The sequence below is a fragment of the Anarhichas minor genome, unplaced genomic scaffold (genome assembly GCF_050575085.1).
Source record: "Anarhichas minor isolate MPS153535 unplaced genomic scaffold, ASM5057508v1 ptg000006l, whole genome shotgun sequence".
Classification (NCBI taxonomy): Eukaryota; Metazoa; Chordata; class Actinopteri; order Perciformes; family Anarhichadidae; genus Anarhichas; species Anarhichas minor.
In genome coordinates, this window is record NW_027466452.1 from 1,077,635 (window position 1) to 1,221,813 (window position 144,179).

Sequence of the window (144,179 nt, forward strand, 5' to 3'; positions counted from 1 at the left end):
GAAGACGGGACGCAGCTGTACCAGTCGGCGGAAGAGGCGACTGCAGATATGAAAGACAGAGGATTGCCTGTCAGCGTGATCACACCGAGGGAGAGCCTGGCTGAGCAACTGTCCCGCTCCGCCTGGGAAGTAGTGAGAGGACCGACACAGCAGGGGACAAGAGAAGAGCGAGACAAGAGTATTCAGGAGAGACTGAGGGCCTTCAGAAGACAGCCCTCACCTCCCCCAGAAGAGCCATAAATTCTGACTAACCTCAAAAATGTTGGTAAGCTGAACAGAATCTAAAACTGACGGTGCTACTCAATCTGAGGGATGCATATTGAACATGTTCTATTATTTTATGTTATCTTTATTGACATACACTCCTTTTTCCCATTTGAATGAGAATATAAACTTGGGAGGAATACAAAGGGATTCTTTTTTTTTTTCTCGTGCAATGGGCTGCAGTGGGGGCCCTCGACCCATAGTTCAGAGAGGCTTACCCTCACAGCTAGATGTTCTTTCTAGCTCAACCCAGGGTCATCTATTAGAGACCCCAACCTTGGAATCACATTTTTTGTTCCTGTTTTTTCATGTATGTTTCTTTGTTCTGGCTTGTTCAGGGAGTAGATCAATTAAGGTCCATTTTGATAAGTTCATTTATACAATGACAGACATACACATATGGGTAGTGACAAAGTAAAACTTATTTCTTTTAATGTCAATGGGCTTTTGAATCCAATTAAGCGCAGTAAAATATTATCGAGAATGAAGAAAGAACAAGCACATGTGGCATATTTACAGGAAACCCATCTAAATGACACAGAGCACGAAAAACTAAAGAGAATGGGCTTCACTAATGTATTCTTCTCATCATATAAGTCAGGACATAGGAGAGGAGCTGCTATCCTTATGTCAAGCAAACTCAATTTTGAAAAAGTATTTAAAATGGGAGACAAGGAGGGCAGATATATTCTGGTAAGGGGGAATATAGATGGGAATCCTGTTACTCTGTTTAATATATATGCACCCCCAGGAAGCCATCTAGGTTTTTTCCAGAAAATCACCAATATCATGACTGTCACGGGAGTTCACGGATAGGACCCAAACGCAAGACCACAGGAGACAGAGTACGGTAAAACAGACTTTATTTAGAAGGTGTGTGAAGGTGTGGAGCCCGTGGTCCGACACCAGAGAGTAGGCAGATCGACGGCGTGAGTCCCGTGGCTCGACACCGGAGAGCTGGCAGCTTGACGGCGTGTGTAGTCCGCTAACACAACGGAGGGCAGAGCGGCGGTGAGTAGTCCGTTAACACAGAGGGCACGGGGGATTCCCGGACCGACGGACACCGGAGGCAGGCGCTCGAGGGAGTAGATGCAACGGGGTAGAAGCGGGTGAAAGACGGTACGACCTGACAACCCCAGACTGCAGGACCAGAGTTTATATATTGCCAGGGGAATCGTTAGAGGGACCTGAGTCTGGTGTGTCAGGCTGCAGGAGGTGATCAGCTGGAGTGGCTGCAGCTGTGTGGCCATGGGAGGTGTAGGGTCTGACAGGGATCCTGACAATGACAACAGAAACAGAAGGTCTCTTGATATGTGGGGGGGACTTAAATATACACCTACAGCCAAAGTTAGGCCCTGTCCACATTACTCCGTTTCTCCTTGGATGCAGATTTGTCAAATAGAAACGATCTCCGTCCACACGGGAGTTTCAGCATCATTCTCGAGTTGATCTGCGTCCACACGGCAGCCTTCGAAGGCGGACAGCACGTGACCATTAACGTACACTGGGCATGCGCGTGACGGTGTAAACAGGAAGTGGATTGCTTGCTTAGTTTAAAAAAAAAGAAATACGACAGAGTAATAAAGTAGTCTTTAATAATGAAAGGTTGTATTTGATACTTAAGATCTTCCTCTAAAATCTCCCTCTATAAACTCAAACAGACACAGTTCGTGGAAAGTTTTAGAAGTTTTATTTTTCAGACGTAGTTACAGTGCTGCGGGTCTATCTCTCTCTCTCTCTCTCCAAATTTACTTTAACATCAACACTTACACATAAACATTTACTAGATTATGGTTCCGTCAATGTGGTCAACACACGTCTCTCACTCGTTTCCTCCGTGTTGTTGTCTGTTCTCACTAGTAGCTCTGAACATCATGTCCGACTAGCTAGCTTCTAAGCTAATTTTAACATTACCGCCAATGGAGAAATGCTAACCGCGATTAGCATTTCATACAACACAAATGTTATACTAAACACGCGAATAGAATATATCTACGTACATCTTTTCATGCTTCATAAAGACATACTTACAGACTAAGGTCTCTCAAGGCTACCAAACGGAAGAAGTAAAACGTTAGTGCAGCGTGTCTTCTTATTAGAATCTAAAAACAACGAGCTGCTCCATAGGGCTGATGCTGGTCACGCCGCTCGCTAATCACTCCAATAACAGCTGCTTCCTCCACAGAAATGCAGACTTTTACTGCACAACAGCTGCTAACTGCTGCTAGCTGTTGTGCTAGCAGCAACATCATGTAGCTGTTGTGCTAGCAGCAACGCTTGCAATTAGTTATCCATGTTGAAATGAATCGCTGGTAGCCCAGTTTGTTTTCTTCCGGGTACGGGTCACGTGATAGTGAGTGTGACGAATCAGGGACGGAGACGTCATGGTTGCCAAGAACCAATCCAGTAGCGAACACGGGTATGGGCGTAATTTTTTCTAAGCACATCCGTATCCGACCGTCCACACGCAAACGCAACCCCGGAGTTCTCAAATACCTCCAACCTCGGCGGAGTTTTCAGATTCCTCCGTTTAGGGTGCTCCAAAACTCCGGCGTAGTGTGGGCGCTCAGTGTAAACGTAGCAAATACGGAGTAAAAACGGAGTAATGTGGACATGGCCTTAGACTCCTCCAGTAGGAAGACCCATGAAAGGAAGTCCATATATAAGAAAGTCAACACACTTTTTGAGGAGGTTGGTTTAATTGACATATGGAGAGACCTTTTCCCTAACAGACGGGATTACACTTATTATTCTGCCCCCCACTCCCTGTACACAAGAATAGACTATTTCATAACATTTGGAAAAGATAAGGATAAAATAAACAATTGTGGGATTGGGACAATAGATCTAAGTGACCATGCACCTATACACCTCTCTGTTGATCTTAACTTGAGAACAAAGAATACTACATGGAAACTGAATTCAAGTTTACTCAATGATCGGGATGTTAAGAAACAAATTAGAAAAGAGATTAGTCTTTACCTGGAATTCAATGACAATGGAGAAGTTTCACCTCCCATTCTGTGGGATACTCTAAAGGCTGTCCTAAGAGGGAAAATTATAGCAATATCCTCATATAAAAAGAAAACAAGGAATAAAATGATTGAGGAGTTGTACAACAAACTGAAGGAATTAGAAAAAAAACACAAATTGAGTTTAGCGCAAGATACATTAGTGGAAATTAGAAGAATTAGGAATGAGATTAACAATTTCACCACACAAGAAATCAAGAGAAACTTAATGTTTTTGAAACAGAGACACTATGAAAGTGGATCCAAATCAATGAAAATACTAGCATGGAAATTGAAAAAGAAGATGGCAGAGAACACAATTCACAGAATTAGGGATCCAAGAACAAAAGTGATAAAAAATCGACGAAGTGAAATTCAGGAAGCTTTTGAAGTGTTTTACAAAAATCTATACTCTAAAGTTCCAGGGGGAGATGTAACCCAAATTGATAGCTATCTAAATTCTCTGAAGTTGCCGACTTTAAATGAAGACCAAAATAAAAGAATGACGGCAGATATATCGGAAGAAGAACTAAGATCTGCAATTAGTAGGTTAAAATTAAGCAAGTCTCCAGGATCGGATGGTTATACGGCAGAGTGGTATAAGGAATTTAAAAATGAGCTGATCCCGGTGATACTTCCCACACTGAATTGGGCTTTAAAACAGGCGCAAACGCCACCCAGCTGGAAAGAAGCAATAATCTCAGCTATTCCGAAAGAAGGCAAGGATAAAATGGAATGTGGATCATTTAGACCAATATCGATTATAGATTATTCACTTCCATCATGGCAAGACGATTAGAGGAGTTTTTACCCATGCTGTTACATAATGATCAGACAGGCTTTATACAACAGCGCCAAACACAAGATAGTATACGAAGGACACTACACATTATGGATCATATACAAAAAAATAAGATCGAAGCAATGGGGATAAGTGTAGATGCTGAAAAGGCGTTTGACTCGGTTAACTGGACTTTTCTTTATAGAGTGCTGCACAGATTTGGTCTACAACACACAATTATTAAAACTATTCAGGCATTATATGACAATCCCACCGCCAGGATTAAAATCAATGGATATTTATCAAACAATTTCAATCTAGAAAGAGGTACAAGACAGGGCTGTGCGTGGTCACCACTACTCTTCGCATTATATTTGGAGCCGGTAGCTCAATACATCAGACAAAATGAAGATATTAGAGGAATTACTATTAAAGGGACGGAACACAAAGTGTCCTGTTACGCAGATGACATTTTGGTCTACCTGGGGCAACCAACATACTCTTTACCTAAACTGATGCAGTCATTTGAACAGTATGGCAAACTATCAGGGTACAAGATTAACGTGGGCAAAACCCAGTTATTCTCATATAACTATAGCCCACCAAGAGAAATTGACAATAAATACCCCTTTGCATGGCAAACAACATCCTTCAAATATCTGGGCATCAATATTACAAAAGATCTTACACAACTTGCAGACTATAACTATGATCCACTAATAAGAAAAATTAAGGAAGACATAGCAAGATGGAACATAACTCCTTTCCTAAGTTTCACGGCAAGGATTGAATCCATTAAAATGAATATACTGCCCAGACTACTCTATCTATTTCAAACTCTACCAATAGAGATTAACCAAAACCAATTTAATGAATGGGACAAGATGTTATCTAGATATATTTGGACAGGTAAAAGACCCAGGGTCCGTCTCAAAACCTTACAACTACCTAAAGAACAGGGAGGATGGGGCCTACCTTCTCTTAGAGATTACTATCTAGCAGCACAGATGAGAGCGGTAATATGCTGGTGCAACCCATCGTATAAGGCTCAATGGAAAAACATTGAAGAGAAAATAACTTCCACCCCCATACAGGCAATCCTACTGATAACAATCTACAAAGTCACATAAATACAACTGATAACCCATGGCTGAAGTGGACTCTTGAAGTATGGAAAACCATTATAAGAGAACACAAACTAGAGGGAGATATGGTAACACTTAAATGGTGTGCATATGATTCTGACTTCACACCAAATAAATTGGATACTAGATTTAGGGATTGGACAGCTACAGGAATAAGAGCCATATGCAACATAATGAAAGGAGGCACACTGCTACGTTTTGAAACTGTTAAAGAGAAACACTCACTAGAAAAACAGGACTTCTATCGATACTTGCAGATGCAACATTATGTGAATACGAAGACGAAAAACATGACAGAGAGTACACACCTGATAGAACTGTTTAGAAAAGCTTATAACTCAGATATAGGCAGTAAAATCATCTCAAGTATATATAAATGTCTGTTGAACTTTAAAACACATTCAACCTCCTATATTAAAACAAAATGGGAGAAGGAGGGAGGAATAACTATATCTGAGGAAGAATGGACAGTAATATGGAAAACTCAATGGAAGTGTACCAGCTCGCAGACATGGAGAGAGTTTGGTTGGAAAAATGTGATACGGTATTTTATTACACCCTCTCAGAAATGCCACTATGATAGTAACCCTCCTGTTTGCTGGAGAGGATGTGGAAACCAAAATGCAAACCATCACCATATGTTCTGGGATTGCCCTGTTATCACAGACTATTGGAGAGGGACACACACGGCCCTACACAACATGTTTGAAGGTGAAATACCTCTAGAAATTAAGACCATGTATCTTGGATATTTACCTAAAACACTGTCAAAAAGAGACAAATACTTAATAAATGTACTTCTGGTGGCCAGCAAAAAGATTATTACCAGGAAATGGTTGTCACAAGAGAGTCCCACTCTGAACACATGGATGGACATTACAATGGACATTTACAAAATGGAGAAGATAACAGCATCTGTCAACAACAAACTGGAACAATTTTTGTCGTATTGGGAAAAATGGGTTACATACGTGACACCCCATAGACCTGATTTTTATTTTCATAAATCAACGAATGTACCATAGATAATAGATCACTCCCTAGGTATAGTTATTTTTTTTTTTATTTTTTTTTTTTTCTTTGTGGTTTCTGTTTTGTTTTTTGTTTTTGTTTTTTATCTGTGTTATTTCCTTGTTCTATATGTGTTATAACAAAAATGAGCATCATCTGAAAATCTTCACATGCAATGTACATTGTCTGAAAGACATTTGTAAATGCCTAATTGATGCCTAATATCAATAAAAAACAATAAAAAAACAAAAACTGAACCAACTGTCCAAACATCACAGCTGTAAACAAGCTACACACGGAGGAAAAGGAACGCTGCAAGTTTCCATCAGTGACAATTGTGCTTTTCTTTTAATACGTGTTGTGATGCTTCACAATCATTAATCGATGGACACATTCCAGTGCTCTGACTGAAAACATGTTGACATCAAGTAGGATGTAGGCTTTCTCAATAAATATCTTTATTTACAGATGCTAAATAAATAACCTTATATATTATTATTGTTATTGCACAAAATGAGACTAACAGCCAACAATCTAGCGTTAAGTATTACAATTAGACAGAAAATTTGGATTTTATACTTTATTTATCCTTAAGGGGGTAATTTGTCTCTGCAGTTGACCCATCCCTATATATGGGGAGCAGTGGGCTGTCTTTGACAGGCAACACATGACACGTCAAAGGCCAAGGCTCGAACAGCCAACCCTCTTAACCCAGTGAGCCACGATCGCCCACCTTTTCCAATTAAGAAAATCTAAGAGCCAATCAGCTCTTTGATCCGAAGACAGCCAGAAGTTTCCCATCATGCCCTGGGGTCACGCAGTCAGTGGAGAGCAACTGCAGCACCTGGCTCTAAAATCTGCGGCCGCCCTGCTCTCGTGAGGTTATCGTTGCCCACGTGATCATGACGTCAGCGCAAGTCCCATCATGCCCTGGGGTCATGCAGTCTGTGGAGAGCAATTCTGCATCGCCTGGCTCTAAAATCTGCGGCCGCCTCGCTCACGTGAGATCATCGTTACGCACATTTTCATGACGTCAGAGCAACTCGGACGCAAATCTACCCAGCATGCATTGTGCGCCGATCGCCGGTGATCGATTCTGCGCACGCCTGGCTTATGTCGAACGAGCCTAATATCGCGATTTAGGAGGAAAAAAACGTAATGTTATGAAACATGCAACCCCCCGTGTTCCGGTTCAGTTCACGCGGTCACTCATTAACGTTAAACCGGAACACCGGCGCATCTGGTTGCAGGTTGTTTGTTTTAACTCAAAGTAGAATGAGATGATTTCGTGGTCAGAATAACTTTCATGACCACGAAACATGAGAAACATGACTGTTGGTAGTTGTAATTAGTTTAGTAAAAAAACATGTGATCAGGTTCTTCTTACTGCCTCCCCCAAACTACTGTCCTGTTGAGACAGACAAGACACACAGAAACAAAGTTGTATACAAATTGTATAAATATATACATACATATATATCCAAGTCAATAGGTTATATGGGTTGCTATCATTCTCAACAGTACAATGCATATTATCCATATTTACAATTTGCATTCCTTCAGTCTGCATGAAAGTGTGTATCGTTGCCATGGCAACAAGTACCAACTGATGTTAGCCTACATTAGCTTGCTAATAAAAACGAGTAGCCATACTATTACAATTCGGCCTTTTTTTACTAAACTAATTACAACTACCAACAGTCATACCTTCAAGGACCTTAATGTATTGTCACATAATGTCAAATAACGACAAATAAAGACTAAACTACCGCGGTATCCGCACCAAAACAGTGACAGCTTGCAACAGGAAGTGCCTCTACTAGCTGCAGCTGCCACGATTTGAGCTTGCCCTTTCTCGACTTCTGACCTGTCGCCTCCGCAAATTGCGCAACTATAACGCTAGCAGCCTCGTGGGGAGGGGAGGGAGGAGCTGTGCTCATGTGATTGGTTGAAAATAAGAACGTTGAAAAAAACGCATTTGCGAATCCAGCGACGTCAGGAGAGTCTCATAAAACCCACAAATAAATGTGGGGCGATCCACAAACAAATGCAGTTTGATCCACAAATGAATACATACAAATCCACAAACAAATAGAAAAAATCCACACAGAAATACATACAAATGCAGAAATATATTTGTGATTTTTTTTTTACATTTATATAAATCGTAATTTATTTATGTGTGCATTGGAATGTATTTGTGAATCGTTCTGCGTGCATTTGTGATTATTGAGACTGATCTGACCCCATAAATGGGTGACGTCAACATGACTACGTCCACTTGTTATAAACAGTCTCTGGTTGTACACCGTCTATCACTCACTGTGAGCTGGGTATCTCTGGGTGTATTCAACCATTGTGGTCGAGGTGTTGAAATGTCTTGATTCTAAGATGCAGCGCGATTCTGCATCGATGCAGTGATGGAACGTCATCAGGAGTTTTGCTGTGTTTCGTGTCGTTCATGTTGTGCTAGTTTCTCTCCTCTCATCTCTGTATTTCACAGAGGGCGAAGCTTACACACACTCCATGTGTGCGGAGCTCGGGATTCCCCTCACTTACAGTTGTGTGAAAAAGTGTTTGCCCCCTTCCTGATTTCTTATTTTTTTGCATGTTTGTCACACTTAAATGTTTCAGATCATCAAACAAATTTAAATATTAGACAAAGATAACACAAGTAAACACAAAATGCAGTTTTTAAATGAAGGTTTTTATTATTAAGGGGGAAAACAAATCCAAACCCTGTGTGAAAAAGTGATTACCCCCTTAAGGATAAATAAAGTATAAAATCCAAATTTTCTGTCTAATTGTAATACTTAACGCTAGATTGTTGGCTGTATACAGTGTGTGTGTGTGTGTGTGTGAGTGAGAGAGTGCGTCTGCTGGTGACTCAGGAATGTCCCATTTATCTTGATAGTCTGAAAAGGATGCAGACTTTAGGTGAGCCCGGGTCACTCTCCGCCTTCTGTGCCCTCGTTCCCCACAGTGTCATCAACTCGACTGAGCGAGAGTTAAGACCTGCCTTCTTCGGATTGACAACCAATCAAAAATGATGATCTGTGACTGCGGAAATGGGTTGTGTAAAAAAAAAAAAATTAAAGGATAAGTAAAGAAGAGTATGGATCAATTCAATAATTTAATACTAGCTTCAGACTCAGACACTTTGGTCATACCACTGAGCTGTAATGCCCAGCCCTATTCATGCTGAATGTAATCATCAATGCAAACACTTATGGAAAAGAGGTGACACGAAGGACAAAAACCGTGGCAAGTCACTGACTTATCATGACTGCAGACCGTGCACAATCCACCACAGAGAATGACCACCACATACTAGCTGCTATGCTCAATAGTATTCATAATTAAAGTTGCAAGCAGCATTAATCGGGCCCTTGCATCTTCACGCACGTCGAGGGTACTGGGAGGACTGTGGTTGATGCAGCCATGCATTTCTGTGACCACCATACACTGCGTGCACGAGTTAAACGGTATTTCCTGTGTCGACCAATGGCATAGCCAGGTCATTTTGCCAGGTCTTAAGCCTGTTTTGAGTGTACCTCCGAATACAATCATAACTGTATACCTGTAAAAATCAACAAAAAACTGAATGTGTGTGAATGCGCTTCAGTGTTAGTAACATAACAGACTGTCAAAGTAAATGCAGGTCGTTTGTTTGTGCAGGTAGCTCTGACAATCACTGCTGAGTGACTCAAACCTGGAAGAGTTGAGAAGAAATAGGAGTATGTTTGGTTCCATGTGGAGAAAAAAATATTTTTTGTAAAGAATTAAATTTAAGCCAAAAGGTGAGCCAATGTAGAATAATCTATCATATAAATTAGGCTGGGTGCAGTTTGATTTTATTAAACAAACTTCACGTTGCATGAAATTACTTTATATTACGGCCTGGCTCCAAAAAGAACAAAAACAATTCAATTTACTATTAATGAAAACTCCACATACAAGCACGATTTGGAAACCTTTTTCATCAAATTTCTGCTCTCCAAACATCTTAGTTTGCACTTATTTAGATCAGAGAAGTCTTTCTCATGGTGTGCCCACGAACCCTTTAAATAAGTTCAGTGTTTGGGCTGCTGTATTTATAGAATCCTGCTGACGTCCGTGGTTGCCAGTAGGTGGCGCTATGACTATGAGTTAATATTGGCATGCAGAAGTCCTAAAGTGTAAAAATAAAAATCAGGAAAAAAATGAATAAAAACCCCTCACAATTTCAATAGGGCCTTCGCTGGCCCGACGTTGTCGGTTGCTCGGGCCCTAATAATTCCTTGGATTTCGATAGGGCCTTCGCCCGACTTCGTTGGGGCTCGGGCCCTAAAAATAAACATTTGAAGAACAATAGGTCTGATAGGCAGGTGGCACTTAGCCCCTGCCATCAGTGTGTGAATGGGTGAATGATGACAAGTAGTGTGAAAGCACTTTGAGTGCTCGGAAAGACTAGAAAAGCGCTATACAAGTACAGTCCATTTACCATTTACAAATAGTATTTGTTTTCTAGATCTGGCCCAAAAATCAAAGTTTCGAGACTTTCGAGTCAATAGCATAAAGGTATGGAATACCGACGCCTCCTCTTCTGCGGCCCCTCTGACTTGTGGGTTTCCCCAAGGCTCAATCCTTGGCCCCTTGTTGTTCTGTCTATACATTCTGCCACTGGGCAGAGAACAGTGATCATTTATAAAACTTGTTTTATCATTAACTTATCTGTACGGATCTGTACATCTTAATCAATTATTTATTTACATATTTCTCATATTCAGTTACACAATGCTGTGTGTAGGATCAAAGCAAATCAACCGGAAAGATCATAAACACAGAGAAATAAAATTATACATTGAGTAAAATTAATACAATACTATTGATTACTCCAAATACACCAATAATACACTAAGAATTAAGTTAAACATCAGTAACATCTAGTTTACTAAAATACAATTTACAAACAAGGTTAAGCTCAATAATTAGCCTCTTATATTTACATGTGATATATTTATTTATGTGTGATGTACAGACCACATGCATCACAGTAAAAATAGCTCACACATGCAAAATTCATGTGTCGCCTTAGATTTCCAGCTCTGTTTGAGCCCTCTACTCTGGCTCAAATACACCGATTTTGTCAGTGTCAGCAGTGCTGCTGTCAACCGCAATTGTTGACAGCATTGTAGCGGAAGCCTCGTAGGCTTGTTGGAGGGTTAGTTGTGCCTTCCACTGATGTCAGAATCCATTACTGGAAATCAGACGTTAGGCTGAGAGGTACAGTAGGCATCGAACAAATACCAAAAGGCAAATGGAAGTAAGGTCTATAAAGGAATTCTATCTTTTTCTTCCCACTTTTGCAGAAGAGAAAATGTGCTCATTTTGATCAGATACGGAAAAAACAGCTTGCTCATGTGGTTTATTACCATCATGCATTGCCGTCTTATTTGCCAATGAGGGAAACACTTTTTGTAGTATGATTGAAATACTTGGAAAAACTTTGTGCACACCATAAGGTACTTATAGTGGCAGTTTTCTTGCAATGTTTCATTCCTTACATTCCACAAACCTGATGCTGCAATGTCTTATCACCATACAAACAACTACTGTAACCATCAAGTTTTATGGTTTGACATCCGAACAAACTGTCACATCTTATCATCTCGACAGCTTAACATAATCCATTCACAGAACCTGGCAATGCACACAGAATAACATTAATGTAGCAGGAAAACATTAATCAGCACCACATTAGGGTGGAGAGCTCCACCCTAGAGGGTTTAGACATTTTTCATTTTGATATTAGCTACTACAGTAATACAGATACAGTCCGAACATATATCTAATATATCATATTCTTTAGAATCAATGTCTCGAGAGTCTCACACAGCTTTAGGAGCTACTGATACTCCGACTCGACCCTTCGCTAAGCCCCGCCCCCTGTTGCTACGCCGTCAAGCTGTTGGAGCTACATTGGAGCACACACTGTCACTAACTGCACTCCCTGAAGAAATATTATCACATTTTTGGAAAAACAAAAAAAGAAAATAAACAAACATACTATTATGTTAATTAGGTTGTCGTATTGATTATCACTAATGCAATTCAAGTTGGATTTAGCGCTGTGATGCCATCGGCCCAGTTTGCTGATGTAGGCTACTTTTTAATTTGCCAGAACATGTGAAAATGAGAAATGCTGGTTCAGCCGGTTTGCACAAAATCATATTGGTTTCAGATCATACACTGGACCAGAATATGGAAATAGACCCAACTCAACTATGAATTAGAACTAGAATTATTCAAACAAATGCGAGGTACAGCATTGTAGTATTTATCATACGATCATATCCAGGTACACAAAATGCTGCATGAGACATGATGATATTAGCAACAACCTGATGCAGATTCAGCATTTACTTTGATATATGAAGTCAATTTCACTAAATCTCTCCACAGCACTCGTGCATCTCGGCACTTTATACTGTGACCCCCTGAGGCCGCTGCTCTTACCTCGTCTCTTACCAATGTTGGTTTGTTCTTACCAGACAGAGGTCTGGCTGTGCAAGATAAGGAAACAGGATACAGCTCACATGATCTACTGAAAACCAATATTTCACATGTACCTTCTGTAGTAACTCTATATCTATGTGTGTGTGTGTTGTGTCCTTTCCCAGATTACTGGAATAATGTGAGACCAGTTATACAGAGATGTCAATCCCTTCCAGTTAGCGACAACTCTACAATGATGAGGATATAAAGGAGGTGAGTGTGCATGGACATAAACCCTATCGGTAACACTTTATAATAACTACACACTATGAAGCATTAGTTAAGTATGAGTAAACACTTAATTCATCATTTATAAAATATTGTTCCTACATTAACACTCATTAGTATGCAGTTCATAACAGTTATAAATGTTTTATTCTTGATTAATAAGCTCGTCTATTGTGTGATTCATGATTGTTTTCATACTTTATAAATGATGGATTCCCCATTTGTAAATGAAGTATTATATATATTACAAACCAATTATTAAGGAGTTGTAGATGATTAATAACATTCTTTATAAAGTGTTAGTAAATGATTAAGAACGTATTTAGATGTACATTATTCATGCATTTATATATATAATGATTTAGATATGCACTAATGTTAGGGACTGTGTTAATATATGCTTTATAAACGCGTATTAATACTGCAAATCATGATTAATTAGGTAGTTACCAGTCATTAGTAAAGTGTTTTGTGTGACCTCATCTAAAGTGAGGACTATCTATGCCTTACAAAGCATTTATTAATGACATTAAAAGGCCATCAGTGTCTCACAACCCACAAGTCTCATTTATCTTCTCAACAAAAAAAGCAAATAGACAAAAGACAAAGTGATTAAGAACATATCAATATTTATTGCAAGATGCAAACAATGTACTCATGAATACAAACCTCTCAGCCATTCATTCATGTAAAAACAAACATAGAGATTCTCCTTATGTAAAAGGGTAACCCCAACTCAAAGGTTAGCTTACTCAAGTCGATCTGATGCTTTTGTTTGCAGTTAGCTTCAACAATGGAGAACAGTAAAACACCCAACTATGCTCTCCTAGGTCTAACACCTGAGTACAGTAACCCTCTAAGTACTGGCAGGCAATTGTTCAAACCCAGAGATTATCAGCCATGAACTAATAGTAACAAATGCTCTTTATGTTACAGTAACTGTCATGTCATAACATCACTCTCTGAGAGTCAGGGTTGATCTTTGAATATATGTCAATGTTTCTTTCTGCATATTCCATTTGAAAATGTGGGGGTTGTTTTATATTTGAAAAAAACATTTTTACATCTGATTTTTTATTTTATTTTGGTCTTACTAAAATTAGGAGCCAATACGGAAATATCCACCTGCCAAGAAACTTTATTTTTTTAGTTTTGATAGCGAATATTCTGTCAGTGATAGAGAGAAACAAAATGACCAATTCTTATATCAGTACTCTGTGATAACAATATCACAGACTATGGCTGGCATATGCTGGGCATCCTTGACAGTACGTTCCATAACTATAATGTAACAATGCACCGTCCAACTAAGCCATTTTTGCTAGTTGGTTGGGAGGGTACTGGGAATGATCAGGAGCCTGCTAGCCTTGCCTTACTCGGGCCACTGATGGGTGGCGGTCCCTTGGCATTGTTGATTAGGCCCAGAGACCTCAGGGTTCCTATGGGTCCTGGGGGGACTGCAGATTGCAGCCAGTCATCAAGCGATCAACCAATCATCTTCTCCATAGAGCGAATGATGCGCTGCAGATTGCCCTTGTCCTTGGCAGTGGCAGCGGCTTACCAGAAGGTGGAGGAGGTGAAGATGGTGATGGGGATGTAAAAGTGCACTGTCATTGTCTTTGGGAGGTTGAACTTCTTCAGCTGCCACAGGAAGTACATCCTTCGTTCTTTTCTCTGTGCTTTTTTGGTGAGAGAGCTGATGGTCAACTCCCACTTCAGGTCCTGGGTCCAGGAAGCTGAAGGACTCCACAGCACTGACTGGAGAGTCACACGTGGTGAAGGGGGCGAGTTGGGCTGCGTACTTCCAGAAATCCACAACCATCTCCACTGTCTTTAGAGCGTTGAGCTCTATGTAGTTTTGTCCACACCAGATCACCAAATAGTCAATCTCCCACCTGTAAGCTCAGGGTGATGTGTTGACTGGAGGTGCAGCTGTTGGTGTACAGCTGTACATTAGCCGTACGGCAGTAGAAGACAACATGCAAGGTCTGTTAGCAAGGTTCCACCACAATCCTCCAGAACAGCTCCAGTGCACCTTGTCCATTATTCTGCATTCTTCTCTACAGTCTCTACACTTAGTTTTCTCCAGTCTGTACATTGGCCAATGCTGGCTGTCAGTTAGTCCTCTGAGACCAGAACATAGACATGTCCACCAACCTGAGGTATAATCAGCCTCTTAATTCATCCGAGACAGATAAATTGCTCTAGTGTGAATTGTCTTGTTGATGCAGAAATGCTGTAAAAAAATATCCCTGCAGTCTGAAGTAATCAGTCAACCATAGTTTGTGAGGAATATGACAGGAGAAGATAGGTGTTAAAGATATGATTCACGCTTCTTTCGCAGTCAGCTGGTCGTTTTGGTCCCCACCTCCTTCACACATCCCACCACTGAGCTGTTCCGTTCTATCTGTCTGTATGTTGTAGGCTTCACGGGCATGATGTACAAACCCATGATTTCATTTCTGAGAGAGAGAGAAAGAGCAGCTCTGTGCAGAAGCAAGAGAGAGAGAGAGAGAGAGGCAGGTTTCGCCCACGCTCTTCTCTTCTCAACCCTGCTCTAAAGGCTCAGTTGAATCATAACAGTCAGTGGGCGAAAAGAAAGAGAAAAAATGTCCACGCAGATTCTGACGTATGTGCATCTCCAGTCGATCAGGGGTCATACAAATGGGAGAAAATGGAAGAGAGGGAGTTGTTGATAGCCTCCAGCAGTGCTTAGTCTGTCCCTCTCTCCATGGGACATTAATGGCTGTTTGTCTCTTCATGAAATCCATCACGACTTTCCTCAACAGTTCAGTCAATACTTGCTTCAAGGAATCAAATGTTCATGACAGGTTATAGCAAATCACTCTACAGGTAGTAGAGGCTCTTCTCTGGGAGGGAGCTCAATGTCATTGTTTCTCAGTTAGACCTTTATTGTGGCCACTTTGTGTGAATGAATGTTGGTTTTCTTCCAGTTTTGCGCTGGCCCACTCGCTCTCCGGACGAGTGGCTCTATTCACCCATGGGACACCAATCAGACATTACGCAGACTTTGTAATCGGGAGCTGGCCAACTTAAGTTGTGTTGCATTTAATTCCAGTACCAAGGTCCACCGGAAACAAGTCTTCTCCAGTTCAGAGTTGGAATGAGGAACTTTAAAAGCAAAGCTCTCCTGTGATCTGCCGTCATAGTTGTTCACTTTGAACTCCACTATGGATGTTAGATATCTAGGTCTTATGAATGGAAACAGGTGTGCTGATGCTGAGATAAGTTATCGTAATAATTATGAGTCTCCCACTTGTAAATAGCGTTCATGTCAACTTCTAAATCCTGTGGGGATCATGCATTCAGTTGTGTGTGGCTGTCTGTCTGTCCACAGCTAATCTCACACACTAATGGTCCCATCAGCCTGATCACTTTTGTGTACATTTATGACTGTATGCTCAAGAACGTCTTGTGGTTGTGTTGATTCACACTTTTTATACCGTCATTGACAACCGACTCCTTTCTCCTAATAACTGGCGGGTATTAACTGCAACTGATCAGTTATTAACTGCTTCAGTAGCAAAAGGCATCTCTGGAAATCGGCTCGGCCAAAAACAAGCCATACCTAGTCTGTCGCGGCTCAAACACTAACATCCATAGAAAGATTTTATCTCGTTTTGAAATGGAGCATCTGCAGATTAATTCCATACCTGATATGTTATTATCAACTAAAGTCAGGCACAATAAAAGATGAATGAATCCCTGCTTTTGCTATCTTCATCGCCATCTTAACTGTATGGGAGCCGGGAGGGACAATTGAGTGAGATTCATCTCTACGGTGTTTGGGAGAGGACAGGGAGACACACCTGGTGGAGATCTGCACTCTACTGAGTGCACTGTTCTACTTGGTGTCATCTGACCTTTTCATATAAAATGCAACGGTGAGTGCAGAATCTTAAGTGATGACTTGAGTGGCACTCATGTCCAACGGGTTGAAGATCCAATATAATAGATCATGGGGGAAAAAAAGGTTCACTCACTGCTTCATCTAGAAATTGTCAGTTCTTAAGTGAAGATTTGCAACCATCATATTGGTAATTCATTTTGGGAAACCAAGGAAAACCAGATGAGGTTGGAGGTTCATTAACTGCAGCTAATAGAAACCAGATCTTGAGTAGATGACTAGATTGACCAGTACGACACTGGGACCTGAGAATCAGATTGAGAGCCACTGATTCACTGCACTGTTCACTGCATAATGCAAGTTAACTCCTCTCCTGTCCTTCATGTGAGCTGGATCCAACAAGTGAAAAGCACCGAGCTACAATAGCTTCCCTCTCTACATTTCGCCTCACCTTCGGCTGCCTTCTTCGTGTACAGCACCAGCATTCATAACGTTTCGCACGCTCCATGCTGAGTCCTTGATAGATGCAGTGATATAAATATCTGAGAGTAGCTGAAGAGGTTTCACTCACGCACCAACTGTCCTCAACCACAGCAGGTTACAGCCCCTTCAGAGGCAGACATTCTGTCCTCCACGTGTTACGCCCCTGAAATGGGGATAAATAATCGCGGGTGATGTGACGCTGTTTCCTCAGCAACAACTTTACTGCAGTGAATTTGTACAAGAATCCAACAATTGACGTAAGATCCACAGGAGAGTAGAGAGTGCATACCTTATTTGCGTTAAAACAGTATTATACTATTTGATTTGCGGCCGTATGTCTTGGACACTCGGGTGAAGAGAGGAGCAGAGCTGTCAACTGATCACCACCTGGTGGTGAGTTGGATCAGATGGCAGGGGAACCGGTTGGAAAGACCCGGCAAGCCCAAACGTGTAGTGAGGGTGAACTGGGAACGTCTGGCGGAAGACCCTGTCCGGGAGGTCTTTAACTCCCACCTCCGGAAGAACTTCTCACACATCCCGAGGGAGGTTGGGGACATGGAATCTGAATGGACCATGTTCAAAGCCTCTATTGTGGACGCGGCCGCTAGGAGCTGTGGCCGGAAGGTCATCGGTGCCTGTCGTGGCGGCAACCCGAGAACCCGGTGGTGGACACCGGAGGTGAGGGAAGCCGTCAAGCTGAAGAAGGAGACCTTCAAGGCCTGGTTGGCCCAGGGGTCTCCCGAAGCAGCTGACAGGTACCGGCAGGCCAGAAGGGCTGCAGCTGCGGTGGTCGCGAATGCTAAAACTCGGGCATGGGAGGAGTTCGGGGAGGCCATGGAGAAGGACTTTCGGTTGGCCTCAAGGAGGTTCTGGCAAACCATCCGACGGCTCAGGAAGGGAAAGCAGGGCTTACCCCAGGCTGTTCTCAGCAGGGGGGGGGGGACTGCTGACCCGGACAGGGGACATCGTCGGGCGGTGGAAAGAGCACTTTGAAGAACTCCTAAACCCGACCAACATGTCCTCTGCAGAGGAGGCAGCACCTGAAGATCTAGGGGGAGGCTCACCCATATCCCTGGCAGAGGCCGCTGAGGTAGTCAAAAAGCTCCTCGGTGGCAAGGCGCCAGGGGTGGATGAGATCCACCCTGAGATGCTGAAAGCGCTGGACATAGTTGGGCTGTCCTGGCTGACACGCCTCTTCAATGTCGCATGGGGGTCGGGATCAGTGCCCATGGACTGGCAGACCGGGGTGGTGGTTCCCATTTTCAAAAAGGGGGACCGGAGAGTGTGCTCGAATTACCGGGGTATCACACTTCTCAGCCTCCCGGGGAAGGCTTATGCCAGGGTGCTGGAAAGGAGGCTCCGACCGTTTGTCGAACCTCAGATTCAAGAGGAGCAGTGCGGATTCCGTCCCGGCCGTGGAACAGTGGACCAGCTCTTTACCCTCGCAAGACTACTGGAGGGGTTCTGGGAGTTTGCCCAACCAGCCTACATGTGCTTTGTGGACTTGGAGAAGGCTTTCGACCGGGTCCCTCGGGGGTTCTTGTGGGGGGTGCTGCGGGAGTATGGGGTGCCGGACCCATTACAACGGGCGATCCAGTCTCTGTACGACTGCAGTAGGAGCTGTGTCCGCATTCTCGGCAATAAGTCAGACACGTTCCCGGTGGGTGTTGGCCTCCGCCAGGGCTGCCCTTTGTCTCCGGTCCTGTTCGTGACTTTCATGGACAGGATATCTAGGCGCAGCCGGGGGGTGGAGAACGTCAGGTTCGGGGGTCTCGGGATCGCCTCTCTGCTGTTTGCAGATGATGTGGTCCTGTTAGCCTCCTCGGATCGTGACCTCCAGCATTCACTGGGAGCGGTTTGCAGCCGAGTGTGAAGCGGCGGGGATGAGAGTTAGCACCTCCAAATCTGAGGCCATGGTGCTCTGCCGGAAACCGGTGGATTGCTCCCTCCAGGTGGGGACGGAGTGCCTACCTCAAGCAAAGGAGTTCAAGTATCTCGGGGTCTTGTTCACGAGTGAGGGTAAGATGGAGCGGGAGATCGACAGACGGATCGGTGCGGCTGCAGCAGTAAAGCAGGCGCTGCACCGGACCGTCTTGGTGAAGAGGGAGCTGAGCCGGAAGGCAAAGCTCTCAATTTACCACTCGGTCTACGTTCCTACCCTCACCTATGGTCATGAACTCTGGGTCGTGACCGAAAGGACAAGGTCGCGGCTACAAGTGGCCGAAATGAGCTTCCTCCGTAGGGTGGCCGGGCTCAGAGATAGCCTTAGAGATAGGGTAAGGAGCTCGGTCATCAGGAGGGAGCTTGGAGTCGAGCCGCTACTCCTTCGCGTCGAAAGGAGTCAGCTGAGGTGGTTCGGGCATCTAATTAGGATGCCTCCTGGACGCCTCCCACTGGAGGTTTTCCAGGCACGTCCAACTGGGAAGAGACCCCGGGGAAGACCCAGAACACGCTGGAGGGATTACATCTCCCAGCTGGCCTGGGAACGCCTCGGGATCCCCCAGAATGAGCTGGAACATGTTGCCGGTGAGAGGGAAGTCTGGGTCAGCCTGCTTGGCCTGTTGCCACCGCGACCCGACCCCGGATAAGCGGAGGAAAATGGATGGATGGATGGATGGGCACAAAATAGCTTAATCTCAGAACTTTCACATGAAACTCTTCAGAACTTACTTAAGTGCACAAAACGTATTATACAGAAAAATAAGTAAAATTCACATTAGGGCAGCTACACTTGACACAGTTACACCAAAATGTAACAACAACATTCTCTTGAAACGTATGACATGTTAGAAAATTCATACCTGAAAAATCTGGATAAATAATCACAAGAGTGACGTGGTACTTTTTCCTCAGCAAGAACTTTACTGCAATGAGGAAAAGATGGCGATTATGGACCACTATGTAGATCACAGTTTAACACTATTCTATCTTAAATTACACAATAAAGAACAAAGCTAGCAATATAATTAAAACACCGTTTTATTGTTTACCACTAATCAACGTGTAATGAACTCTTTCATAACTTTATGGTTTTAGTAAATCCTCATGTTATTTATGAATGATCTTTTTAACCACATCACAGATTTTAACATTACAGACCATGAGTTTACCATTAACTTCAACTTGTAAAAGTGCATATTTACCAACTTGTCACACATGCACCATAAAAGGCAAAGGCACAAGGCGTCCTTAGGTCCAGTGAATCACTCGTCAGTCACACCAAGTCTGTCTGAGTTGAAGGTTAGGTGGGTTTGGAACGTTCCAAGGTTTTCCAGGGAGCTTTTCATGCAGTAGAAAAAACACAATCTTAGGCAGGCTGAGTCAAACAGGAACCCTGCAGGAGGTCCGACCAGTAGCTGACTATTCTAGAGAAGTGAAGGTGCCGTCAGCACTGAACTGTGAACCGTCATTTGGGAAATATTGATTTATTGTTTATATCCTTGTTTGTAATGGCACAGTGAGAAAGAGGGATGCTGATTGGCTGCAGTGTTTGATAGGATCACTGCTAGCTGGTTTGTTGGCGTGTTCCTGTCTGTAGTGTCGAGGTTCATCAGTACCTCCACTTCTAGTGAACGAGTAGTGAGCCACGCTCCTGTGTCACAGAAGGGATTTACCACTTCTAACTGCAAATGGTGGCAGCGTTGCGTTTCACAAATGATTCGCTGTTGTCGCTCACTCCTTAACTACTTTCATCGTCAGCTCTGGAAAGAAACGACGTTCTATGAGTTGCTCAACTTAATTTCCGATGGTTTATTCCTTTGACCGTCTAATAATGAGGGAAATGGGTTTACATAGCATTTTGTGGTGCTTCTGGTGGTTTGTTTCACTCGTACTGCAGGCCCTGTTTTTCTGATACATGATAGTCACAGTCGGTGCATATACTGCAGCACTAACTCACAGTACTCTCTGTGCCTTTCTATTATACCGAATCTGGCTATTCGATGATCCACACGGGTCTGCAGTGCCATGCTACCGACTGACAAACTCCTACACAGATATGGGAAAAGTGGACGGCTGGCACTAGTGGGTGTGACTCTTTCGTGACCCCAAATTGATTTTCGATTAAAAATGGATTCTCGACATGGTCGTGTTAATTTCAGGATCTGCTCCAGTTCACTTTGCGCAGTAAATTCAGTGTGGCAAGTTACAGCAGTGATGGTGCGACTCCTGTTTGAACTCCTGGTTCTACAGAACACGTGAACATCACAACAGCTACATTTTATTCCCCACAACGCGAGCTAACTCTACGTCTGTTTTCCAAAATGCTTCGTTGGTGTGTCGACTAATGTGGTCACTCTGAAATGTTTTTGGGAACAAAATATGGCCACATTGTTGGTACAAGCTAAAGTACAGGGCAGTAGGTAACTTCATCACTCATTCAGGAAGTCAGTGACAGTCTTTCTTCTTCATCGGGCTGCCAAAAATCTGCATCAGTATAACGTCTTATATTCATTCAAACTCATCCAGATTGGGTGAGGAAAGCCCTCCTGCCTAAAGCTGTCAGACTGGTTTCTATGGTAATGCCTGGATTTTTATTAGCATCCAAAGGACAATACATGCTGTGTGTGTGTGTGTGCGTGCACCCGTGCGTGTCTAACTGGAACAACGGTACTAAGCACTGTGGGAAGTAGGAGGTTTAATGATTGCTGCTCACTCATGTCTGTTTCACATACTGCCTTGGTTGCCATGGTTACACATCCTTCTCAACTAGAGACAAGGGACGGGGAGAGGAAATCTCTCACACACACACACACACACACACATTAGACTGCATATGTGACATGTTTGAACATGTCTCCTTCCCAGCGGATGGTCACACGGTGGCCATGTTTGATTTATGCTGCAGCTGGAGCGGGAAACCCTGAAAACGCCAGGAGTCGATTCAAATTGGTGATTTTATATTCAGTAGCTGGGTGAGCACCACATTTCGCCATATTGAAGGATCATTTAAGGTGCGCTGGTGTTGTAATTATCAGTCAGGACATTTTATGACGTTATTATTGGTCAGCTTATAACTAGGGTTGGGTATCGTTTGGGTTTTTTCCGATACCGGTGCTAAAACGATACTTTTAAAACGATACCGGTGCTAAAACGGTGCCTGAACAGATACTTTTTTCTTCAAATTGAACAATATATTAACTGTTTAAAGTATACTATAAATATAAATAAATACAAAACACTTGGCTTCAAACTACAGCTTCAAACTTTTTAACTTCAAACTATGAACAATATATTAACTGTTAACAGTTTACAGTGTACTTAAATAAATATAAATAAATACAAAACACACACTCTGTACACACACACTACAGCTTCAAACTTCAGCAATTCTTTTGCAGAAATATGAGCATATTTGCCTTCTCTGGCAAAATACGACCTCTCCTGACTTATTTTATTTTACCAGTTGGTGGCGCTAATGCGGCAATTCGTCGTTTGCCAACCGCCACTACACCTCAGAGAAGAAGAAGAAGAAGCTTTCGCGTGCCCAACTTATAATAGCTTTAGCTTTATTACATTTCATTCAGGATACGTGCAAATTTCCTTACAATTTTAGAAATGTATATTATTGGGTGTTAAAAATCTCAACAGCAACTCAGTACCTGGTGACCTTAGATTGAGTTTAACACAACTTTACATTTAACCAGGTATTTTGAAAAATGATATATACACGTATAGATTGATGAATATTAAAATGTATGAGTAATTATCAGTAAAAAGAGGAAAGAGAGTTTTACCAGTTGTCGGTCACATTTGCACTCCAACTGAAACTGTAAACAGAATATTCACCACCACCAATCCTGGTGGTGTGGACCGGTGGAAATCAAAGATTGTGTGAAGACCAGAGTGAAGACACACAATGTGGCCGTTCTGCTGCAGTGAAGCTAGAGTTCTCTACGGTTGCATTTTGGCTGCAATGTTGGCAAAGCGTGATTCTCTATTAGCCAGAGGGCTAACCGTCAACTGGTTAGTGACAAGCACAGGGACACAAGACAATGAGATAAGCATAGCCACAGAGTATCAAACCAGAAGAGAGAGAGAGATAAATAATCTATATATCATATGAGGGTCCCTCTCTGCTCCTTTCAATGGTTTTGCCACAGGTCCTATTTTGTATTGATTTCCCTCCGCCTGCACGTTGATGTTTGAACAATGACTAAGTGTAGTCAATAACTACAGGCCATTATAGCTGACATTAAGCCAAATCTTGCTGAATTATAGTCTGAGTCACACGGACATGTGTTCTACTCTGGGCTCTGTGTGCGTTTGGTAATGTCAGTATTCGTATTTTAAAGCTTCTGGTCAGAATTTCGACACTTTCAACACATTCCTACTCCAAACTGGTGAGTTTTGGACTTCTCTAGGACGATGAGTCGATTTCCACTAATGTCTTTTCAAAATAAACATTCTAACGTAGCTTTAGTTAGTTTTTAGGTTTACTTGCGCAACAAAACTACTTGGCCAGGCTGAGCAAAAGATTGTGGTTTGGGTTAAAGTAAGTATGTTTGTTAGGGAAGAGGCTTTAGTTAAGTATGTAAATGACGTAACAAAACTAAGTGAACATTGACTTGGTTTCACAAAGGACACAAACATCCGTCTCCTGGGTGAAAGTCCTATGTTTGCCCCACTTGGTCTATCTTGCTTATTATACAACATCAGTTCCTCTGACCATCTAAACATGAGGGAGATGGGTTTAAATCGGAGTTAGTTGAGAGCCTTGTACCTCATACAGACACTAATTGGTTCCTCAGTGCATCTGAATCAGACTCCGAGGGGCCTCTGACCAAGCGACTGTATTTGATGAGTTGGGAGTGAGAAAGGGTTGTTTTTGTAGGTCATTGAACCTCTTATGCTATTGTTTCTAGATGCATTAAGTGTATGATAATATATTGACGTATTGAACTACAGCGGAAGTGCTGCTGTCGTTGAATTCAGAGATGTAATCAGTTAGCTGCCATGTCTTCTTGTCTTGTGTGTTTTTTCTGAGCAGAACACCGTTCAGGAGCCAACTGAGCTTTCTCAGATTTCACACTTCTGACCAGCACATTACCACACCATCAGTAGTAGACTTTCAAATGAGCGCTAATTTACTTATGCATGAACACTCGAGGACCACAGTGGCAGCGGTTGTCACTTTGAGTAACTAGGAGTGGGTGATATGGATAACATTTACTGTATGTGTCATTTTATATACTGTTTGTGTCCAAGACAAATAGAGTCTATATTATCTTATCTTATCTATATTGTGATGTAATCCATATATTTGTGAGGTGCGTTTTCCGTAAAATTATTTGAGAAACCTTTTATATACATTGGCCAGACTGGAATGTCTGATTTGTCGAATGCAGCAAATGAAATACCCAATATATCCCCTTTTGATATGTATAGGTATTTTATCGACTGTTTGATGAACCATAACATGAGAATTTAAAGGGATGGCAACTGACTGGGAAATCTTCCAATGGTACGCTGCCATTCAAAGGTTTGGAATCGGCTGTACATATTGATTTTTTTCTTCTTTCATGATGTATTTTTTTACCAGCAATAAAATAATTCAGAGACTAAATGTTTTATTTACTTTTGAAATAGTTTTGGCCCCAAATAAGAAGAATCAAAGGATTACAACTTCCATTTGAATGTCCCCACAGTGTTACATGACGGGGAGAATACTGTTGGAACATGGAAGCTGAATTAGTTTTCCAGTCCAGAAAAGCTTCAGTGACCCTCGATCATTATTGAACTCTAAATATTGAGTGAGTATCCAACAGTGCTAACCCTCCACTAACCTTCTATTTCTATTGTGAAGTTTGAAGAAGAGCTTTGCTAAAGCAACACGTTGACTGTTGATTCCAGTTTGTTCTAGGCTGCTTTTATTGTGAAACTCTTGACACTGGAATAGGAAGCTGTTCACACACATTGATGCTAGGCTTCCAGTTTATTTTACCAATGACTGCTGATTTGTTCTATTGCTCAGATGGATCTTTGTCTCTTTCAGTCGTCACTCTGGTGGAATTATTGTAGTTTTGTTCCTCCTTGTACAAAACAAAACCTAGTTATAAAGAGGACTTTCTATAACCTAAAAGCACTAAAAGAGCATTCAAACATACAGAATCTGATTGTACCCAATCAAACTTTTGTAGCACGTGATTCCAAACTTTTGGGACTTAGGCCAAATCCCAATGTCCCCCCTAAACCCTCAAGGACTTACTGAGGTCACCTGGTAAGTGGGTGAGTGTGAGAGACTGTGAGGGCTTGAGATGGTGCAAATAGGAATGGGACAGCACTTTGCTGCAACATATCACGTTACCATGAAAATGACAAAAAATATGATGTATAATTGTGTGTAATTATTGTATACTTTGTACTCCCTGATGTGAACGTCTTCAGTCTCTTTCCTCACAAGATGAGAGGTAACTTCAGATAATCTATTTACTCGTTTTTGTCAAAACAGCTTCAATGACTAAATCAAATATTTGATAAATAAATAAATAAATATCTTCTGATTTCATGTTTATTTTTTGTTCCATCTTTAACCCTTAATGCTTCTGAGTAAATGTAATACTCCAGGCTGAACACACGTGAGCCGTCCTCTTTGTTTACCTTTTTTTTTTACGTCTCCATGCGTCCACTGGTTACCCCGTGTTTAACGTCACATTGCAATGATTTGTGGGTAATTCCCTTAGACTAAGTCAGCATACAATGCTGACTTACGGAAAGGGCTCAAAATGTCTGCCAGAGAGCCTCAAACACTCGATGATTTGACAGTGGGACAGCCCTAAACCCTCACGGACTTCGCGGGAGAGTGCCTCAAAGTCCATGACTCCGTAAGGGGGGACATTGGATTTGGCCATACAGTAGCTTAGGCTATACAATAATTGAGCTCAGACAGACTGCAAGAAACTGCTCTAGGTCAATAGAATCATGGGATTTTATCCACCGCCTGCACAAATCTATTCAAAAAGTGTTCATAGCTGCCGGCATGAATAGTTTTTATGGGAAATAATAGCAGTTGAGCATTCATTGGTTTGTAGTCGCTTAATCGTTATGCCCTTGTTGCGTTTAGGTCTTAAGGTGGTCAGAATGGGTTCCAGACCGTGGGTCTCAACTCAAGGGTTCGCTCAGCACCATTACTGACCCGGAGGTCATGCAAACAGTTTTCCGGAAAAAGTTTTCAGCATTAAAATATGGATTCATCATCATCCTCATTGTCACCTTTCAATGTTCTTCATCTTTCCGTCATCAGCCGCAGAAGTAATCTGGCTACATTCAATGCGTATCATGTCTGCTTTCGGTGCTGGTATCCACCCTCAGAGTGTGACTCAAAGGCTTTTTGTTCCCCAGCTTCCATTTAGCCTAAAATAACTTGATCTCAGCCCTATTTTCATTTCTCCTTCCGCCTACACACAGCATCAACCCAGTCTGCCTGGCACATATGGCTCTTTGAGAAATGCAGCAGGAGGTGGTGGTAAGAGACGGGTTGGGGTGGGCTTCAGCCGTCAATCTCTCATCTGTTTTTCCATCCCATCCATAAAATCTCTCTTGCACCTCTCCTTCTAGAAATTTACATTCAACTGTCAGTTGTATAAATAGCTAATCTCCGGTTCTGCTCCTCTTGGAGATCACTGTGTAACCGATAAGTAAATCTTACATTCTGTAAGGAAACAAAAAAATAGTCATCACGACAGCAGTTTACGGTCTATTCCAGTTCTGATAAGTGTCTTTGGTTGTCTTCTTCCTGTAGCTCTGCTAGATTATCCCTCATGACACCATCTCTAACCCCTCATGAACTACAGTGGTTACGTTCACAACTGATGGAGATAAAACAGTCTGAATGGACTGTGTTGTAGTTGTGATTCGGGCATCATAATTGGTTGGACCAAGTCAGTTCCAGTCTGGGCCAGTTGACAGTAGGTAGTATAATAAGGACCTGTCCCACAGCTGGCGCAAAGCAGTGCACCGCGCAGCTGTTTTTGCTAGTTTCAGACCGCCACAGTTGTCATTTTTACGTCCAGTGCCAGCGTTGTGTAAGTAGCAAATGAACTTTGTCTGAAAATGATTTGTGGTCAGGTTGCGTTGTTGGCGCATTGCTATCTTAAGGCAGCAGAAAACGCCATGCACTTTGACCATGTGCTATACATCTTTTAAATAGGGCCCATAGAGGATCATTTCACTGATGATCCAGTTGCTGCCCAAAAGAGTTATTCAACATGACAGAACAACAACAACAAACGTTTGCAGTAGGAGGAGGAGCATGTTCCCTCTGTTCCTGGTGGGAAGTCAGTGAGGGATCGTGTACTTTGTACGACTTTGAGTTCTTGAGAAACGCTATAACAATTTAATTTATGATAATAATAATGCTAATAATAATGATTATAATATGATAATGATAAAAATGGTAAGAAAATAACAATAATGCCAGTATGCCAATAATGCTAATAATAATAATAATAATTTATTATCATTGTTGTTGTTGCTGGTAGTTAAAATCTCTGGGACAGTGTGATCCTCTGTTTGCTCTCTAAAGCTCGATAAAACACCGACCAAACCCTTTAAAGCTCTTTGACTCTATGTTTGTTTAATCTGAACCCCCCCCCCCCCCCCCCCCACACACACACACACACACAGAATTTTAAAGATGACAATTCATCATTTCTCCTCCATTTTCATGCTAGGCTAGGCTAATCTTGTCCTGCCCCAGCTCTGTACTTACAGACGAGAGAATGTTACCTTGAGATCTTTTCACCTCACTCTCATAGCTCACCTATTGTATAATTCCCTCTTAAGTACTGGGAATACCTTCATTCAGATTGTAAATGACTCGCCTCCATCTACTCATACTTTATATTTGCTCTGGTCCTTTTCATAAGTCCTCTTTGATGTAATCAGATGTATATTGGTGCTAGTAGAAAAAAAGGCTGTGTTTAAGACCCCGTTATTTTAGTCCTTGTACAGTAATGTCTGACTTCACTAACGCATCATTTGAAGTGAATCACTTCCTCCCTCGATTCAGTTGCGTTTTATTTTTAGACACAGTGTAGTGAGTACAATGTCTTTTCATTGAGTAAATCAGGACTCCCAACCCATAATTATCCAAAGAACACACATCCAGTGTTTAATCCAGGGTTCTCTCACATCTAAGGCAACATTAATGGAAAGAAGAGAAGCGTTCATTGACACTACTCATTATATACGTTCAGTGAATGAGACGTATCTTAAGCCTGTGGCCGCTATATTTCATGTCCTTTTATTCTCTATGAAAAAAGTAGTAGTAGTGAGTAGTGGTTCTCTGGGTAATCATGATATAGATGCTACTGTACTTCCATGTTTTTACTGTCTACGGTCGATTTGGTTTTAGTCGTTAGCGGTAAGGATTCATAAATAAATTGATAATTTTCCCACACATGTGCAACAAAGGCTGTCAGGGACTCTATCGCATCTCTTTTGACTGACATTAAGCCATGACCTTGACAGCAACAAACATGGATGTACATCACTCTCTCATTCAGTAAAAAGTCAGAGGATACGAACAGCGGTCTCCTGGGTGAAAGTCTACGTCTTTCTCTCTCTTTATACTACGTAAGTTGCTCTGACCTCTTATAATGACGATGGTGCGTCTCATACAGACGCTAAATGTACGTCTGAAGTGCAAAGTTTAAAAACGTCATGTTGCAGATATTTCAGGAAGTCACTTTCCCCAGCTAAGAAATACCACGCCACTAGATTGGTTACAAATTGAAATACAGTTGTCTGACCTTGTACTGTATTGTACCGATTTGACGTAACCAGTGATGACATAACAGTAGTGGTGCGACAGATCGGATCACAGATCGGATCAGCACAAAAGGAAAAAACATTGAGCAAATATAACTCTTATCGATCCCTGATCATGTTTTTTTGCCGCCGATACTAACAGCTGATCATTGATAATCTATATGTACAGATCCAGATCCCTTTGTTGTTTCATTATAGCAGGTGGTCTACAAGGCTCCGGACAATGTAATTGTTTTTTTTGCAACTGTCCTGAAAATAATTTCAAGCGTTCTGAAGTCAGTAAACCATCAACAATTGTAAATGTTATCCTTTTACTTTGTTTGTATTGTGTTTTTTTCTTCATAAAAATACACAATTCAACTGATAAGGAAATCAAATATTGTATATTTATGGATTAAAACAAATGTCATAAGTTGTTTTAATAATTTTTTTTATAATCACATCATGATAACGTTACAATTTACCTTTGCCCAATACTTATCTTCACTGAGCAGAGTGTGAACGCATCATAATGTAACTTAACAGAACCTTTGTTTGTTGACCATTAGCGGTGCTGCTAACGTTATTAGCTGTCCTGTCAATTACATGTTTACAATGTAACATTATCGGAGATCAGCGACTAGAAAAGCGTGTGTGTGTGTGTGAGAGTGTGGCTTACCTAAGCTCACTGGGAGTTACTGTAGCGTGTTAGCCCTTCTACCAGTGGAGCTGTCAGGTTGTGTTAAGCAGTGGTGTCATGGGGCAAGTAGGACAGACAAAACTCTCACAGACATGCACACGCACCCACCTTTCCCACAAGACTGCCGCAAATGCAAGAGTGCGAGTGCACTCACATCCATGCAGCACACGCATCAACACTGTGGCCCTGCATGGCTGTTCATCTGTGATGAAACTGCCTCGCGAGCAGTCAGAACCCTGTAGCCTGAGATGTGAACTCACAGTTATTTAAGATCCGAGTGAGAGGACTTCTTACTAAACTCATACCTGCACTAAAAGTGCAAGCTGATTGGATGGGTTGGTCTCGTCCACTGAGTAGAAAAGAAAAAGGACATTCATGTGTATTAGTCATCGTCCCTTAGCTGCCTGTGTTTATGTTTAGATTTAGTGGTTCCAGTTCTTGAATCAACCCCCTACTTCTTCTTTTGGTGTTGCCCAACGGCTTGTTATTGGTTACCAGCTGGACCACTCGGAGCCCTTGTGTGTGGGATTTCAGCTGATTATATATGAGATATGGTCACATTACACTTTCGCCGAGGAACATTGCCTCCATCTTTCATTCAGCTCAAACAGCAGGCCGATCCAAGCAGTCAGCTCCAGCAGACCTGTGGATCAGAATTCTCCTGTATTCAGCTTTGACCATGTGAAGGTGCACGACCAACCAACAGAAACACTGATGCCAGACGGCGTGTTTGAAAAATGCAGATGTCTTTGTTCGTCTGTGTTTCATCACCCTGTTTAGTGCAACATGACACTACTCGACTGCCCCGTTCATGGATTGGTTTAAGTCTGTGATCATCATTTTGAGACTGTCCTATTCAAAAAACGACCCCATAGGTCGTTCATACAAGCAGCCAGTATATTAGGTGCCAGTATGAAGTGTGACTAAATCCTCGTAGAAAATTAGATTCGGGTGGATGGATGGGTCAAGCAAACACAGGACCAGTAAACTGCTGTTTGTGTCCTGTGCCAAACCAAAAGTCAACATTGAGTTATTTTGTACTATCTTAAGTAGTATACTGGATTTACTTCACTTACGTGGCATAGTTTAACTGTCGTATGTAACTTAAGTTATGTTACAAACGTACTTATTTGAACCCAAACCATGACATTTTCCTAAACCCAACCAAGTAGTTTTCTTGCCAAAACCCATTCTAGTAGTTTTATTGCCCAAACCTAACCAAACTGCGAACATTTCACAACGTTAACCACATGTTTAAACTTAAGCTTAGGTATGAGGGCGCTTTGATGTCCTGCCACCGGTAGGGGGCGCTAAATGCTAATTTAGGAAATGTTCCTGTCGGTTGTATTAAACAGCAGGGACAAATGAAGTTAGGCCTTCATTAGGCAAACCAATGAAGGCCATTGTGGGCGACACTAAAGGTGATGATATAATCAAGGCCGACAAGGTCCATGCAGCAAATAAAAAAAGCGCACCCGCTGCACGTAAGTTTTGATTCTATGACCACTCTAACTGCCGTTGAATGCTACACTAGCATCGTCCCTCTGCTTTTTATTATCTAATTGGTCTGCAATCTATTTGTTTGACATTGTTTTTTCACGATGAGCACCAACTTGAGAGTCGCCTGAAAAGGAGTGACAGGGACAACACTAATACTTTTCTGAACAGTTCTCGGAACAGCCACACCAAAGGAGTTGGTGTGCTCTGAAAAATAAAGATGCTGGGTGCAGCGCTCTTTCTCTAATTGGCTGTATACTCTCTCTCCTCATTGGGAACACTTGAGAAAAGACGAGCCTCCAGCACACACTAACTGTAACCACTGTGTATTTTCTATTCTGCTGACATCATGCCGCACAGAAGTTTGATTTCAACTCATAATAGGGTTAGCACTGGCACAGCATAGGTTCAAATCCCCGAGCTTTTCTTGGTGGAGTTTGCATGTTCTTCATGTGTCTTTGTGGTTTCGCTCTGGTTGCTCTGGTTTCCTCCAACGGCGCAAAAACGCAAGGTTTAGGTGAAATGGCAGTAGGTGTGAATGTGAATGTTATTTTGCCAATGTGTGACAGACTGGCAACCTGTTTAGGGTTTACCTTCCTCTCACCCAATGTATTCTGGGATCCCACTCACGCGATCCTTCACACAATAAGCAGCACCATAGCTAGATTGAGAGATGAATGAATCCAAAATCAAAATGAAGTGATAAGTCTAGGTTTTAAAAAAATACTTAAAATATTAAAACAATGACATTTTTAATAAATAACTGATAAATGGGTATAGGGAAATATTAGGAAAAGCTAGAACAGTCTGGTAAGTTCATACAATAACATTACTTTACTGTAATGCAACATTTAAAACTAGCAAAAGACAACAATCTAACACCTTATCTTGTCTCGTATCACAAAATGTTTGTCCCTGCTTAAATGGTTTACTTTTTGGGAGGCTGTGGCTCAGGGGGGAGGGCGGATCGTCCTTTCACCACAAGGTTGGCTGGATCCTACTGTCCGCATGTTGAAGTGTCCATGAGCTAGACACCGAAATCCAAGTTGCTCTCAAGGTGCTTTGCAGCAGCGCACTGCACCTAAAATGCTAAGCATGGACTATCGGAACAAAAAGGATCATCAAAATCTGAAGGGAGGCATGGGGACAAACCTTGGTTCCATTAATAAAGGACTGTGGGGCGCATGGGGATGCTATAATTAAAGGTCAAAAGTTGAAAGGTCTTAACATCTACAACACTAATATGATTTAATTAAACCCACAGGGCTTGTCACTGTCATGGACTGTTTTTGTCTGACTTGTTGCCTTGGATTAACCTTTTCTTGTTGTTCCTCTCTCTTCCTGTCTTCCAGAGTCTGCAGCTCTCCTCTCAGGGACAGTCTTCTGCAGCCCTTCTCTGGTCACAGGCCTACCTGGCATCTCTCATCCATACCATTCCTCTTTCCATCCACCCATCCTTTCCCCCTGTCATGAAAGGCCTGTCCAGTAGTCGGAGTCACCATCACGTGGTCTCCTATGAACCATCGTATGATCTACTGGGTCACCATGTTGACCGCAAGCCATATTTAATCAGTCAGAATGACATGCCTGTGCCCATTCCCATGCCGCATCAAGCGGAGCTGTCCTACTACAACGCTCAGCGTAACCCGTACCCCTCTGACAGCAACAGCATCGTCCCATACGGAACCTTCCCAAGGAGGTGCCACTCCACCTCCTCATCCCACCATCCTGAGGTAAAGGATGAGTGTATGGCCATGGTACCATATGTAGGGGGAGGAGGAGGAGGAGGAGGTGGAGGAGGCTATGGGGGCAAAATGCCCACCCGGGTACCAGCAAACTTTGCGGACCCATTTGAGCGCCAGCCATCGTTCTCCAGAGATGGCTACCACACACTGCAGTACAAACGCGGAGTGCTGGCCCACAGTGGGGGAATGGGAGCCCAACACAACAACAATGACAGCCCAGGGAGAATTCGCCACCTGGTCCACTCAGTCCAAAAACTCTTCACCAAGTCACATTCATTGGAGGGGCCACACCACACACAGTCCTCCAAGGGGGCCAATAACGGGAGTGTTAATGGTGGTGGTGGTGGAGGAGGAGGTGGTGGTGGTGGTTCAAGGGCCAGCCCGGAGGGTGAGACTCCACCGGTGGGAATGCGCCAGCGGAAGCGCAGCAAGAGCCGCGAGCGCTGTCGATCTGCGGAGCCCAAGCATCGAAGCCACCACCACCACCACCTCCAGCTCCACGGCTCAGCGTCTGCTCCAGGCTCCGGGTATTGGAGCTCAGATGACAATCTGGAACGGGAGCTGTGTCTCTACCACCCTCACCACCACCAACCTCCGCCCTCACCCTCACCCTCCATTTCCCCATCACCCATCGCCATGACAATGGGCCGGTACCCCGGCAACAGCCACGACAAGTTCCCCCAGACTCCCCTCCCCAGTCTCTCCTCCTCGCAGTCCCAGCAATACTTCATGATGGACCCTTACGGCACACTCAATGAGCACACACACAACCACACCCACACACACCATGGCCACACGCACCACCACTCTGCACTCAAAGCCTCCCGGAGCAACAACGATGTGAAGTATGCAGCGTCGTCGGCATGTGTGCCAGTTAGTGGTAGCAGCAATAACAGCGGTGGCGGTATCGTTGGAGGAAGTGGCCCCTTGATGTCTCTGGGCCTTGTGGACGGGCCCCTTGTGAAGAAAGGGGCATGGTCATCAAGCCTAACGGTGAGCAGGGCCAGAGAGGTCTACACCAACAACAGCAGCCACAACCAGCTTCGAGCCAGCGCAGGATCCGGTAACCTAAACCTAGATAGAGCTCTAGTCAAATCTAAGGGCAGTCAGCAGCAGGAGCTCTCTTGCCATTTCTTACAGGTAACTAATTCCTCCCTGACTCCCATCCAAAACCAGTCGATTCACTCTCCTCCCCCCTCTTTTTGCTTCCCTTTTATCCACAACTTACTTTCCTCACCAATGTTTCCTTTAAGTCAGTGGTGTCCAGTCTTGTGACTCTCCAGGTTTTCAGTCCTACCAAACACTTGTAAAGCCCCTTTATGCAGCTTTACATGACAACCCTTACAAGAGACCATGGATGTGCATCCCAGTTCTGTGGGCTGCTCCGGGTCAAAGTCCAGGGTCTTCTCTAACAAAACTGCAGCTTTAGTGTATGGTTGGAATGACAACTGCAGATTTACATGGCAGGAAACCATGACTGGATGTCACTGGCTAAGGCTGGGGACACACTAGAACCGGTAATAAGAGGGTTTTAGGCATGATTCCATCTTACATTCATCAATTTACAGAAAGATTTCAGCCATTCTGATAAAATACAAGAAAAAAAAGAATATATACAGTATATTATACATACAACAATATATTTGCAGGGTTCTTTCAATTCCAGCATTGGATCCTTGGATCTTAGAAATATTTCATTAAATGTACCAAAATCATTTAATTAAAATTAAAATGATCTTTAGCAGATAGTAGTTATATCAATTAGGGCTGCAACTAACAATTATTTGTGTTATTTAACTATTATGCTGCCTAGTTTTTCCATGAATCGATGAATTGATCCTTTGATTTACAAAATATCAGACGACATTGATAAATTGCACTTCACAATTTCCTGAGGCATCACCTCAGGAAATCACCTTGATGACATCACCTTGATGACATCACCTTGTGCCTGAGGCACAAGGTGATGTCATCAAATTGTTTGTTTTGTACGACCCAACTGTCCAAACTCCAAAGATATTTAATTTTACAATCAACAAATACTGGCTGTTCAGGAGCTGGAAACTGAGGATATTTGGCATTTTTGTTGAAAAACAAACAAAACTGAAATGATTAAAGCTAGGGTTGGAAATCTTGAGAAACTATCAAGATTACGCAAAACTTGTCCTGAAAATCCAGCCCAGAGTTGCCAACTATTTTCCAATGAAAGTAGCTAGCAGGCCTAGCTCCAGAAGATGCTAAATCCAGCAAGAAAGTTACAGAGTCTGCAACACTGACAGCCCGTTCCTTCAGGACTACCTAATTGGGGCCAAATGAAATGATTGGATGGGCTTTTTACTGTCCTGTGACAGCCACAGATACCGGATGTTTTTGGTCCTTTTTGTCAGAGGATTTGATTTATTGATTGCTCTCGTGATGAAGAGAACTTCAACAAATATAACAAAATATTTTTGAAGATTACCAACCCTAGCTTTAATTATTCATCCAAATAGTTTTATATGATCTTTTTTTGTTAAACGACTAATGAATGAATCATCTAATAATTTCATCTCTAACTAGGATATTGTTGGATGATGTGTTAAAAGAGTAACCTCAAGGTTAGCTTTCTAAGAACAGCAGATTCTGAACTGAATGAAGAGTCTCTTTTCACCTTGCTTTTAATTATTACTATAACTTGGAACAATTAGCTTGGTACACAATAATAATCCCATGTCGTGGAAAACTGGACTGATGTGTCTCCACCGTTACTTTGTATTTTAAATGAAGGAATAATGTGTCAATGCGTTTGGACCGACCACTCAGACAACTAGTGTTATAAAGCACAGATACCAACACATTGTACAACACAATCGAGACAGATTTGACACAGTAAATGTTTGATGTGACAAATCAAATAATGTCATCGCATTAGCCGTGTTCCCATTCACATATTATGATGTGCAAGTGTCGCATTAGGCAACGGCAAAATTCAACAAAACTTCCTCAGTTGCGCAAAAATGTTTCTACGCTCGCTTTTTTTGCCTTTGTCGAAAAAGTTACATGGATTATGGAATGCTAAATTCTTCTGTTGCAAATGCTCCTCACATTTCAATCAAATCCTTTGCGTTCTATCGGACAGCTAAAAGATCGGCGGGCTTAAAGTTCAGCGTGATACGAAGCTACAGAGGACTGTGGCTCCGCACACACACCTCCCTCACCTGTCTTTAGATCAGGAGGACGAGGGATGAAAGGAGTACATTGCTGAATCTCAACCGTTTCCGTCACCGGCTCCCCACTCATTTGGTTGCATCACATTTTTGTAAACGCCAGAAACAGAAACTAAAGACGCTCTAACTTCCACTTCCTCCGGGACGTTAAGAGTCGCTCAGCGATTGAATGGAAACATTTTGATGCAAAAAGTCATGCTCAGTGATTTGGAACATTGCCTGGAATTGTCTAGTCGAGTCAAATATATCAAAGAGACAGAGACCTTGATAAAAAAAAGTGTAACAAAAAAACTGAATGACTAATCTCTTGAACCACATAAAGGCCTCACAGATAACTAAACTGAAAACAACCTGCAGTGGCGTTGAACCGTGCAATAATCTGAGTTTCCAAGTATCTAACGTAACTATGGCTTATTTATACACGACACTAAGAGATGATCTGCTCAACATGTGTTAGCGTGTGCTGATATACAAATGTTGTAGTGCGTCCACAGCCTGAGAGGGAACATTGCTCCCCACCACCAGTCTACTACTCTGATCTCTATAGGAAACCCCACCCCCCGACCCCTCCCGCCTTTCCTTCACTCACCCAACTCCCCCCCCAGCCACCCTCCAACCCACCTCCACCCCTTTTTACTTCCTCTTGGTTTGGGGAGCCTCCCTCTTCCTTCTCCTCTTCCACCTCTTTCCTCCTTTTGAATTGAAGAGAGCAGTAAGTGCAGAGCCAGTACCAGCCTTACTCTCTGAATGCTAGGTTTATGACATGAACCCATGAAGAACGGCATCCTCCTGTTTATAGACTTCATTTTTTATTTAGTAGTGCTTCCCTTCCTGCCTCTCTACCAGTTATCTCGCCTCTTTTTCTTTGTCTTGCTGTGCTGTGCTGTCCTTTGAAGTGCTGTGTTGGGATAAGTGTTGGGGAGGCGTTTTACTGCATATGGAAGGTAGACGGGTTTGGATATGTTTGGCATTTCAGCGGTAGTTCAACTAAATTTGAATAGGGTTTATTAGCATTCCCTTTAATAGAGGAGCCCAAATTGTGTTCTTCAGATTGAGGAAACTTGTAACAGTGATTACAAGGCTTCCAACAGAACACACCAAGATATGCAACAAGAAGACGAAGAATGCAGCTCGTCAACATGGATGTAAACAATGCAATATTTAAAACACTTGAACAAAAATATGCAAACGCTTGATGAATCTATTTGGAAATGCTCTCTAAAGTCAGTTAGACCTCAATGATACACGCAAAACATCAGTAGATCCTTCAGCTGATCTCGTCACGTCTGTTTCAGTAATCCAACTCCCATTAAAGTCATTACACAGTACGATCAGGTTTAATCTCAACAGTATTGACTGCCACCACTCATGAAAAATACAGTGGGTAAAAGTAAGTAGCTGTTATTTCAATGTGTCCGATACTTATTTAATCAACATTTTAAAGATGTTCATCTCACTGTCAGATTATGCACAATTGTTAGGCTGCTCAGCAAACAAAATGTTATTATAATATTATGTGTCAACTGAATCTGTGACTTTGAGTTATTTCTGACTGAACTACCAAATGTTTCTATAATGACCATTGACAGTACAGACTGAATCTATTTCAGTGGCCACTCTGAATACACTCTATATCTGGGAAATACTGAGAAATCAAATGGGGAATGTAGTTTGACTCGTTCCAGTGTGTAGTAAGTTAAACAGCCTCCCCAACACCTGCTGCTGTTGTTTCTTTGTTGTAGTTGTTTCTTACTGTGCTGTGTGTGATTATCTTTTGTTGAATGTGTGTGTGTGTGTGTGTGTGTGTGTGTGTGTGTGTGTGTGTGTGTGTGTGTGTGTGTGTGTGTGTGTGATTACTAATTATTGTACAGCACATATGCATTACATACATTCGCATTACCAACACAAGAGTCAACATTGAAATGACTATGCCACATACGTACAGTAAAACACGGCCTGGAGCTTATCTTCATCTCAGCTGCAGAGAGAACCAGTCGTTGAAGGTGCTAAATACCAGACAGAGCATGTACTATTGCCTCCACACGGCTCTCAACATGGCGACGGCGGAGACAACAGCTCACAGCTACCAGCGCTAACAATGCAAACAGCGCTGATAGAGCTAACAGTGTTTACCTGCAGGGTGGGTGCTACACTGCCGTCGGTTGGGATGGAGTTATCAGCTGTGGCCACAATGAGCTCAATGCAGAGCGGCAGCCAAAGCTTCATTTCTGCTCAGATTGTTGGTTAGTTATCTTTTAGCGAAACCACTGGTTACCTCTGGTATGCTACTGCGTGAGAGGCACATACTGCCGCTCATCTGACCCCAGCTGATGGGACGGATCATCAGAAGTGTCTATTTCAGGATCCAGTAGACCTGAGTGGGCAAGAGACAGAGAGACTGGCTCACACTCGCTCTGTCTCTTTGCCTGCTGTCAGTCTCAACAAGCAGCAGTGTGACTCATTTATTAACTGTGATACAGACATTTATTATTCAATAATACTGCAATCATGCCAGGAGCGGGGACACAACGGGAAAGTACACTTTTTGTTCCATTTTTGAATGTCTGTGAAGCAAAGAGCTTATTTTTTTGGTCAGAGCCTCAGCTAACAAAATGAAGAGCTAGAGAGAGAACCTTTTTATTCGTTTTTTTACAAATATTTCAAAAAATGTCACGTCGATGTGAGATCCATTTGCTGAATTCGTCTTCATTTGGAGTGGGCGATATAATCCTCAATCACTGTATATGTCTAGAGGCACTGATAAGCTCTGATGAGGTGGACACAGATAGGACAACAGGCTCTGTGGACATGTTCTCACATATGCAGTCATTAACTGTTGAGTGTGGAAAAGGCCCATTGAGTTTAGTCCAAATACAACACAGATGACGGTTGTTTCTGCAGATTAGACTGCTGGTGAGTTTGATTTCAGTAAACAGTGCTTTCAGACTGAGAGGCTTTCAGGATTTCTTTTTAAAAGCTGGAGCACAAAGACGAGCCTGAGAGTACAAATTCAGAAAGCTAAGCATTAAAGCCACGACATTTCCCTTTCAAACAATATCATGGCCTTTGATTGTGGCGAACGGAACACGGGGAGCTGTATCAATCGTGTCAAAGCAAGAACATTAGAGCTGTCCCCGTTCCCCCCTCGGCTCTGTTTGTTTTACTGCAAAATGATTATCTTCAGCATCTCGCCAGCGCAGCTGTTACGGTGCTGTACCTCTTATTTCTGATGCTGCTGCCTGAAGCCATCAAAACAGCCCAGCGTTGCCAAGGAAACGATCTGCAGCCTGTAATGTAAAACACACGGTGGATGTACTGGATGTACTGTACACACGCCGTCACTAAGATGTCTCACTGACTTATTTCTTAAAACACGGGCAGGCAGATGTCTTACACCTCAAAACGTTTGAACAGACAGCATCAGAATGGCAGAGTGAACCATAGCAAGCAGCTCCACTCCTCAGCCATCACAGTAGAACCATCAGTGAGCTGCAGTGGAAGTGAGGCCCGTGCGTGGGTGAGAGGCGCTGCTGATGCCACTGCAGCTGGTCCTTTCCCCGCATTCGCTTTTTATAGCCAAACTGCTCATTTGTGTCTCTTTGACGTCAGAGAGAGAGATACTGTCTGTCTGTCTGTCATTTTCTGTCCATCTCTCACACTGGCCTCTACAGTCTCCAGCTCGCACAAACACGCTAATTAAAACTACTGATCTGCGGTGGGGGTTATATGTATGGACTGTGCTACATATACAGACATAATGTAGCTTGATCACAGCTTAACATGTGTTATTATTATCAGTAAAGTGTCAGTTCAGCAGCCTTGTTGAGGCTCAGATTGTTTTTATGTCTTGCAACATGACGGAAAGAACCCTACAGAGAAATAACACCTTCTTCTTTACCTTCTGCTTGATGCCGTCTGTTTGTTTTTGTGTCTAACCAAGTCTCGCTCATGGAGGGGTCTCCTTCTGAAATGTCAGCAGAGGTGACTTGTTGTTGAAAGACGTGAGTCATAGTTAGACAGAAGAGTGCCAGTGTTGTTAGAGTTTGTTGTGTTGGAGTACAGAAAGTATAGATTAGTGTTATCCAAAAGATTTTTCATGCCATGGCATCTCGCCAGATTTCTGAACTAGACTTCTCAGGGCGAGACTTGGTTGGACACCAGTAACAAGGTCGAAGGAAAGGTTAAGAAAGAGCTTTTCTTTTTCTGTAGGGTTCGTTGCATAATGTCAGAAACTAATATATACTGTATATATATATAATAACAATCTGAGCCTGTAAGTAGGAAAACAAGGACTTTTGGTGGCCGTACATTGACGGTGCGGAATGGTCCTGAGCTGCAGCGTCCTCACTCGATACCACAGACTGTATATAAGAAGTGGACGTAATCATCGTGACGTCACCCATTGGTTTGTGGACTGCCGAGTTTGGCCATATTGCCCTCGCCAACTTGCAGAGGAGTGGTGTAGAGACGCTGTATACGTCTCTGGTAGCGGCAGCGACCTGTCAATCACAGTAGCCCCGCCCTAAAGCATACTCTGCTTTATGGTCTGTTTGACTCTAAATGGACCATAATGTACTAAATGAACATCATGCTGTATTGAAGAAGACTTGAAACTAGAGATTGAGACCATAAACTCATGTTTACAATGTTTACTGAGGTAATAAATCAAGAGAGAAGTAGAGTCATTTTCTGCCTTGGCTTCACTCGGCATAACTGCATGCTCGATACTGAACAAACTCCAAAACTCATTGTCCACATTAGTCACTTAGACACAAAAACATGGGAAAATAGTGTCACGGTTGAAACACCAAAGTTACCCTTTAACTTAGTCTTAAACATCTGGAGGAGCATTTGTTAAAGACCCTTGTCTCGCCTTACATTTGGACTTGTCACACACGGGTGTAGGTTAATAACATTAATAATGGCTGCCGATCCCAAAGGTGTGCCAGTTCCAGGATCCTGGTGTTGAGCCTGCTGGCCCTCTGTCATGGCTTATTATAGAGTCTCATTACAGCTATTAGTTCCACCTGTGCTGAGAGAAAGCTACGGTAACGCAGGACTGCAGCCTGTAGCTGTATGAGCCACCGCTCTGCTGTTTGGACGTCGTTATCTTCCATGTTATGTTGGAAAGAAAAAACAAAACCAACACTCTGTATAAATCATTTTGAATCTTTTCTGGTTCAACTGTTAGGAGAAACGCATGTAATAGACCATAATAAACAATTTCAAAATCAGCACATTATTATTTTTGTTTTTAATTAATAATTTCATCTCCTGCATAATATCCCCATAATATTCTTATAGGGTCTTAACCGTACAGTATAGTGACTATAATATCAGTGACTTAACATATTTCATATACTTGTATTTTATTGCTATTATCTATTTTTCACATTTGATATTGGAGGCACTGTGACATTTATAACGTAGTGTATATGTTCCTTACTTTTTATTTGGACATTTCATTGGTGTCCATGTCAAACTTATAGAGAACAGTTATTATACGAAAGTAGTTATTAGCCAATTACATCAGTGAGCTGCCCTCACAGCGCAGGCCTCCGATGTGTTTCTATATCGGGTCCTTTCTCTTGCTGTGTTCTCTGCGTATCGTTGTGTTTCCTCCTTCAGACAGAATATGAGACCCAGACTACACACAGTGTAGAGCTACTGCACTGGTCTCTCATTGTTGTCTTGCTATTTTATTTTGAGGTTTTAATGTAGCATTTCTACATAACTATAACTATCAACATTATTACCTGAGATTGTTGGACAGTATTATAACTACCAAGCAAACAGAAAGTCGTTTTGTTGGTGTTTTAAAAGAATGTGACTGGATGGATCATACAGAAGCCCCGAGAGGCGAGAGAGTAAGATAAATACAAAATCAATGGTGGTCTGATCGAAATAGTTTTCTCTTCTGTGTTTATGAATCAAGAACAGGTGAACAAATGTTTTACCTTATTTTTACACACTTGAACCAGGTGGGGAAAAAATGTATTGCTCGGTGAAGAACGTCTTGCCAGGATCATTTTTCTACATAACGTATTTAAATCTCAGCTGTGAATAAAGGTTTCCCCCAAAAGCTTAATTGCCATCACACCGATACCGGAACATTGTGTCAATTAAAACTCACCCGGAAGGAAACATGAATGATTTCAGCCTCATGGAGAATATAGGGTGGTGCGCTTCAGCATCTTGTGGCCAAAATGAGTATTACAACAACACTGGTCCTGACCCCAAAGAAAGAAGCCACTTGCCAAAACTTTTCCCCACCTGTTTCACAGACAAGAAACGTACAATGAAGGAATGTTCTTAAAGTGACAGTTCACCCCAAAATGTAAAATACATAATGTTTCCTCTTACCTGTAGTGCTATTTATCAAGAGATGGTTTGGTGCGAGTTGCCAAATGTTGGAGACATCGGCCGTAGAGATGTTTGCCTCTCCAATATGTTGGAGCTAATTCAGTTCCTACATCAAACTGCTCACAACAGGATCTGTGGATTATCTTGAGTAATCGGGTCGTGATATCTGGAAAGAGACGTTGCTCTTGACTTTTTCGTGCTTCAAGCACCACAAGCCGAGTACCATCTAGCTCCATGAAAAATAGCACTGCAGGTTGGAGGAAACAGCTATTTTAGATGTTTGCCTCTGTCCCTTCAATCTTTATCCAAAAAAGAGAAAACTATTTAGATCACACTTAAAAAATGGATCATCAAATCTTTTCTCGCTTGCCTGTAGGGGCTTCAGGGCCACGAGGGAAGAAAATTGAGTGAACCAAGTCTTTAAGTCACTTCTGAAAAACATGAACATCCTGTATAATCTCTTTACCTCTTTTTGTGATTCTACGAACCTGCGTAAGTGTTGCTTCTATATCTTTATGTTCATTCGTAAGTCTGTTCACTTCATGTGTCTATAACTGCACAGTCGGTATCTGACAAGTCTTTCTCAATTAACAGACAGACCCCGGGGTCAGATCAGTGCAGACACATACTGTACACACACACACTCATCCTAACACATGAATGCTCACACACACACACACACACACACACACACACACACATTAGGCACCCTCCTGTGCTCATGTATGGACACAGTCCTGGAAAGCAGATGTATGAATTAGCCAGAGAGAAATTTTAGACTGACTCAAAGCACATACACGCACTGCTCCATGCTAATTAGCCAACAGACTGCACCACAGCAGTGTGAGAGCTGTGAATGGATGTGTGTGTGTGCGCTGAGTGATGGATTAATAGAAATGCAAGCCATCAGTTTAGTCCAGTATTTGTTTTTGGATGCTCGATCTCGCCGAGTGTCCCGTCTGTTGTTGTGCGGCATGTTAAGCTCTGTTTTCTTAGCGTCCATGTACCATCAGGACAGTTTAGCTTGCCACTTTGGTAGCTGGGACTCAGACAGCAGCGGAGTGGATCCCCCTGACGGTGTTCCTCTGTCCCCTCCGTCCGGTCGCCAGGTGCCACAGGACGAGTGGAGCGGCTTCTCCCCGCTGGGGAAGGAGGACGACATCCCCTGTCGGAGGATGAGGAGCGGAAGCTACGTCAAAGCCATGGCCGAGGACGACAGTGGGGACTCTGACGGCAGTCCCAAACCCTCCCCCAAGATGCAGGCCCGCCGGGCCAGCTACCTGAAAGCCACGCAGCCATCGCTGACTGAGATGACCACTTTACAGTAAGATTTTCTTTCTGTCCTTTTTGTCACATTTACAGGTGCATCTCAATGAATTAGAATATCATCGAAAAGTTCATTTATTTCAGTAATTCAATTCAAAAAGTGAAACTCGTATATTATATAGATTCATTACACACAAGGTGATATATTTCAAGCGTTTATTTCTTTGAATTTTGATGATTATGGCTTACAGCTAATAAAAAACCCAAATTCAGTATCTCAGAAAATTAGAATATTACATAAGACCGATTTAAAAAAGGATTTTTAATACAGAAATGTTGGCCAACTGAAAAGTCTGTCCATGTACAGTATATACAGTATGCACGCAATACTTGGTCGGGGCTCCTTTTGCACGAATTACTGCTGAGGTGTTATGGAAGCCCCGGTTGCTTTGATAGGGGCCTTCAGCTCGTCTGCATTGTTGGGTCTGATCTTCCTCTTGACAAAACCCCATGGACTCTCTCTGGGGTTTAGGTCCATGGACGCTCTCTGGGGTTTAGGTCCATGGACGCTCTCTGGAGTTTAGGTCCATGGACGCTCTCTGGAGTTTAGGTCCATGGACGCTCTCTGGAGTTTAGGTCCATGGACGCTCTCTGGAGTTTAGGTCCATAGACTCTGTTTTTTTAGCTTTTTTTACCATGCATGTGTTTAATACATATTAAACACTATTAAACACTCTTATTATTTTGTTGTTTTGCTCAAATACGTTTTTAGTAGGCTCACTTTTGAAAGGACAAAGCTGTTATTTGTTTTTCTCCTTGGATTTGTATTTCCTTTTCGAGCCAATTCACGGCCATTTTGGTTCTGATGTATTACGAGCAGTCTTTCTTAAAAGGGACGGAGTACATTGAGCTCCCGAAGTTGACGTCGTATCCTCCAACCGCTGCCAAACTGGCAGGCAAAGAACATGTTCTCTTTGCAGCAAGCATGTATACTGTATGAATTTACTGACTGCCGAGGTTCACATCAGATATGCATCAAACGTCTCAGAAGTGTGTGGAGGTGTCTGTATCTGCAGAGACCCTGTACTATTCCTGTAAATTCCTTAATAGTTCCATAAATACTGATTTTTATGTTGTTATTGCAGTCAGGCACCCCCTTCGGCTGGCCCAGGGTCCTAGTGTTATTCAGGTTAGAACAGGGGTTATATCCGTAACCATCAGTGCACTACAGAACCCTTGTCACTATACAGAGAATGCGTTCGTGAGGTAAAACACATTCACAGTTATGTTAATTTTCCATGGACATTCATAATTCATGCATATGGTGAGGATTGGTCTGTATTGCTGCCATCAGCCAAAACTAGATAAAACAAGGTGAACTCTTCTCTGTGTCTGCGTCCACCCTCTGACCAGAGTTACTGTTGTGGATGAGCTGGTCCCAGCATCATATATCACAAACTGAGTAATCCTCAATTCTTACTGTATTTTCTCTTTTCTTCTTCATTTTTGATTCTTGCCAGAACACAGCCATGCTAACCAGTGTAATGCCTCATTTTGCCACCTGAAAACTTGTATTTTCAAGTTGTAAAAAAACATTGGCAGAATTTCAATTTAAACCAGGGTTTTTTGGGGGCTGAAACTGATATTTATTTGTTGTCCATTACAGTGTGTTGGCAGTCTAAAAGGGCTGAACCCAATCCTATTCTCCAATTCACATCTTTATTCTTTTAGTGAAGCAACGTAACATCTTGTGGCCCTGATACAGCTGCTGAAGGTAGGCTCAGAGAGTCTGCCCCTGAGAGAGGAGAGATCTCCACTCTGATCTACAGCAGGGAGACAGAAATATCACCATCGCCTAATTAAGCTTTCACAGCTCTCTAAATAGTGAGAGTAATTACAGTGAGTAGTCAAGGGACGACCGCTCTGCCGTCTCTCTCTCTTTCCCTCTCTGTAACGGGTTGTATATGGACCCAAATGCAACACACCAGATTCCAGGGATCTTTGGCTTTATTGCAAACTTCCAGATACAGCAGGCAGGGTTAATCAGAGTCAGGATCAGAAGGCTGGTGGGTTTACCGGGAGTCAGGCAAGGCGGGTAGAACAGGGGCAGGCAGGGTCGGTAACAGGGGATCAGTCTGTGAGAGCGTGCTGGAGAGTCTGGCATGGAAAACCGAAGAACAATCTGGCAAATGTGTCTGGGAGGCAGGAGTCTATATAGGGGCTTGATTACTGATCAGAGGCAGGTGAGTGAACAGGTGAAGGGAGTTTAGACTGATGAGGAGGGAGTGACTGACAAGTAGAGTGAGGAGGGTGTGGAGCTGAACTGTGACACTCTCTCGTTCTCTCTTTCTCTCTCTCTCTCTGTTCATGTATGGACTGGCCTCCGCTGTCTTAAAATCATCATGTAGAGGCTTTTGAGGGCTCGTTTAATTTAAATTTAAAACGTGGACTGATCCCAACCTCGGGTGCAGATGAAATGTACACTAGCTGTGTGGAAGACAGCCTACCCCCCCCCCCCCTCCTTTTCTAGACACTAATGGGCTGTAACACGTTGTAAAACACACTTCATTAATCTCTTTTTGTTTTCATCTGTGAAACAGGTGGGAAAACATGTAAAGGACAAAAGATGAAAAGAAAGAATTTTTTTTTTTTTTTTTAATATGTAAAAACAGGTCAATTCAAAATCATTTTGTCAGTCATTTTCTTTATTATTAGTTTGGTCTGAATCAGTGTTTATTGTTGTCATACTCATTCCAGCCACAATAGGCTGAGTTGCACCTCTACCCAATAGAGAGTCTCAATAAGACTAAAAGCTAAAAGGATCAAATTACAACAATGAACACTTGGACAAACTATACTGAAAAGAAAAAGTTTCTCCTGACACAACTGTTTTCATCTGTTTCATCAATAGCTTTTTTCTCACTCTCCTCTCAGGGCTTCCATACTCTCCACTCCCTCTAATAACATATCATCATATTGTTGATGCTTCCAGAGACCATGGTAATAGAAACTACATGCATAATGTTATGGCCAAAAATGCTGAGTGCTCATTATAGAAGTGTGTGTGGGAGAAGTGCTAAATATGCGCTGAAGAAAATTGGTATTCATCCTAAATTGCATACACACACAATCAATGATTAAATCCCACACATTCTACTCATAGTTTGCTTAAACATGACCATGATTCATTTACAGAATGACGAGACTTCAGTTAGTCCTTTACTGTGTGGTAATAACAACTTAGCTTTTAGAAACTCAAAGAGATTGTCATTGTTATTTAAGAAGGACAACTGTTACTATACAGCTAAACTATATGTATCATTTACATAACATTTAACTTTCATACTGTATGTATTAATATGTCAGATTTAGTAAATGTGGCTCCACTCACTACAGTGGCTCTGAGGTCATAGTGCACATTGAAATATAAACTCGGAACAAGGCAGTTGTGGGAAAACAAGAGGAAGTGATCAGAGCATTTGGAATGAACCACTGAGATCATTTTAAAAACCTATTTCTACTCCAACATTTCATTGGCGTAGCTAGCATAATGCTAGCTCAGCTGCTGTTAACCTGTATGCGAGTCGATTGTCTTCACAGTTGGGAGGCTAAGACATGTTCTCAAAGATGTTAGGTATTCGATATTTAAATTAATACCATTTAAATAACTTTCTACTCCTCATTTTGTTATTTTTGACACTGCCACATCCAAACCATATGTTTGATTGACACGTTGCGTGCCTTTTTTTTAAAGGCACGCTTCACACTATGATAAAAAAAGGTTATTTTTTGTGTCATATTTCATAAAAGAAAATGCAAATGTTTTCCTAGGGACTAAATAAACATAATAATTAATGTATATGGACAAAGATGTCGAACGAAATAGCTGTGACGAGAGGAATGAGCAGGTATGCGAGGAGAAGAGGGAGGAGGAGGATGAGGAGGAATAAATAAATGGAAATATAATATAACTGAAAGGTAAGTTTAGTGACTACATAAATAGTGTTTGTTGGTATTATTATCATCAACATCATCACCACCGATAATAATAATAATAATAATACATTTTATTTATTGAGCGCTTTTAAGAGTACTCAAAGACACTTTACATTAAAATCATCATAAAAAGCTAAACACTAAAAACATAAAACACATAATATCGGTCACACATTAAAAGCAGTTCTGATTATGTGGGTTTTGATTTGTGATTTGAATATGGAAAGGTGACGGTTTTCCGAATGAATGGTACAAAATCTTTAAAGAAGACCTCGCCCCTGTATTGCTAGAATCCTTAAATTGGACACTCAGCAAAGCTGAGGCACCACCATCATGGAAAGAGGCCGTGATATCAGTCATCCCAAAAGAAGGTAAAAATAAAGAATGTTGTGCATTTTACCATCCAATTTCTATATTGAATGTAGATTATAAACTGTTTACATCTATAATCTCAAAAATAATTGAACACTTTCTACCCGAATTAATAAATGAAGATCAGACAGGGTTTATAAAAGGTCGACAAACACAGGATAACATCAGACGAACCTTACACATTATAGAACAGGCTAACAAACAACATCTAAGTGTAGCTCTGGTCAGTCTCGATGCGGAAAAGGCGTTTGATAGAGTCAGCTGGTCTTTTCTGTACAGAGTGTTAGAGAGGCTGGATTTTAATAACCAATTCATTAGGTGCATACAATCTTTATATAGAGACCCAACCGCTAGACTAAAGATCAATGGCCATCTGACAGGTAGTTTTAAGCTGTTTAGAGGCACTCGCCAGGGTTGCTGCCTTAGCCCCTCCCTCTTTGCAATATTCATAGAGCCTCTGGCTCAGGCTATCAGACAAAACAAAGAGCTGAAAGGGATCAATATAGCAAAGGAGGAACATATAATAGGACTTTTTGCAGATGACATTATTACCTATCTCCAAAATCCCAACTCAACAATTCCCAAATTTATGACAATTTTGGCTGACTATGGTCGGATGTCGGGCTATAAACTGAACATTACAAAAACACAGGTACTCTCTCTTAACTATGTACCAAGTAAGGCAATTAGGCAGAAATATAAACTGAAGTGGGAAGAAAAATCAATAAAATACTTGGGAGTGCTAATCACTCAGGAAATGAATAAAATATATGAAACAAACTACAATATAATAAACGATAGGATACAGAAAGATATAACAAAATGGTCAACACTAGTACTGGACTTTAGTTCAAGAATTGAGGTGGTGAAAATGAATGTACTGCCAAGGTTGCTCTACCTCTTCTTATCACTACCAGTCAGAATCCCAGAATCTCAGTTTACAGCATGGGACAAACAGATATCCCGGTTTATCTGGGCAGGAGCAAGGCCAAGGGTCACATTTAAGACACTCCAAATTGACAAAGAAAACGGAGGACTAGCACTGCCAAATCTCAAAGAATACTACTACATGGCCCAATTGAGGTACATTGTTTATTGGTGCTCCCCGACGTATCAAGCCGGATGGAAACACATTGAGCTAAATCTGGGTCAATCTCAACCTCAGGCCAGGCTAGGTGGAAAAGAATATACAGACCAAAAGGGAGAAAATTCCATCTTAGAAGATTCACTGAAAATTTGGAATGAGATAGTCAAAAAATACAAACTGGAAGGAGACAGTAAACTTCTGATTTGGCCATCTCAGACCCCCAGGTTTAGACCTGGACTGATAGATAATACTTTTGTATGCTGGAGAGAAAAAGGGATAACAGCGGTATGTACACTCATAGAGGGAAAAACTTTTAAAACTTTTGAAAAACTCAAAAGAGAATTTAATTTAGAAAATGGGGACCTGTTTAGATATTTACAGCTAAGACATTTCTACAGAAATTAAAAAAGGAATTTCATCAGAAGGTAATGAAGTGATTGAAGTGTTGACAGGTGCATACAAACAAACCCCCTCAAAGTTGGTTTCCAAACTGTACAGTAGTTTACAAAAACGAAACGGAAGAAACACACTATATGTAAAACTGAAATGGGAAGTATAACTGAACATTAAACTGTCGAAGAGTGATTGGCATTCCATGTGTAGAACGCAACAAACATCCACCAGCTCTAGAAGATGGAGGGAATTCGGTTGGAAGAACTTAATCCGCTTTTTTATTACACCGCACATAAAACATAAACAGTTGGGTAAAGAGCAGCCATGCTGGAGACAGTGTGGACAGATGAATGCTAACCACACACATTTTCTGGACATGTACTATAAAAATACAAGCATTCTGGGACAGAGTTATTCAGACTCTGGAGGAGATTCTAGGCTACAAGATTCCTAGGGACCCCCGGATTGTGTACCTGGGAATGATACCTGGCGACATAATTCAAAAAAAGGACTTCTACCTCTTTCCTGATCCTGACACTCGCTTGTAAAAATGCCATCACAAGGAGCTGGTTGAAAAGTTACCCTCCAAGTCCAGGACAGTGGCTGGACATTGTGGAGGAAATATATTCTATGGAAAAATTGACTCTTTTTCTAAGGATCAAAGCAGGGATCCATGATCAACGCTGGAGAAAATGGACTGTTTACAAAGGAAAAGATGAGTAGTGCTCTCAGGTGACCTGAAAAGAATAGAACAATGTTTGTTAAGAGTGAATGGTAACCCCCCTTTTATTTATTTTTTAATTTTTTTAATTTTTAATTTTTCATTTTTATGTCTATTTGTTTGTTTTTTGTCATTAACGATGTTTTGTCGCGTTTTTTGTTCAGTGCAACAGCAACTGAAAAAAATAAATAAATAAAAAGTTTAAAAAAAAAAGAATATGGAAAGGTCAGTGCAGTCTCGGATGTGTTTGGGGAGGGAGTTCCAGAGGGAGGGGGCAGCTATGGAGAAGGCTCTGTCCATGTCCGGTACTTGGTCCTGAGTGGAAGGGACAGGAGGCATCAGAGGAGCGGAGCCGAAGGGATGGAGTGTGGTGGTGGAGCAGGTCGGTGAGGTAGGAGGGGGCCTGATGATGGAGGGCTTCATGAGTGAGGAGAAGGACTTTGTATTGGATTCGTTGTTGGATGGGGAGCCAGTGGAGAATCTGGAGAACAGGGGTGATGTGATCACGGGAGTGGGTGAGCAGGCGAGCAGCAGAGTTCTGGCTGTACTGGAGTTTATTTAGGATTTTGGATGTTGTGCCATGAAGAATACTGTTGCAGTAGTCGATTCTGGAGGTGATGAAGGTGTGGACCAAAGTTTCAGCAGCAGATAAGGAGAGTGATGGGCGGAGACGGGCCATGTTTTTTAAGTGGAAAAAGGCAGTTCTGGTGATTTGTTTGACGTGGTGTTCAAAGGAGAGGTTGCTGTCAAACATGACTCCGAGGTTGCGGATGTGTGGGGAGGGAGACAGAGTGGAGTTGTCGATGGTGAGGAGAAGTTGTGACTGGTTTTAATGAGGGATTTGGGACCGATGATGATCATGTCAGATTTATCACATTTGAGTTTGAGGAAGTTGGTTTGCATCCATGATTTAATGTCAGTGAGGCAGTTGGTCAGAGTGGAGTGAGTAGCAGTGGTAATGGCCTTTGTGGAGATGTAGAGCTGGACATCATCGGCGTAGCAGTGGAAGTGAAGACCATGTTGACGTATGATATTACCAAGAGGGAGCAAGTAGAGGATGACCAGAAGAGGACCAAGCACCGAACCCTGGGGGACGCCTTGAGACAGAGGGGCAGTGGAGGAGGTGCAGTCGTTGATACTGATGAACTGTTGTCTGTTTGTAAGATATGATTTAAGCCAGGAGAGAACAGTTCCGGTGATATTGAGGGAGGATTCGAGGCGGGAGAGAAGGATGTTGTGGTGGATGGTGTCAAAAGCTGCAGTGAGGTCGAGGAGGATGAGAATGTTGAGGTGACCAGCGTCTGAGGAGAGGAGGAGATCGTTGGTGACTTTGAGGAGGGCTGTTTCAGTGCTGTGCTGTGAGAGGAAACCGGATTGAAATGGCTCGAACAGATCGTTGGAGATGAGGTGGGCTTTGAGTTGTGTAGCGAAAACGCCTTCCAGGGTTTTTGACAGAAAGGGAAGATTGGAGATGGGCCGGAAATTGCTCATGGTGTCAGGGTAGGTCCCGGTTTTTTGAGGATGGGGGTGACAGCAGCCAGTTTAAGTGTGTTGGGGACTGAGCCAGAGCTGAGGGAGGAGTTAGTGATGACTGTGATGAGTGGTGAGATGGCTGGGAGACAGTCCTTGACAAGATTAAATGGGATGGGATCCAGGATACAGGTGGAGCTTCTCATTCCTGTTGTGAAGTTAGACAGCTCCAATGGGGACACAGGAGAGAACTGAGAAAGGGGCTGAGGGGTGGAGGAGGGGGGGGCAGGTGGAGAGATGGAAAGGGGGGGGGTAGTTCAGGTTGCTGTACATGGTGCCAATTTTAGTTTGGAAAAATGACAGGAAAGAGTTACATTTGTTTACTGTGAAGGTTTGAGAAGCTTGTTCATTGTGGAGAAGAGAGCCTTTGGGTTAGAGGAGCCAGAGTGTATGAGGTGTGAGTAGTAGGTGGACCGGCTGAGATGAGAGTGTCTTTGTATTGTTAAAGCTAGTCAGAGTGGACTTGGAGATGGATTGTTAAACCTGTTTTCTTGCAGTCTTTCAAGCTGGCGCTTACAGGATTTCATATGGTGGAGTTCAGGAGTGTACCAGGGAGCTGAATGTGTGAATGAGACAGCTTTGGTTTTAATGGGAGCCAGCTGATCAAGACAGGAGGAGAGTGTGTTATTGTAGTAGTTTACAAGATTGGAGGGATTATCAGATAGCGGGGTAGGGCAGGCAGACATGGTACTGGCAAGAGAGGCTGAAAGAGTTGTGGGGGAGATAGATTTGAGATTTCTGAAGGATATGTTGCGCTTAGCTTTTGGGATGGGGATAGGGATGTCAATGTCCATGTCCATGGTGATAGCCAGGTGTTGAGGTTGAGGCTGGAGAGTTGAGGTATTGTGAGACCAGTGGAGCAGACCAAATCCAGGATGTGACCTCGGCGTGGGGAAGTTGATGTGTTGTGTGAAGTTGAAGCATTGTAGCAGTTCCAGGAATTCTGTGGCAGATTTACAGTCAGTGTTGTCAATATGGATGTTAAAATCACCTAGGAGGAGAACGGAAGGTGAGATGGCCCATAGCTGGGTCAGAAAATCAGAAAAGTCAGAGAGAAAGGAGGGGATTGGCTTGTGGGGACGGTAGATTACAGCAGTAACCAAAGGAGTGGGACCAGAGAGTTTGAAGGCAAGATGTTCAAAAGAATGAACGGCAGGAATGGGAATGGTGGTTGTTTTAATGTACTTCCTGTAAACAGCAGCAACACCACCTCCCCGCCCCTCAGGACGAGGTTTATCAATGTATGTGAATCCTGTGGGAGTGGTCTGGTTTAGTGAGAAATAGTCCAGGGATTTATGCCATGTTTCAGTGAGGCAGAGGAAATCAAGGTTACTGTCCGTTATCAATTCATTCAGAATGAGGCTTTTATTGTTGAGTGAGCGAGTGTTGAGTAAAGCCAGTTTCAGGTGACGTTGCTTTGTGATAGGCTATGAGGACTGAGGAAGGGGACGGAGATTGGACAGATTCACGTGTTGTATGTTGTGGTGGCGTAACGAGGAAGTTCGGGTGCGACAGGACCATAGGGATGGGATGGAGTTTGGGGACGTGAAGTTGTAAGAAAACATGCGGCCAGAGCCTCTGTGTGAAGGATGGCCTCGGCGAAGTATTCCATGTTCTTTGAGAATGTCCATGCAGTCCGGACGCAGGTGGTTATTGAAGTTGTGATGATCTGATGTGGAGTACAGCAGCGGCATGGTCCGGTTGGGGAGCGCTAGCGTTAAGTTAGCATTAACTTGTGACCAAGAGCCGGTGTTACGTCCCTACTGGTTTTCAAACCTACTGGTTTCCCTTCCGTGCACAACAGCTGTTTTCTGCCTCTGTCGCCAGATTCGTCACACATTCACAAAAATATTGCTGGAGATCTATAAACCACATCTCATATCCATGGTGGGGATTACGATTGTATAAGTGAGCACTACATCACAGCCACATATGAAGAAAATATATTTTCTTCAATGTAAGAAGATCGCAACCACCTGGATTCGAACTCTGTCGAGCACAATAGTAAGAGATCTAAAGGCGGTCGCACTACACGATCCGCCACTTGCTCTTAAAAAGGTGTCAGTCATTCAGTTATTTATCCATTCAGTCATACCTCCTTACTGTCCAGGGAACGTTTTGGTTTAGGGTGAACTGAAACAACTGGTTACCTTGGGCGTCTCTAGTAAATAACGTTTAATATTATTATTGACTGAATATAATTTAGAAAACCCTGGGCTTTAAAATTATACATTTAAAAAAGCATTGATAAATATGTTTCGAGTGTGTTTCGAAGGTAACCAGTTGTTTCAGTAGTGCTGCTAACAATACATGATCAAGTTTTCTGATGATACAGCCATCCTGGGTCTCATGACACATCGGATACAGCTGTGTACAAACATGAGATTGTCCAGTGGTGCGACAAACACTTCCTCATCCTCAACGTCAAGAAAACAGAGGAGATGGTATTCGACCCAAAATACATTGGAGGCCACTCACCAGTGGTTATTCATGACCAGAACATAGCACAGGTTGACTCCTACAGATACCTGGGCATACACATTGACAATAAACTGACATGGAGTGTTCAGGTAGAAAATGTGTGCACTAGGGTCTAACAGCAGCTACACTTCCTCCGTAGGCTGAGGGTCTTTGGTGTCAACCAGAAAGTCTTGCTCCTCTTCTACCACGCCATAGTTGAGGGCCACCTCGGCCATCTCGGCCTGGTTTGGCAACCTCAGTGTACAGCTGAAAGCCCAGATCACCCGGCTAACACAAAGAGCCATGAAAATCATGGGAGTCAGACAGCATCCCACACTCCAGGCCGTCTTTGATGAAACTATCATCAGACAGGCCCAGAAGATTATTTCAGATCCCACTCATATCCTCCACCCTGAATACCAGCTTCTTCCCTCAGGCAGACGCTTCAGAGTCCCCCAGTGCAGCTCAACCACTTTAAGAACTCCTTTGTCCCCTTGCCCATCAAAGCCCTAAATGGCAAGCTAGCCAGAGCTTAACACCTGTAACACCGATTTTTATTAAATTTTTTTTTTTTATTATCATAGCTATACACTACTGGTGCGTTGTACAACGGGCAGTGTGAAATTTATTTGTTGGCTTTTGCATGTACTGTAGGTACTGTGTGTGCGGGTATGTGGACTGGCGACAGTCTGTGTATGTAATGTATGTTATTTGTATTGTTTCAACAGCAGACACTGTATGTATGTTTCCAAGACAAATTTCCTTCAGGACAATAAAGTCTATCTTATCTTATCTTATCTTACAATCGTAATCCCCGCCATGGATATGAGATGTGGTTTATAGATCTCCAGCAATATCTTTGTGAATGTGTGACGAATCTGGCGACAGAGGCAGAAAACAGCTGCTGCGCGCGGAAGGGAAACCAGTAGGGACGTAACACCGGGACGGAAAGATCCCGGCAGGATAAACAGGTGGGCTCGTGCTGGCTAGCGATGTGGCAGGCAGGGATGAGAAGACCAGTAGCAGGACAACGATGTAGCGCTGTGGACCAAACCCGGGAGTCCTGGGGCTAGCACGGAGGTAACTTTGGCAGATGGAGACGATAAGCTGATCTGGTGTGGCTAATCCAGTGAAGATGTTTGTGTGTATTGGATGGTAGACGGCAGTATCTAGCCGCAAACACGCAGCTCAATTTTATCGGCCAAGTTTTAGTGTTGGGATCCAGTTAAACAGCAGAACTTTACAATCAAGTACAGAGCGGCAGCCAAGAGTTCGCCAACATCTGCCATCTTGATCATGTGTGGAGATAATAAGATAAAATAAACTAGTAATAATATAGGGATTTTATGAATGATGATATGGAAAGATGGGGACTCTACAGTTGGTGTTGGTAGCATCTCCTCCACCACATAACCAGCTACACGCTCTGTAACTTCCCTCTCAGTGACAGCAGAAAGCCGTCGCTGTGAGCCGTAGCACTGACATCGTTCTACCTCTTGACGCGCCTCGCCACCCACTAGTGTTCTGGAGCTGTACGTGAGCAGGAGCTCCTGCAAATTTGAAGTGGAGTCCTTCACGGCTGACAGACTCTTAACCAGTGGCGGCTGGCCAATAGAGGGCGCTAGGGCGCCGGCCCCCCTTGAGCCACAAAAAAAAAAAAAAATAATAATAATAAATTATACAAATTGTCAAGATTTGTGTTTTTGAAATATGGAATATATGTATACACATACATATACACATATGTGTATATGTATGTGTATATAATAAAATATGATATCTGTGCAAAATATATGCTCCCTGCTAGTCCTCTCTGCCTGTCTGCATGTCTCAGCAGCTCTGGGGCCATGGAGAAATGGCCCACAGGAGGCGGGTCTATGAAGCAGTTTAGCCAATTGCTGATTAAAGATATAAATGTGTGACATACAATTTAGCCAATCAGCGTCCTCAAATACAATCAGCTTGGGGCAGAATCTATATCGCCACAAATTGCGCGTTCTCGTCTGGACTCGTCTCCACAGGCGAGCGCGTGCACTGCTCCTCCAAGACCCGTTTGAGAGGAGAACTTTTGCGGAGAAACTGCAGTGAAAGAGCTGATCCCAGATCAGCCTGACCTCACAATCAGACAGCAGACTAGCGGGAAAGGGAAGAAGTACATGAGAAGCTTCTGTACTAGCTGTACACCAGACAGGTTTGGCTAGCTGGATGACGTCATGCTAATAACTTATTTAGCTTTTTAAAACAAAGGGGACAGATCCAGCACGGACAGTTAGGGAGTGAGGGACATGAAGCATGAAGTCTGAGAAATGGATATAGAGTTATAAATACATCATTATATATATATATATGTGTGTGTGATTTATATTATAGTGAATATTATTATATGATATATATATTATTATATTATACTGAATATTATTATATGATATATATATTATTATATTATTATATTATAATATGATATATATATATTATTATATTATACTGAATTCCCTGTGAGGGTGACAAAAATAAGATGTCCTGACGTGTTTATCAAAGTGTTATTTACTGCTTTTTTAGTTAAATATTTAACTGCAAAGTAGTAATACGTGTTTGATACCTTAATGTGTTTGCATTAAATCATTTTGGGATGTTTGCTGTAATTGATTGGATGTGGCACAGCCCTACCTAGAACATGTTCCACCAGCCACCACTGCTCTTGACATTATCCTCCAGACACCGTTTGCATTTTACCGTTATGTTTTATTAACACCTTGTTTATTTGAAAACGTAACTAAATAACTGATTACTTGAATTGCAAACTAGCCAACCAAAAAGCTCATCTGAGTACTGTAACACGATACTTTGTAATGGGCGACTGGCTCAGTGGTAGAGCGGGGTCGTCCTTCAATCAGAGGATTGGCGGTTCCATCCTCGGCTCTGCTACATGTGTCCTTGGGCAAGACACTTATCCCAAAATTGCTTCCGCAAGCTGTTCCTGCGGTGTATGAATGGCTATAAATGATTAGTTAGAGTCCTGATGGGCAGGTGGTACCTTGCATGGTAGCCCCGGTCATCAGTGTATGAATGGGTGTGAATGGGTGAATGATGACATGTAGTGTTAAAGAGCTTTGAGTGGTCTGAAGACTAGAAAAACACAAAGTACAAGTCCATTTACCATTTTACTCGCAATGCTGCAAATGATGATGTGCATGCTGACTGAATCACAGAACCACCCGGTTTGAATTATGTGGCTCTCTAAACAACATGGCTGCTCCAAACAGACTATTGCGATGTTGACCTTGTGTATAACTCTACTTCCCTGTCATCCCTCTGGTCAGGATCTCGACGGAGCACTCCCCCAAACTGCAGATCAGGAGCCACAGTTACCTGCGTGCGGTGAGTGAGGTTTCAATCAATAGAAGCCTGGATACCCTGGACCCCAAAACCCTCCTCGACCCCAAATCGCTGCTGTCCTCACCCCAATACCGCTCACGCAATGAAAGCTACATGAGGGCCATGAGCACCATCAGTCAGGTTGGTTGCCAACACTGCTGCCTTTATGTTGTCAGGATGCTCCACCCGGTCATGTTACCATAGATACACCGAGGCTTGGAAGGATGTGATGGAATATGTGGGGAGTGGTCAACCACATTGAAAACAAACTTTCATTTTACGCCATTATTTCTCTTGTACGATTTGTTCGTCTGCGAGATGAACATGCATACTTATTGGCTGTATGACCAGCTGGATTTCTTTCTTTCACGGGTTCACTGTTTTCCAACACAGACCTTATTAGATATTTACTTATATGAAATTAATTTCACCATACCTCATTTTTGAGAAACTTGTTTTGGGCCTCAACACAATCCGATGAAGTCATTTTTCAACTTCATTGAAAATCTTGATAGTCGTTGACAAAACAAAGGTCCACTTGCTCATTTGTTTTAGAGCTTTTGACTATACCACATGGTCGTGAGTTTGTTCAGTTGCCAAGGATCTGTCGAAGATCAACCAATCCATGATGGGAACAATGCTTTGTTCTTGTGAACATGATATTCTCAGGAGGTCTAAAGGATTGAGAGAAGCTTCTTCAGAGGCTTCTAGAGAGTTCTAAAAACTGAGGTGAGTTTCTGGTGTGCCCAGAGGTGCAGCGGTGCATGTACTGTACACAAGTATATGGCATAAATCCACCTGTGGACAGGGGGATTTACTCTACACCAACCTAAATACAGCCAGAGACGTGTATCAGTGTAAAGCAAGGCTGCAGCCAGTCATGTTATTATTTCATGTAATCACAGTAGACTTTGCTGTTCCCAGACTTGAGCCTTGTTCTTTGAGGCAATAGGTATCGACCGATACCGAGGACCAATCAGATCCCAGTCTTTCATTAATAAGCTGTTTGCCTCACTGTGTGGAGGTGACCGGGATCACATTTTTTATGTGTAAGGCAACATTAGGTTTCTCTTAAACACTGCCTTCCAAACTGTAAAACAAAATGCAACAGATAAATACATAGATATACATTTATTCAACAGTTATTTGGTATTAACACAATAAATCAAACACCAGCAACTTGGTTTGAACTTTAGTTTAGTAACAAGTGTAAACCCTTTTAAATGCAGCAACAAATAAGTCAAAAACTTAAACAGAAATTCAAATTCAAGTGTATAACATTTATGGTGTTTCAACATAGAATTTAATTGAACAGATCCATTCTCACCGTTACCCGATCAAGCTATTTCAGTCAGTGTTGGCTCCATATCTGTATGGGAGCATCTCTCGTCCTAAGCAGGCATTCAGGCAGAAAACAGCCCTGTGTTACATTAATGCTGCTTTCATGTGGCTGGAGATGTATTTCATTGGCCAACCCAGAATGGCATTGCAATGGCAGCCAGGTTAAACCTTTGTGCGTCAGTGGGTTCTTTCTTTTTCTTCTTTTTGTTGGCACCCTCCATATGTTAACACAGACCGACAGGACAGGGTGTTGTTATGCCTCCGTGCCGTCCGTCTGTCTGTCCATCCCATTCTAATGAACGCAATACTGAACGCTTGAAGGGAATTTCTTCAAATTTGTCACAAACATCCAATTGGACTGAAAGATGTAATATTTAGATTTTGGAGGTCTAAGTTCACTGTGACCTCACAACAAAACTTCACACAAAAGTCTAACGGCATAAAATGATGAAGTGATGACATGGTTGTAAACTGCAACTTGATTGGTTGGCGAAGGCTGTAATTCTAGTTTGTCATGCAGTGCTGGTTTCTGTCTGAACCCAACCTGAAACAGCACCAAGCCTGAAGGAGAAGCTTCGTCTTGGAGGAACAAAAAGTCCCTTCCCTATCTGTTGCTCAGAAGGATGGGTGTACAGTGTTTAACTCACTAACTCTGAAGACACCACTACACCACTGACACGATGCTGTCCAGGTTGAAAAACAGTGCACCCGTCACTGTTAGAAATGTAATCTGAGCCCAGGCCTATGCACAGTGCATCACCACTTCATGTCTCCAACTCCATGAATCCATCCATCATATTACAAGTGCTTACTTCCAGGACATGTCTGGTCGTGTTCTATATTTTTTTTCTTGTCAACAAATCCCATGTGCCGACCCAAGCCAACACTGAATGTCTCCACTAACCTATACCAAGGTCTGATATATCTTGATCCTCTGTGCCATAGAGCTCCATTGTTGTCCGAAATCAATTAAAAACACATCATTGAGCCACAATGTAGCTTGTCATTACCATGAACACACACACTGTGGTTTATTTTGACACACACACGTCCTGCTGCCCCAAAAACACAGCAGAGCCACAAATGTGGATTCATGTGGATAGTTCCCTCCAAACGCACTCCTGTTTGATTAGCGACCGGTTGTTTTAGTACATTAGCAGGCCTTTAAAAAAAAACAAAAGTAAATATTTGGGAGCCACAATGCATTAAAGATCTAACGGAGCTGAGAGAAGACAGGAAGGGGAAGTCAGAGAGCACTGAGAGACGTACCAGCAGCACGTTGTTGGTTCGGGTCTTTTTTATGGAATATATTGAGAAAAATACAGAATTACGGCAGAATAATAAAAAATTGTTCTAGTTTATTCCTATTTGAATATTGATGTTAGTTATGTAGGGGATAATTCATGACCGCATGGTTGTTGAAGATGCTGCACTCAGCACTGATGGTTGAGTTATTTTTCTTAACTTTACACCTCGGAGGTAACCTGACTTATACAATCATTGCTTGCCCATGATCAAAATATAAATATTGTTCAATCCTGTAACCTTGGAATAAACGTGATTTTACTAAATAACACCACAATCTGTACACATGTGACATCCTCTGTCCCGGGACCCTCAGGTCAGAACAGGAAAAACTCCCCCAAAAAAACCATTTACAGGGAGAAAAAAGGAAGACAAGAATGTTACAAGAATATATCTTGAGTGGACAATCCTGGCTGGAAGGTAGAACACAAAGGGCTTCCAGTTTTATACAACTCTCCTTGAACTATTTTTTTTAATTTTTTTTGTTTGGTGATTTCCTGACACCAAAAGAACCCGTTTGCACAGATGTGAGCGCAGAGGGGCAATGAGGTTGCGTTTCTGCTGATCAGGTGGCACAATGCAATGGTTCTCGTTTTGGCACGAAATTGGGTTTGTATTAAAACCTGCCTTATTGTAGCAGATGCAGGACAATTGTCACACAAACCTCTCCAAAATCACAATGTTGAGGTCTGGCCTGTTGCTGTCTGCTTCACATTTTTATTTACTGCAGATTCATATGTGCAAACTAGAAAATGCATTTCCTGCTGAAAATGTGTTGGAATGCTGAAAGCTGAAATGAATTGTAAAAAAATTGCTGAAAATTAAGAAATGGGAGACTACCCGTCTGAAAAATGTTGAAGCCTGAAAGCATTTAAACTGAACTGCTGAAAACCCTTCTAGTTGAAATGTCTCACTATGGTGTCTGTAGCTGAAAGTATGAGGAAGAAGAAGGCTTTGAAAGTTGAAGAAGTTTAACAGGATTTGAAGATTTTTCTCCATAGAGATCCCATTAAAAAGAAAATTGCAAATAGCTTAATAATTCAAAGAATTTAAAGATTACAAATATGAAAAGTCATATCACCCCTCTCCTGAAAGAGCTGAACATTTTGATATTCTAATGGTTTCTGTGGCTTAAAAAATGTCAGCAGTAGTGATATTTGTAGTAGTAGTACTAGAAGTATTAGTAGCATTAGAATAAGTAGTAGTAGTAGCAGTAGTGATATTTGTAATAGTAGTACTAGAAGTTGTAGTTGTAGTAGAAGTATCATTAGTAGTAGAAGTATTAGTATTTAGAAGAAGTAGTAGAAGTAATAGCTGTAGTAGTGGTAGTAGTAGTAGTAGTAATAGTAATGGCAGTATTTGAAGTAGCAGTAATAGCAGTAGTAGTAGTACGAGTAGCAGTCATACTAATAGCTGTAGTAGTATTAGTACTGGTAGTAGCATGAATAGCAGTAGTAGTAGTAGCAGTTGTAGTATAAGTAATAGTAGTAGTGGTAGTGGTAGTAATAATATTGATGGTAGCAGTAGTAGTAGTAGTAGTAATACTATAAATATTAGCAGCAGTAGTAGTAGTTGTCGCAGTATTAGTAAGAGCATTCATTATTTCAACAAAAAAGCCTAATTTTGAGCTTAATGTTTAAATACAGTTAATCCATGGGGCTTTTATTTTGAAAGGGTGGGGCTGGGTGGGGGGGAGAGGGGACATAATCATGTTTGACACATAAACAGAGGTTATTAAATGACAGGCTTCAAAATTTAACATTGGTCTCTATGGAGCAGAACGTTGGTTTTCCTCTCAACTACAGGCTTCTGTGCCAAATGTGTAAATCTGTGGGATTCCACAGTCATTTGTCTACGACAAGGACAAGATTAGCTACTTTTAAATCTAGAAATTATGCATGAAGAGTGAAGATTGTGGACACAGTGGCAAAAGACAAATCTTTTTTTCACAAGAATCTCAAGCTGCTCTTCACTCTAGCGGTGACATCACGCACTCTAAGCTGCGCAATACACACCCATTATAAAGTCAGAAAAGGAGTGAAAAAATCATAAAAGTTAAAATGGGACAGTTTAAAAAGTTTAAGAGATATCAAAAAGCTGAATCATTCTGCAATAGCTCATGGTTTTCGCAACATTTTAAAGTTGAAATGGTGTCTGTAGCTGAAAGTATGAGGAAGTAGAAGGATTTGAAAGTTGAAGAGGATTTGAACATTTTCTCCATAGGAACCCATTCAAAAAAAAAATTGCAAAAAGCTTAATAATTCATAAAGTTTAAAGGTTAGAAATATGAAAAGTCATAGCACCCCTCTGCTGAAAGAGCTGAACATTTTGATAGTTGAACGGTTTCTGTAGCTTAAAATATGAAGGAGCAGAAGAGTTTCAAAAAGCGTACGGAAGAAATATAATAAGAAGTATAAAGATTTGAAGAACAATAGTTGGAATGCTTAACAGCATTCCAACAAATAGAGGTTATTTTTTTCATGGTTAATGGCGGACAGTTGAACGGCTTTCAGGGCGATAAGCCCCGCCCCCTCTCTGGCCGTCCAGCGCGATTCACGCAAATTAACACAAATGGTCCCCGGCGTTTTGACCGGCGGCGCGAATGACGCGAATACGCGGCGCGATGAATACGCGGCGAGATGAATTCGCGTGTGAACGCACCATGAGGTCATTTTTTATCTCCCGACCAGATACCTGAGCGGGTCCCGTTTGTAAATCCCTACTAGTCCCACACCTGTACAGCTCAACACAAACTGATGCGATAGCCTTAATTATCTCCACTTGTAAGACAAAACCTGACCTGCCCTGTAATCAAATATTTGCTCCGATCTGCTGCTGGGCACTGCAGCCATAGTGCAGGATGCTGTAAGAGCAAACAATTGTTTTTCTAGTTTCTAACCAGCAAATCTCCAAACTTCAGTTAGTTTTTGTATTAAAGATATGATTGTTTGTGCAACGTAACCGGCCCAATACTTTTTCACTCCCAACTCGTCACACTTGGTGTTTGGCCCCTTGCCTTCCCTTGGCACCGAATCCCAACCGGTGCACCTCTTCAGTGAACTGGGCTGCTAGAAAGAGTTAGGTAAACAGGGTTGTTCTTGAGTATGAGAAGCTTTTTGAGTGATACTCAGTTCTCCTTCAGAGGTAGCTTCCCTGGCAACCAGCAACCGGAGTTCCGTGTGACACCACATCTCCTTTTCCTCCTCAGGTGGGCCGACTTCTTACCCAGTGGCACCATGTGGGGGCGGGGGGTTTCATTATGCTAACTTGTGCTGCCTTGTGTCCTCTCTCCTCCTGTGACAAGGAGTTAGTTCCCCAAACATGGAGGATCCCCGAAATGCACCCGGAGGAGCGAGGAAACACGGGTGTATCCTACGAGGAAATCTTTTATGAAGTGACGTGACGTATAAATGTCGCACCTCTAGTTTAGACACTATTGAACTAAGGATTTCTCATTTTGGCAGATTCGACTGCTCCGTCCTCCCGTCTCTTTCTCATGTTGTCATGTTAGCATAATGGAAGGAGGAAAGGAGACACGCTAGCATAATGGAAGGAGAGGAGACATGTTAGCATAATGGAAGGAGAGGAGACATGTTAGCATAATGGAAGGAGAGGAGACTTGTTAGCATAATGGAAGGAGGAGAGGAGACACGTTAGCATAATGGAAGGAGGAGAGGAGACACGTTAGCATAATGGAAGGAGAGGAGACATGTTAGCATAATGGAAGGAGGAGAGGAGACATGTTAGCATAATGGAAGGAGGAGAGGAGACATGTTAGCATAATGGAAGGAGAGGAGACATGTTAGCATAATGGAAGGAGAGGAGACATGTTAGCATAATGGAAGGAGAGGAGACTTGTTAGCATAATGGAAGGAGGAGAGGAGACACGTTAGCATAATGGAAGGAGGAGAGGAGACACGTTAGCATAATGGAAGGAGGAGAGGAGACACGTTAGCATAATGGAAGGAGGAGAGGAGACATGTTAGCATAATGGAAGGAGGAGAGGAGACACGCTAGCATAATGGAAGGAGGAGAGGAGACATGTTAGCATAATGGAAGGAGGAGAGGAGACATGTTAGCATAATGGAAGGAGGAGAGGAGACACGCTAGCATAATGGAAGGAGGAGAGGAGACACGCTAGCATAATGGAAGGAGGAGAGGAGACATGTTAGCATAATGGAAGGAGGAGAGGAGACACGCTAGCATAATGGAAGGAGGAGAGGAGACACGTTAGCATAATGGAAGGAGGAGAGGAGACACGTTAGCATAATGGAAGGAGGAGAGGAGATACGTTAGCATAATGGAAGGAGGAGAGGAGACACGTTAGCATAATGGAAGGAGGAGAGGAGACAAGCTAGCATAATGGAAGGAGGAGAGGAGACATGTTAGCATAATGGAAGGAGGAGAGGAGACACGCTAGCATAATGGAAGGAGGAGAGGAGACATGTTAGCATAATGGAAGGAGGAGAGGAGACATGTTAGCATAATGGAAGGAGGAGAGGAGACACGCTAGCATAATGGAAGGAGGAGAGGAGACACGCTAGCATAATGGAAGGAGGAGAGGAGACATGTTAGCATAATGGAAGGAGGAGAGGAGACACGTTAGCATAATGGAAGGAGAGGAGACACGTTAGCATAATGGAAGGAGGAGAGGAGACACGCTAGCATAATGGAAGGAGGAGAGGAGACACGCTAGCATAATGGAAGGAGGAGAGGAGACATGTTAGCATAATGGAAGGAGGAGAGGAGACACGTTAGCATAATGGAAGGAGGAGAGGAGACACGCTAGCATAATGGAAGGAGGAGAGGAGACACGCTAGCATAATGGAAGGAGGAGAGGAGACATGTTAGCATAATGGAAGGAGAGGAGACATGTTAGCATAATGGAAGGAGGAGAGGAGACATGTTAGCATAATGGAAGGAGAGGAGACATGTTAGCATAATGGAAGGAGGAGAGGAGACACGTTAGCATAATGGAAGGAGGAGAGGAGACAAGCTAGCATAATGGAAGGAGGAGAGGAGACATGTTAGCATAATGGAAGGAGGAGAGGAGACACGCTAGCATAATGGAAGGAGGAGAGGAGACATGTTAGCATAATGGAAGGAGGAGAGGAGACATGTTAGCATAATGGAAGGAGGAGAGGAGACACGCTAGCATAATGGAAGGAGGAGAGGAGACATGTTAGCATAATGGAAGAAGAGGAGACACGTTAGCATAATGGAAGGAGGAGAGGAGACACGCTAGCATAATGGAAGGAGGAGAGGAGACACGCTAGCATAATGGAAGGAGGAGAGGAGACATGTTAGCATAATGGAAGGAGGAGAGGAGACACGTTAGCATAATGGAAGGAGGAGACATGTTAGCATAATGGAAGGAGGAGACATGTTAGCATAATGGAAGGAGGAGAGGAGACACGCTAGCATAATGGAAGGAGGAGAGGAGACACGCTAGCATAATGGAAGGAGGAGAGGAGACACGTTAGCATAATGGAAGGAGGAGAGGAGACACGCTAGCATAATGGAAGGAGGAGAGGAGACACGTTAGCATAATGGAAGGAGGAGAGGAGACACGTTAGCATAATGGAAGGAGGAGAGGAGACACGTTAGCATAATGGAAGGAGGAGAGGAGACACGCTAGCATAATGGAAGGAGGAGAGGAGACACGTTAGCATAATGGAAGGAGGAGAGGAGACACGTTAGCATAATGGAAGGAGGAGAGGAGATACGTTAGCATAATGGAAGGAGGAGAGGAGACACGTTAGCATAATGGAAGGAGGAGAGGAGACACGTTAGCATAATGGAAGGAGGAGAGGAGACACGTTAGCATAATGGAAGGAGGAGAGGAGACACATTAGCATAATGGAAGGAGAGGAGGAGAAATGTTAGCATAATGGAAGGAGGAGAGGAGATATGTTAGCATAATGGAAGGAGGAGAGGAGACATGTTAGCATAATGGAAGGAGAGGAGACATGTTAGCATAATGGAAGGAGAGGAGACATGTTAGCACAATGGAAGGAGGAGAGGAGACATGTTAGCATAATGGAAGGAGGAGAGGAGACAAAAGCCGATCCCGCCCCCTGTAGCAGGAATCTGTGTCCCTTGTGGTAGACCTAACCCAGAGCTAACAGTAAGGGGTGCCCCCTTCATACAAAGTGGTACCTGAAAATGATCCTGTGGTTGAAAAAGGGGTTTTCACAGACCATGAGCCACCAAGGAATCACATAGATGACAACAAGCAAACACTCATTAATGCGTTTGTGACCTGCATGGCCAAAGCATCTCTTGCTGGCCGAACTCTAACTAACAATAGTGTGCTTTTTCAAAAAAATGTATTATTTTGAATGAAAACATTCTGGAAGTTTCCCTGATGTCCATCCTCTTCATTGTTCCCTCTGTTTCTCCCCTCTACTCTCTCTCTGCCTGCTCCCCCTCTGATGTCCTCCCCCCTGTCCTCCTCCAGCTGAGTGAGGTGGAGGTGAACGGGCAGATCGAGCAGGTGTGTGAGCAGGTCTACAGTGCGATGCAGGCCCAGGCCATGGAGGCTGCCATGGACAGCATGGAAACCATGGGCACCCTGCCAATGCCAGGGTGCTTCAGGATGCGGAGCCACAGCTATGTGCGCGCGATTGACCAGGGCTGTTCGGGGGAGGAGGAAGGAGAGGGAGGGAGGCCGCTGCTCCTGCTGCCATCCTCCCCACCACGCACATCTGCCACCACCGTCAGGACCATCCAGAGCAGCACAGGTAGGGCAATTAGGCAGGAGTGGACGTTCAGTCATTTTTCAGTGTGTCCAAACTTTTCATACAAGGGTTCACATGGAGATAAACTCTATAGTTCTGGGTACGCTTGACGAAATTACAAGATTATCACGATATTGGTTGGCCAGGACAACGGTCCTCATCTGTCCACGGTATCAGAACGATATTCAGTTATGCAACGCCTGTTATGAATTAACGCTATATTCAGTCCCTTCTTTCTCTTTTTCAAGACTTTACAAGGGCAGTTACTACCAGGTGATTGATCTTATTTGTTGATCTCAGCATGCCCTTGTGTAAAAAGGCACTTACTGACTGTACATTGGTACTTCAGGCTATTGCAACATTTGTATCTATATATCTTTGTCCGTCTCTCTCTTCAACTTTTTTAGTTACAGTAAGACAATTTTATTACTAGTAAATTGAACTCAGCTTAAATATCACTCTTAATGAGAACAGTGATGCTTGTTCCCGGACTGAAGTTGCTCAGTTACAAGTTTGCTTACATATGCATGAAGAGTCTCATAAGCGGAGCATCCTTTTGGTATGGTGCCCTATCTGGGTAAATCTGGACTTGTCCAAACCCCTGTTGATAGTAGGAGCTGTTGGTGGAGACCTCGGAGAGTTTCAGATTTAATTACAATACGCCCCAACATGCACCTCCTCCTGTACTCCTTCCACATCAACAGAGAAAGGGTTTGACAACAGGTTCATGTTTTAAATCCTGTGATCAGTGATGTGAGCACAGTCACATATTTACCCATTTTTCCAGAAATGTTTGCATTTTATTTGTCATACCTTTTGGAAGCTTTCGCTTTCTGCCATGTCGAGTTCACTTTTATAAGATTTAAGTAAAATGCCAGTCTTGAGTCAGGGACACCTTCAAGAAGTTAATCAAATACCCTGACTCTCCATTTTTTGACTTCCTCTACTTTCCTATCCTCTCTTTTGTAGCTCAATATTAATCCTCACACGTGTGGTACTTGCTGAGCTGTTACATCATTGGCCGATCATTCTGAGTAACAACCACACTGCTGCTTTAGTCTGGGAACAGTACTCAGATCTGTGATAACATGACGAGCCAAATGAATCAGCTCCCCAGTTCTCTCAAGAGAGCTGACAATTATCTGGCCTCCATTTCCATGTGACTTCTTCCGGAGGAGTCCCATGAGTTGGACTGTTAGTCACAGTTGTTGCCTGCATTACTCTAGACATGGTAGTTCTAATGTTGAAATATGTAATGTTAATACCACAAGCTACTACAAACTCAAAAGGAGCTGCAAAAAACACCTTAAGAAAACTGTTACATGCAAAAAAATATCGATATAAATGTTATGTAGGCTGGCCCTGCAGACAGTAATGAAGTACTGTTTGTTTTACTGGAAGTGTTTTTTTTAAACAGCTAACGACTATTTAATACAAAACATGTCAGCGCATGAATGTGAATCTGTAAGACTTGCCCACCAAAGCCAGAGGAGCCCTGATGGAAAAAGACAAACAATGTAGGCCACTGGTTTACAGGGATCAGTTCAAAAGTCATTATGTTCTTTTCTTCTCCTTAATCTGGACTGCAGTTCTGTAGATTACACGACTAGATAACTTGGTGCTGCAGTGATCCCTCTGGGGAAAAAGCCAGTCACTTACTCCGTGTGTACACTGGATCAGCCACAGCACTGCTGTGTTACACACATAACAGGAAGAAGAATTGTAAAAACCCTCCGGGTTGCAGTTACGTGCATAACTGCACTCTGCCTTGCGCTGTAACAATGAACCAGAAATCTCACAGAGATAATCTTGTAAAAGTACCAAAAAAAAGTCTGTCTTCATGCGTGGTATTCAGATGAGAACATGCCACAGTGGATGCCACGGGGGACTTTGTGTCGGCTGTTTGGTATTAGGGTTGTCTTTATCTTCAAAGTGCTCAACTGGAGGTGACCTACATTCGCTGCTCCTCTGGGAATTCTTGTAGAGTTAACCAAGAGGATAAATGGACACACACACACACACATACACACACACAAATGTGTGTCTATATACTATTCACTCATGTGCACACCCGCACAATCTTCTGCAGTCACACAGTACAGTAGATGGATCCACATGACTGGAGATTGTGCTGAGAAATGTTGGTCCAATGTCCACTGAACTGAGTCATCCTCTCAGACCTATTGTGCAACTGCATTATTATCACCACAGGACTTTTAACAGCTGCATTTGGCATTTTCCTTTTATTTGTTCACTCATATTCATCTGTGGTATATTTGATCAACCCAGAATGCAAGAAAACACGAGAGAAAATATGCGGTTTCGCTGAAAAGATTATCCACCGGATGACCCAGCGAGACATTTGTTCAGTTGTTCCAGCTTGTGAGTCTGTGTGCGAGTCCTCATGGTAATGTGGTCCAGGAGATACCAGCTGTAGCAGGAAGTACCACAGAAGAGGTTTTGAGGATTTTGCCAGGTGTTTCTATTTCTGTCTGTGAACAGCAACTGTGCAAGATGCAGTTAAGAAACCTTACAGGTGTTTAGTTGAGATCAAAATGAAGGCCGGAGTCAGAACATGGGAGTGGTCTGAGAAATGGTGCCGGAAGAAGGGGGGTAGGAAGCGGGGAATGGCCCCCCATTGTACGCCCCTGGATGCATTACGGTCACGTTTGGTGTGATCTCTAATCTTTCATTAATCTTAACAAAAAGTGGTTATATTGCCTAAATTCACCAGACATCCTCCTGTGCTTTCACCATCCGCCATGACTACCCCCACACTCACTTTTAAGTATAAAAAAACAGCTCAAAAGTATAGTTTGTCATCTTGGGATGTATGATTTTGCTGAGAGCTAATGTTCTGCCACTCTCATGTGTAAAGACTAAAGGGGCGTCCCCGACCAAGAATGACAAAGTCGAATCTGATTGGTTAAGTATTGCCTGTCTATGACTGATCGTAGAATTATGTTCTTTTTTAAATTGCTCATTGATCCCCCCTCTGTGTCAGCTTTATGTATCAATAGAAAACAAAACAACACGATTAATAGCTGAAATACATGTGTGTAGTGTATAGTGTGTGTGTGTGTGTGTGTATGTGTGTGTGTGTGTGTGTGTGTATGTGTGTGTGTGTGTGTGTGTGTATGTGTGTGTGTGTGTGTGTGTGTATGTGTGTGTGTGTGTGTGTGTGTATGTGTGTGTGTGTGTGCGCGTGTAGGTGCAACACTGTCCAAAGTACTGAAGCTGAGCTGCTTTCCGTGGTTGTAAATGGAACTTTCGGTCCTAATTCATCAAAGCAAAATGTGGTCCAGGAGACGCCAACTGTCATTTTCACAGTTTGGTTTTCGTACAGATCAAACAAAAAAATGTCTAAACTCACTAATTAACACGTTAAATCTTGTTTGTCTAATCTGCACAAAAACCAAACCGTGAAAATGATACTTTGCCATTTTTCCATCTCTGCTGGCCGGCAACTGCTGTTTTTTACACTTCAATTTTGCTCCATAATACAAGATAAAATGAAATGAACATAGCAAATCAAATCAAATGCAAGGCAAATAAAGATAGACAAAAAGAAACTGAATGCATCTATTTATGCGATAAAGTTTATCTTGAACGTCACTAACTCGTCAGGATGTCTTCAAGAAATAAGTAGGTTTGAGGAAGCGCTGGAGAAATTAAAAGGGTTTCTTTCTGAGGCCAAATTTGAAGCAAATTGTCATTTAAAATTGGATAACTTGACTTAGGTGATGACGGAGCAGTCCATTAGAGCTGAATCAGTGGAGCCTGCATGTCTCATCATGCACTTTAAGGAAAGCTTTCCTGCTCTAGTTCTCAGCTGAGAGAGCTGTAGCTGAAGGAAAATGACGTTTGTGGTTAAAGAGAGAACGAATAAAGAGGAAAGACAGAAAGAGAAGGGGTGTCCAAACGATGTTGATTGTGGGCCATGTCAAGAAAAATATGAAGATATCACGGGCCAAACAAAAGTGAATGTGTAGTTTTCAACCAGTTACAGGAAATGAGTGTTTCTAGAACAGAAAACCCCATGTGCTATAGAATATTCATTTTATTATCAAAAATACTACCCAACACGTCAACACTTCAAATACAGTGCATGGCCTAAGGGCCCACTAACAATCTGATGATGGTATGTGTAAATATGTAAATAAGTCAAATTTAAAACAGGCAGAAGCATCCAAATATTGGTTTCTGTTCATGGCCTTAGCGCTCACTTAAAAGATTACAAAGTAAATGTAAATGTAAGCTGTGAAGTCTAATATTAGAATGTAACACACTGAACAGGCAGAAATGGTAAAATATTGTTTTCTGTGCCAAGAGGTTCCGAATTTTACTAAATTTAGTCGACATCTTGTGATTTGACTAGGACATGAAATATACATACAGTGCATTTTCTTAGAAATAGGCTTAAGCTAATCTCTATTTTATTCTAAAGAACTCACCATAGTTTGGCCACCCTAGAGATTGAGGTACTGCTCTAACACCAGAATAAAGAAATACAGGATAAAAAGACAAAAAAAACAGGATGGAGACACATAGATGAGATGAAAGATAGACAGATCAGAGTCTGCATACCAGCATGACTGAGGGAGTGAGAAAGGCAGAGTTTCTACAGTAAAACGCAACTTAAATGAGGTCAGTCTGAGTAAAGCAGCACAGCAGGCTGATGAGCTGTTTACCCAGTTAATCACCTCCTCTCTTTGTGCTTCCTCACCAGCTCCATTCAGCTGCTGAGGGCCATATAACATCCTTCATATTCATATGAAGACAAACACTTCAGCCTTCATGTCATGCCTTTTAGGAATGCTTTCTCTCAGTGATGTTTGACCTTTGCTGAATGTAGTTAACACCACTCCTCTCAGTCTCTCTCCATTGTGCACCATCAGATAGAGGCAAAAGTATCTACTGTATAGTTGTAGTGTATATTTATAGACTCACTTAACTTTTCTTTACACCCAATTAGAAATAAAGCAGTGTAGTCCAACAGCTCTGCAGTAAATCCTTCCTTCATGAAGGCTCAGTTTTGAGTTGAAACTGTTTCAGAGAGATGTTGATTCATTGGACTGTATTTTACTGAGGTTTTTCTAACAGTCTGTTCACCTCATTTGTATCAATGAGAGACAACTAAATATACATTAACTTCAGCAAGGTGCACCTAATAAACAGGCGACTTTGTGTATATTTTAGTATTTTCTCAGCGTGGAGTCAGATTAACCCACCAGCAGGCCACAGGGCAAAAATAGAGCATAAATGATTTCGCTCAGTATGATTTTGTTGAAGGCGTAAGCTGCTTGCTTCATTGCTAATGTAGCGTACATGCCTTAATTTGTATTTACGGTGTTGTAGAATGCCTGCACTCTACTTTGGGCCATCAGAAACAATGAGTATTTATATAAAATGAATTAACTTGCGTTAAATTCACCTCGTGGCACCACCCTTTGAAAAGGGAATGATGATAACCAGTTAATTCATTCAGTGGAGGTTGTGGAGGTTGCTACAGAGTTCTTGACTCGTAAACAGTACTAACAACTTAAATTCAGCCCCAGCGCCTGGAGTCACAACATGCTGCTGATCTGGCAGAGCAGTCCCCCGGCATCAGAACCCGGGTTGGGGCTTAATTCAAGTTGTTCCATAGCCACTGACTGAAGGTCCGTCTCCCGGAGCTGGCGGCAGAGAGGACGAAACGAAAATACAAGTTGTTTTCTCATTTCTGCCAATTTGGATTAATCCAATAAACAAATGATTAAAACCTACACGAACCCTGTATCTTCAATGTGACTGACGAGCCCTTGGGGCAGCTCTACTTATTGACAACTCAAACTGTTTTTGAATTCGTCAAACGTCTTTATAGTACCATCCTTTAAAATACTATATTTAATCCATGAGCAGTTATTCTCATCCACTTCAATGTATTTCTCTACAGATGTTGTCTTTTGGGGATTAAAACTGCAGAGCGATGCCTTCTATTGGTTTGTAAAATCAGCCACTGGTGCAAAGATAACCCTGCCCAGTATGTGATGTCATACTGAGGATTTCAATTAGTTTGATTGAAGCCTCAGCTAAGTGTTTCAATGCCAACGCTTCCTTATTCACTTCAGCTTTTGTTTTTAATCCACCCACCTTTGCTCGTATAATTAAATACACTTGCCACTTTTATAATATACTTGTTTTAAAGTACTGTTATCTGTTTGCTTGTTAGCATATTATATTGTAAGTTTTAATATTTTTCAATTATGTCTTGATTATTGCACTGTGTTCATTGTTTATTGCTATGCACCAGTCCCCAGGTCAAATTCCTTGTATGTGTATCATACTTGGCAATAAACTGTTTAGTCTAATCTCATTCTATCGGTCACTACCCAAAGCTCATGACCATAGGTGAGGATCGGAACGTAGATGGACTGGTTAACTGAGAGCGGTCTGGTACAACGCACGCAGCACTGCTGACACAGCACCAAACCGCCTGTCCATCTCACACTCCATTTTCCCCTCACCCGTGAACAAGACCTCAAGAGTCTTGAACTCCCATTTTTAGGGCAGTGACTCACTCCCAACCTTGAGGGCACAATCCACCCTTTTCTGGCAGAATACAATGGTCTCAGACCTCGAGGTACTGACTCTCATCCCAACTGCTTCACACTCGGCTGCAAACCGCCCCAGTGGGTTCTGAAAGTCGCGGTCTAATGATTTTGTTTTCAATGCCACATTTTATTCATAATGCTAAAATCTAAAGTCACTGTCCTGGCTCCATATGAATAGGAGCCCATACTCCCATACTGGGAGACTCTTGCAGGTCAGGTCAAGGTTTTGCATAATGTAATGCTTGATAGTGTGGTTTCCCATAAAAGTTATGCTTGTCATATATTTGAAGTCACCAAGTTTACTCCCCCTTGTGTGGGATTCAGGCAAAAGTTTTCAGAGACTGCTGAGGGCTGACGAGAAGAGAAGCAATGTGATACTGAAGGTACCTGGGCTTAAGGAAATCAGGAGATGGGGAGAAGCTCAGCTGCAACTCAGAGCTTAGTATACCCTATCTTGTTCAGGGACCAGGTCCCACACATTTGGCTCCGGCAACACTGAAATTTTATGATGCCAAATTGAAACATACATGTGCAATGCCCGTTGGGAGCTTGTTCCCAATTGGAACGGGCCAATTGTGCGGCTCCCGGTATTGCTGCTTGCAGCGTTGTCGGGGGCCATGCCCCTTTGGGGGCTTATTTATTCGGAGTGCCTGTCCGTTTGGAAGGGCTGCCCGTTTGGAGCCAGCTGATTACTTTGCCCCCAGAAGTGCTGTTTACGTCGTTGAAGAGAACCACTCATCTCTCGTTGTCTCCAGGGGAAGTGAAGAAGAGTTTGGTTGTCATGTTAGTATATCCAGCATTCTGCAGCCAAAGTGATCTGCAGTCAGCCTGTGCTGATTACATGCTCACCTCAGTCAACAGAGCTTTGAACTCTCACCAGTGTTGCTACATAGCTTGTTATGTCCAAATTGCACCAACCTCAACACTGCACATCCTTGGTTTCCCCAACAATACACTCGCCAAGTGTGAAGTAGATCAGATGAATGGTTCTCAATGCGAAGGACAGGACCCACAAACAAACAGACAGACAGGCAGAGATCCCTTGCATTAAAGTTAGATTCTCATTTCAGATATCATTTTGATCAAGTTCATATCTGACCGGAATCAGTTGGGCTGTGTCGCCCAGTGCATGGACACCTTTGGAGGAGTTCTCAAATTGACAGCCATTCCAATCCTTTGCTATGGTTCTCAACCGACGCTGACTGAAGTGGCATCACTTGAGGACATTTATCAGACTTCACACAGCTCCCTTTGGGGACACAAAAGGCGTCATAATACTTTATTCACATACGCAGTGGTACTCCCCAACACCTTTTGATACAGACCAGAATAAACCTGAGCCTATCCTTTGACTTATAATCAAGCAGCCGGGCAGTTTCTCAACACATTACATGTCAGTCTTAGAAGCTGACTTCCACCAGCAAGAAGCTCCTTTTTCAAATGAGGCCCCGGTGAGCCTTTAACACAATGCTGATGCATCAGAAACCAAGTGATGAGCTGCCCTGACCCTGTCCAAAAGCAACCTAAACATTCTGCTGAAACACTTGAATTGCGACAGGCCAGCTCTGTCTGGGGACGAGTGGAGACCGGCTCACCACTGTGTAAGACTGATTTAACAGAGACAGGAAGGAGGAGGCTTTTCTCCCTGCAAATTTAAATTTACAGCGTAAAAACCTCCCTCTATGAGGATTATCCTCATATTCCTTGTTTGGCCCTTAGGCCCCCTTCCAGCCAACACACAAAGTTTGTGTCTAAGTATTACAGAGATGGAGGAGGCTAAAGACAGATGTGGGCAATGACAACTTTAATTTATTTGTAACAACATAGAAGAGTTCGGGGTGATTATAGTACACCAACACTACCTCCTAACCTATTTGCAACAGCAAATAAAGCTCTAGCATAAGTTCAGTCAGGAAGACACTCTCGTATGCTTAGGTTTGTAGTTTATTTCTCATACATCTGCCAATCACTCCTCACGCATGCTCACTCATTATTTCCTTGCTGTCATTGTTAGAGGCTGTCAATCATGATATCAGCTCCGCGTTCATTCCACTTCAAGCTGCTCATCAATGAAAGTAAAGACCTTATTCAGCATGTTGCACCCGGACCGTCTTCTCAATCAGATAAATATGGTCAGGCTGCTTCGTCAGTAGTTTTAGGCATTGTCCAAACCGTAACATTGTTTCATTCTTTTGGTGTTCCGATGTTCAACGGGAGAACTATTACCGTAAATTCTGTACTAGCGGCGGGCCTCAATTAGCCTGCCTCTACTACAAGGGTATCTATAAGGCTCGTTTGAAGCAGGGATATTAGAGACACACGCAGTTAGGACGCGTTTCCTAAGGGTATTAGAATATCCAGCATTTGCAGTGTTTAATTCTCATACTAAAACTTCATGACCTCACAACCTACAATCACACATCCTGTTCCATTAAAGCCCTCTTCAGGCTCACTCAGGTGAAATTTGCAGAAATTGTAAAGTAAAAATAAAAAAACTTGTAAGGTTCTCATCTGTACCTCAGTGTAGCCGTCCCCATCCTATGGCACTTATGTTACGTTACTACAAGTACAGTTATTTGGGACGTTTAACTCAAGTACACCATGAAGTTTCATGTTTCTGTTTCATGGTTTAATTTTCAATCAAGCAAAGGGAGTACTTAATGCCAAAAGGCACAGCCATTCATGACATGCTCAGAAGTTATCCATAGCAGCTCAGCTCATGAAGTCTGTAAAAAGGATCAGGTCGGCCTCATTCAACAAAGTGCTCTGGTCATTGCTGACCTCATCACAAACCACAATAAGCATGCTGAGTTTGCACAACAGCAAGTCTCTTCCATTGTGTGCTGGTGTATTCTTGCGACTTGTGTCCATCCGTAGTCCTCTGAAGGATATCACGGTCAGTGGTACCAAACCTGGAAACCTCACTGTGATGACAAGACTTCAGAAAGCTGTGCACATAAATGCCTATACCAAATTGCATGGCATTCCATCCAATGGTTTATGAGAAATTTCAGTCTGGACCAAAGTGGTGGACTGACTGACTTTGCCATCCATGGATCCATAGCACTAGCGTGGCAAAAAAGGTCATAGAGTTTGACGTTTGCTCTTTTCAGTAGTGACTGTTAAAGGGTTAATATTTCTGGATGACAGAGGGAGCGAGAGACAGTGTTATGTTGCTGCGTATGGTTTTTCCCGCTGTTTTCTTGCCAGCTGGACATTGATATTTAGATATATCAGCTGCTAGCTGCGTAGCTAACATGGTGCTTTATGTTCGCCTCAGGCTGCATGCTAGTTATGAACACACAGGCATGAATAAATGCTATTTCACGTCTATATTTGGATCTCCTGGAGCTGCTGGCTAAATAAGAAGCATGAACACAGATAAGAAATATAGAGATGGGAAAAATGAAATTGCTGTGTTCCACTGCAGCATGGAGGAAGAAAGAAATGGGTGTATTGTAGGTGGTGTGCATGCTTATAGTGACAGGTCCACCAGTGGGCCTGCAGAGGACAGACTCCAGTTTCAAAGCAAGAGTAGTCCAACATGTCTGTTTCCTAGCTTTTTCAAGAGCTTCCAACCACATCTCAGGGACTTCATCAGCAGATGGAGCGTGCTCAGTTATCTTCACATGCAACAGCGCCAGATTCATGTCAGGAGTGAATTTTTTATGGGTCTTAAAAAAGGCTAACAAGTAGCTAATTGAGACTACAAAACGTTGTGTAAACTTGCGCTCATGTGGCCATGGTGTAGTTCCTTTATAGCCTAACGTTAGCTTTTTCCTTCTGCTGATTGCATTCCCGCTTCGGAAATCATAAAAGTGGTGTTCATTTGTCGAGGTTATCTTGCCGAACTACATGTTTAAGTGTCATACACGTTTGTTTTCCACAGAGCTTATTTTCTGCAATAATCCAAAATGCACTGGAAAAATCACATTGACTTTTGTTGAGAGAGCCAGTGCGATGCTAACTTCCGGTGCTGGTCTACACTCTATTGCAAGCCTGACAAAACGTTAGCGAGTGTCCGGTCGAGAGAGCGAGCGTGTGATGATGAGTACAGAGTCAGCAGTAACGTTACAGCTGTGAATCTAATTTAAATATTTCTGTTTAACTAATAGCATGGTTAACAGGTTAATTATTAATTAACTCATTTAATTATTATTAATTATTTAATTTGTGACAGTCAGAAAGTGGAGAACCTCTGATGAAATAAAACAAAGATTTCATTGTTAAAACTGAAATGGTGTTATCAAGTACTCATATTGGTACTCGGCAAATACTCCAATGTAAGTACTTGGTCTGAAAAATTGTGCAAAACACTTAACACCAAAATTGCTCTGTATGAACAGGTGTGAATGGTTAGTCTTATGGGTGAATGGGTATACGTAAATGGGTGAAAGACATGTAATGTAAAAGCGCTTTGAGGCGCTATGCAAATACAAGCCCATTTGCCATTTACCAAAAAAGTGGTATCACAACTATTCTTTGATTTAATGCAATGTGATATTGGCCCACTACTGCAGCAGCTACAACCCATATAGTCGGGATAGCCTTCATCAGTGGCAGCATGTTCTAGGTAGGGCTGTGCCACATCCAATCAATGTCAGCAAACATCCCAGCATGATTTAATGCAAAAACATTAATTAAATCAAACACACATTACTACTTTGCAGTTAAATATTTAACCTTTATTCCAACATGAAAAAAGCAGTAAATAACACTTTGACAAACACGTCAGGACATCTTATTTCAGTCACCCTCACAGGGAATTCAGTATAATATAATAATATATATATCATATAATAATATTCTGTATAATATAAAACACACACATACATGCTATGATGAGTTTTCACTGTTAATTTACAGGTTTCAATTAAATTTGATACCTCCTCGACCAAGTTTAGCAAATGAGACTGAGGACAACTATGTAAAAGAAAAGATGTTCACTTTGCCTAATATGGCTATCTTGACAGAGTTATCCATGTGTATATATATATATATATATATTTATATATATATATATATATATATATATATATATATATATATATATATATATATATTCCAGTGGTGGGCTGTCAGGGCCTGCAAGGCCTTCTCTGCTGGCCTAAACAGAATCACAAAGTTATAGCTATTTTATAATTTAATATCTTTTCTTAAATACACTACATGTATTATAATTTATAAAAATTATCTTATGTTCTCATTGCACAGCTACTGTCTTCCTCAGTTGCTCTGCTTCCAGTGCAGCTTGTTTTAAGTAGAGCTTTTATCCAATCAGATTTCACCTCTGTGTCTCTAGGTAAGAACAGAGGCCTGCAGACTCACAAGTGCATCCCTTTGCAGTTTAAGTGAATGGGGACGATATTGTTGATTGTCATAGTGTTCAACCAATCAGATCTTTAGTTTGACATGTTGGGCGTATTCTTTGACGTGTCACAGCCTGCTAGCTGGCCTACAAGTACATGATTGGTCAGTGGGCTAGCGTGACATGTTGGGCGGTGACAATCCCAATATCTGCTGCCTCTGTCTAGCGGACATTTTCAGCCTCAAACGCATTAAAACGTATTCAAGAAATACAACTGGGGAGGCTCGACTGTCTTCACTGGCGTCCATGAATGGAGAAGGACTTCTTACTGGAACTAAAACACACGGATGTACTGAACAACCGTGAGATTAAACTCTTTGTTAACAAAGAAAGGAGGATGGACTTTGTCTTTAAATAGTGAACAGCAGCTCTGGTAAGTGAACTGCAGTAGCTTTAACTACCATAAATATTATTTATCTCATTATTTAATATGCTTGTTTATATTATATATTATTATTTGTACAACTTGTTTTATGAATATGGATTTTCATTTGGTTTTATATGTGATAGGAACTATTGTTACATCCTATGTTGCACTGGGGACACATTTAGCCGGTGCACAGCAACAAGAAGATGCACGAAGCAGCAGCGGTCAGAGGGTACTTCTCAAGTCTCTTAATTGCATCCCCGTTTCCTTCACTTGCGTCCTTTCCTTGCGTCTTAGTCCCTCCCACCAGGGATGCATGGAAGAAACCATGCCAGGAGAGAGGAACGAGGAGATATGTTTTAAGAGACATGAGACGTCCTTTCCTCAGTTGCGTCACGTGGTCTGTTACTGTTGACGGCGGATCAGCTGATCACAGCTGGATCAGCTGTCAGTCGGCTTTAACAGCTGGAGAGACTTTTGATAAGTTTGTGTTCACATGATCACTGTACTTAATAACAGTAACTAATAATACTAATAACTAATAAAGACACACAGTAATCACCACTGTAGAGGTGTTTCTCTCTGTAGTCTGTTAACAAACTGTGTCCTGTGTTCTGTTCATAAGCACAGGATCCATTTCTACCGGCGGAATGCGATCGTCTTATTTATGAATTATTTGCGTCTGTACGTTTTGAAATTGTGACCATTATTAAATAACCCAGAATATGTTTATTGTTTCTCTTAAATGATAAAACTCATCAAACACTCAGGAATGATGTAAAAAGTGTTTCGTCTCTCAGCTCTCTCTGACTTTAATTGTTTCCATAATAAAAGTTATTGAGGGAAACATCAGATCATGAAAACACAAATCTTTCTAATAAATGTAGAAAGTTGTTTGTGGTCCTTTTGTTGTTCAGACTACAATGAACATTTATTTAAACCAGATGTTGAATCACAAACCTAATTAAATATAAACTGTCAGTCAGTCCGATCGGCTGCAGCGTCCAATCACATAACTGATGAACAGTGAGGGGGCGTGTCGGCCGTTAAAAGACTTCCTGGAAGTCTGTTCTCGTGGGTCCTCGCTCATGGCTCCTCCGAGGTCCCTCCTCCATCCTCCATCCTCGCTCCTCCGAGCTACATTAGAGCTTTGGGACGGCCGTCAATATGGCGCCGCAGAAACAACGTCCGGTTCAAGCGAGGATCGAGGAGCGAGGAAACGACACTTAAGAGACTTGAGAAGTACCCTATATACTCCACACAAAGTGTTAAAGTTTAAGTGTTTAAGTGATCTACTTTGAAGGTTCATGTGTTTTCAAGTGGACTCATTTTCCCTCTCGGTGTTGACAGACGAATAAATCCGTCAGTAACAAGAACTACGGAGTCGTGTGTTTCCTGGAGGGAGTGATAGGAGAGTTACTACTCAGTTCATTTGTCTATGGTGTCGTCTTCATGATATGGGTAATATTGTTCCCTCTGATATGAATAATATGCTCTTGAGTGTGTGGCGGAATGCGTGCTTTAGCTGAATTGATTTTGACTTTATGCATTGTTCGTTAATGCCGCCCCATCCCGTCATGCGGGTATTCATGTATCTGCACTCATAGTGTATTTGTAGGTGGTGGGCTTCATTTATACGAGTGCAGGCCCAGCTATAACATGCACGGCCCGCCACTGCTGTATATATAATTATTTACTTATAACTATATATCCATTTCTCAGACTTCATGCTTCATGTCCCTCACTCCCTAACTGTCCGTGCTGGATCTGTCCCCGTTGTTTTAAAAAGCTAAATAAGTTATTAGCATGACGTCATCCAGCTAGCCAAACCTGTCTGGTGTAGCTACAGCTAGTACAGAAGCTTCTCATGTACTTCTTCCCTTTCCCGCTAGTCTGCTGTCTGATTGTGAGGTCAGGCTGATCTGGGATCAGCTCTTTCACTGCAGTTTCTCCGCAAAAGTTCTCCTCTCAAACGGGTCTTGGAGGAGCAGTGCACGCGCTCGCCTGTGGAGACGAGTCCAGATGAGAATGCGCAATTTGTGGCGATACAGATTCTGCCCCAAGCTGATTGTATTTGAGGACACTGATTGGCTAAATTGTATGTCACACATTTATATCTTTAATCAGCAATTGGCTAAACTGCTTCATAGACCCACCTCCTGTGGGCCATTTCTCCAGCGCCCCAGAGCAGCTGAGACATGCAGACAGGCAGAGAGGACGAGCAGGGAGCATATCTTTTTCGCAGATATCATATTTTACACATATTACTGGGTACATTCCATATTTCAAAAACACAAATATTGACAATTTGTATAATTTATTAGGGCCCGAGCAACCGACAACGTCGGGCCTGCGAAGGCCCTATTGAAATTATTCTTCTTTTTATTTTTGCCGTTTGGGAGTCTTTTGGGGGTACTTGCCATGCATGAAAACTCACCAAATTTTGGGGACTTGTCAGGTCTGGTGGAACTTAGAGTCTGAAAAGGGATGCATCCTTCTGTGTAAAAAATGGCTCTCTAGCGCCTCCTACAAATCGGACCAGCGACGCCCCTCGGCCAGTATGTCCGATTGACTTGAAATTCGACACACATGTCCGACTCCGCTAGATCTACAAAAAAGCCTCTCAGACCCCTAAGCTCCGCCTACTTAGATTTTCCGCCATATTGAATTTAGTGTAAAACACATTTTTGCGAACTCCTCCTACATGCTGGGTCCGATTACTACCTAATTTATTGTGGATCATTGGTGGATATAGATCATCAAAAGTTATCAAAAGCTCTTTGATATCTCGTAGCGTTAACAAGATATGGACCAATAAACGTCTTAGGGGCGTGGCTTAATATCAATACACCTAACTTCTCAACCGTTTGTCCTAAAATTACCAAATGTTCAGCATATGTGCACATTGGATCCTGTAACATACCCTGAGAATTGTTTTGCATTCAACCACTAGGGGGCGCTACAGTAAACCTGCGAAGTTGTGCTTTTTGTCACTTTTTGCAGATTTCAGCCTTCGAACTTTAACGAACTCCTCCTACAGATTTTAAGCGATCAACTTCTACTTTGGTCAGGATGCTCTTAAGACCTTTGTGATTAAAAGTTATCAAAATCGAGAGTTTTCATCGAAGAACCTTGACGTGACGTGGCGGCCATTTTGCCTCATTGTTTTTGAAAAAATAAGTTCTTATAAATTGTTATAACTCCAAGGTACATTATCCAATCCGCACAAAACTTCTTCTGCATGATGCTACTTCAAGCCTAAACATATTTCAACTGAAAAAAATTCAATAACTCATAGCGCCGCCTACTGGTTAAAGGAAATGTCATATTCTATACTTTTATTTATACCTCCTAGCCAGGTGACTTGATGAGTCTCAAATTTGTTAAGGATAGCCTTAAGACATTGATGATGCATCATCATGAATATTGTGAGTTTTCGTTGAACGCTGTTGCCGTGTCGACGCATCGTTCGCCATGAAAAAGGAAGCTGATGCTTTAGTGGGTTGGGCTGCTCAAAAACTCATGGAACTTTGTACATGTGTCAAAGGTCATTGGAAGAAATATTGTCTATGATTTTTTTTAATCGTCTGTTTTAAATTGCCTCTTTAGCGCCCCCTACAATATTTCAAAAGAGTAGCCCCAGCGCTACGTTTGAGCTACATGTATGAATCTTGGTAGGCACATGTATCCTATGGAGACTTAAATATAAGTCTCTTGGGACCATGCTCTAAACCCTACCGGAAGTCGGCAATCTTCATTTTTATGTCATTTTTCCATAGAATTTGGCTTATTTCTAGTCGCTATACTTTAACGAACTCCTCCTAGGGACTTCATCAGATTCACTTTAAATTTTGTCAGTACCATGTCAAGACCGTTGTGATTAAAAGTTATCAAAAGCTTTACGTTTGACGGAATCATTTAGCCGTAGCGGGCGGCTACTTTACGTGATTCCCCATGAAAAAAGCTGATGTAACTCAGCTGGACTTGTTCCAAACAGTCTCAAACTTCACATGCTTGATAACACTCATGGCCTGAGGATGTCTACAAGCTAATTTCCACTAATACTCACAGCGCCACCTGCTGGCGAAAGGAAATCTGGATTTTGTGATAAACACCTCCGATTTACATGACTTTTACACAATGTGGTTTACATTTGACACATGATGCATGTTTGCACACATTCTGTAGTGCCAGGCAGCGGATACAGGAAGCATCAGACTATTTGCAAAGCATAATTTCCAGCATCAGTCGGTCCAAGCGGGATTAAAAACGTCTCGCTCGCAGACGCGCTGTCCGACGGTCGCGGACATTCTCTGCCGCGCAGGCCAGAGTCCCGTCGCCACCCCCGACGCGCTGCAGATTGCGAGGGCCTGTTCATCACTGCTCACAGCTTTAATTATTATTTTTATTATTTTTTTTTGGCTCAAGGGGGGTCGGCGCCCTCTATTGACCAGCCGCCACTGGCCTTCACACGGCTCGGAACACGGACATTTCTGAGCCAGCGGCTAGAAGCTAACAGCGCTAATAACGGCAACAGTGCTGACAGAGCTAACAGCTTTTATCTGGGGGACAACCAGAGGTTATCCCAGCAGGCAGGAATCCCATTCATAGCACTCGATCTGGTTTTAGTAAGTCTTGGAAAACTTATGGCATCATTTAGAGATTGTTATCCATTTTAATCTACTTGAGTCTAGTTCCACTGAGATCACTGGCAGAAGACATTGACAGAGTTTAGAAGACTTCTGCACTACAAATATCCTGTGTCTTCAGTAAGGCAATCTTCTATAACAGCGGTTCCCAAACTTTTTAGGCCACGCACCCCCCTCTACATCCCGACCAGGTTCACACACCCCCAAACCCCCACACCTTAAAAAAAGCAACAGAGCCTATTTATAGCCGCATAAAAATCGGACCAATGAGAGAACAGTTTGCTCGCGCGGGGCAACACAAAAAAACACAAAAAAACTTCCTACACCGTGCCTTCGAAAAGGTAACAGACATACACCAGAACATTGGCCATATTGGCCACATGTGTAGACTCGTCTACTTGCAGAGAGTAAAACTCACTCTTCTTCACGCGACCGACTAATGTAGCCGGGATGTCTTCGGACAAAACGTCGATGCGGCGCGACACAGTGTTGTTGGACACCGGGATCATGTCCAACTTGTTTGCTTCTCTCTCTCTCCAATCATACATTCCACCATCTCTTTGGCAGCTGGCGAGCAAACGTCTTCGGCGATTGTGTGAGGTAGCCCCTTTCTTGCTATGCTGTGACCAGATATGAAGCCCGCAGTGCGTTTTTTGTAGACCCAACACATGAATGAGACTGCAGTTGTTTTGGGCTGTTTTGTAACTCCTCCAATTTCGATATAAAAAATGTAAGGGGCTTTTGACTTGTACTGGCATGCTTGGTGTTCAGGTGGCGACGTAAATAAGAGGGCTTCAGACAGCTGTTAGCCAGAACCTCACTGCACCGACTGCACTGCAGACTGCAAACCCTGTCTCCTAAAAATTACGTTCCCCCAAAACTAAAATGCATTCTCAATTACGTTTGACCAAAAACATATTTTCTCCCTGATTACGTTGGTGTTTGACTTATTACATTGACTTATTACAAATACGTTTCTAATCAACATTTTAACACTTTAATCTAAATAAAATATACCTCCATAACACTCAGCCACTCTTGGCTCATACCTCCCCAGCAACGAGGCACATCACCCGGCCACAATACCTCCAGAATGTCCCCCGGGTGAAATCCGGGACTTGGTTTTATGGTTCCGAGTGGCGGGCACTCACCCGTTGGCGCCGGACGCGAGGTCTCCAGCCGCCCCCGCCGTGAGGCACCCCATCGTCAGGTCTGTCAGCCCTCGGAACAGGCCGCGAGGCAACAACTTGTGGGTGGCGGGGGTAGAGGCGAGGCAGATCACAGAAAAATAATAAAGACTAGAGTATGGCAAAGATATGTTGATGAGAAACGTATTTGTAATACGTCAAACACAAACGTAATCAGGGAGAAAATACGTTTATGGTCAAACGTAATTGAGAATGCATTTTAGTTTTGGGGGAACGTCAATTTTAGGAGACAGGACTGCACTATTAGACCACCATTACATCTTTCCTCTCGCGCACCCCCTAGAGGCAGCTTGCGCACCCCCAGGGGTTCTCTAAACTGACGCTCCTATCACTAGGGCATCAGCTTTACCTCCGCCGAGGAGGTTTTGTTTTCGATTCAGTTAGTTTGCTTATCAGCAGGACTAAGTACAGTCTGCTCACCCAATTGTTATGAAACTTGGTGCAGCTTTGGCCAAGGAAGAATCCATCAAATTTTGGAACGGCTCATAATAACGGGGCGGTTACACAAATGTTTCACTTTTGTTAAAATTGCAAGATAGGAGATTGGAGGTCTGCGCTCTCCAAGTGCTCTTCTAGTTTATTATTGCCTTCCAAGGCACATATTATTGTTCCAAAAAATATTCATAAAATCATTTTCTGAATTTAGAACATCAACATAGCAGCAAACTGGTCGTTTTTTTAGTGTGTGAGCAAATGTTCCAGAGCATCACATTAGAGTCACACCATCAAAGTAGCAACCTTGTTAAACCTTGTTTAGTTCAGAGCTAATGAGAACACATTAAGAAATAGAGATCACAGTTGGGCCTGTCACAATACTTACATCATCAACTCATAGTCGATACGATCGAAACGATCAAGGTCATGTCCTTATACCTTTTATATGTTAGTGACTTATTGTACGATATGTGGACATGACCTCAATCATGTTTATGTTAGTGACTTATTGTACGATATGTGGACATGACCTTAATCATGTTTGTTAGCGACTTATTGTACGATATGTGGACATGACCTCAATCATGTTTGTTAGCGACTTATTGTACGATATGTGGACATGACCTCAATCATGTTTGTTAGTGACTTATTGTACGATATGTGGACATGACCTCAATCATGTTTGTTAGCGATTTATCGTACGATATGTGGACATGACCTCAATCATGTTTATGTTAGCGATTTATCGTACGATATGTGGACATGACCTCAATCATGTTTATGTTAGCGATTTATCGTACGATATGTGGACATGACCACAATCATGTTTATGTTAGCGACTTATTGTACGATATGTGGACATGACCTCAATCATGTTTATGTTAGCGACTTATCGTACGATATGTGGACATGACCTCAATCATGTTTATGTTAGCGACTTATCGTACGATATGTGGACATGACCTCAATCATGTTTATGTTAGCGATTTATCGTACGATATGTGGACATGACCTCAATCATGTTTATGTTAGCGACTTATCGTACGATATGTGGACATGACCTCAATCATGTTTGTTAGTGACTTATCGTACGATATGTGGACATGACCTCAATCATGTTTATGTTAGCGATTTATCGTACGATATGTGGACATGACCTCAATCATGTTTATGTTAGCGACTTATCGTACGATATGTGGACATGACCTCAATCATGTTTATGTTAGCGACTTATCGTACGATATGTGGACATGACCTCAATCATGTTTATGTTAGCGACTTATCGTACGATATGTGGACATGACCTTGATCATTTTAAATTAAGCCAGAATAAACAGCAGGGTTTTCGCCACCATCATAAGACTTGGGCATTGCACAGATACTGTATATAGAATATTTTGATATTTTTTCACGTGCCAATTCCAATGTCTGTATATTCTTAAGAATCAAAAGTTTCTTTGAATGGGTGTGCTTTCATTATTATATTATGTTATGATTATATCAGTGGCATAAAATGGTTTTAAAATTATATTTTTAAAATGATATTGTTTATCGCAATCATTTCTGGGACAATATCGTCCAACAAAAGTAGTTATCGTGACAGGACTAACCACAGTCTGGCTGGATTCAGATCCAATATTATTTGTACATCTAACTGAATGTCATTGCAGTACATTTGCAGTTTCAATTGCTTGCAAGTAAAATGTAACTTGAGCTTGTTTAGAATTGGAAAACCAGACCACCTCCCCCTTTCTCATTTTCTTGTAGTTTCATCTTGCATCACCACCTATAAGAAAACCCCTCCTCCAGTGCCGCCCCGAACATCCACCTGCTCCACAGCCTCCAAGCCCTACATCTCCATCACAGCCCAGAGCAGCACAGAGTCTGCACAGGTACTGCACACGTCTATTACATTACTTCGTCCCTCATGTATTCACATCAACACATCTATTTGTGAAGTAATGTACATTATAGGTAAGGGTGAGACTACCCTGAGGGCTATAGCACTTATGGAAGTGCACACATGCGGAGCGTTTCCCTATGTGGTTCAGGTTGTTTTGACTGGAAAGAAGTCACTCTGGAGGTACAAACATCAGGATCAAGATTCCCGAAAATACCTCCTTCCTTTTTCCAAGAAAACTTACTTACTCGTGGCAACAGTGTCCACTGTTCGGCAAATGTTATATTGTCTCACTCTAAATTGGCTGGACTCGTTACCCAAAATGTTTTGTACCCCATTCCTGATGATGGACAACACATTCTCACTCCCAACTGGTCAAATACCGACGCTTGGTCAGTGGCCCTATGCTTGAAACGTGGAAGCTCTACGTTCCACTCTTGCGTTAGTTTCCGCTCATTAAATGAATAGTGTCTTTTCAAAATAACTTCGAGGGTAGTTTTACCTCAGCTTTTAGGTTTACTTACATAACAAATACTAGGTTAGGTTTAAGAAAAATATTGTGGCTTGGGTGAAAATAAGTATGTTTGTTACATAAAATAGTCTGTTTTTTACGTAACTGGTGTTGGTTAAGTAGAGAACTTAACCTTTTTATTTTTCCCATCTCAAAAGGCTCAAGGACACACACACACACACACGTTCACACATTCCCACACACACACACACACACACACACACATACATACACAACTGACTATAGGATGTTTGCTGGCTTTTATCCCACTGTTCTTGTCATTCTCTTGTTGTTATGTATATGTATTGTCTCTTGTCTTTCAATTAAAAAAAATTAAAAAAATTAAAAATTATAATACATTTTAAAAATGCGTTAACGCGCGATAAAATAATTGTCGGCGTTAATTAATGAATGCGTTAACGCGAAATTAACGCGTTAACTTGCCCAGCACTAAATAAAAGATAAAGCTGTTTTTATTTTCTATATATTCATCATTTTTACTGGCCATAGTCTGAACAGATGAGTTTTTAGTCTAGAACGGAAGATGATTCAAACAGTCATGACTTTGTGCACCTCCAGCTTATTGACATAAAGTTTCATGTGATATTTAATGGTCATATTAACCCTTGTCTTGAAAGCAATGTTCCATGTTTTCTAAAACCAACCAGGATGCATACATGGAAGAGGAGGGACCCAGAGGTGACATGACCATCCAATCAGGGCTCAGTAACTCAACAGAAAGCATTGACAGCATGAAGGCCCTGACAGCCGCCATAGAAGCTGCTAATGCACAGGTTAGTGCTTTGTACTGATACAAATCAACATTTTTTTTGTGCAGTTAACAGATTGTAACTTTGAAAAAGCTACCAAAATTTTAAAAAACACTTTTCATTGCTTTTGTAAACAGTGTATTTACAATGCATTTTGTCTCTTCTTATTATTCCCATGTAGGTCCATGGACCAGCAAGTCAGCACGTCAGTAACAGCACCATGACAGTCAGCACCCCCACCCCCTCAGTCCTGAGCAGGGGGCCAGTTGTTGAAGATCGCCGGGACGTATACAGGAAAGAAGCACTCAGGAAGGGCAAATGTCTCTCCATAGGTATCCAGGTATGTGTGAGACAGCAGTGAAGGCGGAGAGACAAAATAAAGCAAATAATGTGCTTCATTGTTGGTGATTATAATGGACTCATCCTGCCTGTCTCCTGTAGGTGGATGGACCGGAGGAGGTTCCAGATCCAGAGGACCCATCCAAGTTTACCTCTGTAGGGGTGCAAGTGGAGGATGACAGGGGGTAATCTTTTTTTGTTGACCTTTAAGTCAAAATGTACTTGACCATTTAACATCCACGAAATACATGAGCAAGACTGGACTTTAAGAGCAAATAAGAAAAAGACATTTATCGATGAATATAGTCTGTCTGAAAAGAATAGTCAAGTGTTCATATAAACTCCGGTAGCAACCCAGCGGTAGCAACTTTTCGATCACAAGGTTATGCGTTATGGTCTATTGTACCCTAAATGGACCATCATTTTACTAAATGAGCATCATGCTGTATTGAAGAAGACTTGAAACTAGAGATTGGGATGATAAACTTGTGTTTATATAACTACACTCGAGTTTTCTCATACAAATGGGTAATTTTCTCATAGATTCTACAATCAAACTCCTTTTGGCAACCAGAGACCATTGGAAAGATTGTACGTTGAAGGCCTCTAAATCCTGAAACATCTGCTTTTTTGTTGGCAGTTTTGTCCAGTGTTTCTATTGGCGATAATAACATAGGCTTACTCTGAGTAAAGACTGTTGTGGTAGCCACAGTACAAGCATATGTTCTTGCATATACTGCAGATTTCTGCACTCGTGAGCTCCTCGTGTAACAGATCACTGGCTTATATTTAAGCTTTTTTAGTTAGTCACGAGTTTTTGGTACAGCAACCTGATTAGATGATGTGTTCAGTTATTGATGTTATGCTACATGAGGCGTATTTTTCCTCAGACTAGTTGAGTCTAGCTGAGTCATATCCGGCTGTCGTTTAATTATGTCTCTCTCTGGTCACAAACACCCACAGACTCATCTGCCAAGGTTATCCTCTGCGATAAACTCAAATAACTGTTGCTGAGGACCAGTTTCACCAATTTCTAAACTCAATGCAGTTTTCATCAGACCCCTGTCTATTCAGGTCTGTCACCAGGAGATGCCCCAATTTACATGTCCGTTTAGGGCAGGGGTCGGCAACCTTTACTATCCAAAGAGCCGTTTTGCCCTTTTTTCCACCAAATATGATTTGTCTGGAGCCGCAAAACCTATTTGATATCACAACTGATAAAGTTTTATATAGTTATATTATAAATACAAAAAACTATAGTTTTTTGTATTTATGAAATTATAGAACAAGAATAAAGACAATTCTTGACATTTTATTGCTAATTTCAGTGACAGTATCACCACAAACTCCAAGATAAGAGCTGTTCCCTTTGAAAGATTGTCGACTAATTGTCGAATAATCTAAAAATAACAGTTATTTATTTCCATGTTATTTTTTGTCAAAGCCTGAGGCCGTGTCCACACGTATCACCGTTTCCATTTGAAAACGCATATGTTTTGCTACGTTTACACTGAGCGTCCACATTATGGCGGCGTTTTCGAACACCGAAAACGGAGGAGTTTGAAAACGCTCCCGAGGACGGATAAGTTTGAAAACTCCGGGGTTGCTTTGTCGTGTGGACGGCGTAAACGCATACATCACGTGGAAACGATCACGTGTTCGCTACTTGATTGGTTCTTAGCAGTCATGACGTGTCCTTCCCTGATTCGTCACACCCCCATCATGTGACCGTTACCCGGAAATTCACAAACAACAACAGCCTTGATTACCGATCGACTACCAGCTTAATTTAACATGGACAACTGATTACAGGTGTTGCTGACCTTGTTGTCTTTACTAGCAGCTGTTGTTCAGTTAAAGTCTGCATTATTACGGAGGAAGCAGCTGTTATTGTAGCGATTAGCAAGCGGCGTGACCAGCGGCGTTATCAGACCTATCAGTCTGAAGTCACATTAGTGACTTTGAGAACGATGGACACAAAACAGAGGACTTTCCTTTTCTTATTAATGCTTATTTTGTTCTGCACAACTATTGTGAAGTCTGCAGATAAAGTGAAAGGAACAAAAGCAGTAATTGCTCTCCAGTAGGACAGAGACTTCAGACACCAGCAGAGCTACGAGTGAGAACAACAAAACCGAGGGAACGAGTGAGAAACGTGTGTTGACCACATTGATGGACCATAATCTAGTAAACCTTTATGTGTAAGTGTTGATTTTAAAGTGAATTTGATGTGTGTGTGTGAGAGAGAGAGAGAGAGAGAGAGAGAGAGAGATGAAGACCTGCAGCGCTGTAACTAAGTCTGAAAAATAAAACTTCTAAAACTTTCCACAAACTGTGTGTTTGAGTTCATAGAGGAAGATTTTAGAGAAGATCTTAAGTATCAAACACGACCTTTCATTCTTAAAGACTTATTAATAATCTTATTTTTTTAACTTAGGAACCATTCTACTTCCTGTTTACACCGTCACCATCATGCCCAGTGTACGTGAAGAGTCACGTGATATTCGTTTTCAGGCGTTTTAATCTGAACGGAGATCATTTCGAAAACGATGCTGAAACGCCGTGTGGACGGAGATCGTTTTCGTTTTAAAACGATTCGTTTAGGGTCTGTGAATTGACCCTTCACTAAGTCCCGCCCTCAAAAGCAGACTGGCTAATCATAGAGGTGCAGTGGCTTTGACCAGGGTCAACTATCCGACTCTGCTCCAGAAACTCTCATCAATGATTTCAGATGTTCTTCATCTTCAGGCTGGTTTAGTGGATTTGGAGCTCGTCATGGTTAACCGTTGTGTGATAGTGATACTCGTTACCTGGAGAGGTTGGAAGGAGATATACGTTTCTAAAACGTTGCGTATCAACATTAAAAACCTGTGGAGCTAACATTACCAAATTTGTAACTAGCGTTAGCATTTTTATGCTACGTTAGCCACTGAAGGTATACTCTGAATGTCTACATGCTGCTTCTGCTTTTTAATGATTGTAACAGTGAATAAAGAGGAACAGCTGTTCCTTCATTTCATTGTCGTCTGTCTGGATCTCCAGGTGATGTGGTGGTTCACTTTTACACTGTGACATGTAGCTTTAGCTTCTATCTTTATCTTTTTAACATGTCTTCACTGCTGAATCACTTAGACATCCTGGATATATCCTTCAAACACATATTGTAGACCCTTCTCTCTGAAATAACTTTTCAATTTTTTTCAAGAATTTGATCATATTTCTTCAGGGAGTGCAGATAGTGACATTGTGGGCTCCATGGTAACTCTGGCAGTTTAATGGAGTAGCAGGAGCGAGGCTTAACGAAGGGTCAATTGGGACCTGTAACCAATTTTTTTTAAATGGAAGCCTTATTTCATCAACACCACTTGAATCATGAAATTGATCCCTCAGAGCAGAGCAAATCTTGGTGTTAAGTGTTTTCTGTCTCTCTCTTGTCTTCAGGTATCGTCGGTTCCAGCGTTCCAACAGTGTGACAGCAGCTGTACAGGTAAGCTTCCACCACTGCTGTTTTGTTATCGAGTTACCCCACTCAAATCATTACCTCCTCCACAGCACTTGTGTTTTTTGTGTCTGTCCACTGTCTGTTTATTAGTTACAAAAATGTCTATAGTTAGATAGAGTTAACAACTCTGTGGGTCCTCTCAGATCATTTAGTGTTTGAAGGATGAGGGTGTTTCATTTCAGTCCATGATAGTAGATACATGAACACAAATTACATTTTCTTTCTACGCATACATTACATATTTCCAATTCTCATGAAGAGCCTTAAAACAGCACTTAACTGTCCACTGAACCCAGTGATGGGCACATTTTCCTTGCAAAGCTTTCAGACTGTGGTTATGAAGCTACGGGCAGTAAGGGACCAAAATTGGGAATCCATCTGAAATTAATCTGTATCAGCATGGGATGCGCATAAAAACTTTTTTTAAAGAGAAAAGACACTTCTTCAAAGAGGAACTCAAGGACAGCTGGAAAAATAGACCCAGAGTTATTCAACCCTATCCAAAATGGTGCAGCACTACAATCAAGTTCTACCTGGGCCAATTAGACTGAATATAATTAGGAAGTGAGTGGTCAGACAAAGACTTAACAGACTGTTACCACTCTAACAACTCATTGAGATTTATGCATTATTCCATTCAGGCAGATATGGACATGCCAGACCTGCTGGACACCCCTCTGGACTCCTCAGACACCGACATGGAAGTCCTGTCATCCGGTGCCCTCTCTCGACAATACTCCCGCGATGCTGCCACCTCTACCGTCAGCATCCAGGGCTCAGGGAACCACTACCACGCCTGTGCCTCCGATGACTATGATGATGTGGGCTTTGACCCGTCCATTCTCCCCCCTCCAGACCCATGGATAGACAGTGTAACGGATGACTCGCTGGATGTCAACTTCAACAGCTCTGCTATTCTGGAGGTATGTGGGACCGTGTTCAGTGATAACCCAAAGAAAATGGGAAAACCATCAATATGTGGATCAATTACAAGAGAAGTGCCTGGGCATTTTATTTACTAATTTAATATTTACTCATGATTACATGTTGGTATAAGGATAAGCAATTTTAATAATTGAACTAAGTCTATTCATGCATCCATCTCCATATCTCTCGTAAATAGTTTTTGTATAATTTCTTCTCTACACTCAGTTATTCACACCAGCTCTATCAACATATCCATATACTTCAACAGTTCGTATGATATCTTACGAAAAGTTACTATTTTTTGTACGTTTTCTGACAAAAGCCAGCAAGGAGCTTCAATTTCGGCTATTTACATACTTGCGGTCTTTTCAAAATAAACTTCATTCTTCACAGGAAACTAATGCTACTTGGTTAGGTTTATGAAAAGATTGTGAAATATGTTGTGAGGTTAAGGCAACAAACATACTTAGTTAGGTTTCGAAAAAAATCGTCGTTTGGGTTAAAATATCCACGGAAGTGCCGTGGCTACATTTCATAAGTTACGTGACAAGTAAATCAACATTGACTTCTCATTTCACACGAGGAGCAAACAACGGTCTCCTTGCTGAAAGATCGGTGTTTGTTGGACCCATCAGCCTCATTCATGATAACATGGATAACATACGAAATGATTTCGTGGGATACCTACGAATTGCGGTGCATTATTTTACATACAGTAGGTATAGCTTTAAATGCTGGGACCAGCCTGACTATTTCAGACAAATTTCACTCTTCATGCTCATTAATTGCTTCTGTTGTGAGTGTGCCTCTATTTGCATTTGCATGAGCTTGTTAGACAGCAGCTGACTCTGTGTTGAGTACCACTTCTTAGCCGCCCCGGGTGGTCCAATTGTTTCCATATTTTCAGTGATGTCATTCCTATTAAAGATATAGCTTGTTTTCATCACCAACATTGAATTTGATGATAAGAATATATAATTACTCCTTTAGATTTCATGATCACAGCAATAACAAAAAACATGAATGGAAGTTTTTTAAAAGACATCGATTCAATGATTTGTATATCAATAGGTCTGTGTTCTGAAATGAACACATTGCTGATATAATTGCCATTTATAATTTAGAAATATAAATCAATATTTGTTTTCTTGTATAGTAGACACTGAATCACAAGAAATCACTAAGATACATAAAAATACTGTATATTATTATTGTTGTTAAAGAGTTATCATAACTACCAAAAGAGTTATCATAACTACCAAACTGATCATAACTACCAAATATGAATTAATGTGCAGATTTTAACTCTTTAGATAGATAGATGATGACCGATAGATTTATACTGTATTCATCCCCAGGGGGAAATTTGTATGTTACAGCAGCAAAGATATACTTCAGCAAACGAAGTAACAGAGTAACAATATTAAGTATAAAAAATGCACAATATATACAATAAAATAACAGAGAAGAACATATTAAATATAAGAATATAAGAAAAGAAAAGAACAAAAATACACAGTATATACAATGAAATAGAATAGTGTTACATTTTGTTTTAGTGTTACATTTTTTCTTTAATAGTTTTTGTGACAAAAAAATCACACAAAATTTTAGATTTTACTGTGTACATTTGGGGGATTCTTTTTTTCACCGACTTGGATATGTCAATGATCAGCATCAACTTTGATTTTGATGCATTACCTCAAACACTGTAGAGCTCCATAATACAGCAGCAATGTCCCTAGTGGAAATGAGGAAAATAGCATGTATTTGCCTCATAGACAAACATGAGAAAATGACTCAATCTGATGAAAAATTGTAGAATCTACAATCCTAAAGCCAGGTCTCTAGATTGAACACCTGATATAATATGAATTAAAGCTGCGAGCAGCGATGTACGGGCCCTCGCATCCTCCCACATGTCGGGGGTACTGGCGGGACACCGGCAGATGCGGCCTTAAATATCTACGACCATCAGACAGCGCGCCCACAAGTTAGACGTATTTTTAATGCGTGGAGTACGTGATGTTGGAAATCATGTAGTGCAAATATTCCACCAGTTCCTGTATCCACTATGTGGCACTAGAGATCACGCGCTAACATACATTATGTTGCTCTATATCAAGTGCAGACCACATCATGTAAATGTCATTCCGTTTGTCACATAACGCTGACTTCCTGTTGCCAGTAGGTGGCGATACTCAGGCCAGGACTGTTATCAAGTATGGCAAGTTTGGGACAGATTTGAGCAAGTCCAGTGGAGTTACATCAACTTGTTGTTTAATGACGAATCACGTAAAATGGCCGCCACACCACATTCCATCAAACGTAAAGCTTTGAGTAACTTTTAATCACAAAGGTCTTTAGATTGTAATGACTAAATTTGAAGTGGATCTGACAAAGTCCCTAGGAGGAGTTCGTTAAAGCATAGCGACTAGAAATCATGGGAACATTCACACAAAAATTTAAATGGTAGAGGAATAGAGCAACAAGTGGTTTAATAACCACAGATAAAGTCCCTATTATTTATAATCCATCCAGTTAAATTTGAAACTGAGAATAATAATTGTTCAAATATAATTGATGTGTACTTTCTTTATTTGATTTGACAGTTGTTGATGACACAGAGACGTTGTTACTACTAGTCTTCTTGAATATATTTATACATATATATATATATATATATATATATATATATGTATATATATATATATATATATATATATACATATATATATATATACATATATATATATATATATATATACATATATATATATATATATATACATATATATATATATACATATATATATATATATATATATATATACATATATATATATATATATATATATATATATATATATATATACATATATATATATATATATACATATATATATATATATATATATATACATATATATATACATATATATATATATATATACATATATATATATATATATATATATACATATATATATACATATATATATATATATATATATATATATATATATACATATATATATATATATATATATATATATACATATATATATATATATATATATATATATATATATATATATATATATATATATATATATATATATATATATATATATATATATATATATATATATATATATATATATATATATATATATATACACACACAGTATATGGCACTAAATAGTGCAAGTTATATATTATTGATCCAATTATATTATGAGATTTTCTCAATCTGGACCTTTTGGAAATTGAATTGAATACCCCTGGTCTAAATGCTTGAATGGCAGGTGGTTCAGCGATCAGTGTGTCACAGAGATGGACGCTGGTTTCTGAAGCTGCTGCAGGCCGAGACCGACCGCATGGAGGGCTGGTGTCGACAGATGGAGCTCGACCAGCGGGACAATGACCTGCCTGAAGATGGTATGTCTTAGTGTGTGTTGTTCGTCAAGTCTAGGTCCAAAGACGTACGTTGCTACATAGGAGAGGCATCATTTAATTTGCCGTAAAACAGAAAAACAAATTAAAATTAAAATGAATTATGAAAAAGTAAGCACTGAGCATAGAGCAGTGGTTCCCAACCTTTTTACTTATGACCCCTTAATATGAAGAAATGTGTCGTTACAGAGTGCATGCATGCGTTTGAACACTTTAATTAGTCAAAATGTCTTTTTTGATTTCCGATCCCAATAATTTTTTGCGTGGAGACCACTATAAAGTTTTCAATAAAATTATGAAGTCTTAAAGTGACCAAACTACATATGTTTCATCTTACCTGAAGAGCTATTTATCAATCTAGATCGTTTTGGTTTAAGTTGCCGAGTGTTGGAGACATCAGCCGTAGAGATGTCTGCCTTCTCTCCAGTTTCATGTAGGTACTACTTTCTTTCTACGAAACTACACCAGCCAACCGTATCGCTGTGCAGAAGGAAGTGTGCATCTACACATGGGCTCGTGACAGCTCAAGATGCAAACAAATACGGCGTCCTCCTCAGCTGAGCTGTAATGTAAGCTAGCTCAGTGGTGCTACGTGAGCTAGTGTAGGTGCACGCTTCCTTCTGCGCGGGGATGCGGTTGGTGGGTGTGGTTCGGAAGAAAGAAAATAGTTCCTAAAACAAAACCTATCACAGCAAGGTCTGTGGATTATCTTGAGTTTTTCAAATGTATTTTTTTGTCGCTTTGAGCACCACAAGCCAATTGTCATTAAGTTCCATTATATGGGAGAGAAGACAGACATCTCTACTGCCACTATCTTCAACACTCTGCAACTAACAGTCAAACTAGAAGAAGCTCCCAAGCTCAAAGACGACTAAATGTGAAATCACCTTTGCCTACCAATGGTGTTGTCAAAAACAAATAATTGCACTAAAGAAATCCTGAGTTCATCAGCACATTAAAAAGCTAAAACACATTTAGAACGGTCCATTGTACATTTTCTGGAGAACAGATGGATGTACTGTAGGTTTGTCTCGTTCTAAACTCTGTCTTTGCTCGCAGTCCTCGGGAAGATGAGGAGTGCTGTAGGAAGTGCTCAGCTACTGATGTCCCAGAAGTTCCAACAGTTCAGGGAGCTGTGTGAGGAGAATCTGGTGAGTCAAAGACACTCACACTGAGAACATGCAGCCAGTCATTTACATTGTTACACCTTTCACTTTTTGTGTGATAGACTTTTGCAAAAACTAAGATTTGATTTACAAAACATGTTCTTGGTTTCTGGAATTACTTTTGATGTCCATGTTCCCGCTTTCTCCTCCACGTTCTCTCTTGTCACTCCCTTTTTATCTTCTCAATGACCTGAGACCTGCTTATGTTTCTGTTATTCTTTTTTTAGCCTCCAGGTATAAAATTTATGGGACGCCTGAGAGGCAAGAGAGAAAAAAAAATCTGGTGATCGATTTTCCATCAGATTATTTTTTCTTTCTATGCACTCAAAACAAGGGGTGACCCTAGATGGTCAACTATTCGACTATTTGGTCTAATAATCTGAATCAGAACGGTTTATTGGCAAGTACGTTACACATACAAGGAATTTTACTTGGTGAATGGTGCATAACAATTAACAATGAACACAGTGCAATAATTAAGACATCATTTAAAATTAAAGCTGCAAGCAGCGATGTACGGGCCCTCGCACCTTCCCGCGTCTCGGGGGTACTGGCGGGATGCCGGCAGATGCGGCCGCAAATGTCTTTGACCATCAGACAACGCATCTCGGAGTTCAACGATTTTTCCAGCGTGGACTGTGTGATGCTGGAAATTATGTAGTGCAAATATTACACCAGTTCCTGTATCCACTATGTGGCGCTAGAGAACATGCGCAAACATGCATTATGTTGCTCTACATCAAGTATAGACCACATCATGTAAATGTCATGTAAATCGGATTCCGTTTGTCACATAACGCTGTCTTCCTCTTGCCAGTAGGTGGCGCTATGACTTTGAGTGAAAATTGGCTTGTAGACATCCTCAGGCCATGACTGTTATCAAGTATGGCAAGTCTGGGACAGATTTGAGCAAGTCCAGTGGAGTTACATCAACTTGTTGTTTAATGGCGAATCACGAACAATGGCCGCCACGTCACGGCTACACCATTCCATCAAACGTAAAGCTTTGAGTAACTTTTAATTGCAAAGGTCTTTAGATTATACTGACCAAATTTGAAGTGGATCTGACAAAGTCCCTACGAGGAGTTCGTTAAAGTATAGCGACTAGAAATCATGGAAAAATTCACACACAAATCAAAATGGCCGACTTACGGTTGATTTTAGAGCATGGTCCCAAGAGACTTTTTTTTAAGTCTCCATGTGATACATGTCCCTGCCAAATATCATACACATAAAATGAAGGTCGTTCAATGTCAGTAGACCATTTTAGTAACTTTTATCATTAATATCTTTAGATCACCCTAACCAAATTTGAAGTCGATCGCATGAATTCTGTGGGAGGAGTTCGTTAAAGTACAATGTCTGAAAACAATGAAAATTGACAAAAAAGCCAAAAATGGCTTAACTACTGTATCGCTCCCAAGTGGTTGAATGGAATGAAAATTGTAGGGTACGTAACAATATACGATGTGCACATATGAAACAAATTTTGCAATTATAGGTTAGATGGTTTTGAAGTTATGAGTGTTGAAAAACAAAGCCACGCCTTATAAAGTTCATTGGTCCATATCTTCTAAAGGTAATGAGATATCAAACATCTTTTTATAAAATGTTATTATATAGATCCATTACTGATCTACAGCAAATTTAGTAGCAATCAGACTCAGCGTGTAGGAGGAGGTTGCAAAAATGGGTTTTTCACAAAATTCAAAATGGCGGAAAATTTTGGTAGGCGGAGCTTAGGGGTCCAAGAGGCTTTTTTGTAGACCTCATTTGGTGGCATGCCTGTGTAAAATTTCAAGTTAATTGGACATACTGGATGAGGGGGCTAAATTCTAGGGGGCACTAGCGAGCAATATTTTCATGTTCGAGCATGGGACCCATAAAATATCAAATTTTTCAGCAGTCCTGATATTCTCGCCAAATATGGGGATGTTGGGGACATGATAAAGCCCCCAAAAAGGCGTTTCATTCGAGAGAATAATAATAATTCCTACAGTTTCAATAGGGACCTCGCGGCCCGACGTCGGTGCTCGGGCCCTAATTAAAAGTGCAAGCAGCATATCGGGCCCTCGAATACTCACGCACGTCGAGTGTACTGGCAGGACTCTGGTTGATGCGGCCATGCATTTCTGTGCACGAGTTAAACGGTATTTTCCGTGTCGACCAATGGCGTTGCCAGGTCATTTTGCCAGGTCTTAAACCTTGAATGTTTTGAGTGTACCTCCGAATACAATCATAACTGTATGCCTGTAAAAATCGACAAAAAACTGAATGTGTGAATGCGCTTCAGTGTTAGTAACATAACAGACTGTCAAAGTAAATGCAGGTTGTTTGTTTGTGCAGGTAGCTCTGACAATCACTGCTGAGTGACTCAAAGCTGGAAGCGTCGAGGAGAAATAGGAGAATGTATAGTTCCATGTGGAAAAAAAATAATATATTTTTATAAAGAAATAACTTTAAGCCAAAAGGTGAGCCAATGTAGAATAATATATCATACAAACTTCACGTTGCATGAAATTACTTTACGTCCATGGTTGCCAGTAGGTGGCGCTATAACTATGAGTTAATATTGGCATGCAGAAGTCCAAAAGTCATGACAGTCAACAAGCATGTCAAGTTTGGGACAGTTTTGACAAAGTACAGTTGAGTTACAACAGCTTGATGGATGATGGCGAACCATGTAAATTGGCCGCCACACCACGTCCATGTCGTTCAATGAAACCTCAAGCTTTTAGTAACTTTTAATCACTAAGGGCTTTAGATTGTTCTGACCAAATTCTAAGTTGATCTGATTAATTCCCTAGGAGGAGTTCGTTAAAGTACAGCGCCTGGAAATTACAAAAACGACACTAGAAATTCATACAAAATTCAAAATGGCCAACTTCCGGTTGGGTTTAGAGCATGGACCCTTAAGACTTTTTTTTAAGTCTACATGTGATACATCTGCTTACCAAATTGTATACATCTAGGTGAAACGTACTGCGAGGGCAGCATCATCGAAATATTGTAGGGAGCGCTATCAAGCCGACTTTCCACTCTGAAGCATTAAAATCACATCAGATAACTACATTCGGGATTTTAAATATGTGTGACGAATTTGGTTGTTTTGACCATTTTTAGCCCCTCAAAAACATCTTGGTTTTTCATGGGGAAGAATGCGTCGCCACGGCAACGTCCTTTCACGAAACAACAAACTTTGAGTAACTTTTAATCACAAAGGTCTTTAGATTGTTCTGACCAAATTCTAAGTTGATCTGATTAATTCCCTAGGAGGAGTTAGTTAGAGTACAGAGCCTGGAAATTGCAGAAACGACACTAGAAATTCAAAGTACACAACCTATAACTTATTGTTGCCACTAGGTGGCGCTATTACTATGATTCTAAATTGTCCTAAAGATATCTTCAGGGTCAGGATGTTATGACATATGAGAAATTTGGAGAAGATTAGACAATGTACGGCCGAGTTACAACAACTTTCTGTTTCATGGCGAATGGTGTATTTTTGACCCAACAGATACATAGTTTGATAACTTTTTGATCTTTGAGTAACTTTTCACTGCCAAGGTCTCAAGAGCACACTGACCGAATCTGAAGTCAATCGGGTCAAATCTCCGGGAGGAGTTCGTTAAACTGACGCCTTGAAATGGTCCAAAAACGTCATAAAATTAAAAATGGCCGACTTCCTGTTTGGTTTAGTGAAAAACTCCGAGAGGATTTTTTGTACGTCCCATCACGTTCCACATAACTACCAAATTTCATACAGCTAGGTGAAACCCAATGTTGGGGCTACTCAATAGGGGGCGCTATCGAGCCAATTTTTCACACCGCAGCTGGACACCCCAATCAGACTGCAATTTTCACAAAAACTGGCTTGCGTGCCAAATTTCAAAAACTTTCCAGTATCCCAAGCACCTCCTTTTTGCGACGTAACACGCGGAATAATAATAAACAATAGAATAACAAAAGGTCCTCCGCTCCGACTACGTCGGTGCTCGGCCCTAATAATAAACATTTGAAGAACAATAGGTCCTCTGCTCCCACTACGTCGGGGCTCGGGCCCTAATAATGAATATTAGAAGAACAATAGGTCCTCCGCTCCGACTGCGTCGGTGCTCGGGCCCTAATAATAAACATTAGAAGAACAATAGGTCCTCCACTCCGACTACATCGGTGCTCGGGCCCTAATATACATTTGAAGAACAATAGGTCCTCCACTCCGACTACGTCGGTGCTCGGGCCCTAATAATAATAAACATTTGAATTTGAATTTCAATAGGTCCTACGCTACCGACTACGTCGGTTCTCGGGCCCTATTAATAAACATTAAAAGAACAATTATAGGTCGTTCGCTCCGACTATGTCGGTGCTCGGGCCCTAATATTAAACCTTAGAAGAACAATAGGTCCTCCGCTCCGACTACGTCTGTGCTCGGGCCCTAAATAGAAAAAATAATATTCAAATTTCCAAAAAATATGGTAAACAAACAGATAACAGTACGTTAAAACAAGTATATTATAAAAGTGGCAGGTGTATTTTAATATAGAAAGGATGTGCAAGGCTGTGTAACAGTATGAAATTGTCCTGGGGATGTCATCTGATTCAATAATATTTTACTTTTTTCCTCTCAGGGCTTCCATCGGAACACTAAATCTCTCTAAATATGTTTTGTCTTGAGATGTCGGTCAACGTCGGTCAGTCATCCAGAGTCAAATATCACAAAAACTGCTGCATTGATTGTCATGAAATTTTGTAGAGATATTTATGCTCCCCAGAGGACAAATCATCAGACTTTTATTGTAGCGCGACCATCAGGTCAAATTTGTTGGTGATAATAATAACAACTTTTGTTCTTTCAAAGAGTGCCAAGAGACTGTTAATACTACAGGAAACCACAGTTTTAGCACTGACGTGGTAAAAGACCAAAAATCCTACATGTAATAGTATGAAATTATAACATTTTGATGGATATATTTCATGACTTTTGTAAAGTAAGATAAGATAATAAAAATAAGATAATAAAATTGGAGGTAATCCTTCCAAATCATTTTGGATGGCAGAGAAACATGTCTTCAGTTACTAAAGAAAAAATGCTCACTGTGTCAAATCCACCAATGGTAACATTTATGTGCTACTGTGAATATAGTGTTACTGTTATAGAAGAAAATGAACAAACCTATTATTGCTGTACTAATGAAACTAATTTTGATCAACAAGCAAGGTTTCGAAGAATAATTGGTACTATTCCCAAAGAGAGTGTGGTCTTTTGGGACCAATACCTTTGGGGTCTTATACCTCAAGATATAATGAAACACACTAACCAACCCAATAAATGGAGGCAACGGGTACCAGCCAATCAGAGGCAGAGTAGAGCAGGTCATGACTTGAAAAAAGAATGGAAAGGTCTGATCACATCACGGCTGTTTGTTTTTGGGATAACGGGTTATGGGACAAATGGGCTTTGGGACATTTTTGGGACTGTTGGGGTTTTGTAATAATGGGGTCTGAACAATGGGCACTCCCCGATTTAAATCCTCTTCAGCTGTATAAATGTTTTGATTCATAATGAGTAGCAATATGAACTACATCCTTTAAAATACAAGGGGGTTACGCAAATTTACCTCTGACCAGTAATGAAATATATATTCATCTTATTTTATATATTTTGTATTCTTTTTCGGGACACATAATGGGGCACTTTGGGCTTCTCTATAAATTAACTTGAAGATTACTTAATGTGTAAAACTTTTTTATCCATTTTTCTCTTCCTTGGCTTTAGTCTTTGATACTACTTCTTCCCCACCTTATCCTCCTTCTCCACTGTCATAGAACCCCAACGCCCACCCTCGTCCCGTGGCCTCAGACCTGGCTGGTTTTTGGGATATGCTCCAGCTGTCGATCGAGAACATAAGCCTCAAGTTTGATGAGCTTCACCAGCTCAGAGCCAACAACTGGAGACCCCTGGATCCCCCTGAACGAAAGGTACACACACATACAAGCATCCACTGTGCTGACTGATTGACCAGGGATAACACCTTCATCTGAATGGAGGATTTAGTGTGGTGCTAGTGCTTTTGCTGTTTGCCTGTTCAACATTAGTTTATTGAGCCACTGTAACAACATATTTATTTTAAGCCCCTATACACTTTGAGATTTGGTGTCTTCAGCCCCTTTCAGACATGCACCAGTTTATGTTAATCTGATTGCAATTGAAAGTTATATGGCAAATCTGAACATGTAAGTCAGTCGCTTTACAATCCAAATTTAACGTTGTGCCATTCAACAACCGGGTCTCGTAAAAACGACGTTCCCAAACTGCATCATCAAATATACGTTGAGCAAAATGTATTTTCTCCTGAAGGAGGTCGGGGATGGATTGATGGGTCAAACACAAAGCTGTCACCCAAGAGACCGCTGTTCGTGTCCCGTGTTGATTTATTTTTGTGTGCTCAAATTAAATGGTAAATGAACTGTAATTGTATAGCAAACAGAAAGATTCACAAATGCGCACAGAACAATTCACAAATATATTCGATTTACAAATGCACACAGAAGGATTCAAATACATTCCAATGCACACATAAATAGATTACGATTTATATAAATGTAAAAAAAATCACAAATATATTTCTGCATTTGTATGTATTTCTGTGTGGATTTTTTCTATTTATTTGTGGATTTTTGAGACTCCCCTGACGTCGCTGGATTCACAAATGCGTTTTTTCAACGTTCTCTTTTTCAACCAATCACATGAGCGCAGCTCCCCCCTCCCCTCCCCACGAGGCTGCTGGCGTTAGAGTTGCGCAATTTGCGGAGGCGACAGGGCAAGCTCAAAGGCACTTCCTGTTGCAAGCTGCCACCGTTTTGGTGCAGATTCCGCGGTAGTTTAGCCTTTATTTGTCGTGATTTTTTTTTACATTTATATGAATCGTAATTTATTTATGTGTGCATTGGAATGTATTTGTGAATCGTTCTGCGTGCATTTGTGAATCTTTCTGTTTGCATTTGTGAGTCTTTCTGTGTGCATTTGTGAGTCTTTCTGTGTGCATTTGTGATTATTGAGACTGATCTGACCCCATACTTTAACACTACATGTCATCATTCTCACCCATTCATAGACTGATGGCACAGCCCACAATTTGCAATTTGAGATTAAGTGTCTTGCCCAAGGACACATCATCACTGACTAGCGGAGCCAGGGATCGACCGGCCGATCTTCTGATTGAAGAACAACCCGCTCTATCACTGAGCCACAGTCGCCTAAATTTCGTGACATATGCACTTACTTTAAGCTAAACGGTGATGTTTTAAAGAACCTATCCAAGTAGTTTTGTTGCCCAAACCTCACCTTTTGTTTCGTTCGGTTTAAATTCACAACGTTAACCAAGTATTTTAAAACTGCGACCATAAAATGATTCCCCCGAAACGTAATTGAGAATGCAGTTTGATTGTAAGGGAACATCATTTTTAGGATACAGGATTGCTTTCAGTGCTTGTGTGCTGTTGGACATCATAAAGCGAGCAGCAGAATCTACTCTCAGATGATGTTACATCAGGAAAATGATGTGAAAATGTATCATTGGGTTCACTATGAGAAGAGGGGTGAGCTTGTGATGGTCATTAATTAAAGCTTCAACAGGAAAATCTACTTTAAAGTGCCTGCTGGAGGACTGGAAACACACTTGATCCTCCTTATCATACCATTTTAATTCACCTCGCTCCCTTTTTCGCTCCTCTCTCTCTCTCTCACACCAGGTGCTAAATATCGCACCAGCATTGTGGCTCTTTCCGTAAATGTCCTAATGTCTGAATGAAGCCATTAGGGATATTAAGGTGAAAAACACCTCTGTCTGAAAAAAGCCAGCACGTAGACGGACAGATGAAGCCGACAGTTTTACATATTACTAGTTTCAGATCAAAGTTAACAACCCTGAGAGGACCGTGGGGAAATCTTTAGTCGTCCGTAACTGTTGTCGTTCGACTACGACTACTTCTGATTTAGACCTTTTGAGATCAAACAGCCTATATCACAAGTTTCACAAATATCAGACTGCTGCTGTAACTCGCGTCTACAAACCACCCAATCAGAATACAGCTTGAGATGACAGAACACACACTCATTGGTGCCACCTTGTAATCACCCAAAGACATAAACTGTTAAGTTCATGTAGCTTGCTCTTTGTTGTATTTTGCAGAACCTGCGATGATGCGAGGTGATGACGTGTCTCTGCTTCCCTCCGTTTATTTATTTCATTTTCATTGTTAATGGTTGATTACCAGACATGTGTTGCATCTGACACGCTATTATAGTGTGTCATAGTGTATAGTGTATAGTGTCATAGTGTGTCGGGGCCTTTACAAGACTCATCCTTTTCACCCTGAAGCTCTTTATTAGCTCATAATTAGATTGTAGACACACCTGAGCTTCCTGGCTGCAAGCCTTCCATGTTTGCTTGACATGCAGGGGGTAATGCCCAGTGTTAAAGAGAAACTAGGGTATTTTCCAACCTGGAAGTTGGTCCAATATTGAGCGAGAGCTCTGCAGCCATGAAACGGACTGCAATGTAATCCTTTTGAGCAATTCCGCTCGCTCAATCTACATTGTTTTTGCAACAGAAATCAGCTAAATATTCAGCCATGAAGATATTTGAAATAACACTCAGCTACACTTTCTGTATTCCAACTCAACAAACTCTGACAACACTCATCCTCTCTCCAACTCTCACTCCACCGTTTCCACCGCAACAAGTAACATCTTGTTGTTATCAAACGCAAAAGGAAGCCTTGCTGTTAATCTTGCAGTACATGCTTGTCTGCCTTGGTCTCAGTGCTGATACAGATACTCTCTATATCTTTAAGTGTATCTGTAAATCCCTTCCAGCTGTCCTCTGCCTGCTCCGTTGCTCTCTTTCAACAGTGTCTGTTGTGGCTTTGCATCATTGTGAATACTGACTCTGCCGGCTTCCTCATTCGCTCTCATTGTTGTCTTTTTCTTTCTTTGTGCTTTTTTTTTTTGTCGACAGTGAAGGCGCTCGCAAACAGCCACGCATCTATCAGCATAACTGCAATGCCAACAACACCACGGGGCCTTTACACCTCTGGGCCTCCGTAGATCCATCATGTCTGTCCTTTCCATTCATCTGCCCATGCTTCCTCCTGCCCTTCCTCCCCTCTGCCGCCTGCAGCCACCTCACCGTGTGTGGCTTTTTTGTTGTGTGTGTTGGACGGGAGAGAGTGTGGCTAAGATTCTTGGATCAAATTAGAGACGTGCATAACACTAGAACACCAACACAAACTACAACAACAGGGAATTAGGAGGCAAAGTAAACCAAATGTGTTAAAGCACCAGTAAAAAGGCAAGTTTGCTACTGAAAAATAATTTAGCAACTCTTTCGTGTCAGTAGAACGACACAAGGAATAATGTGTTCTGCTTGGTAGAGGAATTGGTCTCGTGTTTTTATATGTACAGCTAATGAAAACATAAAATAGATGCAGGAAGAGACCTTTGCCACGGGATAATCTTGCAAACAATGCAGTATATGTATGTATTATCATACCAGAATACCTACCTAGCATGCATATGAAAGACTACACAAGGTCCACTAGGTACAATTACAGCCGTCCCCATGCAGATAGTTTTACAGCAAAGTTGATATAATAGCGGAAATAGAACAAATGTGAGAACCAATGCCTGCAGAGAATGAGTTAAGATTCCAGAGTAGCTGCACTGACACAGTGATGAGGATGAAAAAAGTGATACGGAACATCTAATTCATCTCTTCTTTACTTACACACACGTAGAAGTGCAGAGGCTTACAGGCCACTAAAGATGCATTAAAGATGGCAGTTACACTGTGCATCACAGGCACACATACACACACGTTTGTCTTTTTCCTGAAATGTTCTCCCCCACCCTCCCTCCCTCCCTCCCTACCGTCCTCTCCCCACCAGGAGAGGAGGCTCCCACCTCCGGTGCCAAAAAAGCCACCCAAGGGCCCTCACCACCACCACCCCCCTCTGGCCAGAGACCGCTCGCTGGAGAGCTCGGAGAAACAGCGGCAGGAGGCCAGGAGGCGCCTCATGGCCGCCAAGAGGGCGGCGTCTGTGCGGCAAAACTCGGCCACGGAGAGCGCCGACAGCATCGAGATTTACATCCCCGAGGCTCAGACGAGGCTATGAGGACACTACCGGGGGGACACGCACAGGGTTACATGCAGTACACGGGGAAACACAAAGATGTACGGTCGTCCATGCCAAGGTGTAGGGGTGTAACCAAATACCAATACGTTTAGTTTTTGGAGTGATTTTCTTCCAGGTCATAACTCATCAACACACAGACGAAACACACTTGTTACGGTCAACTGAATTCCCTTTTTACAACAGTGTCTCTATCTCCAATATTAAGAAGGCGCTCCTTATTACTTCATCAGATCTTCTTTCATAATCATCAGATCCAGACCTTTAGAATATTATACGTTTTAAGCACAGTAGTTGCGTGGTGCAGAATCAAGCCTGGCTGATGTTCCACAGGTGTTCTTTCTACTTCATAATCAGATATCAATGAATAGTAAGGATATTGAGAAGCGTGTCAAATGTTTGTCGATAGCTTTCTTAATTTAACATTTCAAATGTCATTTATTTTAATCTTCCCATTGCATGCACACTCCCCTTTAAAAGATGCAGTTACAAACACATCTTCCAGTTTATAAAGAAAATCATGCAATATGGCCCAATGCCCCCACCCCTCCCCCCAACATATTATTGTAAACATAACTATATAAACTACTCACACATGTGCTTGTTATAGACGCAAAACAATGTGTTTTTTAAACGACCAGTGCGTAGGGTTTAGGGCCATCTATTGGCAGAAATGTAAACATAATATAATTCTTTATTATTGTGAATTTTTCATACTTATTTATGAAGTTTTCTGGATAGTGTACCTGAATCTAAGAATCTTTGTGTTTTTGTTTTGTCGAATGAGCCCTCTTCATATTCATAGGCAGAGAGGATGCTCTTCCACGGAGTCCACCATGTTTCTACAGAAGCCCAGAACGGACAAACCAAACAGGGCTCTAGAGAGGGCCTTTCCTGTCAGCCACCGTAGTTCTCCTACATGTTTGGCACACTGGAGATCGTTCAGTGGGTTGCAATCTGCACACTCACCATTAGATGACGACAAACCCTACACACTGGACCTTTATGTTTTGAAAGTTTACAAAAACAATTTTCATATTTATTGCCCCCGCCAACAGTTTAATGAAATATCCGCCCTTAGCTGGCAGCTAAACTTCATCGCAGGTGTAGAAAGCAGTGTTTTGTCTCTCTCTTTGGTTGAAGGTATCAGATCCCAGCCAGCATCAGTGATAGCTGTGGTTGGGTGTAATCAGAAGTGTGATCTGTTACACCGGTAACCACACCCAACAGAGATTTCACGAGTTAACATTTTGTCAGTAGAATTAATGCTTGTATCGAAGAAAGATCATCTGTAATAGTACAACAAAAATCATCTGCACATAAGAAAAAACATGAACTACAAGCACATGAGAATTAAAAATACAGACGTCGACTCCTCCCTAGATATTGACTTTGCGTTACACCCCTACCAACCCATGTGTATTTGAACCCACTAGACCCTAAATACTGCACCCTTTCGTGGGTTGCATCAGTTGACCATGACCTGTAAGAGCTGTCCAAACCTCTAATACAACAAGACTTTACAAGTGTAGACCCGTTATTCAGACACATGCAGCACACCTCTGATGTCCTCTGCCTTCAGACACATTGTGTCCAACTTCTAATTATCGGGGCTTTTTATAAAACCACAACTACAGCTATGTTCCAGTGGTTCTCCATAGCATGAGCACAGAATCACCTCCTAGATTGAGCTGAATTAAAATACAAATCATTTAAATGTATTATTACTTTAAGGACTCCTTTTCCATCTGTTGAGGAAGATCGTGTGACTGTTCATTGTGTCTGGACTACGAGGACGCACAAAAGATACAGTTGTTGGGGAGAGATCAGGGAGGAAGAGGAGGCTGTGATGTCAGGCAGCTAGAAGCACTTCAACTGTAGACATGAGCAGATGCCGTGTATTGTAATCCAGTTCATTTGAGGTAGGATAAACTCCAAGTTTGAGCACTGGTAGGAGGCGAGAGTGTCAAAGTCAGACATCTTGTTCAACCAACAATTCACTTGTACATGCTGTAAGGGACATGCCAACACATTCTTACTCCCAGCTCATCAAATACCAACGCTTGGTCAGTGGTCCTCGGCTTCTGATACCGAGGCAACCTTCAGTGTCTTCATAACACTAACTCCAATGTAAACCGGTCAGAGCAGCTGACATTACAGAAAGAGCTAGAAAGTCTGCGTAGGGCAGGTTGGAGATGTTTGGTTGGCTTAAACAAACACAGGACTTTCACCCAGGAGACCGCTGTTAATGTCAACATTGACTTATTTTACTTTAGTTTTGTTACGTAACTTACGTACTTCACAATGTCACGTACATAAGCTACGTAACTAAACCAAACCAAGTCAACCTAAAAACGTTGTTTATTTTGAAAGACACGGCATGAGGCTCACTGACCAAGTGGCGGGTGGAGTGAGGACGATATGCTGCAGTGTGTTCAGCCTCACAGCCTCTTCACATCATACAGGAAACGGTTTGACTTTTGGTAGATGTTTGGTCTCTGGGTCTTTGGTTAGTATTACACAAATGCATATGTACAGAGGGGATGGACAATCTTCCACAGATGCACACATAGTAAACACACAATCATCAACTTGTGTCATATGACAACACTTGAAATGCACACTGGTTTACACTCGCAGGTAATTCTTTCAGGTCTCGTGGCCGTCTGAACAATGCAGGCTGTTGTAATATAGAAACAGTGTCTCTCTCTTCCCTCCGGAGAAGAGGCCGCCATAATCACTGTTGATCTTTCATCTTTCGCCCCGTCTCCACTCCACATCACTTCTTTATTGGACTTAGGAGCTTCATGTAACAATCAGCTGGAGGTTTCTTCCTCTATGGTGAACCCTCCTAATAACAGAGACCATATTTTATTGGAAATATCTGTTGTTTTACAAACTTAGGTGTATTTTCACAAGTTTTTGATTCTTTTTGGTTGTGATCTTTTTTTTTTCACTCACCAGTGAAAGTGAGAGGCCAGAACATGTCACCTCAAATAAGAGCCAGCAGCCAGTTAATAACCAAGTTTTGTAAAGTGCTTAATCAAAGATTTGTTTCCAACCGTCTGATGGATGGTGAGGTTGCGCCCTCCGTGTTTTAGCAAAACAGCTTTTGATGACCAAAACTACTAAAACTAAGTTGTAAATAACATCATTTTCTTTTAACTCTGTAACATGGAAAGCCATCAAGTGAGTTATGAAGTGCTGAAACTGTCAAAGACACTATGTTACAGGGAAAACAATGGCTAATAATGTTGGGAAATGAATTGGTTTGGGTCTGTGTACGATCACCATTATTTTCTCCCTCTATGGTGTGATCTTCAACTCCGTTCTCCTCCTGGGAATTTGAAGGTGATTTTTATTTTACAGGGTACATTTACAAGCAATATTTAGTGGAGATAGTGGGCTTTATGGATGCTCAAAGATTATAATTAATGAGACGGAATGAGGCTCTCTAAGTAGCTTCTCTAGTTGTGCGATTAAAACATTGAATTTAACTTTATTATTTTAAGATCTTCAAATGCATTGTTCTCTTCATGAGATAGAGTTGTTTAGAGGCCATAGCTGTGAAAGTAACACCACCCAAACTGTCCATGCAGTTTTAGAATGACATGAACAGAAATGGCTGGTTGTGAAATATTCTTGTTTTGTTCATAGTCACAAAACTAAAATTGGACTTTTGTTTTTTGACTTTTGAAGAGGTGCGTTAGGCCGACCATAGTAGCACAAATAAAAGGTAGAATTTTCATTCTAAAACCCCCCAAAAAATTAATAATGAATCAATTAACAAATGAATTGAAACTGTTACTAGCAGTTGGTCGGCAATGCATTTAGCATCAAAATGCTCTTTGGCCCTCCTCACTGTATTTAGATTGTATTTACCTCTCTTCTGCATTAATCACAGAAAGGAGTTAAACGCTCCACCTAAAGTACCACTGCTCTACAGCTTTCATTTACTTTCTCACCTACACACACCTGTGTGACGGCATCTGTGGTTCACCCAACCCTGCAAAGTAAACCATGTGGTCCGTCGACGAGAACAAATCCACAATTTTTCGTACATTTAAGACTTCAATCTCAGAGTTTTTTTCTTGAAATATTACCCCTCTCCCCCGGCTCTATAACTTTTTTGTTTTTACCTACAATACGCCATCATAGACTTGTTATATATATCTATGGTATATTTTATCAATAGTCTTACGTTGAGTATTATATCTTATTATAATGTATTTCTTAAAATTCAACTTTTACCTCTGTGCTTTTTATTTAATAAACAACCAAGCCAGACATGTTATTTTGATATTGCCATGGCTAGCATAGCTAGCTTAACATAGCTCAATATCAGAGCATTGCGTTTGTTACTATAAATCTAAAAAAAATATATGTAATGTATATTCTTGATACTACAACTTTTTTTTTTAAATCAGCCTCATTGTAATTTCTGCTACTGTCACTTTAAAGGAGCACAGTGACTTCACACCTTTATTTGACCATCGTAGTCAGCCTACTCCCACAGTCTCAGGAAATAACCCTGATGATGTCACAGTGATGTCACTTACGTTATCTGAGTTTGGGCTTGGAGAGTTCAAATTTAGAACTGAAAGTTCTACAAACTGGAGGTGTAGAGTTAGAAGGTTGTGGGTGTTTATCAGGCAGGAAGGGTGTAACAAAGAGGCACGTTCAAGTTGCATGATAGGAGATGTAGGATCCAGCATTTTGGAGCTTGACCCCCACAAAGGATAGAAGTTTGGAAACCTCAACCTTCTATTTCGACCACTCTTTTTCCGTCCGGCCCCTGAGAGTCTCCCAGCTTAATGATAAAAAATCCCAAGACAAAATTAAAAAAGAAGCTGTTAAAAAAACACACCAAATGTATGATTAACTTTGGACTCATCAGAGACAACCCAGTGGACACTCCACCAATAGATTTCATTTGGTCATGGACGCTTCCTGACCAGAGTTTGAAAGTGCCATAAGAAAACATTTCAGATCCATATTTCATAGTCCACAGCTGAAACAGACCTGGTTTACACAGTGGCAAAGAAAAACAAGATGATGTTTCTTGGGCCACTTCATGTTGTTGATCTGTTATTATGCCATTTATACTACTACTTATGCCAACATTTATTGTGACAACCTCTTATATAGCTGCCATTCATCTCTCCAGAGCAACACTGGACATCAGGAGTAGGATTCACAGGATTCTATTCTACGCTGACAATGACGTGTTGTTGATGAAAGTATTCAGTATTTATTTTCTTCTTTTGTAAAGATCAGTTGTGTGCGTGTGTGTGTGTGTGTGTGTGTGTGTGTTTTTGTACAGGATCTAATTACCTCTGTGTTTAAATGATGATGACAGTGACAATGCAGTGAGCCATATTCAATGTGAAATACCCTTCTTATCAAGAGGAAAGGGCCATACAAATGCTGAAAGATTTATTTTTCTTTGAGCATTTACTGAATCATTTATTTCGTGTTCCAGTAGCAAGCTTACTGTCTGTGTGTTTGGGAGGAACAGTAGAGCAGGAACAACATCACACAAACCGGGGGAACAAGAAGATATGCACATTGGGAATCTTTAGTGTATATCAGAAGCTTCTCAGATAAAAGCCTTCATGACTTTCAAACACGATGACTCACATTAGAGTAGAGGCCCTGGCCTCATGGTTGGAGATGCAAAATGTCAGCCAGACAATGTCCAAACTTGAAGCTGGGGTGTCAAATCTGACGAATGTGAAACATGAAAACAAAGAGGATGAAATCTATGAAAGATCAGGGATGCCAATATTTAAACAGAATTGTTATCAAATTTCATTTTCTATTTGTTTGCATGTTATTAGTGACAAAATTAGAACTACGATTAAAGAATTTAAATGTTATGTTCGAAAATGCACAATTATTAAAAAAAGAATTCTGTGTACTCCAAAGGTTAACGCAATTTTAATAAAAATGGAATGAGCATTTTCAAATTCGCTGAAATTGTGCCACCAAAACCTGAAAACGAAATGGCAAACTGGACTTTAGTTTGCTTTAGTTAAGTTTTTTTTGCACTATGAAAACTGCATAAAATTAAAGCTGCGAGCAGCGATGAACGGGCCCTCGCAATCTGCAGCGCGTCGGGGGTGGCGGCGGGACTCTGGCCTGCGCGGCAGAGAACGTCCGCGACCGGACGGCGCGTCCGCGACCGTCGGACGGCGCGTCCGCGAGCGAGACGTTTTTAATCCCGCGTGGACCGCCTGATGCTGGAAATGATGCTTTGCAAATAGTCTGATGCTTCCTGTATCCGCTGCCTGGCACTACAGAATGTGTCAAATGTAAACCACATTGTGTAAAAGTCATGTAAATCGGAGGTGTTTATCACAAAATCCAGATTTCCTTTCGCCAGCAGGTGGCGCTGTGAGTATTAGTGGAAATTAGCTTGTAGACATCCTCAGGCCATGAGTGTTATCAAGCATGTGAAGTTTGAGACTGTTTGGAACAAGTCCAGCTGAGTTACATCAGCTTTTTTCATGGGGAATCACGTAAAGTAGCCGCCCGCTACGGCTGAACGATTCCGTCAAACGTAAAGCTTTTGATAACTTTTAATCACAACGGTCTTGACATGGTACTGACAAAATTTAAAGTGAATCTGATGAAGTCCCTAGGAGGAGTTCGTTAAAGTATAGCGACTAGAAATAAGCCAAATTCCATGGAAAAATGACATCAAAATGAAGATTGCCGACTTCCGGTAGGGTTTAGAGCATGGTCCCAAGAGACTTATATTTAAGTCTCCATAGTATACATGTGCCTACCAAGATTCATACATGTAGCTCAAACGTAGCGCTGGGGCTACTCTTTTGAAATATTGTAGGGGGTGCTAAAGAGGCAATTTAAAACAGACGATTAAAAGAAATCATAGAAAATATTTCTTCCAATGACCTTTGACACATGTACAAAGTTCCATGAGTTTTTGAGCAGCCCAACCCACTAAAGCATCAGCTTCCTTTTTCATGGCGAACAATGCGTCGCCACGGCAACAGCGTTCAACGAAAACTCACAATATTCATGATGATGCATCATCAATGTCTTAAGGCTATCCTTAACAAATTTGAGACTCATCAAGTCACCTGGCTAGGAGGTATAAATAAAAGTATAGAATATGACATTTCCTTTAACCAGTTGGCGGCGCTATGAGTTATTGAATTTTTTTCAGTTGAAATATGTTTAGGCTTGAAGTAGCATCATGCAGAAGAAGTTTTGTGCGGATTGGATAATGTACCTTGGAGTTATAACAATTTATAAGAACTTATTTTTTCAAAAACAATGAGGCAAAATGGCCGCCACGTCACGTCAAGGTTCTTCGATGAAAACTCTCGATTTTGATAACTTTTAATCACAAAGGTCTTAAGAGCATCCTGACCAAAGTAGAAGTTGATCGCTTAAAATCTGTAGGAGGAGTTCGTTAAAGTTCGAAGGCTGAAATCTGCAAAAAGTGACAAAAAGCACAACTTCGCAGGTTTACTGTAGCGCCCCCTAGTGGTTGAATGCAAAACAATTCTCAGGGTATGTTACAGGATGCAATGTGCACATATGCTGAACATTTGGTAATTTTAGGACAAACGGTCGAGAAGTTAGGTGTATTGATATTAAGCCACGCCCCTAAGACGTTTATTGGTCCATATCTTGTAAACGCTAAGAGATATCAAAGAGCTTTTGATAACTTTTGATGATCTATATCCAACAATGATCCACAATAAATTAGGTAGTAATCGGACCCAGCATGTAGGAGGAGTTCGCAAAAATGTGTTTTACACTAAATTCAATATGGCGGAAAATCTAAGTAGGCGGAGCTTAGGGGTCTCGAGAGGCTTTTTTGTAGATCTAGCGGAGTCGGACATGTGTGTCGAATTTCAAGTCAATCGGACATACTGGCCGAGGGGCGTCGCCGGTCCGATTTGTAGGGGGCGCTAGAGAGCCATTTTTTACACAGAAGGATGCATCCCTTTTCAGACTCTAAGTTCCACCAGACCTGACAAGTCCCCAAAATTTGGTGAGTTTTCATGCATGGCAAGTACCCCCAAAAGACTCCCAAACGGCAAAAATAAAAAGAAGAATAATAATTCTTACAATTTCAATAGGGCCTTCGCAGGCCCGACGTCGGTTGCTCGGGCCCTAAAAAAGAGAAATAGAATAAAATAATAAAATACATTTTAAAAAACTAACATGATAAACATAAATAAAGGAAAATAGACAAACAACATCAATGCGGCACCAATCAGCATTGATCTTTGGATTATTATTGGATCATCATCGAAAACGTGTGGGCTAGATTCCATTTAGCAACACATAATCACTGAAGACATCTGCTGTTTCCTGCATCAGGAGTTTGCTATGTCATGACATTTGACTTTTAAATATGATGAAGCCATCTTGCAACTCCCTTTCTTCAGTAAAGTCTGTATGGGAGAAAATCATATTGATATAATCAACCAAAACTTGATTAGATGTCAGTTTTAAGCTTGACAATTATGTGTCAACATTAAATACATAAACATAATTGAGCGTTTTCCATTTTAAAAAATACATTTATACATGCAACGTGTCAATTATTTTAAAGTTATATTTGAATTTGGACTTGAATTTAAATTGGCAGTCTTGGACTTTCATAGGGACAACCTTGGATGTAATGCTGCTGCTTTTCCTCAGGAAGAGATGAGGAATGTGGTCCATAAAATCAGGGTCTCCCAGACATGTTGGTCTGTTACTCAAACTGTGTGTGCGAGAGTCTATGTGTTATAACATTTGTATGCAGTCCATTTGTAAATATAACCATTCTGGAAGATGCACTGTGTGTGTGTGTGTGTGTGTGTGTGTGTGTGTGTGTGTGTGTGTGTGTGTGTGTGTGTGTGTGTGTGGTCTCTTTAAAGTGCTTCCTGAGTCCCTTGTTTTCTATGTCAGGCCTTTCCTCAGTACGGTCTAGTAGCCTCATCAACTCATTCTGTACATTAACTCTCCTCTCGTGTTTGTACAGAAAACGTTTGAGGGTGTTTCATGACGCATGCAGACACAATATTAGTACTTATGAATCTATATCTAAGTTGAGAACATGTATTTGGTTTATTTATGCTCTTATTTATTGATTTTTTTTAAACTATGACATTCTGTTGAAGTGGTCTGTCATGCTCTTCTGATCTTATGTTGTACTGTAAAGAGATGATTATACGTCCATAACTATTGATGAACCCATAATAAAATTAAATATCAACTCTTCTTCCATGACTGATCTCTATCATTTGAAACATCACGGCAGGGCAGCTTTATTTGTGTGGTACCTTTTAAATACGGAGGCAGCTCTCCCTGTTTATATAAGACCACAAGATACATTAGAAAGAAACAGGTCATATATCAAATATAATAAGTCAAAATAACAGTTTAAAAGTTGATGTGCAGCAACAAGCTTAAATGTCATTCAAAAATGTTCGAATCAGCTTCAGTTTTTGGAAGAGCTAACCCTAACCCTGGGACTAACCTGACCTAACTCTAACCTAACCCTATTATATAATGAAAAAATGATGGATGAGTAACTATAACAAAATCTGAATTCAAATAAAAAAGCACACCTGGCATTTTAAATTTCAATGAATTGTCTTCTAATCTAAAAAATATGTCAATTCAAAATGTGATGATAATTATCGAGTTTATGCTGACACTTTGTCGTTGACACTTTGTCAGCTGTGTTGTTGAAGTCTGACCTCTGCATTTATTTTTAGATTTAAAAGCAAAATTGGCAAATATAACTAACATCGGTAAGCCTGGACTTACATTTCATCTCCTGCTCCCTCAGTTCAATAAGTCAACTTTTGACATAATCATATGTCATATTAATCTCATGGGCAGATTGTCATGGGATCAAATATGAATCAGTGGATATCTTGGTAACTTTGCTATTGTATAAATTAGTAGTTGCTACCAGCGTGTCTTTCTACATCGTTTTTCCTCTCATAATGGCCAGAATGTTTCCTTTTATTATAAATGTGATTTATATTTATCAGACAAAGGTTAAGAAGTGTGTGCTCATTTGTAAATAATAACAATCTCAAAAGCAGGTTTCTGCATTTTCTACAACACCGTCCTGCAAAGATTTCAGAATAAAAGGCTTGTGTTAACAAATATAGGGATTCTGTCCACAGAAGAGGAAGAGGAAGTGTTGAGTAAAACAAAAATAATATCACCTTTTTTTAATCTCTAGAAGTGACGGAGCTGTTGAGAGTTGTGGAACGAGACGCGGTGATCAACATGCATCTTGAATCTGAATGTGTTCTCCTTTGTGAACACATGATGGCGCTACTGCACCGTGGATTAGATGACCCACATCTGCTGCAGGGTTTCACCAGGATTATACTGATCGTCCTCCAGAGGGATCCAAGCTTGCGCCAAAAAGAAGCAGACACGTATAACGTGTCTGGCCTGTCGCCTAGAAAACCATGCATTATAAACTTGCATTCATATTCCATCACTGTGACGTCAGTTATTTATACTTCTCAGCCATGTTTCATTTGTGTGCTTGTTTTGCAGGACAGGTGACAGATACATTGTTATTATCTATGTTATAGTATTATTCATGAAATGCAATTTCAGCAACAATTCGCTTTATTACAGAGAAAAATAAGATACATCTCTCCACCCACACACACACACACACACATGCTCTGTTATTAACGGACAATGCATAGAGTCAAAATCAATGTAATTAACACAATGACAAGAACAAACTCACAAGAACCAGTCACATATATTTACATGACAACAAAGCAACACACCAATCCAGCAAAACACGTATTCATCCACACACTGAAGAGCACGAGCCATTCATATATTATTCACATCAGAGGGAACAATATTAACCATATCATAAAAACAACACCATAGACAATCTAACACAGTAGTAACGCTGCTGCAGATGTAAAAACACAAAAGCACTTCACTTACCAAAGCTGCTGTTCACTTAAGGACCATTGACCCAAGTCAATGACCCCTACAACCCCTGTCAAGGACTTTTAAATCCACTTTATACCCAGTCCAAGAAGTCTAGTACCCACTTTGGCAACTTAGAACTCAAGTAAAAGAACACATGTGGAGGAGCTGCAGGTCTAACTGGGAGCCCTTCTTTGGCCCCCTGGAAGCCACATTTGCATGCAGGACTTTCCCTAGACCCTGTCCCGTTGGCTCCGACAGAAAAGCAGATAAACAGTTGGGCTGAGTTGTTTCTAGAGGACGCTCAGAGATCTCTGTTAATCTCCTCCAATCCTCCCTGCAGCCGTCAACAGCCCCCCCCCCCCTGGACTCTCTCTCCGGTCTCCTTACATTAGCCAGGCTCTTTGTCTGGAGCCCCCCAGATTAACGCCCAAACCAATTAGAGGCCGCAGCGGACGAGTCAATTGGGATTCCTTTTCACCTAGATGATACCTTACAGTTGAAGACAATAATATATCAGCATGCCTGTGCTGCTCTACGACAAATTATCTTATTCTCTATGTATGTTTTCATTATAATCATAATCATTACATTTAAAAAAAATGTTTTGAGCAGGTTTGGTAGGGTGTACTTTACTTCCCCTCCCCCTCATTCACTGGCTGCTTGTACTGTTATTATAAAGCATATTTTATGTCCCTATGTATTTATCTCCTAAATAAGCATAGTTGAATTAGGCTTGTCGATCCCAGAGGACGGATCCCTCCTTCGTTGTTCCTCTTGAGTTCTGTCAACTTTGTTTTCCCTTCATGAAGATTTTTTATGGATTTCGTCTTTAGCCAAACCAAGCGCTAAACCTCTGCTGCTGAGAAATAAAGTAAACACTGAAGTGCTGAAAACTGCAGTTCCTCAAATGGCCTCTTGAAGCTGGCCCTAGAAGTGAGGCTAATCCCCATAGACCCCCTTGTTAAAGTGGCCGACTTTACAGCAGAAATAAACATGTTTACAGCCGGGTACAAAAAAAAGGTTTTGGGATCTATAGCTAATATACCCGCTCAAAACTGTCCAGGAGTGAAGGGGAGAGGAGGTGAATGGGTCAATCTAACACAGGACTTTTATCAAGAAGTTCTTCCCGCACAAAACTAAAAGTTGACACTTTGTCACATCTGTCTTTAGTCACGTAAGTCGTTTGTCACCCGCTCGTCCCATAAGTCAGTCAAATTTACGTCAACCACGCTTGTTTCCTAAACCTCACTAAGTGGTTTTGTTGCTTAAACCTAACCTCCTGTGAAGACGGAATTCAAATTAGAAAAAGAAACTACACATGTAACAAGCGTATATTGTCATGCTGTCCCTGACACGTCTCAAACTGACGTACTGAAGCGTATGGCCACTGACCAAGCGTCTGTTTTTGACCAGTTGGAAGTGAGAATGTGTTGTTTACACAGTCTATGCTTAGAACCCACTGGCCCACCTGCAGGTTAGGGGTTAGGGTGAGAGGAAGACGGTGAGTTGTACGTTTGTAAACCATTCTGGGACAAAAAATTGTGATATTCAGGCTGGTCTCATTTGGCAATTCGTAGCAATACCTAAGAAAAATAGTGCTTAATTGTATTGTATGTTATCCACGCAGTCTTGAGCGACGATGCATAACGATGGTTAAATCACACACACTCGGTAGGCGGGAGTTGAGGTGGATGGTGTCCAACAAATAGCGATCTCTCAGCCAGGAGACCGCAGTTCGTTCCCCATGTGGAACGAGAAGTCAATGTCGTACTCCAGTAATGGCACTTCCGTAGTTATTTTAACCCAAACAACGATCTATTCCTAAACCTAACCAAGTGGTTTTGTTGTTTTATTTCAAAAAAGCCGTATGCATATAACGAGGGATAATCGACAAGTGTTCATGGACTTATGTAGGAAGATGCACAAAAGATGAGGAGTAACTTTTGGTAGGATATAATACGAACCGTTGTGTAAGCACACAATGTTGGCTGAGATCAAACCTCACTTCAGTATGTGCACACACTGTGCTAGAGGTCTACCTAGCATGTCATTGTTAAAGTTGACCTGGAACTCTCATGTGGTGCCCTGGACGTGAGCGAGCAGTGCACACTCATTATCCTCCATAGAGGGCCTTTCGGCACCCTCCTCCTGTCTGTCCCTGCTCTCTGTCCGCGTCCCCGCCTGCATGTGGCGGGATTCCCAGGCCTCCCCGGTGCTTAGGCAGCGGCTCTCGCGCTGACACCCTGTGACCTGCTTTCGTCACTGCTCGGACAAACGTGTGTCGTCTGAGTGTGTGGGACAGAGACACGCACTCAGACGGTGACAGGTGGGTGAATAAGATGTTTAATGGTGGTGGGCTTCAGACGGTGTTTCTGGTGGAGCGCACAGTTTGCTGTTCCAGTCAAAGTCCAGCAGTTATCAGTCCAACAGTAAAGGAGCCCCCCCCCCCCTTATCTCATTAGGCTACAGAGGACACAGCAACAGGCAGGAGGCTGTCCTCTCTGCAAGAAAGACATTTTGGTCAAACAGCTCAGGCCACCTGTGTTTCTGTTGAGTTTCAAAGCAGGAAGTAGTGTGACAGAAATTCTTATAGTGCAGAGAGAACTGGTGAAGGGTGGAAAAGTTATAGATTGTTATAGATTATTAAGCGGTCAGCTGTTAAATTCACCTGAATGTTGCAAAGCATCAACTGGAGATCATTGTAAGAAGGAACATTGCGTTATATATTGATTTTGCTATACTTTTCCCAATGTTAATGTCAGAGGAAATCAATGCCACCTGTGGATGAGCACTTAGTGAAATCAACAGGCATTACAGGCTAATGAACAGAGTGTTGGTGTCTGCAGAGAAGGGCGTAACGTAGAGGGAACAACTTGAAGCAGGGGGAAGCTGATTTAAATTCCCTTCTTTCTCCATCACACCTGTTGCAATCTATCGGTACATCACTGACAGTTTCCTGTTCATTACAGTGTGCGCATGGTCCAGTAGGCTGTTTGCCTATTAAACATAGAATACATAATTAGAAAAATAATGGTAACACTTTATGAAGCATTAGTTAAGTATGACTAAACACTTAATTCATCATTTATAAAGCATTGTTCCTACATTAACACTCATTAGTATACAATTTATAATGATTTGATCAATAATTACAACAACTTCACATAAATATTGAATATAAAAACATAATTATGAAAATAACGACTTGAACCCATAGGACCCGAGAGCCCCCCACGGGGGGCTGTTTTAGAGTGTGCAGCATTCAGCGTGTAGTAGAAAGCATTTTTCATAAAGAAATGTGATTATTGCTCCAAATATCGAATTAACGGGAAAAGTCCGAGCAACATCATCATACCAGCCATTGTAAACACTGCGAACACAATTATACATGAACTAATATCATATCTGAAAGATATCTAGAAGATTTGCCACAATTTTGGCCAAAAATCGACGATCTATGCTCTCTCTATGGCTCTCTCATCACGGAGCAGGATCGCACATGGCGGGTGAACACATGCAGGAGGGGCACGATTCGACCCGGAAACGCACAGCGGCGTCCAAATTACTCTCTTTCAAACCGCTCAAAAGTTATGGGTATGCAGCCAACATCAGCCACACGTCACGAGAAAAAAAATCGGGTAAAAAAACTTACGTTTTGACGGTTTTGGCGATGAAAAACGGATTTATTCCAGCCGATTTCGGCGCAGCTCTTTCCTCCATGTTGTGCTGCATGCCTGTGAGTGAGATCAATGCGCTGGCGGAATGAATCACAAAATGGCAGACGATTCTGTGGGGTGGAGCAATCCATGTAGAGAGGGGGGTTCGCCCAGCATTTTGCGATTTTTAGCCAGTAAACAGACCCGGATACGATCAAACACCCCTGCATGGCTCCCGTTGGACTATCCCGCATCTAAAAATGTCTCACACTAGTAAATCGGCCTTACCAGGGTCACATGACACACATTATGAGCCATTTATTGTTATGAATGACAGATATGACACATCATAACTGCTCAAAATTATTCAAAATGGTGTCAAACTGATTTATTAGGATTATTGAACACTCTTAGTGATAAGACAAGTGAATATATAGTTAATATGTAGTTATATAGTATATAAAATGAGTATACAGCAATGCAACAGCCGGTTCCGAAAATCATAATTTTGATTTTTATGACCATTTATGCTGGCCTGCTTCACTCAATCGAAGTAAAATATGTTGTGGGGACATGTAACACGTGTTGTTCTATGACTGTGGTGTGATTTTGGGCTTGCAGCTGCATTATTTAAATAAAAAAATGTTCAATACAAGTGCTTTTTTTCAGGCGAACTAGAACTTTTTCAATTTGAGCTGTGCCATAAGTATATCAGTTATTAACCAGTAACATATACACAATATTTACACAATTAAACACATCTCACAAGTGTTACCAGTATTCTAGCATCAAAATTATTAAAATAGACCTTGTAGTTAGAGCTCAGGACTCTTTTGTGTATGGCTATGCAATTTTCGAGAAGAGGCCTAAAAATAGGGCTAGGGCACCTCTGCACATAATTAAAGTTAAAAAAACATTATAAAATTATCAATTTAATAATTTTCTCTGTAATCACAATGAACGCTATACAATAAGAAACAGATGAAAGCCAGAATGCCCTTTCGATGGTCATACACCTTTAGTCACCACACCTATTTATTTATTGAAATCTATTTTTTGATGGGATACAATTGGCCACAAAGTCTGGCTGTTAGTCCTTGAGTTGCAGGCAGATCAGATCTCAATGTTATGGAAATTTGTCTTTTAGTGTTTTCTTAAAAAAAATCTTTCATCCAATTGTATTGAAATTATGAATTAATTAATGAAAACCTAAATGCAAATCCAATTAGATAAAGTTTCATTTATCAGATAAAATATCTACTTTTTATTTCATATTTCATTTTTTTATCAGTTTTGGTTTGAATGTGTGCAACATGCTTCAACCTGAAATGAATGACACACTTATTGTGTGTGTCATTGTGTAGACAGAAGTCTTCTCCCCTTTCCAGTGTTAATATTAACTATATAACTATAAATTCTACAAAAGTTGTTGCTTTTAACTGTTGAACGCTAGATGGATGAAGAAGAACGTTGAACAGATCAACTGAGACAACATCTTCTCTGTGCTGAAGCTCTCAGGTAGAATATGTATTGTCATTACCAGCTGCTTTGTGTTAACTGTTGTTGAATATTGAAAGAGTACAAAATGTATAATTTTACATTTTGAAAATTCATGATTGTATAGGATATGTCTGTAATAGATGGATCATCAGGCATTTTTCAGTATGATTTACACTTTCTATGGATATCATTGTCTCTGATGTCCAGAACTTCAGAATACCTGAAGCTGACATTACAGCCCATTTAAGGAGCTCATTTGTCTTCTTTGTTGATTCTCAGAGAAGAGACACAAGGAGTTGGGGGTGGAGTAGCAGACTGGACGGAGACGAAGACATCAAGGTGGGGAGAAGTGGAGCTGAAAAACACTACCGTCTATACACAGCTGGAAACTGCAAAAGTCAAATGACATGAATTTTGTATTTTAATGATTGTGTGTCTGTAATGTGTTTTTTTGTCTCTGTCCTCCAGAAAATGTTTGAGGAGCTGCTGGAGAAACACAGGGAAGCAAAGACTGCAGTTAAACCAGAATCAGCTCAGAGTGGTGGGCTAAAGTTACACATCAATAATGTCATCCTGCTGTGTTGTTTGGTGCCAGAATCTATATTGCATGTGGTTGAGATGATAAATTACGAATCTAAGCTCTAGTGAGCTACAATATTGGTGGAATGTTAAAGAGATGGAGAAAAATGTTGCTCATAGGCTGAATAATCAGAGATATGAAGAGATGGCCTGCTGTTGAGCTCATCCTCTGCAACCAGCAGCATGGCGGAATCACCATGCCAACCAGTGGACAGCCAGTCATATTATAATATACCATAAACAAATGTCATAGCATAATATGTCACAAAACATTTAATAGAAATGCAAATGTAATATGTCATAAAAAGTCATAAACAATGTAATTGTATACTTTACTATAAAAAGCAATAGTGTAGTAAACCATAAATATGTCATAGTATATCAAATAATATAGCAAGACTTTAAAATAAAATGTAATAATATAATGTAGTATGCCAAGGAAGAAGTACAAAATATTGCCATAGCAATGTATGTCATAATAATGTCATAAAAAATGTCATAGTATAGAATGACAAGAAACCTCTTATAGATTTCATTGTATTCTTTACTGTAAAAGCTATAGTATCGTAAGTCATGAATACACTTCATAAAAATGGCATAGTATGCCATAAATGTGTCATAGTGTAGTATGCCATAAGAATGTCATACTATAGTATGCCAAAAAAAGTGTCATGGTATGCCATAGAAAATGTCATAGTATAGAATGTCATGAAAAATAATAAATTGTCATGGAAATTAATTGTGTATTATGCCAAAAAATGTAAATGATGCCGTGGAAAAAGTGATGTCATAGCATTTGTATGTCATTAAAAAGAAATAGTATGGTATGTCATTAAACATAATAATATAGTATATTATAAAAAATGTCATAGTATAGTATATCATAAAAAGCCATAGTATAGTATGCCATAAATACATTATAGTATGATATAAATAGAAAATAAATTCTGCAGGAAATTTTGACAGTGTGGCTGCTACTGCTCGAAGATGTCACAATATATACACACACGCCGATATTACTGGTAGTATCGTTGAGGTTCAATTGAGATATCGCTTCTCTCTATTTTGCATTTTAGATTCATACTCTTGGATTGAATCTTGTATTTGTGATGGACAGTCCACAAATGTCTCCCGTCATTTCTGTATTGGAGATATACTGTACATCTTTGTTTGAGATACATACCTTTGAAAATTACATTTCTGTATTTGTGATGGAAAGACTTGAACTTAACATTTCTTAACATTAACCTCATTCTGAGCTTCATGTTAAGATAATGTTACTCTGTGGGGCTTTTATTTTGAAAGGGTGGGACTGGGTGGGTGAGAGAGGGGGAGAGGAGACAGAATCATAATGTTTGACACACACATTGAGAGAGAGACAGACAGGAGGTCGAACAATGCCTTTGACTGAATATCTCAAAGTCATGTTTGTGTGTGTGTGTGTGTGTGTGTGTGTGTGTGTGTGTGTGTGTGTGTGTGTGTGTGTGTGTGTGTAGAGAGAGACAAAGAGAGAGCGTGCGTGTGTGTAACTGGTTGCCATGGTGAGGACGCACCTGGTGTTAGAGGCAGACTGATTAAGAAACGTTGCAGTAAACAGTGATTTTGAACAAACCCCCTAACTCCTTTTAACAAAAAGCAGGAGTCTGAGTGTCAAAATATGGGAACCATGAGAGAGATACGACTCTGTCGAACGTGCTGATGCGTTTTTTTATGTTTGTGGTGTTAATAATGTGAGCTCCAGAGCAATATACAAAACTGGTACCGTCTGCTTTCTTTGAGAAATGAGTGGTCAGATTTAACATGGAGTCTAATGGAGCAGTTGGTTGGAGTTCATGTCGCTCTGCGGCTCTTTGAGCCAAATGTGTAAATCTGTTGGATTCCACAGACATCTGTGTGCGACAGCACAACATTTCCAAGCTTTTTGGCCAAAATGGTGTATAAAGAGTAAACATTATGGGAGCTGGAGCAATTTGTTTGGAAAAATCACAGAATATTTTCCTGCTCCGCTCCACTCTGACAGTTATGCTCTCACTCTAGTGCTGAACATTCCGTGCAATACACACCCATTATAAAATTATGAAATTTTGCTCAGATTTTTACCGCTCGGCGAATCTTTCTCGAAAATAGATAGCACACGATTCCCGATCAGGACACACGTTTTGATGTATTTTTTGCGCAGGTGTTGGCAACGCTGTGTGAGGAGAAGCGCACCAAACTTTTGTACTTTCGCCCGGAAAAATATGATTAAGCACGATGGATTATATACAGTGTGCTTTGGCACAGGCAGTTTTACTGCCTTTGTGCTACAAAGCCACACTGAATTAAATGTCATACAATTGTCTTGAAATATCAAATAGTGCCATAAAAATGTCATGAAAAAAAGAAATAGTGTAGTATGACATAAAGGTAATAAAACAATGTCAGTTTAGTATGTCATGAGTATATTTCTTAGAAATGTCACAGTATGTAATAAATAAATTTCATTCAAATGTCATAATAAAGTACGTCACAAAAATGTCTTAAAAAATGTAAAAACATGATATTGAACGCACCACCTCAGGTCTTCTGAGCAGCCCACTAACTACCTGAGCTACATGGTCATACAAGAAAAACTAAAACACATGCACAACCTGCATGGCAGATTGTTCTTCACATTGCAGATAGAAAAATAAACTATCCATCTGGATCATGAAGCTCCTTCAGTTTGGGTTTCATTTTTTAGCTGGGTTGTGATCCTTTCATGGTTGTCAGTTATTATTTCATTTCATTTGCATCAGTATCTCATCTTGGCGAGCTAATCCTGAACTTTACAATTAGTTTTAAGATTTGTTGCCCACACCACAGAGGAGACAACTTGGAGAATCTCAAGATTGGTTGGTTGGTATTGTTGCATCCTGAGTCTTCCATTGACATCAAGACAGCAGAAACTCAACACATCCTCCGTCTCCGACTGAAAACTCATCTGTTCTGACTGAACCATGGCCCATAAGATAATATATAATAATAATAATAATAATACAATATTTGTCTGTCTCTTATTGTTGCGATATGTAGCAGTTTAACATAACATAAATCATACATTTAATCAAAGTAGTAGCATTAATAATTGCAGAAATAATAAAAGAAAAAGTATTACTTGGTATAACCAAGATCCATGGAAACCTGTGATTTACTGTACTATGGCTTTTTAATGACGTTTTATGACATTCAATATTATTTAACAGAATTGTCAGTGAATTCCACCTCCACACGTGTTCTAAACGCTGTAAGGAACCACTGCTAGCTATGTTCATCTGGTGTGGAATACTAAACCCCTTTTATTTCATTTTCATTTCGTGTTTTGCCAAAAAACAGTGAAAGTCATTATATTTTAACGAAAGATGCCCCAGCCTAATCAGCACAAAACAACATGTGAAAAATGAAATGGTAGAGTGAACGCTCTTCAATATATCCACAAATATTGAAGAGAACATGACCAGATATGAGCAAAAAGAACGAGATGTTAAATAAACTGCATATATGTGTATGTGATGTGTATCACACAGAAGTGGAGAATAAAGTTAAGTTTTTTTTATGAATTGAAAATAAATCATTCTAAAACATGTGTCAAGAATCAGCTGAATGCAGCGACCTTCAAGTGACCAGCGAGCAAAGGTCACGATGCATCGACTGGAGTTGTTAAATGACTGTTCAGCAAATCCTTTTAATTTGCTTTAGTCATCCAGATGGATAATCCCCTGTAGCCAGAGATTAGAGGGATTACCACTGAATCTCTGTGTGGGAGGATTAGCCCAACATCTAATTCCACACATTTGTCTGCTGTAGTTCACTTTCTGCATTTCCTTTTCCTCTTTGTTGACGGACAAGGTGTTCATAGGCAAACTGAAAACACACACAGCATTCATAGGATTAGATAACCACAGAGGAGGAAGATTTATCCTCAAAGTTTTTGGTAGAAATTCAAAGCTACTTAGAGAAACTGTGATAAAGACAAAGTGATGCGGATCAGGAACAGTAATGCATTGTTTTATGGGTCCATAATGACAGTTTAGGTTTCCTAAATAGAACAGTGTACTTATAAAGATGGATGTTCAAATGCATTATTAATTGTATATATATATATTTTTTTTAATATGTGTAGATTGGTTTTCAAACAAAAAATTCACATTTAAATGGTGCTTTTTGAAGGAAATTCCTATTTTATATAATTGGTAACAAATTACTTTCCTCTTTCTTGAAAAGGAAATTATTAGAAAATAACTTCCTTTTCTTTTATCTAAAAATGATTAGAATATAATATATATATATATATATATATATTTTAGAATGGACTCTTCAAATAAAGTGTTGTCCTGAAGAGTAGCAAAGCATCTTTCCATTTGTATATATATATTTATTTTGTATATATTTCCAAATGTATATAGATATATCTATATACATTTGAGGTCGATTTACATTTAAATGCAACAGAGGAAGATAAACAAGATCAATGCTGAATATAATCTCACAACAGAGAGGGTCAAATCGTTATCTCATCGGCTTTATGAGACTTTACATCTCATATTAGTATTTGATGATTACTATTTGTTTTCGTCAAATGTGCGTGTGTCCGCGCACTGCCCTCTCACCGCCACCACCACCACCCCTGGCGTGCACCGTGAGCTCGGTCTTAATGCACCGTCCAGCCTGCTGCATGCTGCAGACCGAGGGACTGCATGGGAACCGAAACACTTGCTCCGCTCGCGCAGGTCGGCCCGTTCAGAATGACAGCACGTTCATCAATGAGACGGCGTGGAGCGCGCAGTCACGGCGCGTTAAAAACCTGCACGGTTCGAATTATCATCTTATTTGGAGCAAAAGGAGGGGTGGGCACAGACACACATACACACACACACACACACGCGCGCACACACACACACACACACTCACTTGTCTAACATGTCAGTGCAAAACGCACACACACACGCTGTTGCTTTGGTGATAAGGTTTTAATAAAAGAAGGTCAATGAGGATGTTAGAAATTATTGCAAATTGTTCTCAGTTTGAAGATTCGTTTTTTACCACCGGGATGTTTGTAAAGACATTGCATGTATTGGAGTGTTTGTGTCTGTCGGTAACATCACGAGGACAGAAAGACAAAAGACAACCTGTGAAACTGGGTGGATGATATATGAAAATATTGCGACATGAAGATGTCATCACTTTGCCATAATGAGGTTTCACTGCGTTACCTTTATGCTTATTATGTGTTTCCATAGTGACAGGCCGCGTGCTAAAGATTCGGGGGCACTTTAAATCAAAAAGACTCCCAGGCCCCCCACATACAGTTCACTTTGAGAACCGTGTATTCTTGATGGTTAGTTCACGTACCAGCTGCCTCCGAAATGTTTACATTTCCTGAAAGTAGAAGAATAAATGATATCCCACCTGTCACCATGCCAACTGAGTCACTCCTTCCTCTTCTTCATCTACGTAATTGTTGTGCAGTTCTCACAAATAAACTTTCATTTTTCCACACATAATCTGCTATCGATTTACAAAAAAAATAAACACATCCTGGATAACGGCTATGAATTATTTGGATTATTGCAATTATTGTTGAGTGCAAAAGGTCAATTTATATTTCGTTAGAAAAACATGAGGCTCTATTCATTTGTTAAAGTCAGTATGATGTATCATGTTATTTATGATCTAATTATGTTGTAAATGGATACTGAAATATGTTCCACACAGACTGCTGAACTGTGTGGGGAGCAGCTCTCCCTGTCTGCTTTTCCATGTTTTTTATTAATACAATGTGATGTAAAAAAGGCTATGAATGATATATGAACAAACCCTGTAAACGTTCAGAATAGAGGAATGAAACTGAACAGTTTGTATGTAAATGCTACTGAAGTGGAGATCTCTGGCTCAGAGTCTGAGAAAAAAACTCATTTTAAAATTAAAAGTTTTGTAAAATGACATGTTGAAGACACTCCAGGTGGATAGGGTAACAACATAAAATAATAGATATCACCATGAAACTTCCCCATTTATTACTGATATTAAGACAATTTTTGTATTACATATTTTTTATATTATGTTTAAATATGCAAATGAGGCATTATGAAACGGTAACCTTTGGTGAATTTAGGAGAACCCTACAGACAAAATAATAAAATAAACAATTGAATGTGTATTTTGTCTGAACAAAGACATGTTAAACAGACCAAACTCTGAAAATGGAACAGTGCATGAAAAAACACTGTTTTTGTCTGTATTGTCTTAACTTAATGTCTCCATCCAGTCTGATGATGTTGATGAAGCACAACAGAAACAATGAGGAGTCCGTTGATATTTACACAGTGACGTATGCTGATGGAGGATGTCTTTTTTTCTTATTCTTATGGTGCCGCTTTAAAGCGCAGTCCTGCAGGGTCCTGTTAGGGTTTGGTGTTGTGTTGTGCGTTCAGCACCTGGTCGGTACCGGGACGTGCGTGCATTGTGCGTCTGTCCCCGCTACGGCTTCATTATGTAGACAGCAAAACACAAGCCTCATTTATAACACGACATGTTGCATTGACTGGCTATAGGGACGCAAATGGCCTTCTTCCCACGGCCACGGTCCGTGTTGCAGCTTTCCATCCGCAGACACGCGGTGCGCGCGCACCCAGCCGTGCGCTGCGAAAGGGCCGTTTTTCTAAACAAAGTGAGCCCTCTGGCTGAATGGACTGAATAGATGTGTTCTTACAGACCCACAGGGGCCGGTGGGTAGTCTCCTTTTCGGTGTACCAGGGTGCGTTAACACGTCGCGTGAGGTGTCCGAGAGGCGCGCGCGCGCTCTTTAGGGCCCACCACTGTGCCTTTATTTGTCAACCAGTCGTCCCAATCAAAACCGCAGTGGCTGGCACAAGTGGCCCATCGACCACTCTGCTGGTGCACGTATTTATGGCGGCGGTGCTGCCCACTTACCGCTGAATAAATGACCGAGCTGAGGGCTCTTCTGCAGGTCACCAGGCGGGCTGCTCTCACGTGTTCTTCAGCCGCTCAGAGCGACATGCTGACGGGCTTCCTCCACATTCTGCGCCCGGTCATGTGTCAATAAAAAAAACAGTCGTATCAATTATGTGTCACACATGGTAATTAAAATGTATTTTTTTTTTTGCTTTTTGCAAGTGCCCGTTCACATTCCAAACATGATCTCTCCGTTATGTGTTGAATTGATTTCATTCAATTTGAATTAACAATTATAAATAAGTAGAAACATTTGTAAAACATAAGATACGTTAAAGGTGAAAAATAAAATTAAAATAAATACATACATTAACGATAACAACAACAACAATAATAATAATAGTAACAACAATAATAATGATGGCGTAATGACAATAATACAATTATTGTTTTGACAGCTGGATAGGCTACCTGTTGCACATGAGCCATAAAGAGTGTTGAGCCACCTATAATAACAATAACTGTAACATGAATGTTTGTTTTGTTATGAGAGAAACTCAATGAATTTATGAAAACCTGTTGCTTCAGGTCCTACCAGCCTGTTTTAACCGTAAAGCATAATTCGGCCACATTCTTTGGAGTTTCAGGTTGACTGCTTTTATTCTCAGCTACAGTAATTCGCAATAGGCCGAGTTCTGCGGGAAACGTTTTCTGGAAATCGGTTTATGTGACTACGAGTGTCACTATTCAGTGAAAAATCCGGGGTCATAATTGTGTATAGACTATAGTCTGATCAATCGCTTCACTTCGGGGGAGCACCTCATCTAAACCTGTCACAGAAAACATTTTAGGCTATACGGTTAAAAAATAGAATGGGAACTCTAAATTGAGTGATTTGTAAACGGAGTCTGGTAGGCCTGCAGCAGAACGGCCGGTGTCAGCGCAGAGTTGAGATGTTACTTCAACCCAGGACAGTGGGGACATAGGGGGCGTGGTGTCTGGGAGGGGAGGGGGGGGGGGGACTTATCTCGAGGTGCGCCTCGCGGACAGAGACGTGATTGGTTGGCACTCCCGGCAAGCGGCACGCGACTATGGATGTCGCTATAAAGAATCCTCGCGTGCCGGTTCTTCAACTAAAACTAACTGTTGACCGCGAGCAGCGAACGCAGAGGCGATACAAGACGAACACAGTGTGTCATTGTTTACCGCGACAACTGGACAGAGAGAGGACAAAGATGGACAGCGTGCTGGACCCGTTTTCCGGACTCGACTCTTTCTCCTCCCCTCCTTATTTCGACGACGATGACTTCTTCACCGACCAGTCCTCCAGGGACAGACACTTGGACACTGATGACTTCTTGGATGACGACGTCGACTTCCTCGCCAGCCACTTCCAAGACTATTACGGCAAAGACGCGGGCGGCAGAGCGGCGCCGCACGATGGGGACTACGACATCGGCAACCTGTCCTTCTCCTCCTCGTCCTCCACGTTCTCGTACGGCTGCGCCGACAGCACCCCGGACCTGTCCCCGCGGATGGGCCACCACGGTGGGCCGCTGCTGAAGCGGCGGCGGCGGATGAGGTCGGACACGGAGATGCAGCACCTGCGGCAGGCGGCCAACGTCCGGGAGCGGCGGAGGATGCAGTCCATCAACGACGCGTTCGAGGGGCTTCGCACCCACATCCCGACCCTGCCCTACGAGAAGAGGCTGTCCAAAGTGGACACGCTGCGTCTCGCCATCGGCTACATCAACTTCCTCGCAGAGCTCGTGCAGTCCGACCTGCCCATCAGAAACTCCAGCAGCGAGTCGCACGCGCAGCCCAAGAAGGTCATCATTTGCCACAGAGGAACAAGTAGGTTCACAGAGCACACCTCTGCTTTTTTTTGGGGGGGGGGGGGGGGCTGAAAACAAAAAAAGAGGAAGAAAAAAACAAACAAGCTTAACACTAATTCTCTCATTGTTTTCTCTCTTCAGGGTCTCCCTCCCCTAGCGACCCGGACTACGGCCTGCCTCCCCTGGCCGGTCACTCTCTGTCCTGGTCGGATGAGAAGCAACTCCGGGAGCAGAACATCATCCGCACAGCCAAGGTCTGGACACCGGAGGACCCCCGAAAACTGCACAACAAACCGGTCCTCACAGATATTGAAAACGAGCCTCCTTTCGGCATGGTGGTCTGAAGGGAAGCACCAGAGTTCCTCCGACTGACACGCACATTGTAAATGTGAAGACTAATGATGAATGTGCACTTGAAGGCACATTGCGATTAAATACATGAGCACCGTGTGAGCTTATACTGTAGGCTACAGATATTGTATTCAATGTTGTAAATAGTTTTATCATGTTGATAATTTAATTTTTGTAATTCAGGAAACTGGCAATCATGTATTTATTATTGTTGTTTTTTCACAAGTGATAATATATGTTTTAATTTAATTACAATGAATGAGAGAAACATATTTTTTATATTGTTGTACGATGATTTATATTTATATTGAATCTGCAAATAAAAGCACTTACTGATAAAAAAAACTTTTTTCTAATGTGTGTATTTTATTATTATTATCTGTGTTCAGCATAAACATGTTATGTTTATTAATCTAACCACAAATGTTAAGGTTGAAGATTCATTAATTACCTTTGATATACATGAAAGCTCTTGGAGCTTTTTTTTGTCAAACACCAACAGTTGGTTTTAACGGAGACACATTTTTCCATTCAGAAACTTAACATTAACGTTTAAGCTTCTTGTTTATGACAAACTGTGTTTATTATAAGCCTCTTTTGTCACCAACTTTTTTGAGATATAATTTTTGTTTTATGTCAGTGTAAACGTTGGACCTTCAAATAATAATAATAATAATCTGCAGATGGAAATGAGCTAGATCTAACATAAATCATGTCGTCTTATCCTTAAGTTCATGTTTAATAAAGAGTTATCATAGTTAATGTGCATAACATAATCATGTGATTGCTGGTAGACTGAATAACGCATCTAATCATACCATAATGCATGCATGTTATTATTATTATCAAAAGGTGCCATTGAATAACTGCAAACATCGGATGGAGTGAGAATTAGAAAATAACCCCAAAACCCCAAATATTGCTACATAAATATGCAAATGAGATGCTAATGAGCCGACACTGTATACCCCACGAAAGCAGAAGGTGTTTAGAGCGCACGCGGGCGTGCAGCGGGGTGGTGGGAGGCTGTTGAATGCCGCTCTGTGCTGCCAGGTGCTGCCTGGACGGATTTTCCCGTGGTATTTCTGTCATCCCCTCCAACATGTGTCCCCAGCGCGCGGCCTCCTCTGCGGCCGCCCCCACACCACCAAAATTCTGCATATATGAACCGGTTGCCCCCCCCTCTTAAAGAAAAGCTGCAAACACTCAAGGATGATGCGACGTGCATGCAGAGTGGCGCTGCTGCAAGGATTGTGAAAGTTTGGATTTAGCTTTCTTTGAAAACCTTCCAGCACAGCAGACATTTATGTTCATCAGAGTAATTAGCAGATTCTTGTGTGTTTTATAGATACTTTTTTTTTTTTTTTTTAATCTATTTTTTATTTTCTCTCTCTCTCTCTCTCTCTCTCTCTCTCTCTCTCTCTCTCTCTCTCTCTCTCTCTCTCCCTCGCAGACTCTCCAGGTCCTCTGTGAGTCCGTCCGCTCCTCAAGCGCGACAGGAGCATGTAATCCTATTACAGCCATGGGAAAGTCAAATGCTTGCGACTCAATGCAGGGCAACTTCATCTCTTTGGCAGGAGGGGCCGGCTCCGCTTTGATTGCGCAGCAGTGGAGCCGGGAGGTTTAAAACAGTGGTAGCATTGTAGGTCCTCGCACCTTAGCGCCTTTGTGCCGTGGAGTTTTTTAGTGCGCGGAGTGCCTCTCGGCATCCTTTGGTGCGGTCGCAGCGAAGCGGAATGGACAGGCTGAAATACTCCGGGCTATCTTGTCACTCCGGCTATACGGGCTTGGCAGTCCTTAAAAAGGACACGAGCATTTTTTAACTGTCTGACAGGTTTTATTTCCTTTGGTTCTCAGCAGCAGGCCGGGCCATTAGAGGGCCACGCCAAGCGGTAATTTGGTTGAGAAAGGTTTGTGGCACTGAGCTCAAAGTCACTGATTCACCATATTAGGCAGACAGGCACTGCCCAGATTATTTTATTTCATTTCATTTCATTTCATTTCATTTCATTTCATTTCATTTCATTTTATTTTATTTTATTTTATTTCATTTTATTTCATTTTATTTCATTTCATTTCATGATATTTCATTTTATTTCATTTTATTTCATTTTATTTCATTTTATTTCATTTTATTTCATTTTATTTCATTTTATTTCATTTTATTTCATTGTATTAATCTCAATATTCTGAGAATGAATTCATTTGAAATCCGGACACTCAAAATCCCAACTAACAATTGTGAGAAAAAACAAAAAGCTCTTAGACTGACATGGAAGGTCATTATAATAAATTGAATTCCAGGCATTACTTTGCTCTTTCTATTGGAGCATAAATCAGTTATTCTACTGTATCTGCAATTTGACAATTTAAAGATCTTTTTTATTTTTCTCTGTTTTTTAATAGATCAAACTCGACTGCTATTGACGTCACCTGTAGCTACAAGTTTAAAGGGGTTTCAGGCATTACAATGAATATTTCCCCTGGAGTTTCACCTGTTATAAGTATAAGGCCACTTTTCAATCAGCACCCCTCCGAATCCCAAATGTCCCTCCTGGCCCCCCATCGGGGACATTCGGTCCAATAATGGACGCAACACCGTTCATGGAGAATACCAACGAACCGTTTTCCTTCCAGTTACGGAGCGACACTTGTTGCTTTCTGGCTTTCCACGGCAGAGCTTCGTGGCGGTTCAGTCACACTGTCGAAGGGTCGCTTCACATCGTCCTATAGCTTCAGAATGCAGAGATTGGCACTTTTACGCACCAGCAGGCTGACTAGTGTGTTGGCTTGCGCTGAAAAATTGGGCTGAAACGTGAATTAACAAAAGTCCAACGGGTCTAAGCCCTTTTGTGGCGAAACGCACCAGTGAAGGTGTGAAGCTACAGCTTTGACTGATACATGAATGAGAAGAAAGGTTGTGTCGCCTCTAATGCTGCCAAATCCGCTTTGAGCCCGTATGTCAGCACGCTGGGTGAGACGCCCAACAAATCGGCTTGGTTTTCAGATTATCCCGCATCGGAAATACAACCCCATGGAGCCACCATTAATACCCTTGATTATTTTTCTCCCCTTCTCCTGTCCAACATGATATCAGTGTGGCAGCTGTGAGGCTGAGCTGCCCAGGCTCTCAGCTCCATGCGCTGAAGATCTCTTAGCTGATCTATGGGTCTGGTGAGCCGCTGGTAACCAATATAGGTCAGCTGTGTGGAGCAGGGAGCGGGAGGACAAGCGTGGCGAGGAGGGGAGGCAGAGCCGGGATCGCTCTCCCTTTAACCCGCGCGCTCTTTATCCTCTCAGACGCAAACTTCCCATCTAAATTACATCTTTAAGAGCGCTTCCCCCCGTCAGGCTGGAACAGATCGGTCTCCGCCGCGTTCTCCCGGGGGATGCACCTGGTAGTTCAAACTTTGTCTCTGTCTCTTTTCATAGTCCTTGTGCCTGAGTCCCTGGACAGCAGCTGCCTAAAAGCAAGCAAAGAGAGAGGCCCTTGCAGTGTCTTCGAGACGGGTTGGCACCGTTTTCCGCGTCTTTAATGTTCCATCAGCCTTTGTCCGGGACACAATATGGCAACTGTAAAGCATGTGACGTTTTGCAATAATAAAACACATTTTCAATGACGTGACACCGGGCTGAAAGCGCATCGCGGGCCAGCCAGGGTAAAACCTGTCCCTGCGTTTGTTTTGTGCGCCCCCAGCCAATTAACAGCGAGTTCTTTTCGCTGCGCCTTGATAAGCCAATTAAATTTATGTCTCCTAATTCTTTTTTTTCAAGGGGAGAAAGGAGGTGCATTTCGTGTGTCCTGCTCCTCGGAACGGAGATTTTTCTTGCCATCACCTGGCGTTTTCTCCACAAGAGACCAAACTGTCCCGGGTGCCCCTGGAGCCATACGGCTCTCACCATCCTCCTCCATTGTTTCCCACCTTGATCACTCATTACCGGGATTTAAAAAATCCTTTATGGGCCATGTTTTGTGTCATATTTTTATCCGCAAGATTAAGCAGATGCTGCGATTGTAACATCCAAACTGTAGGGCTACTCAAGGCTGAAAGAGAGACAGCCACTCGGTTTGCAGCGGGGGAGAGAGAGGGAGAGAAAAAAAGCTTTGGGCACATCTTCAGAGGAATAAAACATTTAGGAGCGATAAACAGACTTCAACCTGCTCTATTTCAGCCTTTGTGTTGTTTGTGAATAATTAATGTTAATAGGGACAGGTTTGTATACTTTGAATGCAGGACCACAGGTGCGGAGTGACAGGATGAATAACCGGCCCTGATTTTTGCCAAAGCTCGAGGGCTCTTGTCCAGGGTCTCCAAGCTGATGGAAAATATTGTCATCTCTTTGATTCGCAGCATTACTTTCACCGAGGACAAAGCCGGGTGATGAAAAGCTTATGTTGGAGTGAAACGGGCGATGACGGTGGCCGCTTCAGACTCCTGAAAGAAAGAGAAAGGGGGCGAGTCAATGGCAACGCGCGCTTCTGGTTTTGTGCGCAAGTGCTCCATCTAACTCAAATAAAGGAGCCTTTCCAACTTTTAAAGGACCACTTTTTGCCTTTAGTGAAGGCTGGACGGCTGTAGCCATTAAGCATATGGTAAGGCGCTGGTCTTTTGTCCCTGAGAAGCCCTTGAGATACTAACTTGTGTTCTTTCCGGGATATTTAACTTCTCAAAGGCTCATACTTTATGCGCCGGCAACAAGTGGCTCCGGGGCGCACGAGCAGCTTTCCCTATTGAGACAAGCAGTGTGGTAGAGACAGAAGAAATAGCGGGTTAATGATCAGAGGAGGGATTTATTTCTTTATTACACGCAGTCGTGTACATTTTAGGGAAATTGCTATACGTTATTTAACTTGGAGAAATATCGTTGCATTGGATATGTTCCAAATGACCACTATTTTGGCGCATGAATATCCATGGCAACGCATGGACAGACTGGGACTGCAGTGCAGCGCATGGAGACAATTATAACTCAAATAAAATGTCTGACGAAACAAGATCAATTACTAAGAGATTTTATTCATGAAAACCCTCCTTATTCAAAATATAATGTGTCAATCGTGGCTCTAGTGTTATATGATAATTCCAGCGAGGGTGGATGCCTACTAATATTTCAAATTCAGATTTTACCATAGGAACTTCATATAAACATGAGATTCTGCCTATAAACTTTGATTTCGGGTGTAGTGCATTCATGCGTAAAAGCGGACGGCGTTATCCAATTTCGTCTCGTTGCGTAACGGTGCGTTCAGTGCCCGCTGGGGGAAAAAACGCACCTAAACTCGGCTGCATCTCACTCCTCCCCATGAGAGCAGCGGAGACGTGTGATTTTCACTCTCAACAATTAGCACCAATCCTTTGTTCCCACGCGATACTTTTAATAGGAGGCCCTTAAATATAAAGCAACGGTGATGGAAAGCCCGATGTCATGCATCCACTGACATATTTACAATATAAATCCAGCATTTTAATGTTATCAATAGTTCAATAAAAAGTGGGATGTGACGAGAAAACGACTTTGAAAAGATGCTGCTTCATTTTCAGCACACGCGTGTATGGGACAACACGTTTAAATGGCATTTTCATCACAACATATTGGAAGAAAACATATTGATACCGATATTAAAAGAGTGTTAAGATGCAAGTAAAGTCTCTCAATCTGGTACATCGGTGTTTTGAAAACGAGGCAACTTTAACGCCACTGCTTGCTGTGTGGGGAAATACAATAGACGAATCCAAAAAGTTGTCTTTGGTCTGAGTAGAAAAAAGGTTCCCTTTCATGAGTTTTGGACATTTTTTCACCACCAAAATGTCAACCTCGGATCATAAACAATTTGTATTCTGAGATGAGAAATAACTGAACGCGCTCGTAATGTTGATGTGTGTGTGTGTGTGTGTGTGTGTGTGTGTGTGCGTGTGTGTGTGTGTGTGTGTGTGTGTGCGTGCGTATGTGAGTCTCGTCGTGTTACGGAGCCAGCTGGCCGCCTCTGGCCTCTGAAAACCCCCCTGGTGGACAGAACACGGCGGGCTGACCTCCGTGCCGGAGGACGGGAGATGCGCCTTTGAATGAATTAGCCATGAAGACGTCTCGCTATGATCATTGTTGCAGCTGAAAGCCGGGTGGATATGAGAGGCATTGTGCACAGCTTTTGCGTGCCCCGTCATGAAATATTACAGTCCATTCACGAGGAAGCGCCATTGAAAAGATATGGAAATGAAGCAGACTGGGCTGATTCCAGAGCGGATCTCAAGGCACAATACAAAAAAGCAATAAATACATAACTATAATAAATATGTATCGCATGTTTCAACAGAAACAATCTCAGGCCTTTAGCAGTGATTCATGCACTGCTGAACGTTCTCTATCCGCACGCGCTGACAAATGATTCACTACAACTCGGTAAAAAAAGCACAAAAAAACATGAATAACTCCACAAAAAAAGTGATAAATTACAAATATGCTAATTTTAGTCACGGCCGTTTGTACGTGTGCGTCTCCATCCATCTCCTATTTCTGCGCTGCTGATCCCCGTCGCGCGCTAGAGGACACTAAACCCGTTTAGACCGAGGCTCTTTTGTTCGCCTCCAACACTGACTTCAGCCTTCAGGGAAAGGGAAAGTTTTTTTTTTTAGTTTTCATACCCCCCCACAAACACACACACACCGCCCATCCCTTCCTCTCTCAGTTGCCAGGAGTCAGAGGTGTAAAAGCATGCATCATTTTTCACCAGCTCTCCGTTTTTGATATCGACAAAAGCGGCTGCTATGGAACAGCCTCTCCGCTTGTTCGTTGGCTTGAACTTCACTGACGTCCGACTGCTCTCCTTTCCTCGTCTGAACGCGGCGCAGCGGGGATGGATTTGCAAGACAAATGCAGCTGTGTGTATGCGAGGGAGACAAGTGGCACAAAAAGGCCGTTTCAGTCAGCCGACGGGACGGAGAAAGTCAGCATTATGCGGACGTCAAATCAATCAAAAACAAAAGCCCGCATGATGCAGAAAATACTGCGCTTATGGTGTTGAAATAGCAGCTTATTTTTGGCCGAATTGGGGAGACTGCAATGCAAACTAACTGTTGGTGGAGTCCAGAAAGTTGAAAATGGTCTTCAAGGACAAGTTAGTCTATGACACTTTGTGGGTCCTTTTTCATTCAGAATAAACCCAGATTAGCACGTCCTCTTAAAAAAACACTCACGGACAGTTTTCACATCGTTAACAAGTGGCAATTGTCCAGAGACACTTGTCTATTTGAACCATGAGGACAGTATATATTTTGAAGTAATGTATTTTTTTAAACGAGAAGAACTCGTGAAGATGCTTATTTCTTTTTGAATAAAAAAAAAAATCAAATATATTTAAATTTTTTTCTTTTTTCTTTTGCAGGTTAATTATTCTGCAGGGTTATTAGTAACGTAGTAATAATGGTCAATATAACTTTGGCTCAACTCACTGTGTTCACTCTATCATGAAATAAGTGAAAGCATGTGAAGTTATAATAGTGTAATTTATTGCGAAATATAACAGTTAAATGTGATAACAGTGGAATATATTATGAAATATCACAGTGAAAACCTGTGAAGTGTTAACAGTATAATTTATTGTAAAATATATACGTAAAGCCTGTTAAGTGATAATAGTGTCAATTATTGTGAAATATCACAGTTAAATCATGTGAAGTGGTAATGGTGTAATTTTGTAATTTTGCAGTGTAAATCCTGCATAAAAGTAATGGTGTCAGCATTATAAGAGGAACAACACTTTGTCGTTCAAAAACAGCCGTGTAACCATTCCTTCCTCTCTCCCTGCAGCTGATCTCCAGCCGGCTGTGCAGTAAGTCAGAGCCTGCCGTGGCTGGTGGCCATGGGGCTGACGACTGGGAAGCCTTCCAGCCTCAGAGGGACCGTGATTAACCCAGGAGCGGTCAAACTCGGCAGGAAGCCCTCCGCAACCAGCCAGCGCTATTTATCCACTTTCCAATGAAACCAATTACTTTTACAGCGAGCCTCGGTGCCGACACTGTGTGTTGTTCCTGCAGACCAATAGAGTATGGCTGTGAAAGGAGAGGCAGACGTGAAGTAGGAAACCCTCCTGAGCTGCTTCAACAGGCTGTAAAATATACCTAAAGTCAGTATCCATGGAGACTCACTGATGTGTGAGAGCAGCCTAAAGGATGCACAAAGCCTTTCATAAAAGTCATTATTATCATTATTACTATCTTTTATAACTCATCTTCTGATATCGGAGCAGTTTTAGAGTTGTAAATTAATTGTATAAGGATGAATAATCACTTAAACATAAACCCATTGTGTCCCTGTTTGTAAGAATATAGAGCATTAAAACGAGCTGACCTTTCATTGAATCCAGACTTGTGAGAGATTTTATTTAGTTAAAGCATCTTAAAACTGGAAATTCATCTTTTAGGCCAATTTCAAAAGGTCACATACTAAAGAGTTTCTTGTATCCTGTAATTTCCCAGCATCCATTGATTTCCATCCAGTTCCTGTTCATTTACACTTAAATACAAGTTAGCGTAGGGTCGAACACGGCATCTTACCTTGCGTCTGTCTTCTCCTAATTAGCATGTCGATATATTTTTTGGAACTGTCGTTTTTGTCATGAGCACTTACAAAATGTGAATATTATGCAAAGTGTTGCATTTTTTCTCTGAACACTTTTTTTATGAGCTTTCGCACCACGAATAAAGGCATCAACTGATCACATCCTACGGAACTTCCATGATCAAAATGTACACTACAACAACCCCAGGAGGAGCACCAGGCTTTGTAGCAATGGGAAAATAGAGTATTAATATAACTAATAAAATTCAGAGTTGTTTTGGTGCTGTTGTGCGCTCGATCTGGGTTATTTTATTCTCGTAAATCAACATTTTTTCCTAGGAATGAATAGGGAACCTCGCCTCCAATGCTGTATCCAGTTCTCTTTCTACATGCATATCCATCTTTCACTTCTTTCGTGTAATTTATTCACCATGCCCCTGGTGTGTAAAGGCCTTAATGTGTAAAAATGGTGGATTGCCTCTTCAAATCCAGCACAAATCCAACATGAATTTTTCTCTTATATTACAGTATTATACAAAAACAGCTAGGCCAGATGTATCTTGGAAAGAGATCAAGGTATTCATTACAATTCAATATTCTAACTGCAACCAAATACTTATGGGGATATTAGAATAAAGCAATTCACTACTTGATACACAGCAGCATTCTTCCTTTACTGCGATGAGAGCATCAACACTGGAAGGGATGATGTTACCGCCTCAAATGAGCTGAAAACAAATGTAACAACGCCATTGTTCATGCAGGTTTGAGTGCTGACAACAGATGTTTCTCTACAGACTCCACAAGTCAAATGATTGCTGGTGTTTTGAAGTGCCATCATGTTGTGCCGAGAGTTGTAGTCGGAGACATCTGTCTAATAAATGTCAAGTAAAAGTGTTGTTATTAGGTTACTGGTTGTAAGTAATGTAGTAAGCAGAGGAGTTCAGCTGGATCAGCTAATAAAGCGTCATATCCCCAATCACTGGCCAGCTTAATTGACACCCACATGAAGAGAGAACAGCTAATTGATTATAGGCTTGTCGTATTCCAACGCACTGGGGGACCGATGGCAAATGGACTGAGGGAATCTTTTCCATTCCGACCCTGTGTGTGAGTGAGCGTGTGTGCACTTGAATTTCTGTTTCTAGAAAAAAGTTCTTCATAGGCCACATCCGACTGAAGAAGTGAGGGATTGTCTCAGCTGCTCCTTTTCTAAACTGGGAAACATGTAAAGAAAAGGTCTGCATCATGG

The 144,179-nt window shown here is 41.5% G+C and overlaps 2 protein-coding genes across 2 annotated transcripts; both read left to right on the forward strand.

The window, feature by feature from the left end:
- The first annotated feature begins 32,742 nt into the window (after positions 1-32,742).
- On the forward strand, positions 32,743-108,543 carry LOC142935707 (disks large-associated protein 1-like). The gene is made up of 15 exons (XM_076080015.1): positions 32,743-33,490; positions 33,527-34,158; positions 43,697-43,911; positions 57,733-57,928; positions 66,894-67,176; positions 87,561-87,685; positions 88,873-88,998; positions 89,156-89,314; positions 89,416-89,498; positions 92,755-92,800; positions 93,457-93,708; positions 97,051-97,183; positions 98,258-98,349; positions 104,194-104,346; positions 108,316-108,543. Exons 1-15 carry the CDS (start codon positions 32,743-32,745, stop codon positions 108,541-108,543), a joined length of 3,471 nt encoding a protein of 1,156 aa, XP_075936130.1.
- Positions 108,544-133,420: 24,877 nt separating this feature from the next.
- On the forward strand, positions 133,421-134,364 carry ptf1a (pancreas associated transcription factor 1a). The gene is made up of 2 exons (XM_076078045.1): positions 133,421-134,039; positions 134,162-134,364. Exons 1-2 carry the CDS (start codon positions 133,421-133,423, stop codon positions 134,362-134,364), a joined length of 822 nt encoding a protein of 273 aa, XP_075934160.1.
- The last annotated feature ends 9,815 nt before the right edge of the window (positions 134,365-144,179 follow it).

What these genes read in the sequence shown, in the direction of transcription:
- ptf1a (XM_076078045.1), top strand. Translation starts at nt 133,421, where the DNA reads ATGGACAGCGTGCTGGACCCGTTTTCCGGACTCGACTCTTTCTCCTCC. An exon ending in CATTTGCCACAGAGGAACAA is followed by an intron (nt 134,040 to 134,161) that starts GTAGGTTCACAG and finishes TTCTCTCTTCAG; the next exon opens with GGTCTCCCTCCCCTAGCGAC.
- LOC142935707 (XM_076080015.1), top strand. Translation starts at nt 32,743, where the DNA reads ATGAAAGGCCTGTCCAGTAGTCGGAGTCACCATCACGTGGTCTCCTAT. An exon ending in TGCGGAGCCCAAGCATCGAA is followed by an intron (nt 33,491 to 33,526) that starts GCCACCACCACC and finishes TCCACGGCTCAG; the next exon opens with CGTCTGCTCCAGGCTCCGGG. An exon ending in GTGTGACAGCAGCTGTACAG is followed by an intron (nt 92,801 to 93,456) that starts GTAAGCTTCCAC and finishes TATTCCATTCAG; the next exon opens with GCAGATATGGACATGCCAGA.